The sequence below is a fragment of the Ambystoma mexicanum genome, chromosome 10 (genome assembly GCF_040938575.1).
Source record: "Ambystoma mexicanum isolate Mex_15411 chromosome 10, UKY_AmexF1_1, whole genome shotgun sequence".
NCBI classification, from domain to species: Eukaryota; Metazoa; Chordata; class Amphibia; order Caudata; family Ambystomatidae; genus Ambystoma; species Ambystoma mexicanum.
The window spans coordinates 263,017,509-263,161,687 of NC_090932.1; positions in this window are offsets into that span (position 1 = coordinate 263,017,509).

Consider the following 144,179-nt stretch of genomic DNA (forward strand, 5'->3'; position numbering starts at 1 on the left):
ACCCACGGATTTGGTGCACATCCCAGATTTTACTAGTGCAGCGCATTCTGTGAATCGATGTACGGCTGCGTGCGCAGCTTTGGCATGCGTGCGCTGCGATTTTCACGCTTGCGCTCCCCTTTTCGGTGCACATTTATTCCATGAATTACCCTGCTTATCTTCTGAGATCGACAAAAGGGGAGAAAATTCCTGTTCTGCAAGGTGTCTTTGATGGTCTAGATGAACGTTGTTAAAAGGATGTAATGGTTAAGTTGCACTAATAAAAACCTATGAAATTCACAGAAAAAACTTTGTTAAAGGGACGTTATGGTTACAAGTAAAACCGAAAAACATCAGAAATTCACCAGTTATGGTAAGCTAAGCAACCATATCTCACACCACACCGTGCACTGCCAAGACTTACATGCAGGACATCAAAGATGACATCACACCTTACGTTCTAACCTCTCCTGCAAAAAGAAATTCACAAATTAAAAAAACAACTAAACAAAGGTTCCTTTAGGAACCATCTTTCACAGTTAAAAAATAGAACTAAAAATAAATCTTATAGACTCATTGTACTTTACATTTCTCAGTAAAGTACACAGACTCAATATGATTTTCCAACATTTCCATTAGCATTTTGTTTTATGCTAATGGGAATAATGCAGCGTTCATCCCTCATTCCCAGGGCTCAAATGGGGGATAAGGGCACGACAGCCCAAGTTATCAGCCCAAGCAAAAGTGAGGGCGGATGACGAGGGCTCTGGACCGTTATCCCCTGTTCATCTCCTTGGTCGTCCCTCGTGGTCATGGCCAGTAGCCAGATAATGCTCTTTGCACTAGTTTGCTGGAAATCCGCCCATGTTCTATTTTTTCAAGTGTCAAAATGTTCTTACATTCAATTATCATATAAATCAGCCCCCACTTGACAGAATCCATTCCGACTTTGCACAAACATTCATGGTTGGGTCCACAATCTTTCTGAAAACGTTTATCCACATTCATCAAATGGCAACAAAGTTATAAGCCATCTAAAAATGTTGAGACCCCCTCTAATTTAGCCCCCTCTTGGCAAAATCCCATCAAACTTTGCAAAAACATTTAAATCTAGATCTAAAATCTTTCTACAAACGTTTGGGCAGATTTGTCTAATGGCACCACCTTTATAATCCTTCACAATATTTTGGGACTACCTCTAATTTTTTCCTCTCTTGGCAAAACAGCTCCACACTTTCTAAAACCATTCAGAATCAGGTCTAGAATGAAATTCCAAAATTTCATGCAGTTTCATTGAGTGGCGTCAAGATTGTAAGTCATCCAAAAACTGCTTCTCACCAACCCTGTAATGCAGAAATAGGCACAGATGTCCCTGAACATCTGAAGTGTTCGCAAACATCACATGAAAGTACCCGAACATCTGGACAGTGCGCGGACCTCGGGGGGGGGAACACCAATTTTATTTTGCTCCGTACAGCCATATCCCATCCTATCCTCATCACTCCCTCCTTCCCAGAAATTGTTTGATGAGTTTGACAAGTGCAATGTTTTGTTTTTTAATATGTTCTTATCGCGATGTTCACGGACAACAGCAGCTGTCCGCGAATCCAAAATGGTGGCCATTTCCAAAAATCTGATGCACTTCACCCTTTTCACCAGTCAATCAGTGGCCACGTCCAATGTCTGCGGATATCACATCACCATCTAGGCCAATCGGATGCCTGTCCGTGGACCGAACAGGCAAGTGAGTCAGCGGACCAAACCCAGATATCACACATTTTAGTTTTGAGATACTTTCAGGCCGTTTTTAAAAACACTACTGGACCTATTTACACCAAAGGTCCAAAAGCAAGCTTTCAGGACCAAGCTGCTGCTCCTGCCATAAGTTTGGTAAACATCCGACAAGTGGTTTGGGCTGCAGAAGTGAGCAAATATTTTTTCCCTTACGTTTATGGAAAAAAACGAAATATTGGGACCCACCCCTATAACTTTGCCCCCCTTGACAACACCTCACCAAACTTCACAATATAAATCTGATGGGGCCATACACATTTTTTGCAAAGTTTGGTAAGAATTTGTCCCGAGGGTAAAGTTATAAGCCGCCAAAAAGTGCTATTTCTATGGGTTGAGCAACTTAACAACTACAGGGCCGCTACCGCAGGCCCTTTAATATGCAAGAATATGCATATGTATCAATGTCCCGGAACATTTCTCAGGTTCGCAAACATTACAGTAATGATGTCCACAAACATCTGAGATTTCTTTTTTATTTCCTATTTTTCGTTTTGGAAAAATGTAAATCTTCCTTTTTCAATAATCTCGATAACTCTGTTCATCCACTTTGAATATCATCTGCGCCGAGATACAGTGTCTCTTTCCTGTTTTTCCCCCTTGTGGCGGAAATATGGGCTTTATAAATGAAAAAAATCAAATCAAATCAAAGATGTTAGTGATTTTATGAGATGGAAAAGACCCTGATATTTACCCATTTTCGATGCATATTTCACCCCATCCTCACTCCCTCCCCTTCCCAGAGGTTGTTTCATTTGTAAGACAAGTGTAATGTAATTTATTCAACTTTTTTTCTTACTGTGACATTCGCAGACTGTGGGTGCAATTCTCAAATTCAACATGGTCCTGTTACAGAGGTTTTGAAGTACTTCACGATTCTCAGTTGACCAATGAGCACCTTTATGCAATGTCTGCAAACATCATGTGGCTCCCTGATTGGTCCACTGGCTGCTGTGGACACCAAAGGAGGAAGTTGATCCACGGACCGAACTGAGATATTACTGTTGAGACTTGAGTGTCGTGTAGGCAGTAGAGGCCTCCGTCCCCAAATGCCGCACAGGGAGAACTTAACGCAACTCTCTGTGCAGCCGTTGAGGTCACAGGCGAAGATGTTCGAATGTCCAAGTCCGGGAACGCGAACCTCGGGGACCCCACACTGCTGCAAGAAAATGCGGATTAAGTACCAAGAAAGAAACAGTACCTACAGTATTAGAATAACAGGAAAGGTCTTACCAGTCAGGGTCAAGGAGGGGATGAGGAACCTAGCGGAGAGGTCCGGGACCCACGTGGACGGCAGTACCCCAAGAGGAGTAGGCTCAGTTGTTCGCCTGTCAGCAGGAGCTGTGGAGCTGTGAAACTGTGAGGCAAGGAGTTCAAAGAACCAGGGTGCAAAAGGGTGATCCAGGAGGCAGTCCAATAACAGTCCGTGGTCGAGAGCCGTGTATCACTGTGCAAAGAAATCCGAAGGGGTAAATCCAAGAGGAGTCCAGTAAAGCAGGCCAGGTCGATTCCCTGAGTGATCCAAAGATGATTCAAAGTCCGTAGCGCCAAACAGAATGCAGAGCACAGCTGAGAAGCAACGAATACCCAGGTTTCCGGGTTTATGTACTCGCGCTTCTGGTCACGTGATGCGTGGCATGGTCACGTGATCGGGCAAGAGCATCACGTGACCTCACAGTCCCGCGATGCGGAAGCTCAGGGTTAGCCCTTCGCGATCCTATGCGCCAAGGCAATTGCCAATGTAGGAACGGCCGTAGTCTGACAGCCGTCCTATTACGGACCAGGCGCGGGTGTGCCCGCAAGACGTGTGTGAGTCCACGTGAGTCCCGGGGAAGGGGGGAAGTGAGAGAAGGGCGGGACTGGGGATGAGGGAGTGCCCTGGGGACCGCATGATGAGGGATCGTGACAGAACCCCCCCCCAAAGGCCCACGACCCCGTGGGCAGGAAGGGTGATCCCGGTGGAAGCGAGCCACCAACCGGGGAGCGTGGACATCAATAGCAGGAACCCAAGAGCGCTCCTCCGGACCATAACCGACCCAATCAACCAGGTATTGCAAGCGCCCCCTGCAGACCCGGGAGCCCAGAATGGAGGAAACCTCATACTCGTCTGGGGAAGCCAAGGACACCGGGGCAGCAGAGGCGCGCAAGCGGGACGGGGCCGGACACGGTTTGAGAAGGGAGACATGAAACACAGGGTGTACCCTCCAAGAACCCGGGAGAACCAGTCGGTATGTGACAGGGTTGATAACCCGGGAAACCACATAGGGACCCACAAAACGGGGCAACAACTTCCTACAACCCACTAGCCTCAAGTGACGAGTGGAAAGCCACACCCGGGAACCCACCGAGAAAGACGGAGCCAACAGCCGTTTCTTATCTGCCTGGACCTTCATGGAAGACTGAGCCTCACGGAGATGTAAAGCAGTCTGGTCGTGGATAGAGGACAAATCCCTAAAACAGGCGCTGGCGGCCGGATTGGTGGAGGCCGCAAGGTCAGGGATCGGTAATGTGCGGGGATGTTGGCCATAGAGAACATAGAAGGGGGAGAACCCAGTGGATGCATGAACTGCATTGTTATAAGCGAATTCAGCGTGTCGGAGGGCACGCAACCAAGAGCACTGTTGTTGCAGGATCAGACAGCGGAGATATTGTTCCATTGTTTGATTAGTCCTTTCGGTCTGACCATCCGTCTCCGGGTGGTAGGCCGAAGAGAACCGGACATCGATACCCAACAACCTAGTTAGAGCGCGCCAGAAGCGAGAAGTGAATTGCGATCCCCGGTCTGATATAAGGACAGAGGGTAACCCAAAAAGACAAAAGACGGTATCAAAGAACAGGGTGGCCAGGATGGAAGCAGAGGGGATACCCTTGCAGGGGATGAAGCGTGCCATCTTTGAGAAGGAATCCACCACCACCCAAATAGTGTCGTAACCCTGTACCCGAGGGAGTTCCGTGACAAAGTCCATGGTTACCGTATGCCATGGTTTCGGGGGCACTGGTAAAGGGAGAAGCAGGCCTAACGGGCGACCCCTACGGGTTTTGCATTGTGTACAAATGGTGCATGTATTGACGTAACAATCCACGTCCCTCTTCATGCCCGGCCACCAACACCAACGCTTCAGGAGGGATAACGTACGGCGTTGGCCAGGATGACCATTCACAGGGGCATCGTGCGACCATTCCATTGCCATGTTGCGTGTGTCGGCAGTGGGCAAGAATAGGCGGTTCAGCACAAACGGGAGGCCATCCTGGAACACCGGATCCCACTCAGATAGCTGGTCGGGATGTAAGGACACCCACTTGCGTACTGCGTCCACTAAGGGCATCGAGGGAGTACATAGACAAACGACCTTAGTGTCGTCCAACATTGTGTTAGGGTATACGGGAAGAGAGACCCCCCCGGGAGAGCGGGACAGCGCATCGGCCTTGCCGTGCGCGGAACCAGCCCGATGCCGAATTTGGAAATCGAATGCTGCGAAGAAAAGGTGCCACCTCACCTGACGGCTGTTAAGGCACTTCAGGGAAGCCAAGTCCTGCAGGTTCTGGTGATCAGTAAACACCGTGACTCGATACTTGGCGCCCAAGAGATGGTGTCGCCACACGCGGAAAGCGTCCATAACCGCCAACAACTCCTTCTCGGTCACGGTGTAGTGTGACTCGGGGGTGGTAAACTTGCGGGAATGAAATGCAACAGGGTGCAGACGACCCGTGGCCTGACATGCTTGGGATAAGACAGCACCAAGAGCGAAGGAGGAGGCGTCAGCTTCCACGACAAAAGGGAGTTCAGAGTCGGGATGCTGAAGAACAGGGGCTGTGGTGAAAGCAGTCTTCAGTGAATCAAAGGCCTTCTGTTGTGTATCAGACCAAAGGAAGGGAACTCTAGGACTGGTTAATGCAGTGAGGGGAGACACGATAGAAGAAAACCCAGAGATGAATCTCCTGTAGAAATTCGCAAAACCCAAAAAGGACTGAAGGGCTTTCAGGTTCGCAGGAATAGGCCAGTCCAAAACCGCTTTAACCTTGGAGTGGTTCATGGACAACCCCCCGGGAGTGATACAGAACCCGAGGAAATCAACATTACCAACGTGGAACAGGCACTTTTCCGGTTTGGCATATAATGAGTGTTTCTGTAAGCGTGTTAATACCTCACGAACGTGTCGCACATGCTCTTCCAGGGATTGAGAAAATATTAAGATGTCATCGAGGTAAACCACGACGTAAACATCTAAGATATCGCTCAGGATATCATTCATAAACCTCTGGAAGGTCGCCGGGGCATTACACAGCCCAAAGGGCATGACTGTATATTCATATAGGCCGTACCGGGTACAGAAAGCGGTTTTCCATTCGTCCCCGGAACGGACGCGGACCAGGTTGTAGGCTCCGCGGAGGTCCAGTTTTGTAAAAATGGTAGCGTGTGTGAGTCGGTCCAGCAAGGGCGTGATGAGGGGAATAGGGTACCGATCTTTCCTCGTGATAGCATTCAGGCGTCTATAGTCAACACATGGGCGTAGATCGCCTTCCTTTTTCGGCACAAAAAAGATAGGGCTGGCTGCAGGCGAGGTGGATGGTCGTATGTGCCCTAAGCTCAAGGACTTCCTAATGTACTCCTTGAGAGTCAATTCCTCGGATGGCGAGAGGGAATAGATCCGCCCCGTGGGAACCACTGTATCAGGGAGTAGATCGATAGGGCAATCGTACGGGCGATGTGGAGGCAGTGTTTCAGAGAAGCCACGATCAAAGACAGCTGCGAAATCTTGATAGACCTGGGGAACGTCTAGTGCCACTAACCCAACTACGTGTTCTGATGGTGTATCTTGCGGGTCCTGTACTGTAAGATGAGCTATAGCCTGGGCGGGATTGTCGCTGTGTGCGTCTGTGGGAAGACAGAAATGCTGGCAGACAGCCGACTCAAAATGAACCAAACCCAATTTCCAATCAATGAGGGGATTATGTTCCTGAAGCCAAGGGATTCCCAGGATGAGCCCAAACTGTGGCGTGGTGATAAGGTCAAAACTAATGGTCTCCCTATGTCTGGATTGTATTGTTAATAGCAAAGGGGCTGTTTGTTGTTTGACTGGGCCCGAAATCAAGGACGAGCCATCTACAGCCTGTACCGGTTCAGGCCTGGTCTTGGTCAAAAGGGGCAGGTTTAACAAACGGGCCAAGGAAATGTCGATAAAGTTACCCGTGGCCCCAGAGTCAATTATCAGAGTAACAGGATGTGAAACGGACGCTGTGGGCTGTAGAGTGGCTTGTACATGAATGGGCCGGATACGCCCGAAAGAGGGTGTAGGGTTCGGGGTGTCTGTGGTATAGCTCGATCCCGTCCCCGGTACTATGATCGAGCTATCCGAAAACCCTGTGGCTTGTTTTTGGGACGACGTGGGCATTCCTTAACAAAATGACCTAGGGTGCCGCAGTAGTAGCAAGCGTTATCCGCCCTCCTGCGTTCCCTTTCCGAAGGAGATATCGGACTCCTGACCCCCCCGATCTGCATGGGTTCTTGGGAGGAGTCAGAAGAAGGAACTGTCATGGGAGAAGGGGAGGGGTGAGTGAAACCTGCTTCCGCTCTTCTTTCGGACCTACGTGCGTCCACCTGGAGTGACAAGTCAACCAGATCTTGGAATGCAGTGGGTAATGAGGGTACTACTGATAAGGCGTCCTTCATAGGGTTGTTGAGGCCCCTATAGAAGACGACTGCTTTCTTGCCCTCTGGCCAAGAGGTTTCAGCGGATAGCTGGTTAAAACGGGTTATGTATTCAATGAGAGAACCCCTACCCTGGCACAAATCCAGAAGTTCCAGATCTCGAGATTGGGCCTTGTGTCTAGTATCAAAAACCCTGGACATCTCGGTGACGAGGAGATCGAAATCATATAATGCCGGGTTATCGTTCTCCAATAAGGGGTTGGCCCATGCAGCGGCAATCCCAGCCAAATGGGAAAGGGTAAATGCCGCTTTCGTGGTGGAATCAGGAAAAGCCTGAGGCCGGCACAGGAAATGCAACTTGCATTGGTTTAGGAAGGTCCTAAATTTCTTGGGATCCCCGTGGTATCTCTCAGGGGCCGCCAATGGGAATGGAGTAGGTAGCATCATGGGAACGGGATTCTGGGGAACAATCGGAGGTGGAACAGGTCGAGAAACAGAGGGTGTGTCTCCGAATTCTACATCTGGGGGTAAAGGGTGTCTGGTGCTTTGTATGTGGTCGAGACGTTGATGGATAGCCGTGTTGGCTGCCGCCATATCGGCTCGTAGCACTGTAATGGCTTGGACTATAGCAGACATGGGGTCTTCAGCGTTCCCCTCCATTGCCTACACGACTATAGGCTTCTCAGTCTGTTGAGACTTGAGTGTCGTGTAGGCAGTAGAGGCCTCCGTCCCCAAATGCCGCACAGGGAGAACTTAACGCAACTCTCTGTGCAGCCGTTGAGGTCACAGGCGAAGATGTTCGAATGTCCAAGTCCGGGAACGCGAACCTCGGGGACCCCACACTGCTGCAAGAAAATGCGGATTAAGTACCAAGCAAGAAACAGTACCTACAGTATTAGAATAACAGGAAAGGTCTTACCAGTCAGGGTCAAGGAGGGGATGAGGAACCTAGCGGAGAGGTCCGGGACCCACGTGGACGGCAGTACCCCAAGAGGAGTAGGCTCAGTTGTTCGCCTGTCAGCAGGAGCTGTGGAGCTGTGAAACTGTGAGGCAAGGAGTTCAAAGAACCAGGGTGCAAAAGGGTGATCCAGGAGGCAGTCCAATAACAGTCCGTGGTCGAGAGCCGTGTATCACTGTGCAAAGAAATCCGAAGGGGTAAATCCAAGAGGAGTCCAGTAAAGCAGGCCAGGTCGATTCCGTGAGTGATCCAAAGATGATTCAAAGTCCGTAGCGCCAAACAGAATGCAGAGCACAGCTGAGAAGCAACGAATACCCAGGTTTCCGGGTTTATGTACTCGCGCTTCTGGTCACGTGATGCGTGGCATGGTCACGTGATCGGGCAAGAGCATCACGTGACCTCACAGTCCCGCGATGCGGAAGCTCAGGGTTAGCCCTTCGCGATCCTATGCGCCAAGGCAATTGCCAATGTAGGAACGGCCGTAGTCTGACAGCCGTCCTATTACGGACCAGGCGCGGGTGTGCCCGCAAGACGTGTGTGAGTCCACGTGAGTCCCGGGGAAGGGGGGAAGTGAGAGAAGGGCGGGACTGGGGATGAGGGAGTGCCCTGGGGACCGCATGATGAGGGATCGTGACAATTACACATTGTCAAGGGTTTTGACCCATGTTGAATCAATAGACTGGGTAGATGTGGGGATGAGCTGTCGCCGCCCATTATTCTATCCCAGAACAAACTAAATCAATAGACTGGGTAGATGTGGGGATGAGCTGTCGCCGCCCATTATTCTAACCCAGAACAAACTAAATCAATAGACTGGGTGGATGTGGGGATGAGCTATCGCCGCCCGCATTCACGCCAGAATCCAGGAGAACTGCGCAGTTGGCACAAGACCTCTCTAAAGATTCAACCTTCTTGTGGGGGGGGTTCCACATAACCACTCTAATGTCAGGATGCCTATCAGGACAATAGCAAAAATCTCCTGTCAAATTCAAGACAACTCAAAAATGGATGCAGTACCGACAAATTCCCCAAGGCGGCGCTAGCGGTCTAAACTCTGACAGGAGAACTGGCTGACAAAGGGACCTGAGTCAACAGGGACTTCAAAGCATGTTGGTTAATTGAACATCTTAGCCACCTGCTGTTCCCAGAGGCCAAGAGGCTGGGAAACCTTAACACCTCAGAGATTCTCACACCAGGAGGCAGGATATCACATGACCCTGTTGATTGATTGAGAAGAGACTTCCAGGCAGCCTGCTGGAGCCCACACAAAAGGCTCTTTCAGTTGAATGGGGTATGTTAATTTTGAGTGTTTCCTGTCAACAGCCCTCTGCCAGCAAGGAGAGACATGTGATCACTGACCCACCCAGACTTCTGGAGGCGGACCCAAACACTTTGGGGAGTTGAATTGCAACAAATATATATTTTACAGAAACAGTGATAACTTATTGTAACCAAATGACAGGAATGGACAACTTTGAGAGTCTTAGTATGGAAAATGCCCTCACAATTTGAGTCCAAACTCCGATTTGTACCATGTTCTGGGGCAAAACTCCGCTAATTATGATTATTGTAGACACTGTATTTAAGCTAGAGACATGGAAAGTTACTGGGATATGTGTGGAAGGGAAATGTACCTTTGTATAATTTCTGATGAAAAACCAATGTTGCAAAACCCACTAAAATCGAAAATAAGTTGCCATTTTTGAATGCAAGCTCCTAGAAACGCCAGAGTCGTGACAGGGACTATCTTTAGTAATATATGATGTCTGTATGTGATGTCAAACAACTGTGTACCTGGGAAATATGTATTTGGATCAGGAATAGATTTGTGTGCACATTGACCAGGGGAGTGTCATTTCCGCAGGTCATAAAAATGACATCACTCTGACACACTATCCCTTCCCAAATCAGGGACCAAAGAATCTATTGACCTATCAAATCAAGAGAGGGGCAGGCTTATTGATGCTAGCCTCTCCACCCACTTTTTAAAACACATAAAAAGAGACTGCTGGGACAGGTAGAGACATTCAATTCCATTTTCTGCAGGACGCTCTGCCGGGAGACTCCAGACTTCACATCCATCAATCTTCAGAGACCAGAAATTTACTTCAGAACTTAAAGCAAGGGCCTAAACCCACAAACTGAGAACTCTTCTCAGCAGGCCTCAGCATCCTTAAAATCATTTGCAAACTATTCCACAGCCGGGCGAGCTGTCTGAATTCTTTTGCCAAGAACTTTTGCCAGTACCCAGAAAGCAGTGTTACATCCAGAATCCACTTGATCCGGACCGGAAAGCAGAGCAGTATCCAGAACCAGAGGCTGCTGTATCCAGAGAGGCTAGACCAGCAGAGCAGAGCTGACCCAGACCGCTGTGAGCAGAACCAGAGATCTGGACCGCTGTGAGCAGAACCGGTGCCTGATTGACCCGCCGAGCAGACAGAACCGCCGCCAGACGTGTTGACCAGATCCGTGACGAGGCCTAGTTCAAATTTATATTGTGAGTACCTAGCAGAACTGGGCAGAATCTCTTAGTTAAAATAATCTAATTCAAGCTATTTTAACCTAGGTAGAACTGCCTCCTAGAAATCGTGTCATCTAATTTTTAAAGCTGCACAACTGTCACCTGTCGATTCTGCAGCTGCAAGCTGTCACCTGTCATTTTGAGTTTTACTTTAAATCCGAAAATCTACCTTTATTAAATCGTCCGTATCTCTGGAACCGTTTGGGCTAGGAACGAAGTTTAACTTTCATTTTAAAGCTGTGATTCTAGGCTTTCCTACTCCCTATACTTTTTCCGCAATCGCGATTTACGCACTCGCGAAATTTACCGCGATTTGCGATTTGGCTCAATTTCTCCACTTGTCAAAATAGCAGCTCCATTCTTTTCTTTGTTAAAATCTGTTTGCAACCTGATAATAACTCATAGAGCATTGCTAAAGTGAGCCTGAACTAATACCAACAAGCATCTCTCACTCACCCTGAATCTCTAGAGGGAATTAAAATCAGTTAGCACATTTTCCCATCCATTGCCATCACATTTAAAAGCATTTTGGGCCTGTGTTTCAAACTTCTACCTGTTTCCTCTAAGCTTGCTGGGGGGGAACTGAATTTCGTATTGTATTTGATTGCTTTCCTGAGAACTGTGTGCTCCTCTTTCCATCTCCTTGCATTTCTTACATTGCATAGGGGGGGGTAAATTGCCAGAGAAAAAGTGATTACATTGTTGTTGGTTGAAATCATATCAAGTTTATTTGCTGTACTGCATTTATTCCACCTTGCATTTCCTTGAAACCATAAAGCATTTTCAGCTACCTCATCCTCTATTCTACTCCTAAGTAATCAAGTGTAGCACTGTAACATTACCCATTGTGGATCCACATCATATGTCTCAGTGTACTATCAGATATTAATTTATTATAAAAGTGTGATATATATATATTGTTTAATTTTTGAAATAAACCTTTTAATTTGCAAAGCAAACCTACTTCTTGGCTCAGTGGGGTCAGGGGGAGGGTTTTCCTCAGCATCCCAGACTAGGCATTGACTTAGCTGTAGTGTTGATTGAATATCGCTTACAACATTTTTTGTACCTACTTTTTGTGCATTTTTGAAAAATTGACTGGATGGATTTACACGAAATTTGCACAAGCACGCTTTCATGACCAGATCGCTGCTCCTCATGCAAATTTGTTGCAAACTCATCCAGCAGTTTGGGCTGTAGAAATTAGCAATGTTTCTCTCCCATTCAAGTGATCAACCCCAACATAATCCACCACCCTCAGTGCATCATCTGTGACCCCATGAAGATCAACCAGGATGTGTGTGTGTCATCCGCATAGATCTGAAACCCAAAGGTCTCCACTGCCTTAGCAAATGGGTGCATATAGATATTAAACAGGCGAGGAGATAGTGAAGAATGCTGTAGAACCCCATAGGAAATCGAACCACTGGCAGAAATAAAATCACCCATTTTCACGCTCTTTCTTCTGTCCTTCAGAAATGGGTCAATCAAGGCTAGTCGAGGACCTTAGAGCTTCATTTTATTCTTCAGCTGATCAATCAAGATACCATGACCCACAGTATTGGAAGCCACTGAAAGATCTAATAGGATTAAAGTGGTCGGCTTGGCTGCATCACTGGGGTTAATACATTTTTCCTGGATAAACAGAATATTGGTTTCAATACTCCTGTCAGCAAAGAAACATTACAGGTTATCCACAAGAAGATGTTCTTTCTCGAGATACTCTGAAAGTGGAGCTATGACCTACTTTTCTAAACTGTTACTAACAAAAGGCAAATTAAAAATCAGTCTAAAATGTGCAGGGTTTGAAGTATATTGATTGGCCTTCTTCAAAATCAGGGTGATTAGACCTTTCTTCAATTGACTAGGGAAAGTGCCTTTTTGCAGAGAAGCGATAACAATAAAATTAAGGTTGTCTGCCAAAATCAAAATACGATCTTTTATTACTTTGGCAGGGTAAGAATCAAAGAATGATGAAGAGGCTTTTTATCTTTGACACAATTTTATATCGTCCTGCCTAGATACAGATTCAAAGGCAGAGAACCCAGTGACCAACTCGGATGGCACTAGGACAGAGGCATCATGCACCCTTACTTCTACAGCCGTTGACTCTCATAGCAGGCTTATTTTCTCTGCAATAAATGTAGCTATACTATCACATACATCTTGCGAATGGATAACCTTATCTGGGTCCCCACGGGAAGTTCCTAATAAATTGTAAACATTTCTGTGGAACTGGAATGAGCAGAGTAAATTCTGTTTGAAAAGAAGAATTTATTTGCTGCCGAAAATGTTGTTTTTATCATTTAAACAATTTTCCCTGTATATTGTGTTATCAGAAGCTGAAAAAGAGCTTCTGCATTGCTGCTCTAGTCATCAACCTTATCTTTTCAGTTCCATAAGGTCAGATTTAAACCAATCATTTTGAGAAAGTGTAATTGATTTTTTTCTAAAATGTTTTAACTGAAACAAATTCATCTCGAATAGCTGCAAATTCATCTAGAATAGCTGCAAATCTCAGCTAGAATAGACGTCATCTTGCAATAAAAAAAGCAAGAACATTATATGAGTGGTGAAATATTTAACTTTCCTACTCAATTTACAGAAAAACTTAAAACATGGTCAGACCACGCAATAGGTGAAATTATTGTATCTTTGAGTTTTACATTACAATCTAATACTAAGGCCCTCATTACGACCCTTGCGGAAAGGGGTTTACGCCGGCGTAAACCATGGCGCACCTTTCCGCCTGACTACGAGTTCCCGTAGCGCCATGGTGATTTTTACGCCTGCTTTTTGCAGGCGGAAAAATCCATGGCGCTACGGGACTTGTTGTTAATTACGCCACCGTAATTTACGGTGGCGTAATTAACGCCTTCCCCACTCCCATTATGCCCTATGGGGCAAATATGGGAATGGGGAAGGGTAAATGGGGATTGGGGACTTACCGCCCCGCCAAGGTCGGAATGGGGCGGTAAGTCCGCCAACCACCATGGCGGAGTTGGCAGCTTAGCGCCATGGACCATGGTGCAAATTGCACCATGGTTCTCCGCCAGGGTCGTAATGAGGGCCTAAATCTAAAAGATCTCTTGCACTATGAGTGGGACCTGATGTGCATTGCTTAAAACCCAAAGGATCTAGTGAACTAACAACGTCCTGTACTATAACTGAATCTCTATTATCCGGATGCAAGTTAGACTCACCAAGAATCATATTCCTTGGCACGAGACATAACCTGCGGCCATGACTGGTTGTACATTTTGAGGGTACACAACATTTATACATGCATCAAGAACCCCACATTCATTCACATTGCTAGATATTTCTTTTTTGATTCATTGAACATTTGTATGGCACCTATACAGCAGAATGTGTTTCCAGGCACTACGCTTGACAAAAACATTGCTTTCAACTAAGCCCCAGTCCAAAACAAGCAACCCTCAGTAGGCACTGGCCATAACCAGATGTCTTGGCCTGTGGTCAATTTGCACAGGCCATTACCTATGGACTTTCCTTAGGCCTCTAGAGCCAACCCTTTTCAGGCATTTGCCAGGTCCTTCAGCCATAACCAGTTGTCATTTTGTTCACTGCATGCCCTTCCGCAATGCCCCAGGCCCTCTGGTCACTTGCATTTGTCTTAGGCAATGGCTAGTTACTCTAAGTTACCTGGGCGAACCCAAACGTGGACCTCTTGCTCACTGTGCTCAGAGAGGCATAGCTCCAACTCACTGATGAGGCCCAACAGGCTGAAACACTTGTATGGGGCTGGTGTTGGTATTCTTGTTCAACGCAGGATTGCCTGGCATTTCAGTGCTCGACTCCCCTTGTGGGCTAGACAAACACTGATGTGCAAATGGATAATCCTCCTTTGTGAAAAGTACAGCGAGCTAAAAGCGTTGGATGTGGACTCTGAATGTGGGAAAAAAAAACATGAACAGGTTATCATGCCATGTCATTTCTAGAGAGGGGCGCCAGCTACCTTTTATGTATTCATGGCTATTCACCTATTACATGTCTTCAGTCATGTCCTGGGCCCCACAAACCCACCCATACCGGGCAATGGCCAATGTCGTGCAGCCATGACCAATGCTCACTTTGCAAAGGGCATGGCCTTTCAACCATGTACCAGGAGCACCAAGTCACTAGCAGATGGCCAATGGTCATGATCCGGGTCCCCATAACTTGACCATAATTCATTGAACAGCACCGAAGTTATAAACTAATGAAAATGTGTTCTTCCTAAGGGAAGCCCAACTTAATCAAAGCTACACAGTCACTATAACTGGCTTCAATATACATAGCAAATCAGGAGATGTTCAAAACCTTATGTGCCAGCACTGGATCCATTAGAACACATTTGAGAATGGTTTCTACTGGATTTACATCATGACATATGGATTTTTATTTGAAAATCAGATGACATATACAGTAGGCACACAATATTAAGGCACCCTTTTTAAACACCATCACAAACGAATTTTGAGCAATTCATGTTTTTTAATTAAAATTGGAGCCCCATGCCTCAACACACAAGGCTTATTAATTCCATGCACCTTACAAAGGACTTTGTGAAAGTTACCATTTACTCATGATATATGAACAGCAAACCATAATGCTAGATCAGAATCTCCTTAAATGCTTGTTCATGAATGAAAGACTTTAAAGATGTGCAGGCCATTTATTATTTTGTGTAAGCTTGGCTAATTAATGTGAAAAGGCAGTAGACACATTAAACATTAAATGTGCCATGAAATTGACAAAACAATGTTCTTTTCTAAACAAACAAATAGGTATCACATGTATTTGGTCCAGAATAGGAACATTGTATATCAGTATATCAGTATTGGACACTGGGTCCTGGATTGAGACTAAAAGGTGACAGGCTAAAATGAGCATCCTCACAGAAAGACTTCCCGAACAAGTGCCCCATGCACATCTCCATTAACATGGTGAAAGCTGTTTTCCTCTTAGGTTAAGAAAAAGCAAAGCAATAAAGGTAACTGTTCCATCGAGCCTACCTGAGCCAAAGAGGTGATGTGAATCTCTCAGGTCCTTGCAATTTCAAACCCCCTTCAGCCCAACACTAGACAAAGTGGGGACTGAGCCTGACACAGAGGTGAGGGGTGCTAGTCCCCAGCAAGAGTTGCTAGGGTTGTTGTGTTGTGCTTAGTAGAGGGGAGGGAAACCTTTCATCAAGCGTTAAAAGTGACAGGTGACCATGCCCCCTTTTCCAGTCTAAGCCCTGCCCCTTCCTGTTCTGGGGGTGGAAGTCCCACCTTTTCCTTCGTGCTGTCCCATAGTTCCTGTTTCCTATCTGTGTTAAGTTCCTCTTCCGGAAATGAAGTTCCTCTTCCGGAAATGACACATTGGTGATCTTGAAGTTCTGATCAGGGTGTGGAAGTTGCCTGGAGTTCCTGTTCAAGGTCCCCCAAAAGGCTGAAGTGGCTGAGCCCCCCAATTCGACGCATTCCCCAAGCATCACATCCTCCCTGAGTTCTCATGGCAGAAAGTGTCCCAGCTGCATACACCCCCGGACTTCCTGTTGAAGGTCCACCACCGGACTTCCTGTTCAAGGACCACCGCAGACTTCCTGTTCAAGGTCACTCAAAGTTAAAAGTCAGAGGTTGTCTAAGCTGCACATTGATTTGCCCAAACTAATATCACCCATCATGCAAGAGGAGCCGGAGACATTGATTGTTGGTCCTGAAACAGAGGAATAATATTATATTAAAATGGGCGGTACCAAAGGCCCCCTGGAGGAGGAAGTGATGGAGTCTCACAAAGGACCCCTGGAGGAGGTGGAGGATGTGACGGACTCTCAAATGCGTGAATACATGGATGTGTTGGAGGTGCTGTTTCCTGAAGTTTTGCAGCCCTCGCAGACACCTGTGAATTCCGATAGTGGTTATTCATCCATGGATGAACAGACACCACAAGAGATTTCTTAAAACGGCTGCTGTTAAGATGTAAGCACAAAATATAGCATATCTTTTATCTCCTCAAATATAAAGGTGTGTATGCAACCTGTCCTTTTTTAAGTAATGAGCTTTTCATTCTTTTTTGAATTTTAGAAAACAGTGGAAATCGGCGATAGTGAGAAGTCGGCGTCACCCCCCATACTGTCAATTTATACTGTCTGTGCTGTTCACAGCAGAATGAAATGTCAAATGCCCAAAGTAATTAAATGTGTAAGAATGGGTCATATTCGGGAGAATTTGGACAAATCTGAGACCTCGAATTTTGAAAACCAACCCCTAACTCTCGGACAGGCCTTTGAGGGTCGAGGGTTTGCCAAGTCAGTGGTAAAGACTTGTTTAAAACAGGATTTCTGCCAAATGTGTTATGGACATCGGCTTAAAGACCCCCAGCAGATGCTCATAACTGCCTTAAATCCTCTAATGCCTCTAAATCAATTAGTAGAATTTGTTTTATGCTATCGCCTCATAAAGCTTTAAAATTCTTGAGAGCTGTGTACAAAGTTTTAGGATTGCCTGCCCACCCTGAACTGGTGAGAGTTTTGACAGAAACATTCAGAGAAATCCAAACCCAATCCTTAAATACAGATACTGGCAGAGTTTGTGTTCAATGCACGTTAGAAGAATGATGTGTGTAGGTTATCATAGCACGGCTGATCAGTGTCGAAGGTGCGTGGTACCTCGCAGACTATTTCACTATGTTTAGTGTTTTATTTCAACAAATCAACAGTCAGGGGTTTTGTGACATGTGTATACTTTTTGTTTCTAGAACAAAATGAAGAAAGCATTATCCTTAAATGTACAACAGGAGCTAACCCCTGGTTATAAATGTATGGAAAAACTATTGTATGTGTTTCACATTATTTGTGTTGGTGTGTGTTTTTTTTTGGTTGTTTCTGCACACTCAGTGCTTCATCTCGCGGCCGCTTTGAGCCTCCCGATCCCTCCCATCTAGGCTGTGACTGGGTGTGAGGCCTGCTGTTTGGAAAGGGTCTCCCCCATGGTTTTCCTCCTCACGGCAGCCACATCATTGCTGCATCCCTTGGGGTAGGAGCTCTGTGAGCCTTTCATAGCTATTTGTTAAAACATTATTTGTGTTGGTATGTGTTTTTTTGTGTGTTTGTTTCAGCACGCTCAGTGCTTCACTTCGAGACCACTTTGAGCCTCCCGAGCTTTGTTGTTCTTGTGCCCGCCTACCAGCCTCCCATCTAGGCTGTGATTGGGCGTGAGGTCCAATGTTTGGAAAGGGTCTATCCCTTGGTTTCCCTCCTCACAGCAGCCACATCATTGCTGCATCCCTTGGGGTAGGAGCTCTGTGAGCCTTTTGTAGCTATTTGTTGACACATTATTTGTGTTGGTGTGTATTTTTTTGTTTTTTTTGTTTTTTTGTTTCAGCACGCTCAGTGCTTCACCTCGCGGCCACTTTGAACCTCCCGAGCTTCCTTGTTTTTGTGCCCGCCTACCAACCCTCCGATCTAGGCTGTGATTGGGTGTGAGGCCTGCTGTTTGGAAAGGGTCTATCCCTTGGTTTCCCTCCTCAAGGCAGCCACATCATTGCTGCATCCCTTGGGGTCGGAGTCTGTGAGCCTTTTGTGAGCCTTTCGTAGCCTTTCAGTGCTTCCCCTCACAGGCGCTTTGAGTCTCTTAAGATTCCTTCTTCTTGTGCCCGCCTACCAGTCCTCTCCTCCCCTGATAGGCTTTATTGCTACTCTTAACCATCCTTCGTAGGGCAGCCCTCTGCCTGGAAGCCACTGCGGCTAAGGGCCCCAAGGCAAAGGGCGGCTCCTGCAGAGGTGGCTCCAGCTAGTGTCTGCAAGTGTCAGCAGGGGAAGCCAGTGGTCAGCCGTCAACCAGCAGTGACTAAACAAGGTAGGAGTGGCCCGGGTTAGTAATTAGGCCCTGCATTCTACACTAATAACCCTGCCTCATAGCAGATTCACAGACTTAGGTGTGTTAAAAAAGAATTGCATTGTGAATGTATTTAAAAATGCTTTGTGAAAGTATTTACAATTGCAGTGAAACTTAGGCCCTTTTCCCCTTTACAGGAGTCTCAGACTTAGATGTGTTTTTCTAGGTGTGTTAGAAAAAGTGCATTGTGAAAGTATTTAAAATTGCATTGTGAAACCTAGGCCTTTTCCCCATTTACAGGAGTCTCAGACTTAGATGTGTTTTTCTAGATGTGTTAAAAAAAGTGCATTGTGAAAGTATTTAAAATTGCATTGTGAAACCTAGGCCTTTTCCCCTTTTACAGGAGTCTCAGACTTAGATGTGTTTTTATAGGTGTGTTAAAAAAATTGCATTGTGAAAGTATTTTAATTTGCATTGTGATACATGGCCCTTATACCCCTTTACTGGACTCTCAGACTTAGATGTGTTTTTCTAGGTGTATTAAAAAAAAGTGCATCGTGAAAGTATTTAAAATTTCATAAACCTAGGCCCTTTTCCCCTTTAAGGAGTCTCAGGCTTAGATGTGTTTGTCCAGGTGTGTTAAAAAAAATTGCATTGTGAAAGTATTTAAAATTGCATTGTGAAACATAGGCCTTTTACCCCTTTACAGGACTCTCAGACTGAGATGTGTTTTTCTAGGTGTGTTCAGAAAATGTAATTGTGAAAGTATTTAAAATTGCATTGTGGAACCTAGGCCTTTTACCCCTTTACTGGACTCTCAGACTTAGATGTGTTTTTCTAGGTGTGTTCAAAAAATGTCATTGTGAAAGTATTTAAAATTGCATAGTGAAACCTAGGCCTTTTCCCCGTTACAGGACTCTCAGACTTAGATGTGTTGTTCTAGATGTGTTAAAAAAAATTGCATTGGGAAAGTATTTAAAATCGCATTGTGAAACCCCGACTTAGATGTGTTTTTCTCCAGTATCTAAACGACACTGTGAACGTAGTGCCATTCTGTGGTTTGACTTCTTAGCAAAGCATTCATCTAGTAAACTTTCTACCATCGTCTGAGCGCCTGTCGTCTTGTTCAATTATCTACTATTGTCTCATATCCCCCGGTCTCGTCCGCTTGCGCCACTCCCTGCGTCCTTCCATAGTGTTCTCGTGGCCCCTAATCCCCCTTCCTCTTCTGTCCTCCCCCACCTACTCTATGGTGCTCTCTGTCTCTCCTATCTTCTCTATCGAATATCCATCTCTCCTCGCTAAATCAGGTAGGAATACATTTAAAAAGGATATCCTGGTCTGCAACCCAGGCCTCCCTATTGCTGACACCTATACCAGTGCCGCCTCTAGGCAAACCTTCACCGACATACTTGTTGACGTTCCCTCGCCAGACCTAGGGACTCTTCATATGGTCTCAGTACTTTCTCCTCTCTCTTCTTCTATCATTAATGGTGGTACCCGGTGGGAGGACCTCCTGGCCTCCTTCGACTCCTCGAAGGTCATCATTAATGTTTACTTGAATGGTACTCTCTTGGTCCAAGGCCCTCAGGCCAATCTTCTCCTCTTTGATAGACACTTCCGTGCCTTATCAATTTCCTTCCTTCTCCAGCTGTCCCCACTCTTCCCTCCATGGCTTCCTTGCCTCCCGCTGCTGTCTCCTCCTTGGCTACCTTGCCCTCTCCTCCTTCCTCTTCTGCCCCCCATCGGGAATCTTCTACACCTCTGCAGGACATACCTCTGATTGGTACACCTTCCCCGAAATCTTTCAAGGGTGGCAACCTTCTCCATATTGCCACTCTTAGTTCTCGCTCAGCTGTCAAACACTCCTCTGACATCTGCCGCCTCCTGGAGGAACTTGACCTCGGTGTCATCGGTCGCACTGTGCGATGGTTCACGGCCAGCTCTATTACAAGCTTTGACACTCTCCTCCCTGACGGCTACAAGATCCTCTCTGAGCCAGGTCCAACCGTTCCGGAGTGGGTGTAGCCCTAATCTTCCCTAGTGGATTCCTGCCTCTGTCATTCCTATGCAAGCATACTCCTCTTTGTAATGCCTTGTCTGCAGGATCTCTCTCCTAGACATTCCCTTACTGTGGCTACTATCTATTGGCTACCTGGTCAGATCTCCTTCTTCCTCTCTGGATGGGTGGACCTTTCCTCTTCGCTCCTGGTGTCGACCACTCAACTCCTCCTTCTTCGAGACTTTAACATCCACCTGGATGCTTCCTGTGCTTCCTCTAGACTCTTTCGAGACCCCTGCGACTCTCTCTCACCCTCTCACTCTCTATTCTCCCCTCTGGCCGGACTCACTCTGCAATGCACATTCTGGATGTTCTGATCTCTTCAGACGTTCCCCTTTCTATCCCTCACACCACTCCTCTTTCCTGGAGTGAACACTTTCTCCCTTCCTCCCAGCTTACCCTCTCTATCCCTCAGGCCAAGCCAACTCCAGCACTGCCACCCACCTTCTCGGTTATCCGACCCATGAAGCGTGTGTCAGTTGAGGCTATCGCTGCCAATTTCTCACCCCTCTTCCCACGTCGGCTGACTCACACCCTGACAAAGCCCTTTCTGCTATATCTGATACTCTTGATGTTCTTGCCCCTCTCATTAGGATCCACTTGAAGCCCAAAGCCAAGTGCAACTCCTGTTATGACTCAGACCTCATCAACCTTAAACACAAGTGCAGGGCGGCTGAGAGGAAATGTAATGCTTCTGGTACATCCTCTGACAAACTGGCCTGCTGCATGCTCCAGAGGCAATGCCAGCTCTCTGTCCGCACCCAGAAGAGAGCTCACATCCAAGCCTGCGTCTCTGCGGCATCTGACAACTTGGCCAAACTCTTTAGAATCTGCAAGGAACTGGCCAATCCTGCTGCAGTCTCTACCTCTCCTGTCCCTTCCCAGGCCCTCTGCATGGCTCTGGCTTCTCATTTCATCTCTAAAAGTCAGGACATCCTGCCCTCTCTCTCTTCCTCTCTCCCTCCTCCCTCTAATCCCTGCTCTTCCTCTGGCCCTTCTTCGGCCAACTCTCCTCCCTCCTTCTCTGCTTTTCCCCTGTTCTCCCCAGACAAGGTTTCTACACAAGTCTGATATATGAAATTCTTGTCAAAACAGGTTCATCCCTGTTCCTCCAAAACCATCAAGGACCACATTGACTCCATGGATCCTGCTCTGGCCAACTTCTTTAACCACTCCTTCACCACCGGATGGGAACATCCCGCCTGAAGCACTCCCTTGTGCATCCTCTTCTTAAGAAACCCTCTGCCGACCCAGCCTGCCCGGCTAACTATCACCCAATCTCCATCACTCCTTTCCTGGGCAAACTCCTGGAAAAGTTGGCCATCTCCCAGCTTAATCTTCACACTGAATCTGTTGGTTGTCTTCATGACCATCAGTCTGGCTTCAGAGCTGCCAGAAGCACAGAAACTGCTCTCCTGAACATCCAGAAGACCTGCTCTCCAACCTTGATTCCAACACCCCCTGTGTCCTCATCTTACTTGATCTCTCTTCTGTCTTTGACACGGTCAACCATGCCATCCTGCTCACCCGTCTCCGTGATAACCTGGGTATCAGTGGTCAGGCCCTGGCATGGCTGACTTCTTTCCTCTCTGATCGACCCTCCCAGGTCCAACTTGGGTCCTTCCTAGCCTCTATCTCTATCTCTACCTGTGGTGTTCCCCACAGGTCTAACCTCTCTCCCTGGCTTCCCCTAGAAGCTCACTGTCTCCAGAGCTCTGGTTCTCTCTAGGCTGGACTATTGCAACAGTCTCTTTCTAAATCTTCCTGCTTCTACTCTCCACCCTCTGCAACTCATCCAGAACAGGACTGCAACATTTGTCCTTGGCCTCAAGCCCAGGGATCATATCTCTCTAGGACTGAAATCTCTGCACTGGCTCCCAGAGGCTGCGAGGATTAAGTTTAAAACCCTCTGCATTGTCAACAAGGCCTTCTGGGATCTGGGGCCTCAATACCTTCAACTCTCTCTTCCTAAATATCTTCCTTCTTGAGCTATTTGCTCACCTCCCTCAGGGTCAGTCGCTTCTCCAAGTAACGAGTTGGTGGTAGATCTCTTTCTTTGGCTGCGCCCTCCCTCTGGAAAAGCCTCCCTGAAACTTGAGAAGAACCATCTCCAGTTTGGGTAGCACCTCAAAACCTTCCTGTTTGCTTCTGCTTTCTCTCCTCCTCTCCCCTGCTGAACTCCTGGCTGAAACTGAAACTGCAATGGTTACCTGGCCACCCTCTGATCTCCGGCCCAGGTCCCCCCTCGCTAGTTGCACACCTGCACTGCCTCCCCGGCAACCCCCACACTATGGGACTGTTTCTGTACAGGCCTGGACTGAGCCACCGGGACACCGGGACTTTCCCAGCTAGGCCTCGAGACCTAGGGCCTCTTTTCTTGGGGGAAGGATACCTAAAATGCAGCATATCACCCAGTCCAGCTTGAGTCTGGCTTGGTGGTTCGCTGGCTAGTGGCTGCTGCCAGCCTCGCACCTGCGCATTGTGGGGGGCACGGGCACAGTCACCAGGCACCGCCCTGCACATGCTGTTTCGCTGCGCATGTGCTGAAGTGCAGCCTGGGATGTCCATGCCGTCGTGATGACGTGCTGCTAGTACTTCAACTCTGGATGTGAAAGGCTGTCCAACAGTAGCTTGTTGAGCACATTCACGAGGATGCGATTAAGGTGAGCCGGCATGATAGGAGTCGTAGTCCACGCGAGAGACATCGTTTGCAGACCCCTAAACTAAGCCAGCCCTCTCCCACCAACCATCTACGCCCATAGCTGTGCCTGCCTCAATTTCAGGTCCCAAGCAGGTTATTGAAATAAAAAAAAGCTGCCTCAGCAGGGATGTGACATAAGAAAAGTCCCAGCAGGACTCAAGTTCAAATCTTCGGTAAAGTAGCAGCAAAAATCAAAAGTGCCTTTCACCTGCCCTAGAGGAATGCCGTACCATTTAGTTCCTGTCCACTTCGCGCTCTGTGCTTCAAAGGTGTATTCTCATATAACGATTAGTCCGGTCTTGAGATTTGCAAGGCCGTGGGCGGCAACATATCTTCTGGCCCCCCAATTTCACGTACTTATTGACAACACAGTAAAGACATGACACAGACTGACTTCCGACTTTAATACTCAAGTGGCTCATGGGAAGTCACGTTAAAAGAGGTTTCCAGGGGTAAGCCTGCAGGCAACAGCAATGTGTGATCCGCAGTATATGAGTGGCCTCTATCATTATGCTTACTATTACAGTGTGAAGCAAAAAAATGGGGAGGCTTTTTTTGAGTTCGAGACAGTGTGCCGGAATCACTTCTAGAGGCTTCTGATTGTGTCAGATGTTGCACAGTGAGATAGCACCGTTTGCCCGGAATCGCACACTTTAGTGAAGTGGGGAAGCCATGATCCGAGAAAACGTCTTCAACGCAGGCGGCCGACAACATATCTTCCCAGCTGGAGTTGGTAGGAATATGTGTTTAGCTTCCAACAATACTCTGTTTTATAGAGATTTCTTGAAAAGTGTACAGATCAAAATAAATCACTCATTCAAAGATATAAACCCTGGTGTTATTTCCCCACCTTGAATGAAAGACTACAAATACCAAAATGCCACTCAGCAAGAGGCTACAAAATTGTCTTTTGGTTTTGTAAAATGTTCTTCTGTTTCAAGACTTTAAGGCTTGAACCAAAAATGTGTAATACGGTTACCTGCTTCTTTTTCATTGTTTGACAAATGCATGACTCATATATGATATGAAGAACATGACATTCCACACACACACACACAAAGGCTTTTGTTAGATAATGACACAAGACAATAAGGGAAACAATTTACAACTTTTTGTTGTGATATATTTTAATTGTCTTTGGCACAGAGGTAGGTAGCTAACTGGTACTTTGTGTGGGGTTTGAGAATAAAAATGACACTATTTCTGTTCTTTTCACCAAAACTTTAAACCTTAAGGTCTTGTAGAAAACAATGGTTACTCACATGAACAATCACTTATGAATAGCTTCTCATTTGAATGGTTCTCTGTAACAAAGAGCGCATTGAGCAGTTAAGCATTTTGGAGACCCAAGTGAGGCTGCTGTGCAGAGTCTGCTGGGTCCTGGGGAGGGGGGTGAGGAACTGTCTACAGGGCCTCGTAGGGGATTGTCAGGTGCCTCGCCAGGGACAGTCACACAAAAGGGCCCCCCATTTAGAAGCGTAAAGCCCCTCTAGCAAGCACACCAATATACACCAGTGGCACCAGTGGCATCCAAAACATTTGTGCACTAGCCCTGCTCCCTAAACATTCACTTTAATTGTGAAGGCGAGTGTGCTATCATACATTTGATTGGATAATAGACATGTATGCAAATATCTCCTATGTAAAGCACTTTAGATTAAAGCGCTATATAAAAAACACATTATTATTATTTTAAGAAAAGAGCAAATTCTGTTAGTTTATATATATACCGCTACCCTTCAAGTGAGTGACTGCTTATTCCCGCATTGCACCATCTGCTGTTAAATGCATTCGCATGGCACAGCCTTGCCTGCGGGGACTGATGCATACACGGCAGGCAGGATGCATTTCACTTCATGGGCCCAGGTAAACATCCTAACTCGGCCCTTCATCCTTCTGCGGCCCATACAATGAGCAAGGGCGCCACTGAGGGGGTGTGCACGCCTGTGATGTGCGCGTGCCACACATACACCGTTTACGCTACTAGCTGGTCTTCAGCGAAAGCTCATCCTTCCCAAACAATCACATTAAGTATATTAAAACCATACTCACACAGACAGAAAATCACCCGCACGTGATTTACAGGCGAGACTTTATCACCTCGTAAATCGGGGTGCACACAAATGCCCCCGCCCCTGTGCGCGCTTCATTGTTACACAGCGGGGAGTGGGAGGGGTTCATCACCCAATAGGCCGGCCATGGGCTAGACCCCACCCGCCAGCACCATGGTCCCGGCCCCTGAATGACCATCACACGAGAGCTTGCGGGGAAATGGGTGGCAGACGCATAGTATATCACGCTGCTGTGTGAGGAGTCATGGCTCTTACCACGTGAAACACACTGGAATGTGGCAACAGTGAAACAGACCAAGAATATCCCTAAAACCGCAACCACATGCTCCCACCAGCAGATTTGGAGAGGCTCAAGCCCCTGTGTCTAAAGCCAGGGCTTTAAGTAGACCGGGGCCTGCCGGGGCCGGGCACGGCAGGCTCCGAAATCTCGTTTTCAGGAGGGGCCCTGCTGGGGCCCACTAATCTGCCCAGACAGCCTCAGCCACTACACGAAAAGGCTTTTTTTCTAAAGCCTGAATCTCTCGCTCGTGTGCGAAAGCTTCAGGCTTCAGAAAAAAAATGCAATGATGATGGCGCCGCACCTGGGAGGCCTCCCTTCAAGCAAGAGAGGCCCGTGGACCGGCGCCACCATTATGGAGAAAACGTGAGGCCGCTGGAAGCAGAGGCCTTGTTTCCTAAATCCTGAAGCTCCCACGCATTCGAGCAGAGTTTCAGTCTTCAGGAAACGGCCTCAGCTTCCAGCGGCCTCACCCTTTCAGCCTTAATGGTGACGCTGCCCCTGCTAGCTGGCGAGGGCCAGTGCCACCATTAAGGCTGAATAGGCGAGGCGCTGTCCCTTGCCAGGCTAGCCTTTAGAAAATAAAGGCAGAGATCAGCACCCTCTGCCCCAGGGGGAGAAGCAGGCCTGGACTGAGCCACCGGGACTTTCCCCGCTAGGCCTCGGGACCTAGGGCCTCTTTTCTTAGGGGAAGGATACCTAAAATGCAGCATATCACCCAGTCCAGCTTGAGTCCGGCTGGGTGGTTCGCTGGCTAGTGGCTGCTGCCAGCCTCGTGACCTCTATTGACGGCACGTTTCCAATGCAGCAGAGACTGGTGCAGGCTAGCAGCCTCACAGGAGCTCAGCACAGTGCTGTAAGTGTGGTGAGAAATCGAGGAGTGGGGGCGCTCTGACAGGGTGTGTAGTGTAATTACAGAGGTGAGGATTACCTAATTGTAGATGTCAATAGGAGAGGCAAAGGCAGACACATTGCTTGGATTAATTTTGCTGTGCCCACCTCTCACTTGGTTTCCTTGTGGCAGCAACCCCAGCAGACAGGCTTAACACAGTTGTACGCATCTTTTTCTCCACCCCTAGACACCCAAGATAGACATAACTGCTTTCACATTAGAGGGCTGCCTGCAGGGGTCATGGCCACAGATAAACAAAAGGAGAGGTGGGTGCAGCATAAGCAATGATAAAAATGCTCCCGCTTCTACAACCGAGATGAACATTTTTCACAAAGGGTAGGGGTAAAATAGGCCTAGTGGGTGAGCCATGGCAGAGCCCCAACTCAAGGCCACTTTTCGGAGACTGACGGGCTCCGTCCAGCCTAGCATCACTGTTATTTAATTGCAGTAGGATAAATGATGTTTGAGTTTCGGAGGGACGAGTCGACCCCGGAAGCTGAAGATTCATTAATGAATTTGGTGAGCTGTGCACACATTTGTGGATTAACCAGGATGTAATATGTAGACTTATGAACTTGTTATTTAAAATGATGAGCTCTGTCCTTACAACGAACCGTGCTTCAGTAAGGTAAGTTTTCAAACCTCCTAGGTCGATATTTACCAGCTAACATGATCCAGTGACAGCGCTCCTGGGTCCTGGCCAAGACAGGATCATGTTGGGGGGGAGTGGGGAATCACTCTCTGCAGAGGGGGCTGTGGCGAAACAGGGCCAAAGCCCCATCCTGACAACTAGCCGCCCTACATTATTCAATAGTGCCCTGACTGCGATTTAGCTCTGAATAAACGGAGTGGAGCAGGACCGGACCTGGAAATAACACAAATAAAATATGTCTCATGCACATTCTGCAGCATTACCTGCGTTGCAATTATGTGAAAATGTGCTTTTTGTAAAACTGCCCGGAGACTTTGGTGAAAGCCTCCAGCATGGTAGTGCATCAAGTGAAACAAGCATTGGCAGAGAGAGCAGTTTTGGCGTTTGTGTAAGCATGGGGTATGCATTCGCCCAACACTGCCATAATGGTAGCAACTGGCCATGGAAACAGCTGAAAAATGGTATGAGTACCTAGGCATATGATAGCAGTGCCTGGCAAATGCCCATTGAATATATATCTATGCACAAGCCAAAACTGGTGCCTTTGCCGTTGTTTGTTTTTAATAAGACTTAAGTGCAAGGATATACGCACTACATATAAAACAAGTGGCTCAAGGCAGCTTAGTTAAGACTTTCCTATTACACCAGTTACACGATTACAGCTCCAATCAAGACAATAACTCAGAACACTGCTCTGAAATAACACTAGAAAGTACTTACTGCACAATGCGTGATGTTACTGGTAGGTAAAGTGTGCTTGAAGAGATCCTGGGAGGATCTGTTTTGAGTGGGGAGGGGTAGTAATTGGTGAGAATGGCCGGGCGTATTAACATCGGCCTGACTGTACTCACATGCAATAGTTTTGAGTAGCCAAAGCTAAAAACTGCCCCACACTGGGCCAGTACAGAGTATTGTCGTGTGGGCTGCTATGGGTCTAGGATAGAGGTTATGATTCTATTTTTGCTTGGTGCCCTTCGTCCGAGGTTGACTGGCCTACAGGGAAGTCAAACTCCTGAATGGCCAGTGCCTCCGAAAGGCTGGTTCAGTTGTGGGGTTGAGGGAGGAAGAGGGTCAGCTATTTTATGTACAGGCATCAGGTGTGAACATCACATGTGAAAAGCCGAATCAGGCTCGTCTATGAAAATTGGAGGCCTTAGGCCAAAGAAAAATAAAAAATTGGGCATAGGTTCTTAGTCCAAAGGTCTGGGCCAGAATCATTCACATATTAGGCAATAATGTAGTATCTGTATTCCCCTCAACTCGGCTGCTCCACTCTGGAGCTCCCTCACAGTGACTATCTGGTTTACATCCCATCCAATGCCCGAGCCTTTTGAGAGGATATCTGCATTCTAATCTCTAGTGCTATCATGGTGCTGATAAAATACTGCAAACGTCTTGACGTCGTTCAGCCTCAGATACCATTACGGCCCTTAATTGTAATATTGGCGCCAGCTTCCACGGTAGCATTGGCAAATGTCAACAGATGATTTTGAATAAGCATGGATGCTGTAAGCCGAGCCCACTTCAGATACAATTGTGGTTGCTTCTCCTTTCTTTTTGCAAGCTGCTACTCACCTACTCAGGTAAGCAGACAAGTAATTTTTATGAAGTGTTCTAGTTTGGCTGTGTGGTGCTCCTGATTTTGAAAAAAAACATCATCTTGGGTTTTGAGTGTGCGTGAAAGGTCGAGAAGCCTTCTTACACCTCATAGAATTGGTAGGTGCCTGGCCTTAGTTCGGATGTTTAGATTAAGTAATTGGCATCATGTCATTCTATGCCAGCTCTGTGATTCGACTCTACTGTTGCCTGGGGTTGCGCAGTAGGCAAGGCACAAGGTGAGGCGTTGATGACAGGTAGGCGCAGTTGGGGTTAAATGATGAGGGCAGTCAAGCAGATTGATGAAATTGGCAATGCTGAGGAATGGGCGATGGGATGTGAAAGGTTAAAGCAGTGCTGGAGAAAGCATCACGGTAGTGCTAGACGAGGTTAAAGTGAAATAGGCTGTATGGGAGGAGAAGTGTTGGAAGGGTACTTTTTTGTGGACGAGAAATGCAGAGAAGACACTTTGATATAGGAGTAGTAGAAGAGCACTGGCAGTGAAGCTCTTGGTTTCCTTTCATTTCTCCATGTAAATTAAAATTGCTTGCACACTGTGCTATGAACTCAGTATTTGCCCTTTTGTGCTGACCTACTTTGACATTAGATAGGTCACTGTTCAATATGGCACCGGAAGTTGCAGGTTTAATCATTACGAGAAACAATATGAGCAAAACCATCGTGACCCATTCATTGTAGACAAATAGTAATAACAATTTAGGACATTTCAATTGCATTAAAAGGATACACAATTTCGCAATCCATTAAGTAGTGTTTGTAATTGTAAATCAATAAAAATTACAAATAATGTTCATGCTCTGGGAGCTCTGATCACTTCTCGGATGTTGTCCTTTTCCCAGTTGGAGGGTCCCGGATTAACACGGAAGAGATGCTGAAAGTCTGGAGTGCTGGTTGCACCAACAATGGACATATGTAAGGAACTTCGGACTCTGAATCAGGACCGTGATAGCGAGTCCCACTTGGAGAACCTGCACCAATCCTGTATAGCTCCCATAATAAGGAGAGACATGTGGGTCAAACTGGGTTCTTATTGGATGATGGGGCTGAATTGCTGCAGAGGCATTACTGGTCTGAGAACAGGAAGCAGTGGCCGGGGGGACGAGGGGGGAGCTTAGTGATGGCAACAGGAGAAGTGCACAGGGCCAGGTGTACTAACAAATGCTCTATGTGGTGTCCTGAGCACTGTTGTACCTGTTGGATGATGAGCAGCAAACAGACATTAGTTACAAACCAAAACCCCCTTTGCCCCTCCAGTATAGAACACATAAGAAAAGGCAGTAAACATGTGCTAATACAGATATAAAATGTGAATAGTAATGATGCATTCAAGATCCTGACATAAACTAAAGGTTCACTCCACACAGAAAACTGGGGAAGAGTGAACAATATCTGCCATATCGGCCAAACCTTATGGGGTCCTGGCTTGTTTAACCCCCCATTAGCTTGACCCCATCAGCGATGGATGCACCATATGAGCTAAGGTGCAGCAAACTATTCAACTATTCATAGGGGCTACCCTCATTGGAGAACATGAACTTCCTGGGGCTCCCTTAGGGGTTACGGATTGGTGCTTATGAGAATTTGTAACCTCCTCAACGCCCCACGTGCCAGAAGCAACTTTTCAGTAACTGAGTAATTCTGTTCAGAAGGCTGCACAGTGCAACAAACAAATGCAGCACTGGGCTCTTTTTTCTCGTGTCAGGACTTAACCTGCCGCAAAACAGTTCCAGCAGCATTCAGAAGGCCGAATTATGCCCAAGTGCCATCAAGGTGAGCACTGATGTCGGGAGCTCACTGTCTTGAAGGGGGGAGATCATTTAACCCTGTTGGACCCCGCAAGCCGGATGGCAACGCATTAGAAAAAAATACATTTTTGTAAAAAACATTCTGCGTGAAAATATTCAGGAAACCACCAAGTTTGGCATGAGTGAGTGCCAGATGAGTTGTTTGCCAGGTTTGGAGAACTTTCACAGACATGGTCAAATTTTAAAGAGGAAAACTTTTTTCCCCTATATAAAGTGGTATGTAACCTTAACTAGGCTGCCGCTACTGAGGCTGTGCAATATTTTAAATATCACATGGCATCCTGCAATAAACATATGAAATCCCGTGAAGCTCAGTAGTGCATTTTGCTGTAAACCCTTTCTGGCAGTCAAGTTTCCCATCCGTTCTCATATTTTAGTTTCAGCTCACCAAGGTAGTTATTATTTAATCGTTGCATTTAGCCTAAAATACGTTTTTCCTGTTTTTACTAAGCTCCTGCTTTGTTTTCACAGCTACATTTACATAATAAGTGCTGACTGTAATTTTTGTTTAAAAGTGCTGTAGCTTTGCTGAGCAGCAGGACCGAGTGTGTGAGAGGTGCCTTTCGGGTGATGCGTATTCTGAAACCCAGGTCTTGGTGCGTCTTGGGTAGGTAGGGATCTTTTCAAAGTGCCGGGGTGATCTCTCTCTACTCACGAAAAGCCACTTTTTAATGTTTTCCTTCGAGTGGTTATATCCACTTTCTCTGTGTAGGGTTTCCCACGTAAAATGGTTCACATCTGTCAATTGAGGGCTGGATTGCAGTTGACATTAGAGTTCTTAGCCGATTTACTGCATCTTCTTAAATCTATGTATGGGGTTGTTCTTTTACAGAGCAAGCTGTCAACACCCTCTTTCCGCACTGCTGCAGGGCCACTCTGAAAGCAGAAAGTCACTCCTGCACTGAGTGATGTTAGATGGATAATCATTTACATTATTCGTTCTGTGGGGCCTCCCCTTCAAAATTTGATTCCTCCTATCCTTATTTGCCCTCCCTGTGCTCCTATATGTACAGGTTGTCTTATAATATCACTGTCTCTTTAAAAAAAAGAAATACAGAAAGAGTGACTACTTCCTTCTTGGCTGTTCTGCTCCTTTCCCCACACACAACACAGCCATAAAGACACACACATCCCACCCCAGCTAGGTGAAACAATTCCCACAGACAACCTGGATCGGTTCTTGGGTAAGGCTAATGGGCTTCCTAGGGTACCACTGAGATGGGTCCCTGATTTGGCTGTATAAACTGCAGAGGGTGTCACTCTGCCAGATGAACGGGTTGCTAAAAATGTATCCTATATCAGGGTACTACAAATATTTGCCCCTCACTGCGCCCAACACTACCACAAGTGAGAGCATGTCCCTACACTCAACCCTGCACCATTGTCTCTCTATCATTGAAGATCTATTTTTGTGAGATCATTAACCTATTAAAAACATGACTTTTTAATCTGTATATGTTTAAAACATGCTTTAGATGCACTCATTTTGACTAATTTTATTCAACATTTTCTTGGAGGATACTCCCAATCCCCTCATGGAAGGGTTGGGTTCACACACAGTGCTCAATCATTCGGCGAAATATGGGGCCACTTTAAAAAAATGTCCAGGGCCACTTTTGGTTCCCAGTCCAGCCCTGTTTCTGTATCCCTACAGTCCCCTACCAGCACTTGACACCTGATGTCTGCACTTACCCTTGCACTTGCCACCAGCTGGCCGTACTTTACTTATTGTTTTATTTGATCTATTTATCCAATGTACTGCACTGTCCCCACCCCTTTGCCCCAGCACTTTTCCCCTTCCTCCTTCCCCTGCACTTGCATGATCTGAATAACACCTGGCCTAGCAGGATCGTTGTCTCTGTCTTACCTTTGTTCCCCCTCCCTCGACACGTCGCGCCTTGAAACACTTGTGTATAGGCGCGTTATAAATGCCATATTATTTCATATCATGGTATGATTAAACGAAGACTTACTGAACCAGACCCTTCATCTCTGAAATATATACGTGTAAGTTCACCAACATGTGTCAAAAATTGCAGAAGTGAAATGTGCATCTGGAATATATGTATCAACATACGAATGCCTGTACTCGACAAATACTCTGTTGTGAAGAAATGGTTGGCCCGTCAAGAAGCCTACTCGCTCTATAAGCCAGCTAGAAAACAATTTAAGCGTAGAGGGATGGTGGTAAACACTGTGGATGCCAAATGGCAGGGTGACTTGGTCAGTATGACAGAGTATGCTAAGCATAAAGACGCGGTCAAGTATATATTGACGATCATGGACATGCTGTCCAAATACGCCTATGTAGAGGTATTGCAAGATAAATCTGGGCGGGACTCCCCAAAGCTTTTAAGGGCATCTTCAGCAAGGGCTGTGTGTCTGTAAAACTACAGACAGATGCCGTTAAAAAATTTCTAAATAAGACTTTTCAAAACCTGTTAAAATAGCATGACTTCCAACATTTTATAATACACTCAGAAGTAAAAGTGGCTGTAGGTTTAGGACGATTTTCCTGAAAAAAAATGGTTGCAACGACCAAAAGTTCTAAAAATGCTACCACCAAAGGTTCGAACACCAAAGTTTGAACCTTTTGTGATAGCATTGTAAAAAACAAAACAGGGCTGCGGGGGTGTCCCCTGCATCGCCCCGCTCACTATACTTTATGGTATAGTGAGCGGGGGGCTTCAGGGGTCAACCCGGCAGCCTTCCATTCAAAAAAAAAAAAAAAAATTAAAAATGAAACGGGGGTTGCAAGGGTATCCTCACCATTGCCCCGCTCACTACACTTTATGGTATAGTGAGCAGGGGCTGCGGGGGACACCCCTGCAGCCTTCCATTGAAAAAAAAAACGGCTTGCTGTGGGGGTGTCCCCCGCAACGCCCCGCTTATAGTGAGTGGGGGCTGCTGACGACACACTTACAATCTTCCGTTAAAAAAAAAAAAAGAAAAGAATAGGACCCTGCAGCGCCGGATTCCCGATCACGGAAGTGAAAGGGAACTGGCGCTGCAGGAACCCAACGTGAAGATGAAGATAAGTGGGGTTTTTTTATGTTGGGGGTGTGGGTGGGGGTGTGCTGAGGGTGTGGGTGGGGGGGTGTTATGGGTGTGTTGTGTGTGTGGGTGTGAGAATGTATGTGTGTTCGCATGAGAAAGGTGCAAACCTTTGGTTGTTCGCACCTTTCTCATGCAAATGTTTTGCCGGCGGTACTTTCAGCCACGGACAAATCACTTGGATTCCGGCTGTAGTTGAATGCTTTAACCGTACATTAAAAACCAAACTATGGAAATATTTCACGGCCCATAATACACAGCACTACATAGACATCTTGCAGCCATTTATAGATGTGCAGAATAACAGCTACTATAGAACCATCAAAATCACCCCGAGCTCTGTAACGTCAGAAAATGGCTTGGCTGTGTGGAGGACTATTTATGGTAAAAGATTTACAGAGAAGGCCAAAAAATGTTTTTTAAAAAAGAGGGACCACATCCGTGTATCTAAGCTGAAAGGTATATTTACAAAAGGTTATCAACAGTCTTTTACCGACGCGTTGTTTGTGATACAGGCCGTTGCTGTTAAAGAGGGGGTACCTGTGTACCATCTGGTAGATTATGCTGGAGACCCTATCACAGGTGTTTTCTACAAAGATGAGCTGCACAATATTCCGGACGATCTGCAAAGAGTTTACAGAATTGAGAAAATTCTAAGAAGAAAATGTCAAAGAGGTCAGGAGCAGGTGTATGTGAAGTGGCGAGGCTGGTGTGAAAAAGACAATGGTTGGATAGCAGCTAGATCATTAAAGAGCCTAAGCAGTTAAAGTTCACTCAAAAAAGGTCAAAAGTCTTTTGAAAATTGAAGAGTACCCATTTTATATTATCCTACCTTGCAACACCTCATTAGATGTTTTTCCAAAGAATCAGATCTCCAAATACACCCTGAAACTGGCTAAACCCGACAACTTGAATGGGTTTTGGGAAGTGGCCCTAACAGAAATACAGTACCCCGGCACTTTGAACACCTGGTTGAAGCTATTAATACATCTCTGCAAGCCACTGCAGGTTATACCGATATTCGCTTGCACCATGACCAGAGCAGAGGAAAGTCTATTTTACAAACTCAGACCTCGACACAGAATTTATCTGCTCAGGAAAACTGCACATGGCCTTGGGAACCATAACACATTAAAGAAATATGAAGACTCTGGACAAAACTTGTTCAGATATTCAAGGTGGCCTGTACATGCTGTATTTGTATAGCGACATAATTGAACCACAGAGAGTGAGTGATAGTTACATCCCATTGCTAAAATGTGTAGAGAGAACAATGCTATAATCACCATACAATATATCAAAGAAGATTACATACCAATAAGCAAAACCCATTCAGAAACTGTGAATATCCAGATAAGGGATGACTATTGCAGTTTAGTATTATTTCTTTTTGGAAAGGTCTTTGTGAGATGCATCTGCATCCCTGTCGCTACTATGGCGATCCTACGCTCTATAAGGATTATTACAGAAATCAGGCCGGGTACGGCCACAACTTTTTTCAAGGTGCCCCGGTCATGTACGGCAGCGGTTTAGCCGGTATATTCAAAAGTCTTTTTAGGAGAGCTATCCCATTCCTCCGCAGGGGGTTTGAAATGGCCAATCCGCAAGTCAAAGTGGCAGCAACCAACATAGACAAGGATGTACTAGTGTGTCTGCAGCCGCATTGGACAGATTCAGTAGACGAGACCAGGAGCGTTCGGGGCTTATAAACAATGCCAAAAAGCCATCTAAGAGAAAACATAAAGCGTCACAACATTGTGGGCCCCCAAGGATGCATACGAAAAGGAGGAGGAGCGATTCTAGAGCCAGTCACAAAAGAAAAGGAGGTCCCAAAAGCAGAGGTCAAAAGAAGAAGCAGAAAAGACACTCCATTGGTGATATCTTTTAATAAACAAATGCCTGAACTTGTAACACCTATAAAAAGAAACGGTTGAGTTGTGAGGATTTAGGAAAGACGGATCACTATGGCCTTCCTACACTGCCCCTTTAAAGAATGTGCCAAGTCAGAGCTCGACCTGTACACAGTACAGACAAGCATTGAAAATAGCTTCAACATGGAGGTGTCCCCACTCGCTGCCTTAACAGCATTGAGGCCGATGGAATCCTATATATCTGTTTCATCCGACATGTATCTGGATCTCAACAACAGGTTGCTACACCTGGTCTGTAAAATAACCAAAACCGATGGTTCAAACATAGCCGCCGATGCCAAGGTGGCCACTATAATGCACCCCATAGCCACAATATTTAATCAAGTTGACATAACTTTTGGAGATCGTATCATGACACAGAGTGACAATATGGACGCCTATCGGGCCTATATCGAAAGCATTCTAAATTACAGCAACAACGCATTAGACACACATCTGTCCACAGGGCTCTTTTATAAGGATACTGCTGATAGGTTTTCTGACAAGGCGCTGAATGGTGACAACGCAGGCTTCATAAAGAGGGCCCAATTTGCTGCCCTTAGCCGTCATTTAGACTTGTTAGGTAGGATTCATGGTCAATGGAGATATTAAAGTGGAGATTAGAATGATCCACCCACTTGCGAATAGTGCTAACCTCATCGTTTTTTCAGTGAGTGATAATATTTAGCAAATTAAGCACCACTGTGATATTTTGGCTGATTACATGTGAATAGCCAACATGAACACTCTGCAGCTGGATCGTCTCCGCAGACGTGATGAACACGCTAAGCTCACTTTCTTGGGTCTTTATGCTTGAGACCAGACCGCACGAATACCCTGCCACACTTGTCCTTGATACCAAACCTCATGTTAAAGCAGGCTGCCACTGGATAGCGCTGCTTTTACCAGAGACCTTTGCTGTTTGACAGTCTTGCACAATTCTCGCAGCACAAAATATACATAGCACCTATATTTGAGTATCTTCGCATCGCTTCATACAATGCCATTTATAACACCATCCGCGTTCAAGACCCTGCATCGGTAACCTGTGGGCATCACAGTGCACGATTTGTCTGTGAGATGTCTAGGGGACAGGGTTTCACAGATTTTCTGACATAATATTCAAAGCACACGTTGGCAAATGATAAGTATGTAATTGCATTAGGCAAAAGGCGCTCACCGGGACCTTTAAACATTGTAAGTGCAAAATTCCCCAAAATCTGTCCATTTTGCTGTGCCCCGGGCAAAATGTTATGACTATAATGGGTGATTTAAACCTGTATCATTAATAAAGACTTTTCTCCATTTTGAATGTGAATGTTTGAATATATACACAATATTTAATAAAAATCAAACAGCTTTTGGATCCCCCCAAAATATATTCGTCTGTGAAGCCTTGTGCGGGTGAATTTTGGAGTGCTCGGCAATGATTCGGAAACGGGCATTCTGGTCAGCTGTTGAAACCATTTCATAAGACCTGCTAATTAACTTCGACAGCAGTAGCACAGCTGATGTCCTGTGAGGGTCTGAAATACCATATCACCACCTTGGGGACTTGCACCACACCCCATCCCCACAGGTAGCACTTCCTAAGTGTGTTTGACTAAAAGAACTCTGAAATGGAGGGAGGGAAATGAAAGGGACCCAGCTGATGTATGCTATGGGTTTGCTGTAGGTTGTAATTGTGTGTGGATTCAAAATGCTGTGGGGGGCTGGCTTGAAGTATTGGGGAGGCCCGGAAAATATACAGCAAGTCTAATAATGTTGAGGGTTTGGATATTGTGCGCATGTTCCAAAGTTGTGTTGTTGCAATGAAACAGTTAGAAATATGGGTCCTCATTCCGAGTATGGCGGTAAGGGATAGCGGCCACCGGTAACGAGACCGGTGGAGGTATTCCCTTACCGCCATACTCCGAGTTCCCTCTGCGCCCTCGCCTTTAACGCCTGCTTTGAGCAGGTGTTAAAGTCGAGGGCGCAAAGGGGCCTCCAAGCCAATAACGGTGACCGTGATGAACGGTCACCGTTATTTGCATCTTCCCCATTCCCATTGAGCCCTATGGGGGCTCATTTGGGAATGGGGAAGAGCCTTGGTGAATGGGGAATTACCGCCCTGCCAACCTTGGAATGGGGCGGTGATTCCGCCATCCACAAAGGCGCTGCCGTTCCGGGTACAGCGTCAACCAAGGCGTTAATAGCGCCATTGGTTAGCGCCGTACTCGGAATGAGGCCCATGGTCTTTTACAAGTGGAGGTGCGGGTGGGATTGCAGGGTGGGAGTCAGAGGCCTATATGTACATTTAAATTTGGGGCTTTCAAAGATGTGGGCGTGGATTCATACGTTTGCTATGAAATCTGTATGTGGTTGACGTATCTGCAGGATGTGCAGAAGCCTGTTGATTTTAATTTATTTTCTTTTTCTCCACCCAGTTGAAACTCCTGGCCATGCCCCCTCTAAACTGAGGTGACTTAAGCACACAAGCGTCTCAGCAGTAGTTCATAAGACTCCTACAGGAAAGCGTTTGTGTACCCTAGACCTAGCGAGGGTCTTCAAAGCACCGCAACAGAGCAACCAAAAAATAAATGGCTGCGTTCATACAGATTTTGTAGAGACCCTTATAAATGATGGTGTGTATATTTTTCTGAGGTTTTGTTAGACATTTGTGAAAAATAATCAAATTTTAAATAATGTTATAGATGTACAACCTTAAGATCAGTTGTGCCGCTCTCTAGATACATCACAGTTGAGCATGTTGCGCAACACGCTCACTGGGGCAAAGCTCTCACAACAGAAGCGCGTCAAGCAAACCCCTGATATGAGCACTTGTACACGGATCTGCAGTACCCCTACTGTCAAGGTTAAAAAATGTAAGTTTTCAAACTCGGTTTTATTTTTTTATTTTTTTAAATTTGACATTTCACCACATTTTTGCAGGTTGGCCCGTCTTTAGGGCGCAACTCTTTTAAAGAAAGTAATCCTTCACAGGGCTTGGTGTGGTGAGAGACTGAGGGTATGGAGTGATGGGGGTTGAGACACTTTTAAAACGCCAGTAGGGTGATTTTTCATTTTTCTTCTCCAGACACAGCATGGCAGAAACACTTACAACCGGTGACCAGCAGCACCACCCACCAAGAATTGCAGTGTGTGAAAGAGCCCCCCACAGCAGTCATTGAAAAATCTCGCAACAGCTCAGATGATAACCAGAGTAAGTTTCAAACCTTTTTTTTTAATTTACATTTCCCCATTTAGCAGGCATAGTTTTCCGTTTAACTCAAAAAAAAGTTTCGAAAGTCTCTTGTTTACTACTTAAGCACATACATGATTTTATACGTCTGATACAGAACGTGTTTACAAAAGGTTTACGAAAGGGGGGTGAAGTGCATGGACTTGTGTGCATCCTGACTTTTTTAATTCTGTCTTTACTCACAGGGTCATTGTTGACCGAACTTATGAAATTATGTGTAAGCCTGACATTTATTTTGATTCTCTTTTCCTCACAGGTTCACTGGTGACAAACATTAGAGCTACCAATGTATGTGGGGCTACCAATGTATGTGGGGCTACCAATGTATGTGGGGCTACACTGACGAGAAGACTGAAACACCGCCGGGGTGCCCCAGAGGGCTACCGTCATCCGTCAAGCTACAGCAACTCAGAAGCACAGCACCCTGACCGAACCACATGCAATATACATAGACAAAACATCAGATAGCGAGTCACCATATATAGAAATAATACAATTGGATACTCAAACATTAGACCCTGATCTAACACCCCCATCATTTCTAGGCTGTTTTACCCCTCTTCATGCATATTCCCCCACTTTCCCCATACCACATTTTTGACTGGTTTGATTGCAACAACAATATTTGGGGGGCTTCACAACAGACAACGATTATCATCAGTGACTCGCCCATTCAAAGCCCTGCCGCTGTAGACACGTCTCTGAGACCCCAACAATCGCGGACCCTGTGCCAGTGGTTGAAGCGGTCGAAGATACCAAACAAGCTCTGCTTGTGGTGCAAGCTAATATAGAACTTAAAGCTCTCAAAAACTCCTGTCAGAAAATCTTGAAGAAATAGTGGCGACGGATCAGAGACATACTTTTATAATAAGGCTTTAAATGTTTGTTCTGGTACTGATATACCTAGTGTAAATCGATCGTTACAAACCTTACTGGATAATGTATATCTCTACACAGACGTGAAAGCTTATGAACGTAGTTGTCAAGGCAACCAGAATACCCCCCAACCTCAGCTGAAGTTAAAAGCAAAGACCTCATAAACGTGTTGCTCAAATGCGTAAAGTATTTCTACATAGACATCAAAAAGATTGTACATCTAAAGCAATATGTATGAAAGTCGCAAAAAGGTGCACAGGGCTCTGCACTTATTCAGAAAGCGATGTGATGGTATCCCCCGCAACACGTTACACGTTATAGTGATTCTGTGCCAGGATCAATTTTCCTCCCCCGCACCCGGAAAGAATATCTACATTGTTACACATTTAGAAAGTTTACTTTATAATTGAAACACTTGGTGTGCACCTACTTATCCTCTTTATCCCCTGCAACACCCCCAAAATATTATAGAATAAAAAGTAAAAAACACCCCATTGTTCAGGGTAAACGATAGCAACATGTGTGTTTAAAGATCAGACAAACAGCAGAGCGACGCCGACGTTGACGCATTAGAAACATACGAAGGGCGCTTCTAAACAAAAAAATCTCTAGAGCTAGAAGCAGACTGGAATGAGCAGTAAAAAAGGGTCTAAAGAAAAATAATGGATTTCTACCCGCAAATCCTAATCATCCAATGGTGCACACACAGACGCCCAGTCCCCCAAATGGTGAGAGTTTTGTGTTTTTACAAAGAGTCACAACCTATGACCGGGTGGTCATACAATTTCACGCCATTGAGCACTATGAGGAATTCAGATTTGTTAATCTAGAACACTGTACATATTTAGGCCATGAACTGACGTATCCATGAAGCTATGCAGAACCTTATAGACAGATTTGGGGGGTGTTCAACACAATTATTCATTCAGTTATGCCTGGAAGGCGGCGGTTTTTGCACCCCGCTGTTTACGAGACACACACCTCAAGATGTTTTTGACGCCTTCGATTTTAAGGTACAATTTGAAAAAAAGTTGTCCAGAGTAAGGCCAAAATCACAATTTACGGTTCTTTAAAAGTGGTGGCCCTGATTGACTGCAGGAGAGAAGGTGGGGTCTACAGAAGACTCAAAAACACACTATTTTTTTTAAAGTAATAGCAAAAAAGCACATTTGGCTGCTGGATTTCAATCACAACAACAGCAAAATCTGTTTGGCGGCTAGTATTCTAGGGCTATTGGATGGATGCCAAACCACTGATGCCCATTTGCTCTCTCGAGCACAACACGTCCACATTGATCTTAAAATTTCCTCCATCCGCATTGGTGGGGTTTGGGGAGTTCAGCCTGCTTGAGGAATATTTTGACGTCTGTGTAAAGATTCTGTATCATGATGGTTCTTGGCAGTACTTCACCAGCGGGTCGAGGATCAGAAACAAAACCGTGTACATCCTGCACCATGAAAAACATTTTTATGGTATGCTAAATTTGAGATGTTTTCTGGGTGATAATATCTCTGTGAACACTATTACCACATCTATAATGCTAAAACCATACAGCGTTCTGTGCATTGTGAGATATGTCAGGATGATGGGTGTCTGGTTCTGGCACAGAGGACATTTAAATGTGGAATATGTAAAGGCTTCTGCAGATTTGCAGTCTACTAAGAAAAGCATATGCAACAGGACTCCAGGGGGCTTGTTGTATGTCATCCCAAGTTTGATTGCAAAGTCTGCGGCCGTCATGTCAGGACCAACCATGAGTGTCACGGGGCAACATGCCCACAATGTGGTGTTGTTATAATTCCTGATGCGGAGCATGCCTGTTGTATGACCTGTGACTCTGTACCCCCTAAAATCGAGGGTTTTTTTTGTATTTGATCTTGAAGCCATGCAGCATAGGGTTTTCCACGAACCAAACTATACATTTGCCTGCCATTAACTTCTGATGAGAGTTGGACTTTTGAGGGGTTGTTGTGCGTGTGTGACTTTTTGAGAACCCTCAAAGGGCATACATGTCTTGCTCACAATTCGAAAAGTTATTGTGGATATTTCATTTGAAACAGTTAATACATGAGAAAATTGAAGTGAAGTTGCTAATTCAGGGGCCAAAACTTATGCTCCTGATGGTACCCGCCTTAAAGATTAGTTTAATTTTTCGCTCAATTTTCTTCCTATGAAGCTGAGCAAGCTGCCAAAGGCTTTTGACTTTGCTGGTTCTAAAGGCTATTTTCCTAATTTTTTAACAGGTCTGAGAATCAGCACTATATAGGACCCATACCCGCTATTGATCAATTCATAGAAGGACTCCCAACAACCCTAAATAATAACCACCTATTCCCCCCACATCTTATAAATCTTGTAATTGTGGATGATTTGATGAGTGAGGCCGGGACCAGTAGTGAGATAGAGCGAGCCTTTACATAGTACTCACACCCCAGAATTCTCAGTATTTGCTACATTGGTATGGTATAGTATTGTTTATTTGTAAAGTGCCTATACACAAAGCAGGTGTTTCAAAGCGCTCAAGGAGGGAGGGAACAAGGGGAAAAAAACAAAAGTCAATCAGAGCCCTTGAATTTCTGAACAATACAAGTTTGCACGGGCAGAGTGGGTGCATGGAACAAGTGCATATAATACAATTAACTGTGTAGATAACAGCAAAAATAGGTCTGATGGCATGGTGCATTCAGATTGTGCAAGTGTGCAGACAGGTGCAGGAGAGGGGAGGGGGACAAATGCAGGGCGTGGGGGTTGGGGGAAGGGACCAAGTGTGCCCTGTCAGTCAGAAGCTGGGGTAAGTGCTGAGAGATGCCAACCTCATGGGTCATTGACCAAGTGCAGCAATGATGAGGCAAGTCCAAGGCCGGAGGCAAGTGTGAGAGGACTGGCAAAGGTGCAGGTGACCTGTGAGACTCTGAGGTACACGAGGCAGCCAGTCAGCAGGCTGCGTGGAAAAGGATGGAGAGAGGGATAGAGCAGAGAGAAAGGTTAGCAGGGTAGAGGCAGAGAGAAGGAAGAGGAGAAGCGGAATGTCTTAAGGAGTTTCTGGAACTTAAGTAGATGAGGCCCAAGATGGAGTACATCAGGTAGGTGATTCAAGAGGGAGGCCCCTGCAGAGGATAAAGATCTCCCTCTGAATCTCTGCTTGGAGAACCAGCTCACTTGCAGAAGGTTGGAGATAGATGAGCGGACGGGCTCGGGAAGGACAGTATTTAGGTAGGCAACGTTGCAGATAGGAAGGTCCCAGGCCCCGGAAAGCCTGTACAGAATGTATTCTACAAAGGAAAGAACACCTGCTCTATAACGTTGAATACCATCTATTCAGTCTTGTTTGAGAACCCCAGAGATAAGCAACAGCTGATGGTTATAGTGTGACATACGCCGCTAACGCAAAGTGTTTCCTCAGAAGCTTTTGAAGATGGGACCCACACGCATTACGTTTATCTATTGATTGACTTGAAAACAAACACCCCAGACAAGTTCTGCTTGCGGACAAGTATTTTCCCACCTGACCTAACGGCTGCATATGCACCCAAAAATAGCAGGTGGACCTATAGAAAGACCAGTAAACCTCAAACCAATCATTTGGAAACAAGGCGGGCTGCAGGAAAACAAGTCTGACCATGTCGGCTCGTATGCGTAGGAACCTAGCTCTGCTGAAAATCCTAGTCTCAGCCACACCGCAACAGCACAAGGCCATTCTAAGTTCAGCTTCTGATGATTTAGTGGGTGCAATTCAGAAGTTGCACTCAATTATTTCAGGGGCCATATCTCTTTAACACAACACCAGTTGCACATTTTGAAAAAGAAGCGCACCGTTATAAAAAAGTTGAGTAGTAAGAGAACATCATTGGGGTCTAAAAGAAAATTGGTAAAACAGTCAGGCGGCTTCATTGGTTCACTGTTGGGTATCACCATCCCACTAGACACTAGCCTCTTGGGGCGCTAATTGATGATATACACAGAAAATGTACCTGGTGCCACCAAACAGCTGGAAAAATTAGGGGCACACCCTCATGAAGAGCAGGATATTAGAAAAACCGAGACCCTTAGCCTGGATTCGAAAATGAAGGCGATTCTAAACCATCACGCTTTATCAGAATATGAGAAAACCAATTCGTATACAACGATTCTTCAAAATTATCTGACTTATTTGCACCATGGATCATTAGAATTTTTTTAACACTATATGCAATGTATTCTGAAGTGCTAAATGTCCAAAAGCCTAATGAAACAACACATAGGAATGTCCAAAAGCCTAATGAAACAACACCTCAGGAGGACCCTCTTATTCAAGAAGTTTTGAACACGGTCAGTCATAGGTACAGTAAAAGTGCAGAACTCTTGTTAGCTAAAATGGGGTAGATAAAACTACTGCATCTTGGAATGAGAAGGGGAGTTTGTCTACCATGGAGAAGCCTTTCAGGGTACAAGCATTCATGACCTAATTCAGAGTTTCACACGCCCCAATGCACGACAGAAATCACTACAGGGCTGGGAAATGTGTATGCAGGTGGCTGCTGAGTTAAACATCCCCATGTCCCTGGTGGGTAATGCTGAACACTGAGAACTCTTGGGAACGTTTTAAGACTCCAACTTTAAACCCCAGGTTACCCCAGGGAAGATGAAAGCCACGGTTTTAGGGTGCAGCTCAAAACAGTTAACTTCACCTTTCTTTCCATACATATCCCCGATTTTTGATCTTTCTGATGCTGATGTTGATGACCCTCTGGCGGGGGTACCCCAGAAAAGAAAAATGTACAAAATGGGGAGGTGCTTACCTTTTTAATATGCCTTAGAAGAGTTATCATCAACATTGCATAAGTGTTTTTTATGCATGTTGATATTTCTGATCTGTATTTTTTCCTTTCTGTGAAAAACAAATAAAGTAAATGGCTTTGAAATATATGCGTTTTTCTTGCCTTCTGTACAAATGTATTGTTGCATATTTATTGACCTGTGTGCTTTGTTTTTTGGCTTTCTGTATAACATAATTGTTGCAGATGTATTTCATGTGTGTGTTTATGCCCCATTGTTGTGTACATATGTAGTCAAAATTGTGCATTCTGTTTCCCCCACATGCACATGAAGTTGTAATAATATGTCTATTTTTACATGTTAAAAGAACACTGTGTTCATAATTTGTTTTACAAAGGTTGTCTTTTTGCTGTTGAGAAACGATGTGTGTGCTGGTTATCACAATTGTTCTTATCCATAAATATATACACAACCTGGGAGGCATAGCTAGTCATAGAACTCCACACATTTGGTGGGGGTGGAACCCCTGTCACTTCCTGTCTACTTCAATATATTCAGGGACAGAGATGGTGTAATACTTGGGAATGGGTAGGAATGAGGGTGGTAGTCACTTTCACCTTTGGGGGGACCTTGAACAGGAAGCCCAGGGGTGGACCTTGAACAGGAAATCCAGGGGTGGACCTTGAACAGGAAGTCCGGATGGTGGACCTTGAACAGGAAGTCTGGGGGTGGATGCGGCTTGGTCACTTTCTGCGGTGAGAACCCAGGGAGAACATGATGCTTGGGAATGCGTAGAATTGAGGGGTTTGCCACTTCCGCTTTTTGCGGGACCTTGAAAAGGAAGTCCGGACCACTTAAACAGCCGGATAAGAACTTCAAGATCAACAATGCGTCTTTTCCCTAAGAGGAACTTCATTTCCAGAGGAGAACACAGATAGGAAACAGAAAGTATGGGACAGCACGAAGGAAAAGGTGGGACTTCCACGCCCAGAACAGGAAGGGTGGGCCTTAGACCACAAAGGGAACGTGGCTACCTGTCACTTTTAACACCTGACAAAGGGTATCCCTCTCATCTTCTGTGCTTATTACACATATTCACTGATTGTAGACTGACATCTCTTTTGGTTGTTGTACGCTCACAAGGGTGAATCTATAACACAGTGAACACAATACAACTATCTTTCATATTGCATTGTTCCTAATGCTTTCTTCTTTACTCACTTCTCAACTGTTAACTTGTTGAACAAGAACATGCAGTTCACAGACTTTTTCCTCAGAGCTTGTACTTTCTCCAGAAGCACTAAGGGCAAGTATGTTTGTCCTGAATTCCCAGAGGAAATAATTTTAGGCTCGGCCCACTCCCACAGTTAAGTTTTTAAAAAATGAACAGTTTTTAAGCTTCTCTTCACAAAGGAGAATAGCCATACGGGTGGAAATCCCGGATTGTAAAACTCTGCATGAGGGTTTCATACCTGTGATTTCCAAGATAGCCTTCATGTTTTTCCAATCCACGTGATCTCAGGGATTCTTCGAAACGTAGCCCTAATACAGAGAGGTCTTCGGATGGCACTGCAATATCATTTGAAAGCAGCTAACGATGAGCTCCATGTGCTTGCAAATCTACTGCCTTTTTACAGTGCTGCTTTTTGCATTTTTTGCACCAACCCATGTTTTATTTAATTAACGCTGCATAATGTTGTTTCAGAAGGTGATATGTGTTGTCTTAGTTAGGGCTGGGTTAAACTGTGAAAGATTTTGATCTGTTTCACCAAAATCCACCATACCGCCAGCCCTGTGTATCGAAAACAGCAGCGCAAAATTTCTTGTGCCATCTCATGATACGGAATTACTGTGCAAAGGTTCTCGTGCCGCTGAGCGAACCTAGCACGAATTTCAAATAGTGACATGAAGTTTCTCGTATTGCTGTGAGAACCTAGTATGAAATTAACAAAAAGCTGTGAGTAGTTCTTTGTGCTGATGCACAAACCTAACATGAATCAAAAAGAGCGACAAAGGGTTTCTCGTGCCGCTGTGCATACCTACCATGAACCGAACAAAAAGCCGCTGAGCAAAACTAGCATGGTTTAAAAAATGGACATTGTTCTGTGTGCCGTAGAAGGTACCTAACCCAGTTTGAAAAAGAAAATATGTACAGTTTCTCGTGCCGCTGTGTGAACCTAGTCCAAATTGAAAAATAAAGCTGCTTCAAGCTCCTTGTTCCGATGCACAAACCTTCCCTGAATCAAAAAGAGTGATAAAAGGTTTCTCGTGCCGTTAGCTGCGCAAAGTTTCTCGTGCCACTGAGCAAATCTTACAAAAACATAGGGTTGCCCCGTAGTGTAAACATGGACTGGGGGCAACATGCAATATTACACACAAACTAGGGGAACCACGTTACTGACAACGCAATGTGTTGTCATTATTCATGCTTGTTAATTTCACATATCTTTCTGTGCCCAGAGGTCACAAGAAGAATCGTGTCTAAGAATATCAAAACTATTTTAATGCAAAAATGGCAATTAATACATTTTCATTGACAATACATACAACTTAAAACCAGTGTTCTAGGAGAAAGCATATATTTAAAATTGCCGAAATGCTTGGAAAAATCACATTAAAAAAGCAAAGAAAAAAACAAAATCCAAGAGGCCACTAAAAACTATTCAAACAATCATGTGAACTACTATAAAGAAGGCTAAGTACTACAGTACTACTCTAAAACAAATCCAGGGTATGTTTTATATTCTCTTGTAGTATTATTTTGGTTTTTTTTGCATTCTTTTGGCACGATTAATAAATCATCATGTCATTTGACTGCCTATGTGGGTGTGACAAGTCTAAACAAAATTAGACAGTACTCATATATATTATAGGTGAACGAGTACTGGACCACCTTTTGGCGTATCGATGTTTGCGGCATCCATGTTGAGCCTTCCTCAGGGCAGGTAAACCTATTGACACTATGGGGTGGGCAGAAAAATATACATAAGTGTATCAATACTCTGTATTCATAGAAGACACAATTAATCATTCAATTGTTTGCTGCTGACTGAATTTGAAAAAATCCACATGGTACTTACCCTGTACTACAGACAGGGATATGTAGAATGCGTGATATTTTCTTCGGACATGGCGGTTCTTATGCTGAATGGGCAACCTCCTCTCTTAAAAACATCCCACAGTATACACGTCCATTAGGGAGAGTGATCAAGAAAAAATGGCTAAATCAGTCCCATGTGAATGCACGCAAGTGGTTGTAGCATTATAAACAAAAGGTAATCTATATACATACTGGAGGCAGGAAAAACTACCTCACAAATACCTGAAAAGTGGTTTTCTTGGCCCCAGTGTTGCGCTTTTGGGGTCCAATGTTCGGATATGCAGTGATCCCTCGATGTCAGCCATGGGCCATTAACTTACAGATTCTAAATAGCGGAAGAGATGAGAAACCAGAACTAACTGTGCTAAGTAAAAAAGCACATCTAGCCCAGTTAAAAAAAAACAGGCAACATTTTGTGTGCTGCTGCGCGTACTTAGCATGGTTCGAAAAAAGCATGTGATGTTTCTCAAGCCGCTATGCGATCCTACCTTAAATCGAAAAAAAGCTGCATGTGGTTTCTCATGCCACTGCACAAAACTAGCAGGGATCTTGGAAAAGCAGGCAAAGTTTCTCATCTCACTGCACAAAACGACCCCGGATCGAAAAATAAACACCTGAAGTTTCTTGTGCTGCAGCACGAAACTAGTGTGGATAAAAAAAAGACCTGCATGAAGTTTATCATGGTATGAGCCTGGCGCGGATCGGTAAAAGAACCACACAAAGTTTCTTAGGTCGCTGCGTGAACCGATCACAAATCCAAAAAACTGCCCAAAGTTTCTTGAGCCGCTGCATGAAACTGGCACAGATGGAAAAAAAAGACTTGTGCAAAGTTTCTCATCACGCAACATGAAACGAACATGGAACGAAACACCACGCAAAACCGGGCAAACTTTCGGTGGTAGCAAAAAAGTTATGCTGATTTTGCAGATCGGGCAGACGCGGAATACAGTGCAGATTCCGCAATATTTACTTCACCAGTTAAATTTTCACTCACCCCTAGTCTTAGGCAATAGTTGGGTAGCATTAAGAGGGTGTTCTGTGATGCTATACTTTACATACAAAGGTCTGAGAGCCCCTCTCCCAATAAAAAACATGGCCAAATAACCTTCTCTCTGGGTAAGTTACCACTCGGGAGGGTCTAAACCACATTTGAGCTCAATGCATCTTTAACAGAGGAGAAATATACATCGGCATATCATTCTGGTCCCACCCACCTGGGCAGTGAAATGTTAGGCAATCCTCCTCTGAACAAGAGTACCAACAGCAACCGCATACACATGTTTCAGCCTTGTTGTGCCTCATCAATGAGGTGACGCTGTGCCTCTCTAAGTACAGCGAGCAAGGGGTACATGTCTGGATTGCCCTGGATACCTTGGGGTGAAACCCTGAGGCCCTAAACATACACTTAAAGGTCTGGGAGCCCCTCTGCTAAGAAAGAACATGGCCAAAAAACAGGTTCTCTCGTGGGTTACCACTCGGGAGGGTCTACAACCACGTTTAGCTGACTGCACCTTTCACAGAGGAGAAATATCCATTTGCATATGCAGTATGCTCCATATTAAAGAGGTTTTGGAATATGAGTGAAAATTACACAGATTTTAAACAAAGCAGCATGCCAAACACACAATGAAAGTGATGTTTTTAAAAACCGAGAATGGATCAGCCTGTTTTATGTTTGCATTGAACCAGAGCCACAGAGTAAAATCTGCCAATGACAGTGCCTCGTTGACCGAGAGTTTCATGACACGCCCACGGAAAGACAAGAGTTTGACAGTATTTCAGAATAAAAATCATCCGTGGGTGTCACTGTATAAACATATCTTTGGGTGCCAAAGGTGATGATTTGGTTGACTGGTTGTTGACGTTACCGAAGACCAGGTGTGGCTGGTGCAAAGGCACATATGCATTTCTTTCATTGTCCATGGTTGTTACATAAATGGCAAAAATAGGGTCCATTGTAGCTGTTGAACAGTTAATGCTCCTGCTGATTTCAAATACTGTAGGTTACTTATGCCTGCATAACACGTAACACCATGTTTTTGCCCATAGAAGGCAGTTCTGCCACTATCCAAAAGCAGTTTTTATTATGAATAGTTTTCTGTCAAATGTACCAACGTGTGCCAAAGGTAAGTTAGAGGCTCTACTTGGTATTTTTACCAGAGAAGGGTTTCCTAAGGAAGTGATATCTGACAGGCGATCTAATTTTATGTCCCACTACATGCAAGCCATGTGGAAAAACTGTGGTGTCACTTGTTTGTTTGTTTGTTTGTTTATTTATATAGCGCTCCACACCCAGGAGTAAAAGGGCACTTAAGGACAGGTTACAAAAGTACAATATATATAGAATTTGCAGTTATACATTTTGTAGAGGTAATATACAGTATATACAGTCAGAGGTAGTTAGAGCATACAATTAGACATTTGAGTGGTATGTACAGTATATACAGTAGTTGTGGTTTTAGTCCGACTTGGGATTGGTTTTATCCAGTAGCCAACCAATGAATAGTTTCCTGAACGATTGGAAGGATTCAGTTGATTTGATATTCAACGACAGGGTATTCCAAAGTTGAGGGGCGAGGACCGTGAAGCTTGAGTCTCCAGCTCTTTTGGAGGTGAATCTAGGCACAATGAGGCAAAGAGTGTTGGAGGATCTAGTGATTCTAGTGTTCGGCTTCAAAGTGAGTTTGTTGGTGAGATGGGGGGGTCTAGGCGGTTTAAGGCTTTGTAGGAAAGGCAAAGAATTTTTAGGTCATTTTTTGTTGAATTGAGAGCCATTTGTAAGAAATTCTGATGGGGGAGATGTGCTCTCTCCTAGGAATGTTTAGTGCTGCTCGCAGCGCCTTGTTTTGGAGAACCTGAAGTTTATTGATTATACCTTGGTTGGCACCTAGGTAAAGGCTGTTGCAATAGTCAAGCTTAGATTGTATGAGAGCCCTGGCCAGAGTGCAACAGCTGTTAGTGGATAAAAAAGGTCTGCTGGCTCTAATTAGTTTCCCAGTGTAGGCGGTAGTTAAGGCGCTCATGTTGACTTGTTTAGAGAGTTTGGTATTGGCGTCAAGATAGAAGCCTAGGGTTTTCACATGTTTAACGATGGGGACAGTGTTACCATCGATGATGGGTCAGGGCTGAGTTTCTGTAAGATATTGGGTGATCCGACTAGGAGGAGCTCCGTCTTCTCGTCATTCAGGCAGAGGCCGTGTGTGGCCATCCATGCCTGGATGATGGAGAAGATTTTGTTAATCCTAGTGATGTCGATATTGTAGTTGCCAGAGATGGTGAGGAGTATCTGGGTTTCATCCACGTAGTAGGTGTAGGTGACACCCAGATGGTCCAGTTTGTCAAAGAGAGGTTTTGTAAAAATGTTGCATAGGGTGGGGGAAACACAAGGTCCTTGTGGGACACCACAGGTAATGGGAATAGGGTCTGCTGCAGCCACAGGTGAAAAGACCCTCATGGTTCTGTTGGCTAAGAAGGATTGTAACCACATGACATCTGAAGAGGAGAAATGGGCAGCAGATGAGAGGTGGTTGCAGAGTATTTTATGGTTGACTAAGTCGAAGGCTGCTGAGAGGTCTAGAAGAAGCAGGATGGGCGCTTTACCTTTGTCTTTCATGTCATCAATCTGACTCTTGAGGTCAACAAGGGCAATTTCTGTTCCATGTTGGGGTCGAAAGCCAGATTGACGCAACCCTAACAATTGATTGGAATCTAAGTAGTCCTGAATTTGCAAGTAGGCCACTCTATCAAGAATTTTTAGCAGGAATGGACTGTAGTTATAGGCCTGTAATTAGTGGGAATGGCTGGGTCTAAGGATTGTTTTTTTTAGGAGAGGGAGAACCCATGACTGTTTCTAATTGATAGGTATAGAGTTGGTGGAGAAGGATAGGTTTATAAGTTTGGAGATGAAGGGGGATAGGTCTCTTTCTGCATCTTTGATGATCTGGGCAGGGCATCTGTCCCCTTTGCAATTAGAAGGTTTGAGGGATGCTATAATTTTTTGGACTTCCGGTATAGTGACCTTTTTGAATGGGAAGCCAGAGGTGATATGGGTAGGGGTGGATATGCTGGGGGTGGAGGAGTTACTATTGGAGAGTTGTAGTCATTTGGCCTCAATTTTGGTTTAAAGGCCAATGATTTTGTTGGCAAGTGCATTTTGGATGCTAGTGCACCAAGGTTTGTCTTTCCACAGGTGTCCGTCGGTGCGTTGGGATTTTCTAATTCCTTCAGAATGGTGAAGAGGTCTTTAGCAGAGGATCCTGCCTTGTCTATTCTCATATTGTAAGATTCCTTCTTAGGGCGGATTATCTCTTTTTTGTAAAGGGAGGAGATGGTCATGAGATTAGTTTTATTTTCAGCTGATGGGGTTGTTTTCCATATGGTTTACATCTTAGCTTTCTTTTTTCTAAGAGTTTTGAGTTCAGGAGTGTACCAAGAGTTCAGATGCGCTCTAGGTTTACCTTTACGTAACTTTAGTGGGGCCACGGTGTCAATGGCGTCAATGATGTCAATGGCGTTAGTCATGGTGTCATTGTAGGTGCTGATTAGGAGGTTGAGGTCAGCAGTGGCTGGAAGCGAGTTTAGGAAGGGGAGAACCAGTGGTGTGAGGGTATCCGCCGTAATGTTGCGCTTGTTTCTAGTTAGGCATCCTGGCGCGTGGGGGCACTATTTGGGATTAGGGTTATTAATGCTGATGTCAAATGGTATGAGGAAATGGTCCGTCCATACAAGAGGTTGGGGGGCTTTGCAGGTGATGTTGCAATTATGGGCTACAACTCAATCAATGGTTCTGCCTTTCTGATGGGTGGGTAGTATGTTGACTTGAGTTTAGTCATGCTCCGATAGGGCACTAGCGAGGGAAGAGGCAGGAGTGTCGTTTGGGTTGTTGTACCCTAAATTAAAGTCTCCTAGAATGATATTTTGTGAAAGAAGCTTGGAGTTCTCGGCTATTAGAGAAGTAATGTCTTCCTCGAAGGTGCCTGTGGGACCTGGGGGTCTGTATATTAGTTGCAAGGTAATTGTAGTCTTAGGGGTGGTTTGTATTTTGATGGTGAGATGCTCGCATGATTCTAATGGAAGGGAGGTGATAGATCTGAGGTCGAGTGAGGATTTGAAGATGAATGCTACACCTCCTCCGCGAGCATTACGTCGATCCGCTCTAAGGATAGAATAATTGTTGGGAACAGCAAGGGTTAGATAGGGTCCTGCTGCCTCATGTAACCATGTTTCTGTGGTAGCAAGGAAGTCGAGATCTGCTGAGAGGATGATGTCAGCGATTTCAGTGGGATGAGCAACAAGGGATCTGACATTAAGTAGGGCTCCTTTTAGAGATGCAGTGTTAGTAGTGTTGGTGCTATTCTTATTGATAACCTTAGTCATGGGTATTGCAGGCGACTTACTAGGTGTCGTGTTTAGTCTAGAGCCAAGTATGTTATTGCGGGTAGAAAGGTTGGGGTTGGTTGTGGGCCGGTGTCCTGGTAGTTTGGGCTGGTTATCAGTGTAGTCATTTTCAGTAGAGTTAGGAATGTTGGGTGGGGTGTTAACTGGTGTGGCGCTGACTTTAGAATTGTGGTGTCTGTGGACAGTGTGGGGGAAAGGTGGTAGGGTGGGCAGGAAAGGTGTGGGACAGGGGATGGGGTGGTGTCTTGGGCAGCCGAGTTTGGCTAGTCCATTGCTAAATGATATGTTGCTGTTTCTGCTGCATGGTGTATTGTTGTTCAGGACACAAAAAGGGAACATGATGAGAATGAGCCAAGAGCATAATTGTGAGTACGAGGTCATCTGGGCTGTTAAACTAAGGAAGGTTAGGGGCTGTGGGCTAGGTGCAAGCAGGTAGGCACAGTAGGCAATTGCAGGCTGATTCAACTTTGCTAGTACAATGCAAAAATAGGCAGATTCAATGTTGCTAACACAATGCAAAAATAGGCTGATTCAACTTTGCTAACACAATGCAAAAAATAGGCAGATTCAATGTTGCTAACACAATGCAAAAATAGGCACATTCAATTTTGCTAACACAATGCAAAAATAGGCTGATTCCACTTTGCTAACACAATGCAAAAATAGTGGTGGCAGGACCTAATTATACAGCAATTCACAGGATACAGTGACTAAAAACTATTTTCAAGTTGTGCAAAAAATGTAGGGCCTAGATACAATGAGAGGAGCAATGGCTAGTGGTGGCAGGGCATAATTATGCAGCAATTCACAGGATACAGTGGCTAAAAGCAATTTTCAAATCGTGCCAAAATGCAGTGAGCATGGAGCAATAACGTGTAAGTGGATTTGTGTAAACAGTTATGAAATGTGAAGGGGAGGGGTGCTAGGATGGTGTGTCACTTGGACTGGTGAGAGTAGTACCAGCTATCTGAATTCGCTACATATACTGCAGCCATCAAACATACAGTTGGAGGGCAATGGCAACAACAGGGAATGAAACAGATAATTTCAATGGGACTAGTATCGTAACCGCTCGGGTGGCTGTAAGGTAGTCTGATTCCTGAGAATCAGGTTAGAGTGGCTGAAGACATGAGAGCATCTTAGGAGATTTTCATGGACGTATAGTGTAGGTCCATAGGAGCCTGTGGCGATTATGCTGAATGAATGAACATGTACCTATAGTTTGTGAGCCTCACGATAGTGGCTGTGCTCCGCTACCATGCGCAGAACAGGTGCAAAACAGGTTATTACAAGTTCTCTACCGCCTACCATCCACAGACAAATGGATGGTTGAGAGGTTTATTCGTATTATGAAGAACATGATAGGTGCTTTAGAGGAACCCCTTAAAAGAAAGTGGGATCTTCTGTGGGATGTTTCAACCCATCATCCAGGCCCTCCAACATTACTGTGCAGAAACATCAGAATGGCCGCCGGAAAGCATGCTGCTCACTAAGAATCACCAGAAAGTGCACAGTAAAAATCAGAAAAATAGGCCAGCATCCACTTTTGCCTATGTCAGTGGGAGCACAGGAGACCACTGCCAAAACCCATCATTTGGCTGCCCACAGAGCAAAATCATGGCAAAAGAAACACATAGCTGTTTTAAAAATCCGTTTTCCCTGGCTGTCAAATTTGCAAAAATGATGGCTCACAAACCACCTAAAAGATCCAACCTCCTTGTTGGGTGTTCAACGTTATTCTACTGCAAGAATCCACACAATTACAATGTCAGCAAGAATCATATGTTATCAGAACAAAATCCACTTTTAAAGATACTTGATGGAAAGAAATCTGTCAAAAATGGGTGTAGTACCGTTACTCACCTCTGTCAGAAGCCAGCGATTTAATACTTGTCATGTGTAAAGTTATACATTGACTCAAACAATGCCAAAGAAAGACTTGCTATCAGAAGCCTAAGAGGTGGATACAATTCAAAACGATATTCTAAAAAGACTAGGAGTAAAGATATGTTTGCTTATTTTAAATTTATAAATGTAATGTTTTCACAAGGAACTATGTTACACTTGACCATAAGGTAACCTGATTCAGCTAAAACTTCCAAAAGTCTTTCTTTCCCTGAGAATTTCACACCTTGTCCATTCCCACCAAAAGGAGAGGATTTCGCATTGGCATGTTAATCAGAAGGGGAGGAGATTTCCTCTGCTGCCCTAAGCATGAAACAATGGGTTCCTTGAACTGAATAGGAATGCTAATTCGGGTGTGACTGGAAACAACTGCTCTGGCAGGAAGGCAAGCCATGTGACCCTCTGACTCAGCCCAGCTTTGGAGGCAGGCCAGACTGGAATGTGGATTGAAGATTGAAGTAAATGTATGTTTTAGAAATATGCTTATAGTAAAGTGTACTGAACTGACAAAAATATGAAACTTAGAGATAGTTCAAATGAAAAATTCGCTCACAGTTTAAGACTAAGCTGGAATCTCTACGATGTTCTGAGACTGAACCCCAGAAATTATTCATATTGTAGCCATTGTGTTTATGTTAGGAACATGAAAAATTCCAGAAATATGCCCAGATGGAATGTGTATGCATGTATAAAAATTGGTGCAGAACTAACATTGAGAAACCCACCAAAAGTGCAAAAAAGTTGTCATTTATGAACTAAAGCTTGCAGGAAGATGTGAGTTGCACAGCAATATACCTTAAGCAATCAATCATGTAAATATGTATTATGAACAAGTTGTGCATATTGTAAATATGTTTTTTATGAAAAATAAGATATACTTTACAGAGACAAAGGGGAGGTTTTCTCCCTAAGCCATAAACATGACACATGATGACACATGATGACACACTGTTCCTTCCTCAAATCAGGAGAGGGGAAATTCTCCGACCTATCAGATCCTTAGAGGGTTTGGCATAGACAATCAGCCTCCCCACCTCTTTGGAAGATGGATAAATAGGGACTGTTGAGGACCCAGAGACACACTTTCCACTCATCAAATGATTTCTTGGAGAAGCACCCTGCAGGAAGAAAAACACAGGTTTGGCAGAACAAGTCACAGGAAGATCCAGGCTCCAGACTTTAGAACAAGACCCAAAATCCAGACTTAAGAACTTTGAAGCAGGAAGGCCCAACCCAAAAAGCTGAACTCTTCTCAGCTGGCCTTCAAAATCTTAAGCAACTTGATTATAACCCCTAAACTTCCAAGGGGCACCACAAAATCCAACAGCCTGGCTGAGCTGTTTTGCTATTCTAGCTAAGAACCCCGTGCTAGAACCAAGATCCACATCCGTCCAGCAGAGATGTAACCCAGAACCCATCAGATCCAGTCCAAGAGGCCGTGCAGACCAGAGGGCCTTGCTGAGAGCAGAACCCAGTGCCTGAGACCTGTCTGGTGGCGAGAGAATCCCCGCCAAACCCATGACCAGATCTTTGACGGGCCCACTCCATTCCAAAGCCATAGGATTGAGTATTTAGTCTAGAACTGTCTATAGTCATCTCTTAGTTTAAAGTAATCCTATTCAATCAATGTCAACCTATCCAGAACTGCATTATAGAATCTTGTGTCCATCCTGAATTCTTCTCATTATATTGTCTGTGATAACTGTGGCGATAATCATCTATGCGCTGATATTTTGAAGAAAGTCAAGTGTCTTGGCGCACAACAACCAGAGTGTAAGGTGCCCTGTTCTGGTGGTTGTCCCGTTGGGTATCTTGTACTTTCATAGCCCCTTAGTATAAGTCCATAGTGGTTCTGAATCTTTAAAGCACAATCTGTAATTTTGAAATCTTGACTCTGTTTCTGAAAAATCTACCTTCACAAAAACCTCTGTAACTTTTGAAATTCCTTGTAGTTTTTCCGCAATCACATTTCCCGCACACAGAAAAGTTGACACGATTTTGCATTTGGCTAAATTTCACCACATGTAAAAATAGCTATAATCATGTCAAGTCTTATTTCTGCGTTGCATTCTTTCCTATCATTGCATTTCCTCGAACCCTACAAAGTATTCTCTGATATATTATTTGTACTATTCCTACTCCTAACTGATTAAAGACATTGTTAAGATTGTAATATTACCCATTGCTGATCATTGTTCATATTCATAAGTGTGACATTCAGATATTATTCATATTCATAAAAGTGTAATCTATATATTGTTCAATTCTTCAAATACACTTTTTAATTTGCAAAACAAACCTATTTCTTGGTTCAGTGAGACCGTGCAAATTCATTATATAAGGGTACATCATCCAGAATTAAAAGAACTTTGACATAAAAATATATAAATAAGGGTTTCCATTCGGCATCCCATATTAGGCAATGACTTAGTTGGAGTGCTGGATTGAAATCACTTACAGATTGGGGGCTCGTAGCGGGACTTCTGGATTAGATCTACCACTTGTGCAGGTGAATACAGTGTGCTAACTGACAGGATACATAAATCCTGTATGGCTACTACGCTGTGTTACACTGTAAAAGCACCCCTCAAAAGGGAAAGCTCTAAGGAAATGGTCTGTTTTGCAAACATAAAATAAAAAACTTCTGTAAATTAGGAAGGAAATTAATATTTCCAGAATGGCGACATTGGTAGACAATGAGGTGCAGAAGCCCATAGAAAACAAAAATAATGCTAAAAGCCCCAAACCAACCAGCACCGCTTCTGCTGCTAAGGTGGCAGAGGTAAAGGTTGCCCCCATTTTGGATTTGGAGATGGGGGGCCTAAAAACCTGCCTGTACAGCAGAATAATTCCAAGCCCAGAAGGCCCTCGGGCCAGTCACAGACAGAGAGACAAGGAGGTAGTCCCACCAATGGGGTCCTCACTCCCCTGACTATGTAAGTCCCTGCTACAAAGATAACAGACCCATCCTGGGTTATGTGTGGACTCCTCCTGCCCAAGGGGGGGGATTCAACCAAGCACCCAACCCAGGGAACTTCCCTCCTAACTTCCCCCAGGAGGGCAGAAATTCCCCAATCCTGGGCAGAACTTTTCCCCAGGTATCCGCAAAATGTTCAACCCCAGAATAATCCATCCTTCTTTCCCTACTTTCCTGAGCCCAGACAAACTAATCCGGGAGAGGGGAGGCCAAGGGTGGAGGGGTACCCAAATCTTCTCAACCCGGGGTATTACCAGAGAAGGGATAGCTACCCTTCCCGGGATCAGCCCAGGGGAGAAAACAGAACCCCGTATCAGCCTGAGCGGGTTTCACAGTTAGAGCGCCAGGTCCAAAACATGGTACAGGATCTGGGTTGCGTACTGAGGGCTCAGCAGAACCCTAATATGAGCATGCCGGCACAGAAGGCCTCCAACTCTGGACCTGGTGCTCCAGAACAATGATGGGGGCAGCACCCCGACAACCCACTGGTTCCCAAAGATGAGGCACAAGGGGAAGGGGGGTGTAAAGCCTAGGAGGAAGCTTCCTTCACCACTTGTAAAAAGCCTCTGGAAACCCAGGAACCAGAAATCACATCTCCTGCCCCTGAAAGTCTGCCACCCAAGGAGCAGAGGGGGGTAGGAGAAACAAAGGACCCAAACAGACCCATTTTGTGGAGGAGGTACAGATCTTCCAATTTGAAGGAGAGGGATCCTCAGAGGATCCTGGGAAAAGGATCTTCTCCTTCAAAGATGGGGGAACTCCTCCCAAAGAAAAATGGGTCCCAAAGGATTCAAATCCAGACTGGGTAGATGTGGAGACTGAGCTAGCGCCACCCATCATCCAAACCCAAAGCCATCAACATGAAAATCCCCTGGTTCAGACCCATCCTGGTGACTGCCTCCAAAAAGGGTGGGGGGCGACCAGAACCAGGGGAACCCAAAACCTCTCCCATCTCTAGTTGCCACCATTTTCTTTCAGATTCCCTAGACTCCCACAGAATTCTGCACAAATCTCTTCTCGCTCACTGTCGAAAACTAAAAAACTCAACCACCGGTTTTCCAAAAATGTACATTATCTGTGCCCCTTGCAGAGAAGGAGGGAACATACTATGACCCGGTACAAATACAGGGGCGGGGTACAATTTTGGCACTGATGGACACTGGATCCCAAGCTACCCTTATGTCCAAAAAGGCCTTTGATGAACTGAATTCAGGAAGGGGGAGAATTATCAAATTTCTCTCACCTCTCTTCCTGGACAACTTTAGAACTTTGACAGGAAGGAAATTCCCATCGAGGGGACTGCGGATTTAGACATTAAAATTGGGCGACACAAGGTGGAGCACGCGGTTATAGTTGTGACTCCAGAGGGCACCCCTTGTTTACTAGTGAATGACCTCCTGAGAAGGTTGTCTCCCCTAATAGACTGCGTAAACAAGGTCCTCTGGCCCCAGACTAGCCAACCAATAAAATTGAAACAGAGCGTCAAGCATGTTAGATTAAACGGCACATGCCACGTGGTTGAACAAAAATCTGACCAGGTAGAATTTCACTTCCAGAACAACCAAATTCCAGACGTGACAGTAATAGCAGTAGGACAACAGACTGGTGATGGGGGGTCCTCTCTAATTCTGAAAATCAACCTTCCTTCCAGTCTAAGGTGGCATTCCACACTGGAAGGAAACACTCTGAAATTATTTACCAATCCACAATCAGACCTTCCCACTCCTATAGTCCAGAAAGATGTGAAATCAGCTCAGAACATGGCTTATATTCAGCAAATTGGAGAGCAGTTGTTCATCCCTGTTCAGTTATATGAAGGGAAGGACTCTGTTCTCGCCCGAGTGTGTGTGAACAACGGTAAGAGCTTCATCAGTGAAGCCATGTTCCGGCAACTCCCAAAAGATCCAGCCATTCCCACATTTAGACTGATAGACAAATGGGAAATGGATCTGGAAACACCCAACTCCAAACATCTCCTGCCAAGCAGGTGTATGCTCAAAATCTCCATCGGCAACAAGAGCATAGTCCATAATTGTTGGGTCGTGCAAGACGTCACTGCCACCTTTTACTTAGGCAGTGATACTCTCAATTGCTTTGCCATTAGTTTGGACCTAATAAACTTCAAAGCTTGGTCCCGATTAGTGGATAATCCCATGGGCTTTGATGACCCAGAGAAAGCATTTAGGTCAGCTCAATTGCTGCCTTATACAGTTGAAATTCAGATTGAAGAGGAAGTCACCATACCAGAAAGGACCCGATAATTCACCCTGGAAGTGAAAGTTAAAAGAGGACAGAAATTGAAAAACCATGATGCCTATATTCATCTAAATGCTTCTCTCCAACAGCAAAGGTTGGGGGTAAACCCAACACCATTAGTCAACATAGAACATAACACCATTCCAATAGAGGTGGATAACAGCGACTTAAAGAGTATCACTCTAGCCGCAGGCACCATTATTGGAATGGCGGTTGATGACCAACATTTTTCCATTGATTTAGGAAATGAACTGTTAGGACCAATCCCCAAGGACTGTTTTGACAGTGACAGTGATAACAACACAATACCAGACAGGATCTTTACCCGGCATGGGGGGAACTTCCTAGTGTACACTTCCTGCCCTTATGGTAAGGAAGATGTGACTTGTGACTTCAGGAGGGATGAGGTGATTTTCCAGGTCCATGAGGGCTGCCTTCCCCACCTGAAGCCACCAGTCCAAATCAGCACTTTGACCAGGGACTTCCCCACCCAGTTGGAGGAGGCCGCTGAGATAGCGAAACCAGAAGTCTTTCCAGGCTTCAGGCAGATGGTTGAAGAGAGAGTCAACCTAGCTGATTCCTGTGAGACTCTGCAGCAGAAGCAAAAGTTGAAACAAGCTTTCTTGGATTTTCAAGATCTCTTTGTGACAAACTCATATGACTGTGGTCGCACCGACATCCACACAACAACAATTTCCACAGACCCTAGCATGACTCCAGTGTTTATGAAGCAATATCGCTCGCCTCTCACATCAATGGAGTCCGTTACTGAAATAATTAAGAACCTTGAGTCCCGTGGGATAATCCGTCCAGTCCACAGCACCTTCAATAATCTGGTGCTGGGGATATTGAAGCCAAACGGCCAGTGGAGACTCTGCGCCGACCTTTGGGAGCTCAACAAACGGGTCCATACTTCCTGATGGCCTCTTCCCTACATTGACCAAGGGCTGGCCCAGATCCAGGGGTCAGAGGTATTCACTGCAATAGACCTGATCAATGGATACTGGACTGTACCTGTCAGTAGGGAGGACCAATACAAGCTGTCCTTTACCTTTGACGGCCAGCAGTACACATGGATACATCAACTCCGGCAATGAGTTCAACATTTTTCTACATAAGGCCATGCCCGACCTGGGTGAAAGGGGTAACCTGGCTTATGTAGATGATGTCCTCATCAAAAGCTCAACTGTCGAGGAACACATAGCAGAGATCCGTTATGTTCTGACACAGTTGAGGGCTGCCGGAGCAAAACTTTCCATTCAAAAAGCACAGTAGTGTAGAACCCGTGTTAATTTCTTGGGGCATGAGATTACTCCTCAGCGTCTCTGTCCCTAGGAAAAGAAAGTGGAAGCACTCCAGAAACTGAAAGACCCCACAACTCTGCGGGAACTAGGGAGCCTCCTTGGACTAACTAATTACAGCGGAAAGTTCATTGAGGGCTACGCAGAGATCACCTGACCCCTGATTCAGCTTTTGGAGGGGGCGGTCAAATGGGAATGGGGTCCAGAACAAGCCGAGGCAGTAAGACAACTCAAAAGAAGCCTCTCACAAGCGCCTTGCCTAGCTTACCCTGTCAGAAACTTGGAGACAGGGTTCTCAAATACATGCTTGTCTGCAGTATTATACCAAAAGCATGACAAGGTCAATAAAGTAATCACCTATGCGAGTAAAATTGTATCCTCTGTGGAGGAAAAATTCAATGATTGTGAGAAGGCACTTCTGGCAACGGTGAGGGCATTGAAGAATTCCCACCCATTTATCCAGGGGGAACACATAGTGGAGACTCCACACCAGCCTCTGCAATATCTCCAAAGTGACAGAATCCGGGCCGGAAATGTGAGTAATTCCCGAATTACTTCCTGGATTCTGTCAATGCAAGGCTTTCCTGTGGAGGTCAGATATGGCCAAAACAAGAAGAGTCCCTTTGTGCAACGTCTGGCTGACTTGCATGATTGTGCCAGAGAAAACTGTCTCGAGGACAAGAGTCTAAAAATCAAGGACAACATGGAGGCATACCTTAATTCCCCACACAAAGTATTTGAAGAAGATAAGTGTGAGGGAATGCCCACTGGATGGATGCTCTTACCATGTTGACAACACAGGGGAAAATCAACTTGTGGCCGGCGTGGGGAATGCATGGGTGAATGAGACCCCAGAAACCTCTGCTGGGTACAAGATTGGTCTCCGAAGTAGTCAAGTGGCAGAGTTGATGGCTGTGCATCAAGCCGTCCTCACTGCTGTCCAACATCAACTAAACGAACTGGTCATAATCACTGATTCGGATTATGTACGGAACGGGTTTGTGGAGCACCTGATTAATTGGAAAACCAGAGGCATGTTATGTGCTAATAACAAACCCTTGAAACATGGGAAGTTAATCAAAAACATTGATGATCTGGTCACCTCGAATGGGATGACCATCTACTGGAAAAAGATCAGGGGTCATTCCAAAGTAGAGGGACCAGACAAAACTGGAAATGACTTAGCTGATCAGTTGGCCTAAATCGGGGCCATCCAAGGGGATCTATTTGAGATCGAGTCCCTGTTGGGGGAAATCCAGGTCACTGCTATCCCTAGGTCCCAGATAATGCTCACAATGACCTCTCAACTGCACAATGGAGTAAGGAGACCCCAGATGCTGATTTGATTACGGCTCAAAAGGGGGATCCAAAAGTTTTATCAACGCATTGCTGACCCTAAGAACTTTCCCCTGATGGATACCGATTACATTGGGAAAGAGGACCTCAGAGTGTTGATGAAATGTCCAAAAATGTTCCGAATCCAAGACGGTTTGTTGGTGAGGAAATCCCTAGCTGGCCATGATCAATGGGTGGTTCCTACCTCATTCCGAAGCCTGATGTTAAGTCACGCCCATGATACGGCCACAGCCGGTCATAGGGGGTTTCATACAACACTTGAAATCTTAAGAGAGGTTGCCTACTGGCCACACATGGGGCAGGACCTCGACCAATAGTTGAAGGGGTGTCTTGTGTGTGCACAAATTCAGCCAACATCCTCACACAACGTGCGCCTCTCCAAAAGAGGGGTATGACACGGCCATGATCAGATTTGCAAGTAGATTTCATTGGGCCCGCGATTCGCTCCTCTAGGGGGAACAAGTACATGTTGTCCATGACATGCTTGTTTACTAAATGGGTGGAATGTCTCCCGGCCCCAAACGGCAAGGCAGAAACAGCAGCTGCCCTGATGATCAACCACATCTTTTCACATTTTGGACTACCCCAAAGGATCGAGTCAGACAGAGGTAGCCATTTCACCAGTGAAGTAATGACAAAGATGTGGGAGATACTTGGGGTTAAAAGGAAGCTACATATTGCTTACCGACAAGCCTCTAGCGGTGTCGTCGAGAGATACAATAGAACAATTGTGAGCATATTAAAAAAGTTTGTGGCAGATTCTGGGCCAAGTTGGGATATTCGATTACCTCTTGTCCTAACGGCCATCAGATCTACCCCTTCATCTGCAACTAAAATGTCACCGTTTGAGCTGATGACTGGATGCAGGATGGTGCTTCGCCAGCATCTGCTCTACAGGACCCAAGAGTAGACATTGATCAATGCCTCCACAACTCATGAGTATGTTGAAAATCTGAGAAAACACCTTCAACATGCTTTTGCCTATGCTCAGCGAAATCTAGAAAGATCAGCCGACAGCATGAAGACCCACTATGACTTAAAGACTACCAGAAAAGAATACCATGTAGGAGACTGGATCTACTTATACAATTTCCAAAGGAAACAGGCCAAACAGCGAAAATTTCTGCCTACCTGGAGGGGCCATTTTGAAATTGTAGACAAGATCTCACCAGTCGCCTACAAGATCTGCATCCCCAAAGCAGTTGGGCAGAGGTGGAAGATAAGTGGTTCCATAATAATCAACTAAAGTGTTGCCATCCTAGGCACACTCTGCAGCAACTGGAGGTGTCTTCTGGAACCCCAGAGGGGGCCACTCCAGCTCCATAAAATTCCACTCTAAAATATTCCATACATAGTCTATAAAATATAATAGTAAAATTGTGTCCTGATTATCAAAATGTATGTATCCGCCCGGTACATTAATAGTGGTGGGGAAATGTCTACAAATATGTTTTTTGCTTTGTCATCCTAGAAGATAACCTATAGATGATTGGAGACCATAGAGACTAACCAAGGAGGACTACCAAGGGGACCGGGAGCAAAGATCTGAGGGGCCCGGAGTATCACTCAATACCCACATCAGGACTAACGAGGAGAACCGATTGATCCATCCCTGACGTAGGAAAAGATGCTGAACGTTGCCATTGATGGAATCAGAAGAGATGAGGCTGACATCCCACTTTTGCAAGTTTCCACTGATGGACGAACAACGCCAATCGCAAGAGGGGTGCGTGTGGGATGTTTCAACCCACTAGTCCAGGCCCTCCAACATTACTGTGCATTGCTTGCAGCAGAAACATCAGAATGTCTGCAGGAACGTATGCTGCTCGCTAAAAATCACCAGAAAGTGTGCAGTAAAAATCTGAAAAATAGGCCGCCATCCACTTTTGCCTATGTCAGTGGGAACACAGGAGACCACTGCCAAAACCCATCATTTGGCTGTCGACAGAGCAAAATCATGGCAAAAGAAACACAGAGCTGTTTTAAAAATCAGTTTTCCTTGGCTGTCAAATTAGCAAAAATGATGGCTCACAAACCACCTAAAAGATACAACCTCCTTGTTGGGTGATCCACATTATTCTACTGGAAGAATCCACACAGTTACAATGTCAGCAAAAATCATATATTATCAGAACAAAATCCAATTTTAAAGATACTTGATAGAAAGAAATCTGTCAAAAATGGGTGTAGTACCGTTACTCACCTCTGTCAGAAGCCAGCGATTTAAAACTTGTCATGTGTAAAGTTGTACATTGACTCAAACTATGCCAAAGAAAGACTTGCTATCAGAAGCCTAAGAAGTGGATACAATTCAAAACTATATTCTAAAAAGACTGGAAGGAAAGATATGTTTGCTTATTTTAAATTAATAAATGTAATGTGTTCACAAGGAACTATGTTACAATTGACCATAAAGTAACCTGATTAAGCTAAAACTTCCAAAAGGCTTTCTTTCCCTGAGAATCTCACACCTTGTCCATTCCCACCAAAAGGAGAGGATTTTCGCATTGGCATGTTAATCAGAAGGGGAGGGGATTTCCTCTGCTGCCCTAAGCAAGAAACAATGGGTTCCTTGAACTGAAAAGGATTGCTAATTCGGGTGTGACTGGCAACAACTGCTCTGGCAGGAAGGCAAGCCATGTGACCCTCTGACTAAGCCTAGCTTTGGAGCCGGGCCAGATTGGAAATATGGATTAAATATTGAAGTAAATGTATGTTTTAGAAAAATGCTTATAGTAAAGTGTACTTAACTGACAAAAATATGAAACTTAGAGATTGTTAAAATGAAAAATGTGCTCACAGTTTAAGACTAAGCTGGAATCTGTACGATGTTCTGAGACTGAACCCCGGATATTATTCATATTGTAGCCATTGTGTTTATGTTAGGAACATGAACAATTACAGAAATGTGCCCAGATGTGATGTGTATGCATGTACAAAAATTCGTGCAGAACTAACATTGAGAAACTCACCAAAAGTGCGAAAAAGTTGTCATTTATGAACTAAAGCTCGCAGGAAGATGAGAGTTGCACAGCAATATACCTTAAGCAATCTATCATGTAAATATGTATTATGAACAAGTTGTGCATATTGTACATATTTTTTTATAAAAAATAAGATACACACTGTTCCTTCCTCAAATCAGGACAGGGGAATTCTCTGACCTATCAGATCCTTAGAGGGTTGGGCATAGACAATCAGCCTACCCACCCCTTTGGAAGATGGATAAATAGGGACCCGGAGACACACGTTCCACTCATCAACTGATTTCTTGGCGAAGCACCCTGTAGGAAGATCCAAGCTCACTTTAGAACCAGAACCAGAATCCAGACTTAAGAACTTTGAAGCAGGAAGGCCCAACCCAAAAAGCTGAACTCTTCTCAGCTGGCCTTCAAAATCTTAAGCAACCTGATTCTAAACCCTAAATTTCCAAGGGGCACCACAAAATCCAAAAGTCTGGCTGAGCTGTCTTGCTATTCTAGCTAAGAACCCCGTGCTAGAACCAAGATCTAGATCCATCCAGCAGAGCTGTAACCCAGAACAAGTCAGATCCAGCCCAAGAGGCCGCACAGACCAGAGGGCCTTGCTGAGAGCAGAAACCAGTGCCTGAGACCTGTCCGGTGGTGAGCGAATCCCCGCCAAACCCTTGACCAGATCTTTGACGGGCTCACTCCATTCCAAAGCCAAAGGAGTGAGTATTTAGTCTAAAACTGTCTATAGTCATCTCTTAGTTTAAAGTAATCCTATTCAATCCATTTCAACCTATCGAGAACTGCATTATAGAATCTTGTGTCCATCCTAAATTGTTCTCGTTATATTATCTCTGATAACGGTAGCGATAATCATCTATGCGCTGATATTTTGTAGAAAGTCAAGTGTCTTGGCGCACAACAACCAGAGTGGAAGGCGCCCTGTTCTGGTGGTTGTCCCGTTGGGTATCTTGTACTTTCATAGCCCCTTAGTATAAGTCCATATTGGTTCTGAATCTTTAAAGCGCAATCTGTCATTTTTTAAATCTTGACTCTGTTTCTGAAAAATCTACCTTCACAAAAACCTCTGTAACTTTTGAACCACACGTCCTAGAAACAAAATTTAATTGTCGTTTTGAAGATAAGATCATCAGTTTTCAATACCAACCATTCAATAATCATTGCTAGTGGTGTCCTGAACATAGCCCAAGCCACTCTCACTAGTTCAGAATCACATTTAGCAAATTAAAATCATGTCTAGCATGTTTCCTATTAATTGTAAACCACATTTAAAAAGCAACTGACCTGTTTTAAAATCATACCTGTTCTCTCTAAGCTTGCTGGGGGGAAGAGGGATTGAACAGCATTGTTGATTGTATTTCTGATACCTGTGTGCCCTCATTCCATCTCTTCATATTGCATATTGGGGGAGTGAGTAGTAATAACAGGGGGAAAGAGTGATTACATTGTCTTTGGTTGAAATCATATTAAGTCTTATTTCTGCGTTGCATTCTTTCCTATCATTGCATTTCCTTGAACCATGCAACGTATTCTCTGATATATTATTTTTCCTATTCCTAACTGATTAAGGAGATTGTTGAGATTGTAATATTATCCATTGCTGATCATTGTTCATATTCATAAGTGTGATATTCAGATATTATTCATATTCATAAAAGTGTAATCTATATATTGTTCAATTCTTCAAATAAACCTTTTAATTTATAAAACAAACCTATTTCTTGGTTCAGTGAGACCGGGGGAATTCAAAGAGAGGGGCGTTATATAAGGGTACATCATCCAGAATTAAAAGAACTTTGACATACAAATATATAGATAAGGGTTTGCATTGGGCATCCCATACTAGACATTGACTTAGTTGGAGTGCTGGATTGAAATCACTTACACTTCTAATGCCATGCCCTCTCTTTTCTTATAGAGCAGTCCCTCAGGAGGGAGTCGGTTACAGTCCATTTGAACTTCTCTATGGCCATCCAGTCAGAGGTCCATTGGCCCTGATTAAGGAGGGGTTGGAGAGTGCTCCTTCCCCCAAGCCAGTCAGAGTGACTGACTATGTAATAGGTCTCCGGAGGAGAATATCGCACTTGATGGCAGAAGCTAGTGATAACTTAAAAGCAGCTCAGGCTCTGGTCAAACATTGGCATGACCAGAAGGCCAGCATGGTTGAGTTTACTCAAGACTAACTTGTATTAGTTATGGTGCCAACGAGGCAGATTGCCTTGCAGGACAAATGTATAAGACCCTTCAAGGTTGTGGGCAAACTTGGAGAGGTGAACTATTTGCTGGACTTAGGCAGAGCTAAGGAGGCTCCCGGAGTCTTTCACACCAACTGTTTGAAGGCATATGTCTTGGGACCAGAAGTGGGAGCTTTACTGCTAGCTTCAGCTCAAGAGGAGGAGGAGAGTGAACCTCTACCTGATATACTCAGAGGCCAACCTTTGGATGAGAAAATAGAAGGAGTCAATCTGTCTTCTCAACTGACATCTGAAAAACAGGAGGAGTGCAAAGTTCTGTTAAATCAGTTTACCTCCCTGTTTTCACTTTCACCAGGCCTGACCCCTTGGGGCCAGCATGATATTCTCACTGGTGACTGTCTACCTGTGAAAAACAGAGGTTACGGAATGTCAGAACATGTAAGATCCCACATCAAAGGAGAGGTCAACAAGATGCTTGATCTCGGGGTTATAAACCCCCCTACAAGTCCATGGCCTAGTCCAGTTGTTCTAGTACCAAAGGCAGGATCCAAGGAGTTGAGATTCTGTGTGGACTATAGAGCTCTAAATGCAGTCACTAAGACCGATGCACATCCTGTGCCAGGGACAGATGAACTGGTGGATAGACTTGGTTCAGCCAAGTAGCTCAGTACATTTGACATAACCTCAGGCGAAAACTGCATTCTCAACCCCAGCAGGCCTCTACCAGTTTAAGGTTATGCCTTTTGGACTATAGAATGCACCTGCTACATTCCAAAGGATGGTCACTCAAGTTCTGAATGGGATGGAGGACTTCTGCATGGCATACTTGGATGACATTGCAGTGTTCAGCCTTACATGGAAAGAACATATTGATCACTTAGGATATGTTTTGCAGGCTCTTGAGCAGGCCCATCTAACTATAAAAGCAAGCAAATGTCAAATTGGTCAGAGCAAAGTGGTCTGCATTGGTCATGAGGTAGGAGGAGGTGAAATAAGGCCATTGCCTAGCAAAGTACACGCTGTACAAAACTGGGCCACTCCTACTACTCAAACCCAAGTGAGAGATTTCCTAGGTCTCACTAGGTACTACAGGAATTTCATAGAGAACTATGGGACCATAGCTTCTCCCTTGAATGTGATCTCCTATCCGAAATTCCCTAAAAGGTTAGATGGAATGAGGAGTGCACTCAAGCCTTTGAAAACCTGAAGAAATCGCTTTGTCAAGCTCCAGCCCTAGGAGCTCCTGATTATCACCAAACCTTCATTGTGCCGACAGATGCATCCAATACAGATATAGGTGCAGTCCTTAGTCAACTGGATGAGAAAGGTAGGGAGCACTTCATTTGGTTCATCAGTAGGAAACTGAAGGAACCAGAAACAAGGTGGGCTACCATAGAGCGTGAGTGTTTTACCATTGTGTAGTCTCTGAAGTAGTTTAGACTATACTTGTATGGATCTACTTTTGTGATGATTCAGACAGACCACCAACCCTTAAAATGGTTAATGCAAATGAAAGGGGAGAACACAACACTTCTGAGATGGTCATTGTCCCTGCAAGGGTTTGATTTCACCATTGAGCACAGAGCAGGATGTCACCATCAAAATGCTGATGGTGTCTCTAGGATGTTTTTAACTGTCCCTCAGCAGCTTTGCTGTATTTCTAGGATTATTTTTTTTCACCTGGTAAGAGTGTGAGCCTTTTTTCCCACTCTTAAATGTGTTTTTCTGTGTGTGTTTAACATTTCCTTGTGTTCATAGACTGTGGAGCCTCACCTACTCCACAGTCAACATCTTTTTACTGTGTGTTACACAGCACATTCAGTGCAGTGACACAGGGTTGTCTTTTAGACTTCCAAACTCAGACTCCATTTTCTGGGACTGACTACTGTCTCCCAGAACATGTAAAGTTGCCATTAACCGTATTAGTCTCTTTAAATCCACAGATCTAGTACAAACTATCTTACATAGAGTACTGGAAAGAGTTAATACTTATCCCTTTTTTCTCTGTTTCTCTTGGAGCATTGTTTTGCTCCATTTTCATCAAGACTTGGCTGGTGGCAGTGGTAACTTCCCTATTTTTTCCTACTGTGGTTATCTTAAATAACATTGGCAGTGTTTTAGGCTATCTTGGTAGCCTCGAACCTAAACCCGCTGGACCATATTTGTTTTAATTTGGTTCCGGCTGGGTTTATTCACCATTTCTTTTTGAAAATGTCTTTCTCATGTTTTACTCTGCACGCCAAACCAGGTTTGGTTCCTTTGTTCGCCGTCATTTCGTTGGCTTCTGTACAGAAGCGCTCCTTAGGCACCTGAAAGTCTGGGTAGGCAGGATGTGAGGGAGGGGTTTTAGAACCCCTGCATGGGTTCACTTGGTAACCCAAGTCACACTCCTGTTTGATTGGCTAGGTGACTGTCCCGCCAGGACAGCCACCCTGTTATGTGATTGACAGCCAGGCTGTGTGAATGGGGGGAAAACTGCATAAAAAACAGGTCCCTGGGGCTGGAAAGGCAGAGTCGCTACTGGAATGAAAGAACCGAAGAGGAGCTGACAGAAGAGGACCCTTACAACGACTGAACCACCCGGTGAAACCCTGCTGCAGGTCTGAATCTTCAGACTCCAATGACAGAGAAGATCTACCAGGAATCTTCTTCCCCTGCGCTGGCTGGTGGGACCAACCAGTTTGCCCACAGTGCAAGCCAGGACTCCCTTCTCTGGTCAAATTTGCTGTACAGAACTACATTTAACTGGATAGCCAGGAAGGTGGGACCCTGCTTGGGTTTTAAGGAGCACACCTTTTTTATTTGTTGCTTTGCTCTGCTGCTGGTTTCTTCCCAGGGCAGTGCAGGACCCTCCAGTATTCCGACTTCATGTCAGTCCGACAGTCGCTTCAGGAACCGTGAGCCTGCATGACCTGCCAGGAACATCTGCCTCAGCTACAGCTTCTTCTCCATTTAAAGGTACTCTGCAAATCTGGTTGTTAGTTTCGTCCAGCTGCAGTGAAGGTGTGTGAAACGTTTTGCCAATCCGAGGGTTTGTCCTTCTCTACTCTTTAAATTAACTTTTCTGCCGACCAAATTCGTCCAGAACTATTGGCAAAGACTTAACCGTGAACTACCCTGAACTGTGTGATCTTGAGCAAAAGACTTTTGTCCTATTGACTTTAGCCCTAAGCCTTTTTGATTTGATTCCATCATTGTATTCCCTCTTTCTATATTGCCCTGCTTACTTACCTTTTGGTGCTGCTCAATTTTTACCTAACTTCGTCTTTCCCTCCCTTTCTAAATTATTGGTGTGCCATTTTGCTCACACTTCATTTTGCGCTTAACTTGTCCTGAATCTATTGGGAGTGGTGTGGTGTATTAAGAGTGTGATTTTGCAACTGCTTTACTTTAGTGCAATGTCTAACAACTGATGTGTAAATAAATGTATATTCTTTTACTCAGAAACATTGAGTCAGTGTTTGTTTGAATCATAGTAATTGCTGTCCTTTGTGTAACTATTGATACTGCTCACTTGCTCTTGAGATAAGTCTGGCTGCTCAGCCATCGCTACCACTTTACTGTGTAGTACGGGTTGGTACCAAAGGGGAATTTGTACTTTCACTTGTACTCTTAATTGTGTGTGGTGTTTCAAAAGGGTACTGCATATAATTCTGCCTAACATCCATAGACTCCTGTCTGGCAAAATTCCTCTGTGGGAAAAGGAGACACAGACTATCCCTATGTAAACTTAAGAAACAGTGTGTTTCTGGAGGAGTATGTTTTCCTGATTTTAAAATATATCACCTGGCTTTTATTCTAAAACAAGTACATATGTGCTTTTCTCCTGAATGATCTAATGATGTTCCTCACTGGTTATGTCTGGAGAGAGCCATGGTCTACCCCTAGATATCGCTGACTGTTACCTTATCAAATATGAAATGCAGATTTATTAAATGTACCGCTACTATCTTATCTGCTCATTACCTTACCCTCAGGTCCTCCCAGTATATCTCACCATACATGTGGTTGAACCCGTTAATTAACATTTTAAAAGGTCAATTTTTTGGAGGCCATGGCTCTCCTTTGGCATTAAACATATAGATCAATTATTTGTACAAGGCATTCCCATTTCTTTTAATCAACTTGCAACTCAATTTCTTGCATAAATCTCCTTTTAGCACCAATTTGTATCAATCATTGATTCATTTATGGAAAATGAACACTCTTTGATCTGTAAAAAATAATGCTCCTAATACTGACAGGTTACAATCATTGCAAAATTCTAAAATCTCTGCTTCATTGTTTTATACATTTCATATTGAAGACCCCTCCACAGTAAACGTGTGGGACGACTACCTCGCGTGGCAGCAAGACTCCGCTCTCCTGAACAATCAGCTACAATGGCCTTAATTATGGAATCATATATCCAAAGTTACCACTTCAGCAAGTCTACTACGAACCCTGTATTTCTTCAATCATAGAGCCGTCATTACTCCCTCACTACTATTTACATGTGGCCATATGCACAATGTTAACTGTTGGAGCTGCCTACAACCCTAAGGCTCATTTAAGCACATGGTTCTGGAATGTAAATGTGTCCCTTCTTTTTGGCTTGGGGTACAAAATGTTCTGAAATTTATTTTCAAATTACAAAATGAATTTGAGCCCCATGCTCTTTGTTCAGGAAGTGTTTGTCTTAAAGATGATATAAACATGAAAGACTGCTGCTTGTTTGATCTGTGTCTGTTAATCACCATCAAAACCATAACATCTAACTGGAAGAACTTGGACAAACTGCACCACAAAATGTGGTGGTACTCTACATGTAATATTCATAGATTAGAGAGGTGTAACACCTCTAGCCTGTCTCTATCAATCAAACATGAACTGAAATGGAAATTGTTCATATAATTCTTAGCTTGTTAAACTCCTGTATAATTGCTTTCTTGCTACACCAACATTTGCACAATGTCCCAATACTACTCCTCCATGTTCCCACCCTCCCTTGTGTTCACGTGCTGTTATTGTTCCATTCTTAGTGTCTGTCTTGTCTTCCCCACCTATTCAAAAATGGAAGTTCTTATATTCATGGTCCCTGATGTCGTACTAGGCCTCTGGTTGGTCGACATTGACCCTCAAATACACTTCTGTTATTTACTATGTCTATTATTATATTATAATCCTCTTAAGCCTTGTATGTTTTCAAATTAATAAAATCCTTAAACACAAACCATGCATGAAAATAATCTTTATCTCACTCTACTCGCCGATCAGAAAGCATTCTGAAGTAGTCATTTTGCAGCTTGCACTCTGTGACAAATCAACTTCTGGACTACCAGTAGTCTAGGGGTGCATATTGGTTTCTAAACCATCAATCAGCCCACACCTCTAATACACCAGAAGGGATACAAACAGATTTTACTAACAAGCAAATTATAAACCTTCTTGTCCAATTTTGGTAAAGGGGACGGAACAGCAGGCTGATCTCCGAAAGGTCGTGTATCGCTGGTTAGTTGCAACAAAGCAAAAATACAGTTATTACCCAATGATAAAAGGAGTGACCAGTCAAGGGTGTATTAAAGCTATCTACTTTATTAAGCACAACAGACAAAGAAGAAAAAGGGATGCACTCTGGATATTGACAGGTGGGTAGTTGGCATGGTTAATAACCACACAACAGTTTGTTAAAGTTTCTTGTCTTTAGCACAAAGGGAGCAATGGATATTAACATGTCTCTATGGGCCTTCTAGGAAGGACAAGGGGGAAGGAAACACAATGTACTTTGTGCTGTAGATAATCTTGGTGCTTGACTGTGTCGAGTCAGCTTTAGGGCACTTTTTAGGCTTCTGTGACAGAGTTTGAGATAGGAGTTGCTGCGGGTATCAGGCGGCACAACGGTTTGGCAAGTGAAGCTGGATGGGTGGCAGAAGGCTGGCTTACAAAGCAGCTCAGGGTCAAGAACTGTTGTCTCAGTACTAATCAGTGGTTCTAAAGCACTGGTTGAGACATCTCGGATGTCTTTAAGCAACGGTGGCTTGACAACGGTCAGCATTGCTGTTCGTTGCAGATCGAGGAACCCGACTGGCTCAAAAAAGTCCCTTAAGGCGGATGGCAGTGGGTGCTTGTCGAGGCACTTCTCCCACCTTCTTCAATGGCTTGTGTCATCTTTTAAGCTGAACGGCCCACACCTGAAGAGTGTGTGGCAGGCAGTTGCCTTGTCCTTAGTTGCAGGTTCAGAGAGCTTCTGCAACTCCCTGTCGAGGGAGCTTGCTGCAGAGCCTAGCAAGGCATGCTATGTGCTTGCTGGGTACCGGTTCTGGGGCAGCTGGAGGCTCCTCTGAGTTCTTTATCTCCCTCTGTTCCCTGGGAGAAGTTAAGGGGAGGGAATTTGCTTCCCTCTTTGTATGCCCATGCCTTCTTTCAATGGCGGAAGCTGTAAGGCAGATTGTACCTTCAGCCTGGGTACCACGATGAGTTATTCTTTCCTACTTCCTGTGAAGTCTTCAGATGATGTGGCAAAAGAGGGGCTGAGCCCTCTTTTGAAGCCAAGTGGGCCACAGTGATTAGTGTAGGCTACGCTTACCTTACTGATCCGATCCTGGGGTCCCTACCAACAATCTCCTGTATGCGTGTGGTCATAATGAGAGTGCTTTGCAACAGGAAAGGTAAAGAGGTGAAAACAGGAACAAGGTGTGCCCCAGAACTAAAATGGCGGAATCCTTTCAGCAGAAAGAGCTCTGGTCTCACTTCCTTGTGACACTGATTCCCACCAACCAGTAAAACGTGGTTACATCACCAGGCTATTTTTTTGGAATCTTTGGTGGAAAAAACTCATCGTAAAATATGGGGTGGGTGGGTATGGGAATATAAGGGGTTGGGTTGTGTGTGGAATAGGCACTAGATAATAGGAAAAGGGAAGCTTGGGGGAACTCCCCAAATCAAAAAAATGAAAGAGTGATGAGTTTTTTCATCAGGAAATATTCAGCTAAAAACTACACAAAAAAACCTGACAATCTAAGAACATAGAGCCCCGCCCATCTTCCTGTCTCTTGTTTTCAAAGAGTCTCTCTGGGGAATGGTTCTCCCTGTGTGGTCCCTGTTAAAGCGGCAGGTCTCCTTTGAAGCTGCAGTGAAATCAGACTCTCTGGCACCTGGAAACAACATTCACACACCCTATGAATGAGGTCCAATTAGCGGTATAAACAACAGTCCCAGACATGACAGCTCATTGTCATTGATACTGAGGTTGGAGCTGGCTTCAAGTTGACACAGTTACATATGAAAGGTTGTTGGGTTTCCTGTGTTAACCTCTGCAGCCATGCCCCACAAGGGCCTGTTTGAAGTACCCTCTATTGGTATTGATAAGGGAGGCCCTGGTCCAGTCATAATTCAATAAACGTTCTCTCAAAAGACGGATTGTGCCAACAGCAAAGGTTTTATTCTCAGTCAATTGGGAACAGTTAACACAAGCCATTGTTGTTCAGTTGGCTAGGCAAGGACTCAAAGCCTGCCCATTGTAAACACACGTTTATAGAAAATACAGGATTGCACAATATTTTAAAGCCAATCTGGACCTTACATGTTAAAAAAGTAATTTTACTAATGGTCAAAACACCACTTGTGTCCCATTGGACATAAATAGTTCTTGAATCACATGACTTCCTATGCAAATTCATGATGACTAGAGGCTTTCCATTTTTCTGAAATCACGCCTGTGTTTCAACCTTTAAAAACTGAAACCAACAAGTTTCTAGAGATTGTTCCAGACTTCTTAGCACACTCTGTGAAAGACATAGATAAGCTATTTGGTTTTCCATTGCTTACCTCACACAGCTTATCTTTTCTAACTGTAAGCCAATTTAATTTGAGTCAGACCACTGAAAATCACATATTCTAATATAAAGTGCTGCTAACTGATCGGCACCTGTTTTCAGCTGCTCTCAGTCAACCTTGGCTTTTCACACTGCACTGTATTTCTGTGACTGCTTTTTGACAGTCATGAGATCCTGAGGCCTACAGTCATTTATAATACAATGGCTTTTACTGGCCTATATGTACACCAGAAATCTATTTTCTGTGTTAATGTTTGTGCATAATGTAAGTATATTGTTTATGTCCTATGCTGCCCCTAAATAAGTGTGTCCAGTGTTACATATTTCCAATGTACTTTGCCTTGAATAAGGGCAGCTTAACTACCTAAATATACAATTCTCCTGATTTTATTTACTTGTCTGCCACAAGAGAGGGGTGAGGGTAGACTGCTCCTCTACATTACCCCCTCTGATCGATATATTCAACCACATACTTATTGTTTACCGTCCCCCACATGCAATATGCCTATGCATCTCTTTCTCAGTCACCACATTAACTCAATGCTCAACATGGGAGGTATCATAAAAGACACAGGGCCTCATTGCGATCCTGGCTGCCGCTGGTGATGTTTTTTTACCGCAGCCCAGAAAAGGGCAATAACCGGGTCATGCCGACCTGGCAGACCCAGTAATTGCCTTTTTCTGGGTTCCGGTAAAAATGAATCTCCATTCCCATTGAGCCACATAGGGCTCAATGGGAATGGGGAGGATGCTAACAATGGGCCAGTTAATGATGGGCCCATTGTTAGCATCCTGGTCTGCTAGCAGGTCCCACTAAGGACGCCTGGTCTAGCCAGGCGTCCTGAGAAGGACCCGCTGCAGACCTCGTAATGAGGCAGCCCAGAATGAATTGTGCCGGTCCCTTACCGCACCGTTCATTCCGCGGCCGCCAGGGTCCTAATGAGGCCCACAGTATCTCCAATAATATTGTATTCTCCTAATTTAATGCATATATACCCTTTTTCATCAAAGGTGTGGCATATTTTTCCCACTTTTGTTATTTGTGTATGTTTATATATCCCCAAAGAATAACATTGTTTACTTTCACCTTGTTCCCATCCCTGTTACCCAATTAAACATTCATTTACATGCTTAGCGAGTGACATCTGCCACCTCGAGAATCGGGAGATATCGTTGCTATAGTATGGTCATGTTTATTTATAAAGTGCCTGTACACAGGCAAGTGTTTCAAAGCACTCAAGGACGGTGGGAACAAGCACAAAAAACAAACAGTCGCTCAGAGTCCTTGAAATTCTGAGACGATAATAGTTTGCACGGGCAGAGTAAGTGAATATAATACATTTAACAATTGAGATACAGCAAATAGGCCTGACGGTAATTCTGCCATTTTTCCCAAGTGCACATTAACGGGTGAAGTCAAGGGAGAACAGACAGACGATCTTCAGGCAAAGGTGCATTCGTAACGTGCAAGTGTCCAGAGGTCAGAGGAGGGGGAGGTCCAAGTGCACCCAGTAAGTGCAGAGAGAGCCTCTCTCTTGGGTTGATTCTCAAGTGCATTGAGGGAGGGTGGGGTGCAGGGCCCTGAGGCAAGAGCAGAGAGGACTGGCGGGTGTGCCAGGGACCTGTGTGACTCTGAGGTACACCAGGCGGCCAGTACTATATGGAGGAAGAGGAGGAAGAGATGAAAAGGGCAAAGAGCTAGATAAGCAAGGTAGCGGGAAAGAGAAGGAGGAGGAGAAAAAGAAGGTCTTGAGGAGTTTCTGGAACTTAAGAAGATCAGGCTCAAGATGGAGGGTGAACAAGAGAAACGGTCCACCACTAATCGGTGGACAAACACAGGGCACACTTATGTCTGACAAACGTCAGTCCATATGTAGTCAAAGCCACACAGATCCAAAGACAGGAAGCTCTTAAATCACATCAAAAGAAAAAACCAGAAAGTCTAGTATTTGTGACCACTTACTCGAATGAAAGTATGAAAATTAAGAATATTGTGAAAAAGCATTGGAAAATTTTATCATTGGATCCAACATTGGCTGAACTCTTTCCATCTCCGCCTCTGTTTGCATACAGAAAAAGTAGGTCAATAAAAGACAACTTGACTAAAGAGGATTTTGCTGCTAAAAGAACAACCAAGAAAACCTTCAAGGGGACCGTGCCCTGCAATAATTGCAATAATTGCAACAACCTGATAAAAGGTGATTATTTGAATCATCCGTATAGGGGAAACAAGATCCAGTTACGTCATACAACCACATGTGATTCAAAGAACATTATTTATGGCGTAAAATGTCCCTGCAGAATGTTTTACGTAGGGATGACAACGAGAAAAGCAAAAACTTGTTGGTCTGAACATAAGTCCAATATCAGACTCAAAAACGAACGCTCACCAGTAGCACAACATTTTTTAAAAGAATCTCATACTATTGCCCAAATCAAATTCATCATTTTGGAGCAGGTAATTTTACCATGGAGAGGGGGCAATCTGGCTAAAACTCTGTTACAGCGTGAATTATACTGGATTGACAAATTAGAATCAATGTACCCAAAAGGAATGAACGTTGATTGGGACATGAGCTGCCACCTGTAAATGATTCAACTCCATACATTTGAAACTGAAGAACACTGATGGTGAACTTAATTATATCAGTTGGGAATATTAGGTTAAAGCAATTAACAATCTCGAATTCAGTGTGCTTTTTATCAACATCTATACAATGGAACGTCTACAATTCATTGAGTTTCGTCATATGGCAGGACATTCCAAAATGGCGCTCTGCATCGACAAGGTTGTGAGTTGGGTTTCAATTACCCAACAACCCTCTTGGTTGCGCAGCTAATTACGTCACTCTATCGACAGCGAAAACGCCCACGCGTCGCCCCGGGATAGGAAAGGATCACGTGAAGCAGTGCGGGAACAAGGAAGAACAAACCCGGTGCCTCTTGGTTTGAGCAGGTAGCTGAACTTCTACTGCTTTATCGCATTTGCGACATGAAGACGACTTCTATTTCCAGCCGTCTGTGAATATCAAGCAATACAAGTAAGTTGACCGTTTATCCAACGGGTGCAACGACACAGCAAAGTAGCCGCAATGCAAGCCTAGAGTAGTTGAGATAATATCGTAATCAATTTTTACTGTCACCTTCCAGAGAGCGTGTTTGTGGATAGAATCGGAAGGTAAACACGATCAATACCACCATTGACATGTAGCCAAACTTTACAAGTGACGTTCTGTGCACTGAAATCTTTGCACTCAACCAAATATTACATAGGAATACGGTGAGCCGAATGTTTTGGTTTTGAAATAACAGATGACATAACCGTGGAGTGGGACCCAGCGCTTCTTTAGAGCAACTTGGTCCCACTCGCGGTTTTTTGTACATATAAGACTCATGACGAGTTTTTGTAAATATGCAATTCTCAATTAGGTATCAGTCCGATTTATAAACTAACATCTAGAAGACCTTATCAACTCTATGATGCCACCTAATTTGGTCCAGTTATCATTGGTACCCTTTGAACACAGGTCAGTTATGTACCTTTTGACTTTCTACTATGTTTATTGTTAAAATCCAATATATATTTTAAAACTGAATACAAGCCCGATATTTTCTTATTTGTATTTTAGACTACAAGAAAAGTAAAGCTTCAAAATTGTACCTGAAGAAGGGCTAGTCCCGAAACGCGTCGTACATATGGTTTGTGAGATTATGAACCTCATGTTCTAGACTGAGATAATGTGAATGTCATAAATTCTCATGTTTGCTCATAATGTTCATAAATTGCTAAATTCCTTCATGTATAATGTATTTACTTTACACAAAGTGTACGTTAAATGTTAACCTCTGTAGGCTATACCTGTATAATTCAGTTGAGATAGTTGTCTCAAATTAAATTAACTAAAATATAATTAAAAATAAAAAATATTATTTTTACTTAACAACAAATCTAATATGGATTGACGTTTGTCAGACATAAGTGTGCCCTGTGTTTGTCCACCGATTAGTGGTGGACCGTTTCTCTTGTTCTACTTTGTTATGGTCTTTTAGCCGAGACCTACTCAGGAGCACCTAAATTCCAATAGGACAAAGGGTAATTCTAGTTAAATCCCTGACAAACGTATTAGTACAAACAACAAGAGTGCACCTCTACACTTCATTTCTATCAAGATGGAGGGAGGCAGGGAGGCTGTTCCAGAGGGGGGCACCTGCTGAAGATAAGGATCTCCCTCCAAATCTCTTCTTGGAGAACCGGTTCACTCATAGAGGTTTGGAGGTAAATGAGCAGAGGGCTTGTGAGGGACAATATTTAGGTAGGCAACGTTGCAGGTAGGTAGGTAAGTAGGCCCCAGAAAGCCTTGTGGAGAATGAAGGGTGCCTTGAACTTTATCCCTGCGGCAACGAGGAGCCAGCGAAGGGATTTCAGCACCTGAGAGATACGGTCCCTGTGCTTGAGGCCAAAGATAAGTCTTGCGGTTCTGTTCTGGATGAGTTGCAGGGTGTGCAGGGAAGAAGCAGGGAGGTTGAGGAAGAGGCTGTTGCAATAGTCCAGCCTGGAAAGAATCAGGGCTCTGGGGACAGTGAGCCACTGGGGGAAGGTGAGAAAGGGTAGAGTGCCTCTGAGGAGGTATGCTGATAGATTTTTTGGAGATGTCAGAAATGTGAGAGGAGAAGGAGAAAGTGGAGTCGAAAATGACCCCAAGGTTTTTGGCATCGCATGTGGGTGTAGGCACAAGACCAAGTGGCAAGAGTGAAAGTGGGAAAGTGGGGGCAGGGGTCCCAATGCAAATTATCTCAGTCTTACCGGCATTGAGGCAGAGGTAATTTGCAGCACACCATGACTGAATAGCGAACAGACAGTCAGATATGAGTGAGGAGGCAGCTGAGGGTAGCCTGAAAGATAGTTGAGTGTCATCCACGTAACAGGTGAAATTGGTGAACCGGGGGATCGATTTTATCCCTGGGGAACGCCGCAGGCTGAGAGAGCGATAGTCAAGAGAAAGGCTCTGAGTTCTACCTGGGATGGGCAGTCAGAGAGAAAGGAGGTTAACCATGCCAGAGCCAGACCTATGATTCCCAGGGTGTCATGGAGACGTGCAATCAGGATGTTGTGATTTACCGTGTCCAAGGCAGAGGAGAGATCAAGGAGAATCAGGGCAGAGAGAGTGTTAGCATCAGGATTTGAAAGCAGGTCTTCACTGGTGTTCAGAAGAGAAGTTTACGTGCCTATGGATGCTCTAAAGCCAGCCTAATGGTCATGGAACCAACCAATAGATTCAGTGTGGAGGGTCAGCTGAGAGATAGCCAACTTCTCCAGGAGTTTGACCAGCAAAGGAGTGATAGAGATTGGGTGGTAGTTATTTTGGAATAGAGGGGTCGGCACAGGGTTCCTTGAGCAGAGGGTGCACAAGGGAGTGCTTAAGAGCAGTTGGGAAATTTCCAGTGGAAAAGGAGAAATTACAGAGATCAGCCAGCACTTGGGTGAGGGACTCAATATTGTCCTTAATGGTTTTGGAGGGGGAGTGGTACACCTATTTGGATGATGTCTTCATGTACCGGACTTACCTTGTGACCTCATCAGGTGGGACAGGTGAGAGAGAGGAGAGGGAAAGTGGGGGCGGGGGGGCAAGGGAGGATCCGGTGTCGGTGTGTGCTGTGATGTGGAGGAAAGAGAGGAAAGGATGTCTTGGGTTTTGTGGTAAAGTGTGCAGCCACAGCTGAACAAAGGTCCTGGGTGGGTGTGAGAGAAGAAGAGGCTGCTGCAGGATTGGCCAGTTCCTTGCAGACTTTGAAAAGTTTGACCATGTTGTTTGATGCTGCGCAGATGCAGGCTTGAATAAAGACTCTTCTTGGAGCAGATGCATGGTCGATATTGCCTTTGAAAGAGGAGGCAGGCCTGTTTGCCAGATGGTCCACCCAACAAATTCCATTTCCTCTCAGCTGCCCTACATTTGCATTTATGTGCAGCCAGATCGAAGTCATACCAAGAGTTACACTTTTTGGAAGGCTTCAGTCAGACCCTCATGACAGGGGAAGAGTATTAAGAGTGTTGGAGATAGATTGAGGTTAGCGAGGGCTGTGTCAGGGTGGGAGTTAGTCACAGGAATGGGAGGACCTGAGTAGGTGGAGGCAAAGGTAGCCACTGTCACTTTTTCATGGGTCTGGTGACTTTTAGGCCGAGTGGCTGTGCTGGGTGTGCCACATCAAGAGGAGAGGAGAGCTTCCGGTGTGTTGAGAGAAGAGAGTGGTCAGTCCAAGAAAGAGAGGTTGTGAGAGGGATAGAGAGAGGAATACCAGTAGAGATAAGAGCATCCAAAGTGTGGCCCATGGTGTGCGTGGGGCCAGAGGGTAGGATAGAGAGGCTGAGAGCATTACATAGATTGCAGAAAGGTCCTGAGGAGTCCGGAGAGTCCAGATGGATGTTGAGATCACTCATCAGGAGGAGTTGAGAGGAGGGGAAATGTAGAGAGGAGGCCAGTTCAGACCATTCCGAGAGAAAGAGAGTGGACTGTCCTGGTGGCCGATAGAAGGTGGCTAAAAAGAGAGAATATTTAGGAGAAAGTGAGAGCCTGCAGACTAGGCATTCGAAGGAGGAGTAATCTGAGTAGGAATGATGGCCACAGGTATCCATTCTGGGAAGATCAGCGCCACTCCACCCCCTTTCTTCTTTGGCCTAGGCGCCGAGAGGATTTTATAGGATATGGGGAGGAGTGTGTCGAAGCTTGTGACAGAGCTATCCTTGAACCATGCCTCTGTAATGGTGAGCACATCAAGGTCCATGTGTTCAAGGAGGTTGCAAATGTCAGACGAGTGTTTAACAGGGGAGCTATTGTTGAACATGGCTGTCAGGATTACTCTCCTCACCGATAGCGTCACTCAATTCAGACACACAGCTCCCCCTCATCCTCACCTGATTCACTGGAGTGAGGCCAAGTGTCCTTGTCCCTTCTTCTTCTTCTTGAGCCTTGATTTCTTTGGAAGACGTATGGTCTCCCTCTGAGACACACAACCTTGTCGCAACTGCCCGCATTGCAGCAATGTTATTACTGGCAATTCCATTACACATCCCCACTCTGGTCAACCAATCATGCTAAAACACTCCTCTACATGCGATTCTAAAAATGTCATTTATTCATTGAAATGTCCGTGTGGTTTTTACTATGTTGGTATGACCACAAGGAAAGCAAAGATTTGTTGGACAGAACATAAATCCAACATAAGGACGAGAAACTCCAAATCACCAGTGGCCATGCACTTTCTTGAAGCTCGGCACACAATAGCACAATTGAAATGTGTTATTCTTGAAAAAGTGACATTGGGAACAGGGGTAGTGACCTAAATAGGAAACTACTGCAACGTGAGGTGCTCTGGATAGACCTCCTAGACTGTATCTACCCCAGAGGAATGAATAGCGAATCCGATCTCATGTGTTTTGTGTACATTTCCTTTCAATTGAATATGTGGATGAGTGTTATTTCCAATGTACTCCTTAACTCCCTATGATCATTGTTGCACTGATACATAGTGTGTTGTATATACTATATACTATGTTCCACGTATGATTTAGTTATCAGAGGTGGCTTACCGTTGCTTACATGGCACATGACGTGTAATTGGTAACACCAATACCTTACGGTACGACTAATATTGAGTGAAATTACAGTCACCCTCAATTATGTATAGTGGCAGCGCTTTCATGATGACAACACATATAGGGAGTCGGTATCACCCAGTAGATTAAGTCAACATCAGCAAGGCGATGAATTCCACTTTACAAGTGGGCCCATGACTTAAACACTTAAGCTCTGGACGCTTGTCTCTGCTCCTGATCACAACCGCCGCATGGTGTTTGCACTCCTTACCTCTACAGGAAGTGGGCACTCAACCAAAAAAATCTCTTTTTTGGATGTTTGCCTTTTGTCCTGTAGCCCCCTATTTGCACTCGACATTGTCCAGAATATTCCTACACAATGGTAGGCAAAGTTTGACTATTTTCTGTAGCAGGACACTCCTGTATTCACGTAGCATGGGATGTTACCTTGGTAACTTGCCCACCCCAAGGTGCCCACCGTGGTACAACACGCCCATGGCAACCCTCTTAAACACTTTGGCACTCACTCAGTCCACAGCATCCAGAGAACCCGCACGAGCATAGCAGGACACTCTGCAGGTAAATTCACCTACCCACTAGCGTGGGACCTTTGTTGTGAGCCACCCAGATTATTTACTAAGGAGCCGTTAGCCACATTAGGTTAGAGTTTTGCTTCGTTTTACTGACCAAACTTTACTCGGATCATACATTGTTAGCAACAGACAGAGATTGATGTCAGTAGGATCCACTGACACGCTGAATGCAACTTTTTTTCAGCAGGTTTTCCACGGACAGACCTTGATCGCTTTACCGCAACAGCAGCAGCACCTGGCTGCTGCCTGTGATGTTATCGGGATCCCATAGCCAGCCCTGTATTCAGGCACCAAGTCTGACTCTATGCACCAGCAGGGGCCATCCGCCCTCTGAGGTAATGGACACCACTTTAAGCTCTTACACACATGGTTACAATTTATATGAGCCAACTTGTCATGAATCGGTTGCACACTAAAATACGTTTTTTAATTTACATTACTTATAGGTTAAAACCTTAAGATACACTACTGGCACAGGAATTGAACACTAGCCAACTATGAATAATAGGAATCTAGCCCTGACGACGGACCCAGTGTCCGAAACTCGTCGGCATCCCCATCACACCTCAAGGAGCCTGTTAGATTGAACCAATACTATGATATGTTTATGGGTTGAAGCATCTGTGTGAAGTTATCAACACAATGTTTAAACTAAACTATGTACCATAGGAATTTGTTTTGATTTTGTAACAATAATGTTATGCACAGAAATCAATTGAAACCGTACTTGTGAATTAGAATTCCTACTTTGTCAACAGAAAGTACTTGTCATTGGTTTAATTGAGATTGATTTTCTTCCATTATGTTTAATTTCTATATTCACTAAAATGTGCACCTTTGCACTATAGTGGCGTCCATTTTTGTTGTGAGACATTTTTGATACCCACTGTGGTACACGGAAAAAAGAAGTTTTAAAACGATTGACTGAACTATTCATTGATTTTTCTTTCTTAAAACATTTTTGAAATTAGAGCAGTGATGAACTCTCAGAAAACAACTCTCTATCTTACACATTAGGTTAGGAGGTCATATTCCCCCTAATCGTTTTGTTTAAATCTACCTGGGGTCGTATTCATCCCCATAGGAGTGCATCATTGGGTCTCCTTAGCTTCTTACAGGGTATGTTTGTCCTGCTCCCTCTGAGGGAAGCCACTATACCTGCCTGAGTAGAGAGAGTGGGCTGATGGCCTCTTCCCAGAGGAAGCCAACAAAAGCAAAAAGCCCGGACCGGCTAAATAAACTTCTTGAGAGCGATGGTGTGGTGAAGAGCGGATAGACAGTTCCTGATTCCTTTGAAGAAGGTACAAAGTCCAACTGTGAAGTTAAGTAGCAATCATCGGTACCCAGGAAGTCCAAACTCTGATAGATCCATTTGGAAACAAATCCAACCGGCAGGGGAGCAGGACAAGCCGAAGCAGAAGGTCGGATACTGAAATCACAGAGAGAAGGAAGAAGCCCCAGAGAGAAGGGAGACAGGAGCACAAACGCTGGACAGACAAGGTAAGTATGCAGGAGAGCTGACCGGGATTCGGAGCGTGTAGCAGAAAGTCAGGAGCAGAGAGGAAGTCCAAGGAAGGGGAGACTAAAGAAGTGCAGTACGAGGATGGCAAGTGGTGGGAGAACCAGAGTAACAGAAGCAGAGCCAGCAGGGCTCACGATTAATGAGACAGAGAAAAAGCAGCATATAACCCGAAAGGGAATCCAGAGGGTTGCAACGCGCCAGCCGCTGGGTGCCGACTGGCTAAAACAGCCCGGCGGTGGCCATATTTGGAAAAAGACTAGAGCACGACTCAGTAACGGCAAACGACTTGGTGGCACCATTCAATGGAATCAAACTTTCGATTGGCTCCACAAGCGCCACTCTCGCAGCCACGTGACAGATGCAATATGGAGCAGCATGCCATTTTTTAGGGTCTTCTTCAGAGGGGCGCAGGAGATGGGGGTCCCCCCTAGGGTTGGCGGCAGGGCCAGAGGGATAGTGGAGGATGGCGTAGGAGCAAAGGCTGACAAGGGAGCCAGGACAGTGCGGCAAGGCAAGGGTGCCAGTGCAGAGGAGGAAGGCACAGTGGGAAAGGGAGCCGCTGCACAGGAGGAGGAAGGGGCAGTGGGCAAGGTAGCCACTGCAGAGGAGGAGGAATGAACAGTGGGCAAGGGGGCCAGTGCAGAGGAGGAGGAAGGCACAGATGAGAGGGGAGCATGGCCAGAATGAGGGGATAGGTTAGAGAGGGTGGGAGGAGCCTGTCAAAGAGAAGAAGGTTGGGTTAAGGACCCTGAACCATGAAGGTTCCATTGAAATAGACATTGAGGATGACTCTGGAAATGACGAAGAGGTTTAGGAGAACCTCCCAGCGAGTGCCACCATTAATGGGATCCAATGGGGAGACGTGGTATTCCCCCCTTTTTTGTTCATCTACCCCAATCCTATTTTGTAGGATTCTCTGAGGTCCATGCCCCTCCCTCCTTTTTACACAAACACTGAGCTGAAGAAGAGGGTGACTGAGAGTAACAAGACTAGCTCTCATAGATCGTACTGGACATGTCCCGTTAATCGGGACATGCAAATTCAGGCACTTCACTTCAAGTGCATTGCATACACCTGATACCAATTAGCTCTACTCACACGGATAAAAGGCAACAACTAAAGACCCACTCTGAGCAAGGCAGAACACAAGTACGAGCAGGACTTCCGTTGGGTACGCAAACCTACTGGAGCAGAGCGATGGACCAAGGGACGAAAGCAGTGGTTTGAAAACCCCAAGAGTTCCCTAATGGAGGTTGTTGCCTCCGACAGGCTGCGGAAGACATGCAAAGAAGGCCAAGTCTTGCAAGTGAAGACTGCATTAGGTTTTAAGGATACCAGTGACCCTCCCGGCTGAATGGCAGAGTTGGGGGGGGCGAGGTCAAGCCTGTGGTACTAACCTTGATTCGAATTGGAAATCATAAAGCCAAGAAAGAAACATACACAGCCGGTGAGTTGGTAAGTGACCTGAGAGACCGGTGTGTGTTAAAGAGAGATGAAGTGACAACATTATTTCGCAAGTGAAGGCTACATAAGTATGGATGAGACATGAAGAAAGGCAGACCTGTGAATGAACTTTGAAGTAAAAAGACAGCTATAGAATCAGCGATACCGAGTAACGGAGTGGTCCGGCGAAAGGAAGTACCCCAATTGAAAGTCACTGTGAAAGGTGCACTGTTGGTAACGATAAAGTGAATGAAGTGCAGAAGCAAAGTAAGCCAAATTATCTCCTAGAGAAGAGGAGAGTGGAAGTTGAATTTTGACCTATAAGTCAAAGTGGTCCTGCAGAGGTCTGTAAAGAAAGCCACACACATTGGAAAGTGTTCAACACCCGAAAGGGGTCTGAGTCAAGCTGAGGGAGACCCAAAGTGTAATAAGCTTGTGGAAGGGAGCCCCTTTGCAATGTTTGTTGAACTGTGTGCTGAAGAGGTCTGCGCCCAACAGAGGGGGATCTATGCACACTTTGTGTTTGAAGAGGTCTGAGCCCGACAGAGGGGGGCCTATACAAACCTTGTGTTGAAACAGTATTTTGGAGCCCTGAACAAAATACTTTAACATGGAAGGCCAGGCGGGCCTCGCTCCAGATTTTGGAAGTGTTTATTGTACTGAGAAGCCGAGCCAGAGTGTGTCGTCCTGCCTACGAAGACTGTCTTACTCTGTGGGGTCTAACGTGGGGAGGAGAGCTGATTTCGCTACCTTTATTAATTTGAACACTGATTTTTCCTTTGCATACATTTCTTCTTTTTGCACTTTTTGTACAAGAGATAGGGCAGTCATTAGGTTTTGTAAGCATAGGCCATTTTGATTTGACAGACTCTACTAGGACTGTTTTGTTTATCATTTGATGGTTGAGAGTACTCCCTTCTTAGTTATAGGAAAGAGTAAGAGTTTTCCAACCCCAGAAACTTCAGTGAAGGTTTTTACAAATTGTGCCTATTGGTTCTGTTTCATGCTTGTGATACCATGCCTCCCCTACAATGCACAGATCTTGAAATAGTCTTAAATCTTGCGCTGTACATAGCAAACACTAAATGCGCATTTTCTAATATCTTTCGTTTTTTGCTTTAAAAAACACCTTATGAAATGTGTGCATGCTCAGGCCTAAATGAGATACAATTCATACATAACAAGTGTTCTGCTTTTCTTTCAATTTAGGGCATGCCATATTCAAGCTAGCTGCCTTGATTTACTCAAAGTAATGTGGCACTGTTATCTCTTCAAACGCCGCTCATGAAACAAGTTTCATTTAGGGCAATCTGTTTCTACTGTGTACATAGGCTTAAACATGGCTTTTTAAATTCAACACAAAATGAAGCACTGCATCCCTCAAAGCCTGAACACAAACTCTCAATCAACAAAATCACTGCTGTCTCTTCTGCAACCAGAACAGGCCACAGCTTAGCATGGGGGGCAAAAATAGGGCTGTTTCTATCGCAATTGTGACAAAATGCATTGTTTGTTTAAAAGTCACATAAGGATCTTTTGGCATAAATAGATGTATAAAAAAATTGTTTTCTTTTAAACTTAAGAAATAACAAATAACACATCACATTCATAGCTCATATAACATACATTAGTTTCTATAGACATATAATCTCCAACCATTCTCTCCTCCCCCCTACCCAATCTGGATTCTATCCTCTTCACTCCACGGAACCTGCTCTCACCTCTGTTCTCAACTCTCTCCTACTTGCCCGCTACTCTAAGCATTCCCCTATTCTTGTCCTACTGGACCTCTCTGCGGCCTTTGACACTGTTGACCACCCTCTACTCCTTAGCTCTCTCTCTCTTCATTTGGCCTTAAAGATGCAGTTCTCAATTGGTTCTCCTCCTATCTTTCTAACCGGACCTTCTCAGTCTCCTGGGGTGGCTGCACTTCCCCTATCTTTCCTCTCAACCACAGTGTTCCCAAAGGTTATGTCCTTGGCCCCTTTCTCTTTTCACTCTATACTTCCTTCCTTGTTCCCATAATCTCCTCCTTTGGTGTCTCACACCATTTCTATTCTGATGATACCCAGCTCTTCCTCTCTTTCTCCTCCTTCTCTCCTGACATCCACCATAAGCTTTCTTCTTGCCTCTCTGCTATTAAATCTTGGATGTCCTCTCATTTCCTTACTCTTAATACAGATAAAGCTGAACTCCTTTTCTTCCCTGCCAACACTCTTCCTCCTCTCTCCCCTCCTCCTTTCATTCTCTTTCCCCCAACCCTACCTCCCCTTCTCTCCCAATGCCCGCAACCTTGGTCTCCACATTGACCCCCACATCTCTCATTCTCATCACATTTCTCATCAAGGTAACATGGGATGTTATCAATCTCATTGCTCTGCCAGATCTTGCTGCTTCCACCTCTACAACATCCGTAAAATGTATCCTTTCCTAACCTTCCACGCTACCAAACTCCTCATCTCTTCCCTCCTCTTCTCCAGACTCTTCTACTGCTCTACTCTTCTCTTTGGACTCCCTTCCTCTCCCCTCTCCCCCCTCAAATCTATCTACCACTCTGCCATCTGCTCCCTCTGCCTTCTCTCACCTCACGACTCCATCTCTTCTTCTCTTAACTCACTAGGTTTGCTCACATTTCACTCCCAGCTCAAATTTAACTTCCTCTGTCGAGTCTTCAAAGCCCTCTATTGTCTTGCCCCTCCTTACCTATCCTCCCTTCTCACTTTATATACTCCTTCTCGTTCTCTCCGTTCTGCAGATCACTTCCTCTACTCTCCTCCTCCACCCTGTGCCCCTTCCCATTTCCGCTCCTTCCAACTTCTAGCTCCTTTCCATTGGAACCGCCTTCCACCCCCCATCCGCTCTACGACTTACTAACCCTCATTTCACACTTCTCTAAAATCCTATCTCTTCCACTCTCCTACCGAGCACCCTTTGCCTCCTTTCTCAATACTGAAGCCGCCTCCACCCACTCCTCCTACCCCCCTCTCACTTTGGTCCCTCTCCATTTGTGCTTAACTCATCGATAATGTAAATTGTTCTTTGTACTGTTTTCTGGTTTAGATTCATTGTCATGTATTGCTTGTTGTATTTACGTGTTCCTCTTGTAAAGCGCTTTGGATTAAAGCGCCGTATAAATTAAAATAAATACAACTACAAATAATTAAACATATAGCATAATATTCTAAATTGCTCTATCCTCCATTTATATGTTGTAAAAATGAAGTGTAGCTTCATTTGCAATATTCATTTTAACACCAAATACTTAAACCCCAACAAAAATGTGCACTTTCAATGTTTGTTTGTTTGTTTTTTTTTGTTTATTTGTAGCGCGTGCTAGACCCAAAGGTATCAGGGCGCAAGAACAAGAATACTTTAAGCTTACATACATAGTTACAAGGATACATAGGGCCTCATTACACAGTATGCGGTAACCATGGCGCTAATAGCGCCATGTAACCTTGTCGCTAATAGGGCCATGGTTGCTGCCAGTATTTTACCGTGTCCGCCTTGGTGGATGGCGGAATTACCGCCCTACTTCAAGGTGAGCGGGGCGGTAATTCCCCATTCACCAAGGCACTTCCCCATTCCCATTTTTGCCCCGATAGGGCTCAATGGGAATGGGGAAGGAGCTAATTATGGTACCGCAAACTGCGGTACCGTAATTAGCACCAAGGTCCCTTTGGGGGCCCGTTCCTTAATGGCTGGTAAAACCAGCTGTTAAGTTCGGGTCCCGCAAAGGGACCTCGTAGTAAGGCGCTAAGGGTTTACCGGTGCCCTTACCAGTACCGGTAAATCCTTACCGCATTCCGTGTAATGAGGCCCATAGTCACTGTATAAGAATACTTTAGGCTTGCATACATCGTTACAAGGTTACATAGTCACAGAGCTACAGGGCTACAGGTAAGTACAACAATACAGCATGTGATACATGATCAGTTGGATACACCACTGAGCTGAAGCGCAGGGTTCAATCAAGGTTACAAAGTCAGGTACTAGGAGTAGCCGGTAATACTGTAGCTACAGATCGTTTTCCTTAGCCACTTGATGATGTTTAATCGAAAGTGTGGGTTAGATTGATCAGACCTTAAGGCAGGCGGGAGGGAATTCCACAGTTGGGCTGCTTTAACCGGGAAGCTGTTCCCTCCGATTGTAGTCATTTTGAAAGGGAGAACTGATACACAGTTTGTGTAGGCTGCTCTGGTGGGTCTGGACGTGACTCTTCTTTTGAACCTCTCTGTCAGGTAGCTAGGGGCTGAATTGTTGAGGCATTTAAATGTTAGGGAAGCAGTTTTAAGTTTGATTTTGTCAATAGTAGAAAGCCAATTAGATTGTCTTCTAATCGTTGATATATGTTCTCTATTGGGCATTCCTAGGGCTGCTCTAAGGGCATTATTTTGCAGTATTTGGATTTTCTTAGTAATGTATTTATTAGCTCCCAAGTAGAGAGTGTTGCAGTAATGCAGTTTGGATAGCACAAGTGCTCTTGCCAAAGTGGTTCAACTGATTGTGGATAGGCATGATTTCGCTGATCTAATGAGCTTGCAAGTATAAGCTGTGGATGATGCCATAGCGCTCACTTGTTTTGCTAATATAAGGCTAGAATTGAGGTACAAACCTAATGTTTTTACCTCCTTAGCAACTTTGATTGTATGTCCATCTATAACAAATACTATGTAGTCCTGGATAGGTTTCTTAATGTTGGGTATCGTCCCCAGGATGATGAGTTCCGGTTTGTCATCAGTCAGGCATAGAGCATGAAGTGCCATCCATGCCTGGATGATGAGGTATATCCTGTTCACCAAGGCCAAATCCTGTTTGTAATCCCCCAAAAGTGGGATGAGAATCTGGGTGTCATCTGCATAGTTAGTGTAGGTGACACCTAGATGGTCCAGATTATCCATCAGGGGTTTGGTAACAATGCTATACATGGTAAGGGAGATGCGTGATCCCTGGGGTACACCACACGTGATGGGAGCGGGGTCAGCAGTTGCTGTGGTGGAGGAGACCCTCATAGGTCTCTCATTTAGAAATGATTTGATCCATGCTGTGGCTTGGGGAAAAAAATGTGCTGCTGATTCTAAGTGGTTGCAGAGTACTTTGTGTTCCACCAGGTCAAATGCTGCTGAAAGATCCAGGAGGAGAAGTAAGGCAGTTTTTCCCTGATCTCTAAGCTCGTTGACCTGGGCCTTAAGATCAATAAGTGCAGTTTCAGTGCCGTGCTGTGGTCTGAAAGCTGATTGCCGGGTGCCTAGGAGTTGGTACAGCCCTAGATATTTCTGTATCTGTAAGTAGGCCGCTCTATCTGATATTTTTAGTAGGAATGGCACCGTGGTGATTGGCCTATAGTTTGTGGGTATAGTTGGGTCCAATGATTGCTTTTTAAGAAGAGGGAGGACCCAAGATTCCGTAAGATTGCTCGGTATGGTACCTGAGGTGAATGAGGCATTGATAAGTTTAGAGATGAATGGAGATAAATCTCTTGCAGCGTCTTTTATTATTTGTGCAGGGCAATTATCGCCTCGACAAATTTGATGGCTTGAGCGATAGTATTATTTTTTCAATCTCCAGTATAGATATTTTACTGAAGTTGAATCACTGTTCTGGTTTGGTAGTGGTATATGATTTATGACTTGGGCGGTAGTAGATGGTATGTTTATTTTTTTCTTGTCGATTTTAACTTGGAGGGTGGCAATTTTGTCATTAAGTGCCTTCTGAATGTCAATGCACCATGTTTTATTTTTCACACAGTTGTCCGGTGCCGGGATGGGGTTCTCCAATTCCTTTAATATTGTGAAGAGCTCCTTGGTACCTGATTTGGCTTGCATTATTCCGTTGTCAAATCTTTCTTTTTTGGCTCACCGTATTTCAGTTTTGTATTTTGTAGAGGTATTGATAAAGATTGCTTTATTCTCCTCTGAAGCTGATAGTCGCCAAGGGGATTCACACTTGCATTTTTCATTTCTCAAAGATTTTAGGTATAGGGTAAACCACGTATTTAGGTGTGCTCTAGGTTTGCTGCTTCTCATCTTTAACGGGGCAATAGTATCCAAGGCGTTGGCCATGACTGTGTTAAATTAATTAACTAGGGTGGATGGATCTAGTGTGTCTGGCAATGTGTTTAAGGAAGGGAGAATTTGAGGTATTAATCTGTCCATAGTTATGTTCTTTGTATTCCGTGTTAGCGTCGGGGTGTTCCTAGGATATTTTGAGGCAGGAGGATTTTAGCATCTATTGAGAAGGCTATGAGAGTGTAGTCTGTCCATGCCTGTGGACTGATGGAGGTGATGATGGTATTGCAATTATAGTCAGCCACTCAGTTGAGTGTACGGCCTTCCGCATGGGTAGTCTGTGTCATTTTTTGGCTAAAGCCGAACTTTGAGAGGACAGTGGCTATGTTCGTAGCTTGTGCATCTTTGTAATCGTTGAAACCCAAGTTTAGGTCTCTTAGTAGGATGGCTTGTGATGTGTTTTTTAAGTTATCCGAGAGGATCGTAGATATGTCCTCTTCGAAGGAGCTGATAGGTCCTGGTGGCCTATAGATAAAGTGTATCATAATAGTTTGTTAATTGGATGTGAGAATCTTGACAGTTAATGACTCACAAGATTTGGTGTGCAAGGTTGTTGCTATTCTCATTGACAGGTTCGTTTTAGCTATGAAAGCTATGCCTCCTCCGCGGGAGTTAGTTCTGTCTTCTCTAAAGATAGTGTGATTGGTGGGCACAGTGAGCATTAAGGTAGAGCCGGCTGCTTGGTGTTGCCAGGTTTTGGTGATGGCTAAAAAGTCATAATTGTCTATTTGTATAAGGTTGGCAATTTCTGTAGAGTGGGCTATTAATGACCTGGCATTAATAAGGGCTCCTTTATTGGAGGGACTTGGTGTTAGTTGATCCAGTGAGGCAGGGCTATTGTGTTTAGCTAGGTAAGTTGGTAATTTATGTCCCTTGCCTATTTTGTGGTGATGGTTAGTGGCGGCGCTTGGTGGGGGGTGGTTCTGTTTGGTAGAGGTAGTCGCATGTTGATTTCTATAAAGGGCATGTTCAGTGTGTTACCTGGCAGGCAGTCCGACTATTTTCAGTAGTCTCGAGCGTAGTTTGGAGTTCCAAAGTGTCAGGTCACAAGGGATGTTAGCTGTTAGGAAGCTAGATGTATAGTTAAGTATTGGTGGCCTTCCTGGGACCCATTCTGTGTCTCAGGTGGTTGTGGACAATCTAATATTACTGTCCAACATTTTGTTGGGAGTGTGTTTGTTGGGGTGGACTCACTGGGGATGCTATAGGCCAGGGGGCAATTAGGTAGAGGATAATGATAAGCATTATAATTTGATGCAGTATGGGTATCTACGGAAACGAGCAGCTAGTTCGCCAGGCAATACATAGTGTGAAATCACAGGTAAGGCAGTAATGCTACTAGGCTAGTCCGCTAGGCAATGCATGGTGTAGAATCACAGGTAAGGCAGTAATGCTACTAGGCTAGTCCGCTAGGCAATGCATGGTGTAGAATCACAGGTAAGGCAGTAATGCTACTAGGCTAGTCCGCTAGACAATACATTCATTATACAGACAGTCTCCATAGGTACAGGATGTTACGTTTGTTAGATACTTATTTGAAGCAACAATTGACTCTTGGCTGATACCGGAGACATGTTTAACATTTAATTGGGCTAATCTATGTGAACCAGTACATATTTGCCTTCAAGGCTAGCGTGGGTAGTAAGGGCATAAACCAACTGGACAATAGGGTACTGCCTATGAAACAACGGCATGTGAACATTTATGATATGGAATTGTAGCAGATCATATTCTCAACAGGGGCATATTCAGTGGTACTCACGCATTTATGGTACTTGTCCGCGCTCCAATGGGACGTATGTCTCTGGGTTTGAGAGCAATATGAAAACCAGGTGGCACAAAAGGTGTAGTAGACGCTCCTAGGAGCTAACAGGGGCAAACAGGGACTTTTTGGGCCTTCATTGGGCGCCGGCTTTCCGACTGCTGGGGGAAGTGGAGTCCTGTTGAGGGGATGCGTTGCTTAGCAACGTAAAGGCAACTAAACCTCGCTTTGGTGCCGAGTAGCACCCGGCATTTTGTTTCAGTACAAAGATTACGCAGGCATCAGATCTCAGGTGTAGTAATCTATGGATGGATCCTGATGCATGTAGATGCACAGGATGGTGTAGATATAGTGCAGAAAAGTTCGTGAGAGGGGATCAGCTGATTCTGCAGTTCGGTACGGCTGCGGGAAGGATGATGGTGGCTGCAGCCTCGTGGTGCAGCAGGGTGTTGGCGGGGGCTCCTGCCCTCTCTGCCTCGTAGCACAATGTGCCAAGTCAGGGGCAAACAGGGCCTTTTTTGGCCTTCATTGGCCGCCAGCTTTCCGCCTGCCGGCGGAAGTGGAGCCCTGTTAAGGGGACGCGTTGCTTAGCAACGTAAAGGCAACCAAGCCTCGATTTGGAACCGAGTAGCACCCGGCATTTTGTTTCAGTTCAAAGATTATGCGGGCATCAGATCTCAAGTGCAGTAACCTCCGGATGGATCCTAATGCATGTAGATGCACAGGATCGTGTAGATATAGTGCAGAAAAGCGCACAGTGGCCCAGAGGCATCATGGCACTGTTACAGAAGATTTACTTTTACAGTACAGAAAAGACAGGCTGAGAGGAGAAAAAGCATTACAAGGTTCAATACATTGGTAACAGAAGTCAGGGCATGTGCAGACTTTAATATACCAGTGCAGAAAGGAAAGAATCAGAAAGCAGGTCAACTCTGTCAATGATCCCTGCCTCTGGAATCTCCACCCAGTCAATATCAGACTCACCCCCTCACTTCTACATTCCAGGAAGGAACTCATGACCCTCCTCTTCAAGGAGTGTCTCTCCCATTAACAACTAGGTCCACAATCCTTCCAGTCCCAACCTAACCTGGGACTGGGCAATCTGCTTCCCCCTCTTTCCTCCCATGGTTGCTTGCAGTTCCCTTGATGTCAAATTACTTCCCCTGCCCCTCCCTAGTTGTTAGCTCCCAAAGCTCTTTTATTGGTCCCTTGTTATCTGCTTCCCTTGCCTTCCTTTTCCCCCTTTGACTTGTAAAGTGCTCAGTTGCTTCCTGGAGCTGGGTAAATGCTTAATAAAGACCAGAATAATAGTAAAGGTAATAATAATAATAATAATAATAATAATAATAATAATAATAACACCCCATGTGTCTCCTGTTATGAGCATCTGGGCATGTGAGACGTTACCTTGCATAGTATAACTAAACATGCCACATGAGGCGGCAGCTGATAAACGGTGTTATTACTAGGGCATCTGAGACTGCACTTGGCACATAAAGGCATCAACTAAGCCTTAGAGATGTCCCTTGCATACAATGACTTTCCATGGCTCAGCAAGCCTTCTCTGGCAGAGGATAGCAGTGCTTATCAGCAACACACGAGCTGGTCATTTGGAACCTCTTAGATACTTGAAGACAGAGTCTCTCTGATCCTCATTCTTATCCCTGCACCCTCCACCACTGACCATCGTGTGGAACGTGCAAAAGATAATGGTATGTGGCAGATTAATGTACTGGTAAAGTGGGGGTGCTTTGTGTATTCAAAGTCTGGAGTGTGGGCAAGACTGAGATCAGAGTAGCTGCCATTTAAGGGGTGGTGGTAAAATGGATGAATCAGAAGTAGTAGCGGGTCTAGTAAAAGATTATAGATGTTGCCTAAAGAAAGCACCTAGAGAAAGCAGCAGTCTTCGCTATTGGCTGTGCCTCTCCATTGCAGGCCACATTTGGTTTAGACACGGGGCAGATGCTTTTTGATACTGAGATTACTGTGAAATTCTCTCTGCTACATTGTATCTGTTCTTTCATTTTGAATTGATTTGGTTAGTGACCACATGCTAAGGCTGACCACTTCTCTTACTAACCCCTTGACAGATGCCCCAACTCTTACATTTCATGAATTCAACCTCTTTGTATAACTGTGAACAGATCTGTGCAGTTTATATCTAAGTCGAATCCCTTCCTGACAAACTCTAAACATACTTACACCTCACTCGAAAAATTCTACCCACCACTTTTCTCCCTATTTTCCCAGTCCTAGAGGCTTGGCTTCAGCCTCAAGAGGCGCCTTGCTTCCTTACTAGGCAATATACTTTTACCATTTCTCCCTGACTAGAGGCTATTCTCTTTTCCTCACCTAACCACAGGCTCCTGTTTCTGTGTTCTGCATTATACACCTCAACCTCCCTTACAGTGAATCTCATCCGCCAAACCACCTCCTTTTGAGATGCTCCTTATTAATTGGTGTTCCTCGCATTTTCAATCCTTTCTTTACTCTCTCCTTGTGGACACCGAACGTTGGTCCTTCAACACACACCCTCACATGTCTTTTCTGGATGCTTGACCGCTGCACTGCCACAGAGCACCTGATCCTGTGACCTGCAGGCCCAACCCAGTCTCCATTTTCAACCTGAGACAGAGCTCAACATCTCTGCTGTCCCGGACCCCCCTCCTCGGATTCTTTACACTGGACCGAGGGCTTTACTTCTATCACGAAGCTTCCAATACTGCTTGACCACCTTACACATTCCACCAATCCTACAAGTACCTTGAATGGCATTTTACCTGCAACCTGCCCTCTTTTCCCAGTTTTTGGCCCTTTACATGCAATCTCCACCGCCTTCTGCCTGTTCCTTAACTGGAGAATGCATCTCCTGACAACAATTCCCTCCACCTGTACCATGGCACATAGCACAACCTCTAGCATCTACCTTTCGATGTGGGCACAGAGACCTGAATCCTGGACATCTGAATGTCAATCTGGTTGTTTTTGCTGAAGACCCCTCTCTCCACTGAGTGTTTTTGCAATACTTCCAAAGGTCTCAGGGTCCAACCCATACGTTTCACCCGCCCAGGCTGTTGCTAGTAGTAGTAACTCTTGGGAACACATCACACACTCTTTCCAGCCGCTATATTAGGCACCATGTATTTCTACTGGGTGGTAAATGTAAATCTCAAGTGGGGTAACATTACATAAAGTAACCACACTGCCTGAATAGGAAGGAAAAAGTGTGGAGCAGCTTGATTCTCCATCGCCCCCCCCCACACACACACACACACACACATACACACACCTGAGTGGTCCTTTTAATCCAGCAGTCTATTGGACTGACCGGTAGAATTTTGCATGCTCAGAAGTGGAAAGGTGATTTGTGTCCCCTTCCCCAGTAAGAGGAAAATGTTTCCCTGCACCCCACTCACATGTGTGTTGTCTTGGCAATTCTCACAGATGACCTTAACAAAACGTTTCCAATTATAGATGAATGCTGTGCCTTATGGAGACTAGAATGTATGTGTAAACTAGGCATGATGTGCTAAGTGAGTATAGTGTAAATCTGCCATGATGAGCCACCTGGGCATAATGGAGCATGTTAATGAATCACTAAGTGAGCATACAATAATTTGAGATCTGAGTTAAATGTAAGGTACTAAAGATGTAATTGGTGGTTTTGCTAGGAGCCAGGAATGATGTGATGAATAGGGATAATGTAAACTGATAATAATGAGCTAGCTAGGTTTAAATACACATACATAACTTACCAAAGAGAGTAATATTTAGTCATCAACATATTTGCACCTAATTACTATTAGGGAACACTTGTGCACCTCTTAAGTTCCTCATATAACCTCTCACGAGCCACATCCAGTGCTCTGCTTCATCAGGTCTAGATAATGCCATCACAATAGGTTCCGCTCTAAAACGAAAAGTACGTTCCTTAGACGTTGCCATGCCACATATTGTGGAAATCGAAATAATATTGTACCTCCTATCGCATTGTTTGAATGTATGTTGGCCTATGCCAAGTTGTCTAAAAAACATCGTGTACATAGATTCCGCGGCAAGGTCTTGACCTTAATGTATTGTGCAAATCGCCATCTTGGATTAAGCCGCCATTTTAGGTACTCTTGCAGTGTGGAAGTCACCCCGAACAACAAAATGGAGGCCGAATGACATTTCGAGTGGGATTCCGGCCGTTGTGACCTCCGCACACATGAATAAGTAATATGCCCGCAGGTCACTTGTTAGGGTCGCGAACTGAGACCTTGTCCTCTCCCTGACCTATGTGTAAATGAACAACTGTATCAGCGGAACTGATCAAATTGTATGCATTATGGGATTGACCTGGCTACGAACCCTAGGCCTGATCCAAAGAATGGTTAACCCGCGAGGGGGTTGGCCAAAGCTGGATAAAAAGTATAAAAACCCGAGTATCCCAATGTACGTTCTCTCACACTAACACAGCGAACTACCGTTGATGGTTCGTCCTGGTACTCTGAGGGCCGTATAGCTATCCGTATGTCAATTGACTTTTGGTAATTTTGTAACTTTGAATAAAGCGCTTTGTATGTCCTTTGTAACCTGTGTTGGTGTGTTTCCTTTGGGCTTCCCGGCCTCATATCAATTTTTCTGTTTCCACAGTTGGCGCCCGAATAGGGACCCTCAAGATTGATGCCAGATCATTGAAGGTTGACGCAGACTATCGAACCGGGATCGGACGGTGTGATTCTGCGGGCCCGACCGATCGAGACGCGATACCTCGGCAGCGCTGCACCATCCGATCTTTGGACGATAGTCGTGTGGTCTGACACGGCATCTTGACGAGGGTCCAATTAGGTTTGGTCAGGTGCAGTCGTGACCCGGCTCTTAATTTAATTTAACCCTGACACTTTGAATTTGGCGTATTGTATCTGCAGACACAATTATTGGACCAGGTAACACCAATTTTTTGAGAAATGCCTGGGAAATTGTCTAGCTGTTTTAGGGCTGTTTTAGGGCTTTGTTCCGCAGTGATCGACAATCTTTGGAATTTAGCCATCCGGCACCACAGGAGGGGTCGCCGGCGTGTACTATGTACTGTAAGTATGGCATTGGTAGTATCGTATTTAATGACATTTGGCACAGACAGACCAGACATGCCTCCGAATTTCAGTGGCCAATCAATGGTAGTTTTGAGATCCCCTGTATTGAATATTTAGAATCGATCTTGTTAAAGAAAAAGGCTAGACCAGCAGCCTTTGATGTGTTACAAAATTGGAAGAAAGAAGCATTGCAGCAGCTTAAAAGTAGGGATAAACATGCACGTTGTCATAAAACAAACGCTGAAAAAGCATTATTATATGATAAAGAAAAGCGGTCAGAATTAGTTAAAAATATGGATAGAGCCTTTTCACTCGGGGTCCAGAAAATTTACCCCTCTAAAGATTTCCATGTTTCTGAGGAATTTATTGAGAAGTTATTAAATGAACGCAGGCCCGATGCCTCAGCGCCACCTCTGTATGCTCCTGTCTTGGGCACTCTGCCCATTCCTGCTGTTGTTCCTGTTGCTATTCCTTTTCCCCCTGTACAGCCTATTGTTCCTAGTCCTTTGGTTGTTGTTCCTCCGCCTATCGCACCGCCCCTTCCCCCTGCACCTGTACCTTTGTTAAATTTACCTATACCTCCGCTCCCGAGTGGCCCCGTATTGATCGGAGTCGATCCAGGTGCAGGGTCAAAGATTGTGACTCGTAGTACTGTTTCTTTCTGCAGATAGGAAACAGGAATTGTTTGCATGGGCTAAGCATTGCATGGAGAAAGGTGATCAAGCTAATGTTTTTTCTACATTATCTAATTTGAGTTGTTTTCCCGAGAAAAATGTTTTTATCGAAGGTTTGGGGACTCATTTATGTGTGATGTGGGGTAGATTACAAAATTCGGATCTTCCACAAGGGGTGAGAGATCTGAATGCTTTGGCACTTTCGAGGGACACAGAGCAGAAAGTATATGGACATGTTGAAAGATTGTTTGAGTTTAGGAAAGACTTTGAAAAATCACGAGATGAGGATGATGAAGATGCTAGAATATATGTACAGAAACGGTTCCTTCCATGCCATACAGCAGCACCTGAGGAAGTACGAATTTGTACCAAAGATGCGGTTCGATGGATCTTGGATTCATCGATACCGCCAGACGAAGTGTATGACACGTATAGTCAGTATACAGTAGAGATGCAAAGAAAAGTAATTCAGGTGATGGTACAGCACCTGCAAGAGGAATGTGTAAGGAAGAAGGTTAGTTGCCCCATAGAATTATTGGGGATTTGTAAAAGGGATTTTTCGCCCGACACTTCTACAGCCGCCTTAGCGCTCGACCTGGCTCTATTGCTTAATAAGCGGCCGGAGGTACCTATATCTCAGTTGCCTATGAGAGAAGTTCCTCCGACCTTTGTCCCAAAAGTAGAGATCCCCGCCAACGCGGCGACTGGTGCCCCCGCGGTGGATATCCCTGCACATTATGTATCACAATTCGTTCACGTCCCGTTTTCACGACAGGAAGTGAACACAATTAGACAATCAGTTCCCGATATTAGGAAAAACCCGACGGGGTTTTACAAAGAAATAGAGTCCGTTTTACAGTCCTCCGTGTTCACCTTGAGTGACATTGACTTGTTATTTCCTGTACTCCTACCCGTAGATGTATGGAAGCAGGTTCGGACAGTAGATGATGTGCCGGGGTTGGGAGATACGTGGGCAAATATGATTAGAATTGATGGAGAAAGACCAGCTGGTGAGAAACCGCCACAGGTAATACTTACTTTACCTGATAGGATTGTCGCTAAACTAAAAACTATAATTCCAGAAAAAAGGATTATTTGGGACAAGCTTACGGCCTGTGTCCAAGGGAAAACCGAAGGCGCCACCGAATTTTTCAATAGATTCGAGCAGGTATTTTCTGACTTCAGTGGACAGGATTTAGGTACAGAGTCGGGGAAGAGGTTGTTCGTGGACCAATTTGTACGTGGATTGTTACCTGACATCCAGTCACAAATGATGTCCTCTGAGAGCGCTTGGCAGGCAAAATCTCAATCTGAGGTTTTGCACATGGCTCAGTATTATGAGAACCGTGTTAATAATGAGAAGGAAAAAATTGAAAAGAGAAAGGGAGATCTGAAAACTAAAGTATTATTACGGCAAATTATTAGAAACCCCAGAGGAGGTACGACACAGACTAGAGGTCAGTACGTTCCAAAAGGAAATGCTCCTCTGAGTACTGTGAATATTAATCAATGTGCTTATTGCCGCCAGGAAGGTCATTGGCGAGCACAGTGCCCTGTCCTTCGCCAGAGGTCAAGCAGTGCGTTTGGGGGTATGGGTAGATGACCTAGGGGCCGCCCTGGAGCAGGGGGCCCTGACAGAGGTCAGCTTTTGCAAGATTCCCAGCAACCTTTTTCATGGGAAAATCAGACCTCGAGTATGGACTCGAGAAACATATTTGATCACCCTTCTGCTGCCTACCTTTCTGGAGAACTTCCTTCTGATGAGGCTCTATTTTATTAGGATTGCCCGAAGCAGGGTTTGGAACCTTTGCCTATTCCCGTTAATCAAAACGGCCCCTATGTTGAATTATTAGTGGGGAATAGGAAACACCAGTTTTTGATTGACACTGGAGAACAGAAGTGCTCCATTGATCATTCCAGGGTTCCAAACATCCCACTGTCAGGGCAAACAAATGTTTCCGTAGGGTTTTCTGGTATACCAACCGTCTGTCCGGTTTCTGCGCCGGTATCCGTTTCTTTGGGACCCTTCACGGACCATTGCCCTTTTCTTCTCACTTCAAACTGTGGAGAGAATTTGCTGTGGTTGAATTTGTTAAAGAAATTGAACGCAGTAATTCATTGTTCTTCGGATGGAATATGGCTAACGGTTTCACCACAGCAACTTCCTAATTCTCAGTTCTTGATTGGACCTTTACCTCCCGGGTTTAGCATTGTTCCGGAATGTTTGTGGGCGGTGGACGACAATGATGTTGGAGTGTTACAGATTGAGCCTGTTAAAATAGTCCTGAAATATGGGGTGAAACTGCCACGCATTCCGCAGTATAAAATATCAGCTGAAGGCGAACGTGCTTTGAAATGCATTGGCCCTCATTACGACCCTGGCGGAAAGGGGTTTACGCCGGCATAAAGCATGGCGTACCTTTCCGCCTGATTACGAGTTCCCGTAGCGCCATGGTGCTTTTTTCGCCTGCTTTTTCCGTGCGGAAAAATCCATGGCGCTACGGGACTTGTTGTTAATTACGCCACCGTAATTTACGGTGGCGTAATTAACGCCTTCCCCACTCCCATTATACCCTATGGGGCAAAAATGGGAATGGGGAAGGGTAAATGGGGATTGGGGACTTACCGCCCCGCCAAGGTCGGAATGGGGCGGTAAATCCGCCAACCACCATGGCGGAGTTGGCAGCTTAGCGCCATGGACCATGGTGCAAATTGCACCATGGTCCTCCGCCAGGGTCGTAATGAGGGCCATTGTCTCCGATTTTGTACATCGTGGGGTGATCGAAGAGATTACAGGTAGTTTGTGTAACAGTCCGATCTCACCCGTATATAAGAAAGGCGACAATGCAATTCCATACCGGTTTATAATCGATCTTCATGCTATTAACCAAGTGGTCGCCCCACAATTTCCAATTGTGCCTGATGTGACAACGATATTGACAATGATCCCTGCTACGGCTAGGCACTTCAGCGTTGTGGATCTGAAAAACGCCTTCTTTAGTATCCCTATACATAAAGAAAGCAGATATCTGTTCGCGTTCACCTTGGGGGGACGCTCATTTACATTTACAAGGGCACCTCAAGGGTATACTGAAAGTCCTAGTATTTATAGTAGAGCTTTAAAGGAGCAGCTTGACACCCTTGAATTGCCACCTACTTGCACGCTGCTTCAATATGTTGACGATTTACTTTTGGCTGCAGATTCTGAGAAAGCCTGTAAAGAAGGCACTATACTGTTGCTTGTTCATCTAGCTAAAAATGGTCACAAAGCTTCGCTTAAAAAATTTCAATATTGTTGTCAGGAGGTTGCCTATCTAGGCTACCTCCTGTCAAATGAGGGGAGAAGATTGACACCTGAAAGAATAAAACACATTTCTGGCATGTCTGTTCCAAATACACAGAAGGAAGTCAGAGCCCTGATAGGGATGGCATCCTACTGTAGGTTGTGGATCCCGAATTTCGCACTAGTGGTAAAACCGATGTTGGCTTTGACGAAGAAGGGCATTTCTCTGCCACTGCCATGGGAATCGGAACATCAGCGATCATTTGAGCTTCTCAAAACCGCGCTATGTTCGGCGCCGGTTCTGGGTACTCCAAATTATGACAAGGCCTTTGTGTTGTTTGTGCATGAATGTGATGGATGTGCTTTGGCTGTGTTAACACAGGAACACGGAGGGAAGAATAGGCCGTGCGGCTACTACTCCTCCGCCCTTGATCCTGTCGCATGCGCTTTGCCAAGATGTTTGCGCGCTGTTGCTGCTGCTGCCGCGTCTGTAAAACAGAGTGAGGGAATGGTCCTAGGCCATGATTTGATTTTGATGGTACCTCACTCTGTTGATATCTTATTGAACAAAACCCAAACGCAACACCTCACCTCTGCAGGGTTAACAAGGTATGAACTAATTTTGTTTGCCCCTCATATTCAAATTAAGAGGTGTTGTGTTCTCAATCCGGCTGAACTCTTACCTTTCCCGCAAAACACTGTTTGCGGTGACGAAGAATCACATGACTGCCTGTATACCACCGAGCAAGAAACGAAGGGCAGGATAGATCTCATAGATACTCCTTTGGATAATGCAGAAGGGGAGCTGTTTTGTGATGGCTCCTGCTTCAAACTTTCGAATGGTATATCTACAGCTGCTTATGCAGTTACTACATTGAGCAAAATTGTTGAAACTAAGAGAATTTCGCATAACTCCGCGCAGGCCGCAGAGATTATAGCATTGACCCGAGCTTGTGAACTTTCCCAAGGGCAAAAAGTAAATATATATACCGATAGCCAGTACTCATTTGGGGTGGCTCACAACTTCAGAAAACTTTGGTCGGAAAGAGGGTTCCTGACCTCACATGGGACCAAGATTCAGCATGGCCCTTTGATAGTGCAATTACTTTCGGCGCTCTCACTCCCTAAACGGTTAGCGATTATGAAATGTGCAGCACATCGCAAGGTCATAGATGATGTGGGCAAAGGGAACGCTTTTGCAGATTTGATAGCCAGACAAACGCCCACAGACCTTAGCACGGACATGTATACCTCGAGGGAAATGAGAGATGTTTGCATAACGGAGGAAGGTATTGGTCCTGTGCGAGATATTCAGACTGATGCCACGATGGTAGAATCTAGAAAGTGGGCTGAAGGAATGGGGAAATTGGATGACGAAGGGTGTTGGGTGGATACATCCGAAGGGAAATGGTTGCTTCCTGATTCTTATGTATTGGCGATGGTTACGATGGCACACGGTCCTACGCATGTGTGTGCCCAGCAGATCACGAAAATGTTAGAACAGGTTTGGGTAAATGATAAAATTCTGGAAACTGCAAAAAGGCACGTCCAGAACTGCATGATCTGCCTACAGCACAATGTGGGAAAGGGGACAGTGACTCCAAGGGGAAGTTTCGGGCCCCCCTCTGTCCCTTTTGAGGTTATACATTTTGATTTTATTGAAATGGAGCAATGTAATAATCTGAAATATGTTCTTGTAATTATTTGTGCCTTTAGTAAATGGGGCGAAGCTTTCCCCGTCAAAGATGCTACCGCCATGACCACTGCAAAGATTATGGTAAAAGAATTCTTTCCTCGATTTGGGCTCCCGAGGATAATCTGGTCGGACAATGGTCCTCACTTTATCGCAGCAGTAATTTTGCAAATTTATACAGCCCTAGGTATTGAGAAACGATTTCATTCAGCTAGACATCCTCAAAGTGCTGGGTTGGTAGAAAGACACAACAGTATTTTAAAGAATAAACTTGCAAAAACATGTGCTGATACCAAACTAAAATGGCCAGATGCTTTGCCTATTGTGTTATTAGTTATGCGTGCCACACCTCAGACTAGAACTGGGATTTCTCCTTTTGAGGTAGTGATGGGGAGGCCTGCTAACATTTGGGGTCTCCCGAAACCTAAAGCCCTGAGGGAGGTGGAGAATGTATTGCTTGTAGACTACTGTAACCAGTTAACTAAAAATCTGTATTTCATTTACCACCAGGTGCGTGCTGCTTTACCTGTACAGTTCACGGGCCCAGGACACGATATACAGCCTGGAATTTGGGTCCTTGTGAAGGCCTACGAGAGGTCTTCCTGTCTCGCGCCTCGCTGGCGGGGACCCCACCAGGTTTTGTTGGTCACCAGGACAGCAGTGCGGATGGCTGGAAAGAAGAACTGGATTCATGCGACGCACGTCAAGAAACTTCCTCACCCGACGCCACACGCTACAGAAGAAGCAGAACCCCTCGCTGATGCTACAGTCTCTGATCTTGGAGTAGCAAACAGCGCTGTGAGTGCGTCGGAGAATTTCTCTGAGCCCGTGGAGCTTGGGGAACAGTCCATTTCGTCTCCACACTCTCTTGATAAATCACTCCCGGAAAACACTGTTTCAAGCTCTGCGACTTCCGTCGCCACCGACACGTCGCTTCCCTCAGGAAGTGACGATACTTTGCTTCTGGACCAGACAAATTTGGGTACCATCAGGTACAACCTTCGACCACGGAAATAGAACTACGGCACGAGTGTCGTTCATCTGGAAAAGGAAGTGATCGGAAAATTGTTTTGTTTTGTTGAACAAAAAGGGATTCTGCTGGCTAGGGTTGGGAAGGACTAAGAAATCACGCGACCGTAGTGTCGCCAGCAACGAACATTGGGGCCGTCGATCAAGGAACTACGATGCCTGCAACCTTCACCGCTGCTCCCCGCACTGGACCTTTAGATAAGGGGTGACCAAATCGAACAATGAACAATGTGCCTGGGCCCCAAAAACGTACTGTTGTGTTTTGATTTTGATTATTGTTATTTTTGCAACTGCTGCTGTAGGACTCTGGTATTTCGAAGAAATCTATCCTTTGAAACCTGTATTACCAACCAAGATCGTACCAATTGTTTTGACTCCCTCTGTACACCTTCACACTCTGTCCCCTAGAGACTCCCAACATAGACAGAATTATCATAATAACACTCTGATGATAGTAATGAATGCTACTCATGCCATTTTTAATAAGAGTAATTGTTGGATTTGTACTCACTTACCGCAACATGGGAACAAGGGACTGGGATGGTATATACATCCTTTACCTTTAACGACTTCTTGCTATGCCTCTCTTAGAGCACTATTCTTTGGCCGATGGAATGATAGCATCTCAGGGAACTTTGATGGAACTAATTTAAATGATTTTGAGAAACGTGAATTGACTCCCCTGGGATGCTCGCTTTTCGCAAATAGAAGTAAACCTAACGTCGCTTTTATTAGGCCGTCTGACAAACTATCTCTTCCTTTTCAAACTCTGATTTCCTTTAAAATGGCTCCTATAGGCAATAAGGACGCTGTACCTCCTTCTTATTCTGTAAATCATAGTCCCGACTCGGTTCCCTTCTGTGTACAGAGAAATGGCACTAGGCCAATGGGAGATTTTGAAACTTGTAAAAATATTGTTAACTTGAATGGGGAAAACAGGCCTCTCTATGTAGGAGGGCCCGTTTATTTTGTTTGTGGTAGTTTAGCATTTCCCTGGTTGCCCAAGGATTGGCAGGGGACCTGTTATTTAGGAATATTGTTACCCGGGGTATTTGTAGCTAGTACATTGGAGGTTTCTAAGGCTCGCCCATGGCGAGACAACAATGGAGATACCCCTGGGCAAGTATTGGGGGACATAGCTAAATCGGTTGTGCCCTTTTGGGGACAAACAGCAAACTCAGAGAACATTAGGGGATTAGCAAGGGTACTGGAGAGAACGATCAACCGGACCACAAACATACTCTACAATTTGACCTTAGAGCAAAAGGCGATAAGATTGGTAGCACTTCAAAATCGAATGGAATTAGATGTCATCTTGGCAGAACGAGGTGGAGTATGCAAATTAGTGGGGTCCGCTTCTTGTGTTTTCGTACCAGACTCCTCACCAACAATTTTTAAAGCAATTCAGAACTTGCATACTCTCAGTTCTGAAGTCCATATCCCTGTAGGAGACTGGAACCTTAGTACTTGGTTTTGGGATTCTTTGCGATCTTGGGGTTGGAAGGTGCTTTCCGTTATTATGGTTATTTTAGGGATTCTGTTATTTCTTTGTTGTTGTTTCCAATGCCTCCCAAGTATGTGTGGAATGTTAGGGGGGTGTTGTGCTCAAGCAGTGAGCGCAATAGGGCATAAAATATATACCCCAGGCACAGCATCTAACAAATTCATGTTACAAGAGGTTCTTATGAACGACCTTATGGCTATAGACATTACAGACAATGATGCGGAACCTATGGATGATAATACATGGAGTCATTTTCAAAAGTATTAGGGATGATGTTTAGCACTTGGCATAGGCCAAAAGGAGGGTCTGTGGAAATCGAAATAATATTGTACCTCCTATCGCATTGTTTGAAGGTATGTTGGCCTACGCCAAGTTGTCTAAAAAACATTGTGTACATAGATTCCGCGGCAAGGTCTTGACCTTCATGTATTGTGCAAATCGCCATCTTGGATTAAGCTGCCATTTTAGGTACTCTTGCAGTGTGGAAGTCACCCCGAACAACAAAATGGAGGCCGAATGACATTTCGAGTGGGATTCCGGCCGTTGTGACCTCCCCACACATGAATAAGTAATATGCCCGCAGGCCACTTGTTGGGGTCGCGAACTGAGACCTTGTCCTCTCCCTGACCTATGTGTAAATGAACAACTGTATCAGCGGAACTGATCAAATTGTATGCATTATGGGATTGACCTGGCTACGAACCCTAGGTCTTGTCCAAAGAATGGTTAACCCGCGAGGGGGTTGGCCAAGGCTGGATAAAAAGTATAAAAACCCGGGTATCTCAATGTACGGTCTCTCACACTAACACGGCGAACTACCGTTGATGGTTCGTCCTGTTACTCTGAGGGCCGTATAGCTATCCGTATGTCAATTGACTTTTGGTAATTTTGTAACTTTGAATAAAGCGCTTTGTATGTCCTTTGAACCTGTGTTGGTGTTTTTCCTTTGGGCTTCCCGGCCTCATATCAATTTTTCTGTTTCCACAATATCTGTCATCTGGAACGGCGTCTGGGGGCTCACGGGATCCCTCCCTGGCACCTGTATCCACGCTGGCGGTGTCTCCACGCTGGGGCCTGGCGGGATCCCATTCCTCTGGGTGCCGCCATTGTACCATCACTGCCCATGCACAGATGCGCGTGTTTGGCGTTTCGCGCATGTGCAGTGCTGAGAGCAACACGGTTGCTTGCACTTGCTGTCCAAGTCTTGCTTTCACTGCACAGCTCTACTTTAGGACCAAAGGTGCTTTCCTCAGTGCGTCTCAACGCGGTTACCGGCTAGACCGTTTTTCGCGCCTCCACGCTCTTTGCTTCTTGGTTTTTGCCTTGTCTGCTTGGTCCTGCCGTGCCCTGCCCTCATTGGTTCCTTGTCCTTCAGCCCTGCCTTGTCCCTGCCTCATCTTTCCCTGCAAGGTTCCTTATTTCCTTGGCCAGACACCTTCCTGTCTACTTGCCTCCCTGCCTACTCCTTCCTTGCTGGCCATTCTCCTTTACTGTGGGTCCTAGTTCTCCCTATCTGCCTGGCCTTCATTACTTGCTCTGGGATATTCCCCTACTGCCTTATCTGCCCTTGGCCTGAAGTACTGGCTGCCAATCTACTTGGACAACTACCATGCCTGTTTTCTTCATCCGCCTGGTCACCTGTGGTGCCCTTGCAGGCTGAATCCATTGTTTACTCCAGTTCCACCTTGTGACATTCAGCCTGCTAGAAACACTTGTGTACAAGCGTGTCATAAATGCCACATATCATATACCATCGGATTCACGGTGGTCTTCCCTGTCAGTGTTTGCACTGTCCCAACGTCACACAAATCAGGAAGCGTCGTCCCGTGGTGTTGGGAGTTGACCCAGCACGGACCCCTGTTTGTAGATCAGAGAAGGGAGTTGGGTTGGTTCCCTGCTCTACATCGCCATCTCGACTCAACCATTGACAGTCTGACTTCAAGATCTAAACAAGAGCTCCAGCGAACAGACATGCAGCGCCAGTGCGACGCTCCGAATAACAGATAACTAACCACAATTAAGAAACATTCAACCCCTACTTCCAAGCTTATGTCCCACCCCATATTTCCCAAAAGTTTTTACTCTGAATCTGAGTGCTCTAATTTCTAATCCCTCTTATCTGTCATTTCCTCCCCTAGCCCTTCTTTGTATCTTCCACAGTCTAAGGTCCAATGACCCCCTGATAGGGTCACAGCACACCACCTTTTCAGACAAGACCAGGGGCTATAAAACCGCTACTTAGTTTTTCCATGTTTCCATCTCTGGGCAGATGTCTCACTCATTACAATAGTTCTGCTATCATTTTGCAAATGTAAGATCCTTTTTCTTGAAAGTGCTGAGCTAATGGATATTTCTGGTAAGCATTGCGAAGACTTGATTTGTGTTAATTTCATGCCATTGGGACATTTAACACAATAAATCACATTACCATTGCAAACTCTTTTTTAAAGATATTCTGCCCTGAAAGGATGATGGATGGTGCTGCTTTTACCTACGTTAACGGAATTGGAGCAAACCAAGCATGGACACGGCCCTTTTCTGTGCTTGTAAAACAACTGTTTTTTTTTCTTTCTTTCTGCTTTGCTAAGCATATATTTTGCATTGGTGCTGCCTATCTGCATATCTGTAGGTGTTTTCAAAAATAGCCTACTTAATTGTAGGTTGCAGGCAAACATGTATTTATGCGTGTTGATAATTAGTTTAGAATGAGCACTGGTGAATCAAACTGAAAGAGTTTTTCTGGGCTCATGTATATAATGCTTCTAATTCTTTTTCTGTCCAGATTAATCAGTGTCTTCTGTTAGGATATCGTTGTTGTAGCGCTGTATTTTAAATAATTGTCATCAGTGTACCCTAGAGTTTTAATTCGATTCATGCTGCGGTTAGTGCTTTAAGTGAGCCGGGGCCAGCCAAAAGTGGGGCTGAGCCGGGGAACTGATGGGGCCCCCGTTCGCACCAGACCACAGCGGAACACATTATCCTGCCACGGCCTGAGCCGCCATCATCAACTCAGGCAGGCTGTGACTGACAGAAGTGCCAGTCAGCCAGCCGCAGCATAGCTCAAACTGCTAATTCCTCAGGAAGCTGCAGTTGGAACGACGCTGTGGCTGGCTGACACTTCTTTCCATCACCGTAACCTCCTCTCGGGACCCTTTGCGAGTTTTACAAATCTCGCTGAGGGTCACAAGAGGACGTTGCAGTGCCAGGCCAGCCTAAAAGTGTGCACCATGTTGGTATGACTTACCTGCTGCCGTGGACTGTGAGCCCCTGCCTGCTGCGACGAACCACGACAAAGTGACTCCTGGTGCAGATTCAGCTGGTCGAGGCAAACTTCTCACTTAAGTGTTCGCCTTGACCAGCTGCAACTGCAACAGACACATCTGTTGCTCTTGCCCCTTCCTTTAATCTCACGCCTGTGGCTTTTTCTCTTTCCTTTTCTAGACGCTTTACTTCCCCGTGTTCTCTCGCGCTTTCCTCTCCCTATCTTGCATATTTTGCTTTCTTTCACTTCCTTGCCTGTGCTCCTTAAAATTTCTGTGTCTGTGGATGGCATTAACCCTTCGTCAGTTCCTTGCCTCAGCACTTGAGCCCAGTGTTGTTTAAAGTGCACAAACCTCATTCATTTCAGCAGACGCACACAGGTTAAAGCGCGTGTGGCTGCGTGGTGAGCCATGAAGGTGAACATGGGTAAACGGAGGAGCACGTTAACTCTGCCCTCTGACCTCCACACTGCAAGCCAGGCTAAGCATCAGAGGCGGACAACGCTAATGCCAACACGCACAGCACAGCAGATATTCCCTGATAATGTGTCCTTTCACTACTAGTGGAACATCCTTTGGGAATATTGCAGATGTTGATGCATCTGTGGACAGGGTATTTTCTGGGGAGCATCCCAGCATCAGATCAGATATTGTCTGGATAAATGTGGAAGTGTGCTCAGACGAACCGTCTGCTGTTTCCGTTGTCTGCAGCACGCAGAGACGTTGCTGGGGGTGGGGGTGGGGGTGCTGAGGGGGCTATAGCTCCGGGTCTTTTGGTTGTAGCCCAGATAGAAACTCAGGGACTGCAACTAAAAGGCTATAGCTAGCCCCGAATCCCACCAGTCCTGACATTAGCGTAGCCCCAGATCTTTTTTTACAGACCTAGCAACACCCCTTACACTGATGATTCAACTAAGCTACCTGTGTGCATTGGGGCCTGACCACTGAACATTAGGTGCAGTGGCGGTTGACTTGTGGATTCTAGTAGGTAGTGAATGAAGACTGTTCCATGTCTCAAGATGTCTCACGATCTGGTTCATGTTTTAGGGTGGCCATGCCAGTGAGTTTTTGATTACAGTTGCTGTTCGAGTATGTATGGGCTATGACACCACCCTCCTTTTGTCATTGGCTGATGATCACTATTGAAGCATCTGGTGATGTTATGGAGGAGTGTGGCAACTCTTCAGTGTTTTAGTTTGGCGCATCTCCCTGCCAGGGAACTCCAGATCTCTTGCCTTGAATACTCCTTTGACTCTAAAACATCTGTGGGCTTTTTTCATGGAGACATTTAATCCCTTTTAGATACTTTTCACTGTGAGGACAGAGTGTCTTTTGGAAAGGGACATCACTTTCTTCTAAAATGTATGGAAAGAGCAAAACTGGGGGTTTAATAACCTGGAAAGTACTCATCATCAGAGACAGTTAATTTTAATCGGAGTGGAGTGATATCTGACAGCATCAAGCAAATGTTTCTGTTGTTTGGCCTTTGTATATACATTACAAAATCTATGATGTCCTACCCTCATAGTCATACAGATACCTTTAAACATATTCCTAACTTTCTACACAATTCTTTCACATTCCAGGTTTGTTGGAGCATCACACACTGAAACGTACACAAATATTTCCTTGCACAATTTTAACTACTAGTTCATATCTTTCACTTTTTGTCCTTTACCTTTTGTTCCATATTCTCTTCTTACATTCCTTCCCCCTTTTCCTTCCCACACGCACACAGCAGTATAGAACTGAAAGCTCAATACTCCTCTTTTCCGACAACCTTAGGTGTTTATGGTATATGACTGTGGGGATTTGGCACATTTTTAAATCTTTGTAACATAACAGAACAGAACAAAACATAAGCTGAGAGTGAGAATGTGAGGTTCATCATACTGTGTTTGGGCTTCTAACGGACTTTGTTTTCTATTTCTTTGATCACTTTCCTCTTACTGCATTTATCATGTTGGGTGAGGCAACCCTTTTTATTATTCCAGTCTTACACAGGCATGCCATGCACTGTACGAGGTGTCTAATCTGGCCAAGGATAATGTGTGGAGATCACTGTGACCATTCCATTTGTTCCCGCAAGCACGGGTAGAAGCCTGTAAACTCAAATATTTCCTCGTGCTTGGCATTCAAGTTCGAGGCCTTTCATCAGGCAGAATGCTGTTAGTTTTGTCCACCTGCTCTCTACCCACGTCTATAAAGATGTTGCAAACTAGTTCCAGTGGCAATTTTTAATATGGGACAAATCATTGACAAAATGTTGACTCAACAAAAAGGGTAACGTCCTTTTTTTCTGTCCATGATCATTGGATGCCAGAAGTAGCAGAGTGATAACTTCAAAAACCAATCAGAAAAGTACGTTGGAATCATTGTTGGGATGCATGTACAATGTTCTAACAGGGTGCAGATCAGGAGACAAATACAAGACATCACCAGATGTGCCTACGAACATGACTGGATAACTCAAAAGGAAGAAGCATTTCTCAACAAATCTGAAGGGAGAATCCCAGCATTTAATGCGCTCATGGAATGCATAAAGACACAGTAAATCCACCTGGGAAACCCATAGTCTCTGGTTGTGGCTCCATACTTGAGCCCCTCTGCAAGTTCATTGAATTCTTTCTCAAACCACTGAGTCAACTTAAACCTACTTACCTGGGAGACACCATGTCTACAATCACAGCCTTTGAAAATACATCATTCAAGAAGACCAGATATATCCTGGTGTCAATTGACATACAAGCTCTCTACACCAGTATCCCACAAGAAGCAGACCCGGAGTGCATGATGGCACATCTTACCTACCACATGACCCAAAGGAGAGTTCCGGTCAATTTAATCATCGAACTAATGGAATTGGCTCTCACTCAAAACTATTTTACATTTGATGAAACCTTTTTTCTCCAAATTTGTGGCACAGCAATGGGTGCGGCCTTTTCCCCAAGCTTGGCCGTCATCTACATGGCAGAATATGAGAAAACAGATGATCTCAATGTGAGCAACCCATTCCACAACAATATTACTAAATGGCTGAGGTACATAGCCAACATCATTTTCCTCTGGAAGGGGAATACCACAACACTCAATGATTTCCACAATTGGATCAACACCCAAACCCCCGAAATAAAATGTACCATTAACAGCAGCCCTGATGCAATCATCATTTTTGACCTCACCATCAAGGCACAAGATGAAAAACGTATCTGTACCTTATACAAGAAGGACACAGACCGAAAAACATTGTTACACTACAGGAGCAGTCATCCTAAGAACCTAAGGGACAATTTACCCTTTAGACAATTTCTCAGACTAAGAAGGAACTGCACCGAGAGCCAACATTATAGACCACACACAGAACAACTGGAGACCAGATTGAGGCTGCCCAATGAAACTCTTGAATAACACCAACACGAGCGCACTGTGCACCCCAAGGGAAACACTACTACTACCTAACACCAAGGCTACAGAAAAAAACACCATTACCTGTGTTACTACCTTCAGCCCGAACACCACAATGATCAAACATAATTAAACAGTTCTGGCCGTTGGTCCAACTTAGTTTACCTGATGAACCTAGCCCCAGGATTGCCTTGAAATGCTTGAAGAATCTAAAAGACTATCTCACTCATGTAAGGCTGACCAAAAAGGCGACCAGAACGGGCCTGTGGAACCTTAGAGACATCACAGGATATTACCCCTGCGGATCATGCACTGCATGCAGATTTACAAGCAAAACAAAGACATTAGGTGGCAGGCAAAGATTGGATTTTAAGACACTTTATGAACTGTAAGACCATGAAGGCCATCTCTGACATAGAATGCCCTTGTGGCCGTAGATATGTGGGTCAGACAACAAGGCCAGTAACCAAAAGAATTGGGTAGCACCGCTCCAGAAATTGCTGCAAAACCAATAATGCTCCCCTGGTTTCCCACTTTATTGAGTTTCAACACAGCCCAGATGACATCAGATGGTGGGTGATCGACAGAGTGTTCAACAACACCAAGGTCAGCAATGCACTAAACCATAAGGAGTCATGGTGGAATTTTAAACTTCATTACGTTACCTTAGGACTTAACTAGGCTAGACCAGCTTGCCCCTACAGTTGAACTGCATCTACTCACTACCCTTTCTCTGCAATCCAGCCCTGCAGGACTGTATGAGGCAACACCGGCAAGTTTCCCTAAACTGTACAATGCCCCCCCATTCCTTCACTCTGTGTGGGCCACAACAGCATGAGACACCCAACTAGACCGAGGCGCTTCTCCCCTATCCCATTTGGGTTGCCACCCTAAACACATTAGAGCTTTGCTCCACTTGTCTCCCTTCCCCTTCCCCTTTTCACTCTCCCTCCAGAGCCCACACAAGCCTAATGAAGGAGCAGGGCTCTCACCAACTTGGGAGCCGCGAGAGCCTTGTCTACAGCAACTTCTTTAGCAGCACCACCTCACGATTCACTTCATTTTCTTGCCCATTTACCAAATACTTCAAGCATAGCTTGGTTTCCATGGCACCCTTCCTAACAGGGGCTTCCATACGAGGAACTCAGTGTGCATGCACACCACCACCGATTATTAGACACTACACTGCCACAAATGCGCAGTACCGCTAGACTACAGCTCAACTCAGTGCGGGATGCAAGATGCCCACTCACAGCGGCCATCAACCCTCATGTTACCTTAGCTTCAACACGGAGGTAAGCCGCTGCACATCACGTGGCCCCCACATTGTTCCCCCTGTACTATCTTTACTCTGCTCCCCTCCCCAACTCACTGAGTGGGAGCCGAGTGCCCTGCTCATTACAGCCTCGCCCTCATCCATGTTCCCTTTCATTCTTATCCCTGTTTCCCCAGTGCCACACAGACAGAAGGAATTAGGTTACCTTTAAGGCAAAATTCCTCACAGAATGCATTGGCGTTCTTATCATATCCACTGGAACATTGGGACAATAAGGTACTGTACACCAGGGTTCATTCCATCAACCCATTTACTTTGAATGTGAGATACTCTGTGCCAAACTGTACTCATATTCTCTTTGTATGAGCAACACGATGATGGTGCATCAGGCTGTAATTTGTAAATTTTACACCATCGTTCGGTTTCTCCCAACAGAGTCATCTACTACTCATGGACTACGGCCCAAAATCCAAAAGGGCATGCAAGCCCCACCATTGCAACAATGATGTCCCACTACCAGTACATAGCGGTCCACCAGTAGCCCCAACACCTGCACAGAAACTGCTTCACATGCAACTTTGCTCCACCCCTCCCCTCAACGGGTGTTACACAAGCTCTGTGGTACTTTCTTTTGGAAGAGAGGGCTTCCCCAGCTTTCATTGAAGCCATACCCATCCTCCTAGAGTCTAACCTCTAGGCATCCCATTTTTACCTTCCCTTTTTTTTAATACTTGCACCACTATTTACATGTGGGTTCTTCCTTTAGAGAGACACAATCCAAGGCCCAGAAGAAGGTGCCTTTACCTGCAGCCGAAACGTCTGTGGAGTTGGACGCAGCTTTTTCCTTGCTGCAGATTGGTCACTTTTGACGGTAGTTCGACCTATATTAGGTCACAGATGAGAAAACATACATGAACTCACTATAGTTGTTGCACTAATTCTCTGTTCTGCTCTGTTCATATGTGTTTGACAAATTACGACAATCTGTTTTTTAGAGCACGTTCCACACCTGAAATAATTGTACATCATTACTGTTTATGGAATTAAAGGACGGTTTCTGCACTTTGCACTATCGATCTTTGTCACACTTATATATTTTTTGTGTTTTTTGTATACATATGTTATGTTCCACACATGTGAAATTGCTAAGAAAGAAATACTTAGCTCTTTAATGTCTGTTTTTTTGCAACCAGTAAAAACATGAAGAAAAATAATGATACAGCCAATTAAAGAGGGCTATCCTGATATATACACGGTGTAGCCTCATGTATTTGCACAATGACTTGGTGAACCTAGAATAGACCCTGGATGGGTCCATAGGGCAGATTAACCCTAGCCAGTACATTTTATTAGACAAATCAATATGAACATTAAACATAGTATCTCCAAACCAATAAGTAGCAGGACCCCTTTCTGTTTCTTATATTTCGAACCCTGAGTCCTTCCACATAGGGCCCTCCCTCCAGTTACTTTTGTCTTGTGAAAAGAGCTTGGTCTTAAGGTCTTTGCAGAAAAACCAAAGGGAATGATCTGACCTAAGCGCTAAAGGCAGGGTGCTCCATTGTTTGGCTGCAATCACAGGGAAGCTACAGCCACCAGCTTTTTGGCGCTTGTATCTGGGGATGGCTAGGCGGCATGTGTAGGCCGATCGGGTAGGTCTATTGGATTGGGTCTTGGAGATTTGTCTGGCTAGATAGATTGGGGCCCTGTATAGACATTTGCGGGTCAGAGATAAGTGTAGGGATTTGGTATTACCCTGCATCCTAATGGAACCTTTGGTCAGTGTATTGATTGACAATGGAGTGTTAAGGGTTAGAATGTTTATGTGTGACTGGGGTTCTATGTGAGTCAGTTGGGAGATGTAAGCCTACCTGGGAGGATGCAGGTGTATGTTGCCCTGAACCCAGATGTACCTGACATTATATGACCATCATAATGTACTGGAACTAAATAAAGAAGTTACTGAACTTCACCTGAGGTCATGGTCATCTGTGGGGAACAAGGAGTTCTACATTGGCGACGAGGATGCTGGCTGTGCTGGGGGGACAGCATTGAAGATGGCACATACACCTCCCCCAACCCAAGAAGAAGACCTCCCAGGTAGGGCGAGCGCTTAAAACTGTAGGCGCAGAAGGGCCCAGCGCATGGAGCTCAGGGGCAGAAAGTAATTGGCTGCGCCAGCTGGCCTGTCACTAGAAGGACAGGTCAGGGAAAGAGGAAAGCAAGAGACTGAGGAGGGGCTGAGGGCCCAGAGACTGATTGCTTAAGGGGTCTGGGACCACTAGCTGCAGCATGGAGGGCTTGGTGCCCATGGCAGTAGCAATTTGAAGAGGCCTGGGGTCTAGTTACGCCTGGAAATTATGAGGAAGCCATGCTGGGCAGCTGAGGGATATAGCCTAGGCAGTAGCAACAGGAGAGGCTTGGAGCCTAAGCTGCGCCTGGAAATTAAGCAATGAGGAGGCATGCTGTGCAACTGAGGACTATAAGCCCAAGGCAGTAGCAACAGGAGAGGCTTGGAGCCTAAGCTGCGCCGGGAAAAGAAACAATGAGGAGTGATGTTGTACAGCTTGAGGCCTGGAGTTGGGGCAGCAGCAATAGAAGAGGTTGGGAACCTAAGCTGCGCCTATATGTTAAATAGAAGATTGGTGGCGAATGTGAAAAGCGCCTGGAGCAGAGGAGGGTGGTGGGGGGCCATTCCAGCATTTGAGGGGGCTTGGAGCCCATACCTGCACCTAAGAGACTTGTAGCCCGTGGCTGCACCTTAGGGGCTTAGAGCCCATGTGCAGAGATGAAAGAATATTGCCCAAGACAACATGTGTAGTGCCTGGAGGGGCAAGGGCCCATTTGCAGCAGCGCTAAGGAGGTGCCTGTAGGAGCTATCACTTATATGAGGTGATGAGGATCTTTGAGGGCATGTTGTCAGTAGTTCCTGAGGGGCTTGGAGCCTACTTAAGAACTGAGAGATGCGGTAGGAGGCAAAGGGAGTACAATTTTTATAGCAGGCGGCTGGCAGCAATGAAAAGCAGCATTATGAACATACCAGGAAAGGAAAGCTTCGGGAGGTGATATTTACAACAGGAAGTGTGGCAGATGGATTGGTAAATCCATTTCTGTTGCGGGCGGCTGCATTTCCGCCCGTTGGAATTTTTTTTTCAAAAAGCTTAAATTGTGAATGATCTTAATTGCCGGAATGAATAACAGAGGTATTTTTAAGTTAAGAGATGATGCTTTCACAAGCATAAGTAAAGGAAGCAATTTGGTCTTGCCTTCATTGAATTGGTTAAGTAGTTATAATTAGTTATTGATTCAGAATCTGTTGTCATGTGAGGCCTGAATGCATTTGGACAGCGTGAGTGCATGAAAGCGTGAACCTGTATGTTGTCAGGTGTAGTTTCTTGTGGAATAGGTTGTCCTGTAATAGGGGTACTTCATGGAAGTTGTTGAAGCTTAAGAGCAGAGAACAAAGTTTATAGTTTTTTAGATTGGATTTAGGTCTCAAGGGTGTTTGTAATTAGTCAACCAAGGGATTAAGTGATCCAAATGTGAGGTTTTATTAAGTAGGTTAAAGTTGCATATTAGTAGGAAAAGATTGAGATATGCGTAGTAAAAGGGCCTCATTACACGGAAGGCGGTGAGCCATGGCGCTACTAGCGCCATGGCTCATGCCGGTAAAATACCGGCACCGCCTTGGCGGAAAGGGGATTTACCGCCCCATTCCAAGGTTGGTGGGGCGGTAAATCCCCCTTCTACCATTGCCCTTCCCCATTCCCATTTCTGCCCCATAGGGCTCTATGGGAATGGGGAAGGCGCTAATTACGGCACCGCAATTTTGCGGTGCCGTAATTAGCTCCGAGGTCCCTTAGCGGGTTGGTTTTTAACGCCTGCAAAAAGCAGGCGTTAAAACACCAACCCGCTAAGGGACATCGTAGTAAGGCGGTAATGGTTAACGGCCACCGTTACCATTAACGGTGGCCGTTAACCATTACCGCCTTCCGTTTAATGAGGCCCATAGTGTTTTCTGAAATGCTATTTGGTATTTATGTTGTAGGAACATTGGTATGAGAGGTATCTTGCAAGTGGTAGTTAGCATGTTTGATAGGTGTGCACGGATGGTGTGTAAAAGTCGTGGCCTCTGTTACCTCTGTCAACAAATACTTGGTAATGTTATGATGCAAAGGAAAAAAAAATGGTGGTACGGTCATGTTTAACTAACACGCTTTTCCTTCCACAGATGGACATTTAATGAAATATAGGTTGCATTGACAACATTGCTAGAGTTTGGTATGTGGAATCTGAAGTATAGTTATGTGCACTAATGTTTTATTTCCACAGGTGGGACTTTTGTAATGCAGATGTATTAAGACCTTATTTAATGCTAAAGTTTAGAGTGCTAAGTGTCAAACAAAGTTTTTTGTTTGGTTGTTTGGTTTAGAAACCATTCAGAGTTTCATGATCATACAGCAAATACTATAGTAGAGTCATTGATGTTGGTATGATGCTGGTGTGAATGAAGTGTGGTTTTCCCTAATAGGAGCTGTATTGTATTTAGGAATACTTTCAACATGGGCAATTTAGGGGTAATGGTGTCACAAGAAGTGAAGTAGTTACCCGGGTATCTGGGATACTCAGTCTAGTTGGACGTGGTGTGTATTTAGGTACATACCGGTTTGCATTGTTGGGTGTGAGGGAGATGTGTGTGTGTTCTTTTGTGGGACGATGAAGTCAAGTTTAGGAAGAGAGGTATGGGTGCCTCTATTTGTAAAAGTTTTAGTAAGGATGTTTGAGCAGTTGGGTGCCTTTTCCTCACTTGGTAGAAAGAGGAAGGGGCATTGATTGTAATTGTGTCCCACGGCTGTGTGGACTATTTTGGAATATGCAATGAGACTAGCAGAATGTTCTCAGTTAGGAGTGATGAGGCAAGTGCATTGAACGTGGGGTTGTTTGTGTGCGTGTTGTTATTAGCCATTATGGTTAAGTTATCTACTTGTGTTTTTATGTCCCTAAGGAAGGGAGATATGTAGGGATTTGGTATTATCCTGCATCCTAATGGAACCTTTGGTCAGTGTATTGATTGACAATGGAGTGTTAAGGGTTAGAATGTTTATGTGTGACTGGGGTTCTATGTGAGTCAGTTGGGAGATGTAAGCCTACCTGGGAGGATGCAGGTGTATGTTGCCCTGAACCCAGATGTACCTGACATTATATGACCATCATAATGTACTGGAACTAAATAAAGAAGTTACTGAACTTCACCTGAGGTCATGGTCATCTGTGGGGAACAAGGAGTTCTACATTGGCGACGAGGATGCTGGCTGTGCTGGGGGGACAGCATTGAAGATGGCACATACACCTCCCCCAACCCAAGAAGAAGACCTCCCAGGTAGGGCGAGCGCTTAAAACTGTAGGCGCAGAAGGGCCCAGCGCATGGAGCTCAGGGGCAGAAAGTAATTGGCTGCGCCAGCTGGCCTGTCACTAGAAGGACAGGTCAGGGAAAGAGGAAAGCAAGAGACTGAGGAGGGGCTGAGGGCCCAGAGACTGATTGCTTAAGGGGTCTGGGACCACTAGCTGCAGCATGGAGGGCTTGGTGCCCATGGCAGTAGCAATTTGAAGAGGCCTGGGGTCTAGTTACGCCTGGAAATTATGAGGAAGCCATGCTGGGCAGCTGAGGGATATAGCCTAGGCAGTAGCAACAGGAGAGGCTTGGAGCCTAAGCTGCGCCTGGAAATTAAGCAATGAGGAGGCATGCTGTGCAACTGAGGACTATAAGCCCAAGGCAGTAGCAACAGGAGAGGCTTGGAGCCTAAGCTGCGCCGGGAAAAGAAACAATGAGGAGTGATGTTGTACAGCTTGAGGCCTGGAGTTGGGGCAGCAGCAATAGAAGAGGTTGGGAACCTAAGCTGCGCCTATATGTTAAATAGAAGATTGGTGGCGAATGTGAAAAGCGCCTGGAGCAGAGGAGGGTGGTGGGGGGCCATTCCAGCATTTGAGGGGGCTTGGAGCCCATACCTGCACCTAAGAGACTTGTAGCCCATGGCTGCACCTTAGGGGCTTAGAGCCCATGTGCAGAGATGAAAGAATATTGCCCAAGACAACATGTGTAGTGCCTGGAGGGGCAAGGGCCCATTTGCAGCAGCGCTAAGGAGGTGCCTGTAGGAGCTATCACTTATATGAGGTGATGAGGATCTTTGAGGGCATGTTGTCAGTAGTTCCTGAGGGGCTTGGAGCCTACTTAAGAACTGAGAGATGCGGTAGGAGGCAAAGGGAGTACAATTTTTATAGCAGGCGGCTGGCAGCAATGAAAAGCAGCATTATGAACATACCAGGAAAGGAAAGCTTCGGGAGGTGATATTTACAACAGGAAGTGTGGCAGATGGATTGGTAAATCCATTTCTGTTGCGGGCGGCTGCATTTCCGCCCGTTGGAATTTTTTTTTCAAAAAGCTTAAATTGTGAATGATCTTAATTGCCGGAATGAATAACAGAGGTATTTTTAAGTTAAGAGATGATGCTTTCACAAGCATAAGTAAAGGAAGCAATTTGGTCTTGCCTTCATTGAATTGGTTAAGTAGTTATAATTAGTTATTGATTCAGAATCTGTTGTCATGTGAGGCCTGAATGCATTTGGACAGCGTGAGTGCATGAAAGCGTGAACCTGTATGTTGTCAGGTGTAGTTTCTTGTGGAATAGGTTGTCCTGTAATAGGGGTACTTCATGGAAGTTGTTGAAGCTTAAGAGCAGAGAACAAAGTTTATAGTTTTTTAGATTGGATTTAGGTCTCAAGGGTGTTTGTAATTAGTCAACCAAGGGATTAAGTGATCCAAATGTGAGGTTTTATTAAGTAGGTTAAAGTTGCATATTAGTAGGAAAAGATTGAGATATGCGTAGTAAAAGGGCCTCATTACACGGAAGGCGGTGAGCCATGGCGCTACTAGCGCCATGGCTCATGCCGGTAAAATACCGGCACCGCCTTGGCGGAAAGGGGATTTACCGCCCCATTCCAAGGTTGGTGGGGCGGTAAATCCCCCTTCTACCATTGCCCTTCCCCATTCCCATTTCTGCCCCATAGGGCTCTATGGGAATGGGGAAGGCGCTAATTACGGCACCGCAATTTTGCGGTGCCGTAATTAGCTCCGAGGTCCCTTAGCGGGTTGGTTTTTAACGCCTGCAAAAAGCAGGCGTTAAAACACCAACCCGCTAAGGGACATCGTAGTAAGGCGGTAATGGTTAACGGCCACCGTTACCATTAACGGTGGCCGTTAACCATTACCGCCTTCCGTTTAATGAGGCCCATAGTGTTTTCTGAAATGCTATTTGGTATTTATGTTGTAGGAACATTGGTATGAGAGGTATCTTGCAAGTGGTAGTTAGCATGTTTGATAGGTGTGCACGGATGGTGTGTAAAAGTCGTGGCCTCTGTTACCTCTGTCAACAAATACTTGGTAATGTTATGATGCAAAGGAAAAAAAAATGGTGGTACGGTCATGTTTAACTAACACGCTTTTCCTTCCACAGATGAACATTTAATGAAATATAGGTTGCATTGACAACATTGCTAGAGTTTGGTATGTGGAATCTGAAGTATAGTTATGTGCACTAATGTTTTATTTCCACAGGTGGGACTTTTGTAATGCAGATGTATTAAGACCTTATTTAATGCTAAAGTTTAGAGTGCTAAGTGTCAAACAAAGTTTTTTGTTTGGTTGTTTGGTTTAGAAACCATTCAGAGTTTCATGATCATACAGCAAATACTATAGTAGAGTCATTGATGTTGGTATGATGCTGGTGTGAATGAAGTGTGGTTTTCCCTAATAGGAGCTGTATTGTATTTAGGAATACTTTCAACATGGGCAATTTAGGGGTAATGGTGTCACAAGAAGTGAAGTAGTTACCCGGGTATCTGGGATACTCAGTCTAGTTGGACGTGGTGTGTATTTAGGTACATACCGGTTTGCATTGTTGGGTGTGAGGGAGATGTGTGTGTGTTCTTTTGTGGGACGATGAAGTCAAGTTTAGGAAGAGAGGTATGGGTGCCTCTATTTGTAAAAGTTTTAGTAAGGATGTTTGAGCAGTTGGGTGCCTTTTCCTCACTTGGTAGAAAGAGGAAGGGGCATTGATTGTAATTGTGTCCCACGGCTGTGTGGACTATTTTGGAATATGCAATGAGACTAGCAGAATGTTCTCAGTTAGGAGTGATGAGGCAAGTGCATTGAACGTGGGGTTGTTTGTGTGCGTGTTGTTATTAGCCATTATGGTTAAGTTATCTACTTGTGTTTTTATGTCCCTAAGGAAGGGAGATATGTAGGGATTTGGTATTATCCTGCATCCTAATGGAACCTTTGGTCAGTGTATTGATTGACAATGGAGTGTTAAGGGTTAGAATGTTTATGTGTGACTGGGGTTCTATGTGAGTCAGTTGGGAGATGTAAGCCTACCTGGGAGGATGCAGGTGTATGTTGCCCTGAACCCAGATGTACCTGACATTATATGACCATCATAATGTACTGGAACTAAATAAAGAAGTTACTGAACTTCACCTGAGGTCATGGTCATCTGTGGGGAACAAGGAGTTCTACATTGGCGACGAGGATGCTGGCTGTGCTGGGGGGACAGCATTGAAGATGGCACATACACCTCCCCCAACCCAAGAAGAAGACCTCCCAGGTAGGGCGAGCGCTTAAAACTGTAGGCGCAGAAGGGCCCAGCGCATGGAGCTCAGGGGCAGAAAGTAATTGGCTGCGCCAGCTGGCCTGTCACTAGAAGGACAGGTCAGGGAAAGAGGAAAGCAAGAGACTGAGGAGGGGCTGAGGGCCCAGAGACTGATTGCTTAAGGGGTCTGGGACCACTAGCTGCAGCATGGAGGGCTTGGTGCCCATGGCAGTAGCAATTTGAAGAGGCCTGGGGTCTAGTTACGCCTGGAAATTATGAGGAAGCCATGCTGGGCAGCTGAGGGATATAGCCTAGGCAGTAGCAACAGGAGAGGCTTGGAGCCTAAGCTGCGCCTGGAAATTAAGCAATGAGGAGGCATGCTGTGCAACTGAGGACTATAAGCCCAAGGCAGTAGCAACAGGAGAGGCTTGGAGCCTAAGCTGCGCCGGGAAAAGAAACAATGAGGAGTGATGTTGTACAGCTTGAGGCCTGGAGTTGGGGCAGCAGCAATAGAAGAGGTTGGGAACCTAAGCTGCGCCTATATGTTAAATAGAAGATTGGTGGCGAATGTGAAAAGCGCCTGGAGCAGAGGAGGGTGGTGGGGGGCCATTCCAGCATTTGAGGGGGCTTGGAGCCCATACCTGCACCTAAGAGACTTGTAGCCCGTGGCTGCACCTTAGGGGCTTAGAGCCCATGTGCAGAGATGAAAGAATATTGCCCAAGACAACATGTGTAGTGCCTGGAGGGGCAAGGGCCCATTTGCAGCAGCGCTAAGGAGGTGCCTGTAGGAGCTATCACTTATATGAGGTGATGAGGATCTTTGAGGGCATGTTGTCAGTAGTTCCTGAGGGGCTTGGAGCCTACTTAAGAACTGAGAGATGCGGTAGGAGGCAAAGGGAGTACAATTTTTATAGCAGGCGGCTGGCAGCAATGAAAAGCAGCATTATGAACATACCAGGAAAGGAAAGCTTCGGGAGGTGATATTTACAACAGGAAGTGTGGCAGATGGATTGGTAAATCCATTTCTGTTGCGGGCGGCTGCATTTCCGCCCGTTGGAATTTTTTTTTCAAAAAGCTTAAATTGTGAATGATCTTAATTGCCGGAATGAATAACAGAGGTATTTTTAAGTTAAGAGATGATGCTTTCACAAGCATAAGTAAAGGAAGCAATTTGGTCTTGCCTTCATTGAATTGGTTAAGTAGTTATAATTAGTTATTGATTCAGAATCTGTTGTCATGTGAGGCCTGAATGCATTTGGACAGCGTGAGTGCATGAAAGCGTGAACCTGTATGTTGTCAGGTGTAGTTTCTTGTGGAATAGGTTGTCCTGTAATAGGGGTACTTCATGGAAGTTGTTGAAGCTTAAGAGCAGAGAACAAAGTTTATAGTTTTTTAGATTGGATTTAGGTCTCAAGGGTGTTTGTAATTAGTCAACCAAGGGATTAAGTGATCCAAATGTGAGGTTTTATTAAGTAGGTTAAAGTTGCATATTAGTAGGAAAAGATTGAGATATGCGTAGTAAAAGGGCCTCATTACACGGAAGGCGGTGAGCCATGGCGCTACTAGCGCCATGGCTCATGCCGGTAAAATACCGGCACCGCCTTGGCGGAAAGGGGATTTACCGCCCCATTCCAAGGTTGGTGGGGCGGTAAATCCCCCTTCTACCATTGCCCTTCCCCATTCCCATTTCTGCCCCATAGGGCTCTATGGGAATGGGGAAGGCGCTAATTACGGCACCGCAATTTTGCGGTGCCGTAATTAGCTCCGAGGTCCCTTAGCGGGTTGGTTTTTAACGCCTGCAAAAAGCAGGCGTTAAAACACCAACCCGCTAAGGGACATCGTAGTAAGGCGGTAATGGTTAACGGCCACCGTTACCATTAACGGTGGCCGTTAACCATTACCGCCTTCCGTTTAATGAGGCCCATAGTGTTTTCTGAAATGCTATTTGGTATTTATGTTGTAGGAACATTGGTATGAGAGGTATCTTGCAAGTGGTAGTTAGCATGTTTGATAGGTGTGCACGGATGGTGTGTAAAAGTCGTGGCCTCTGTTACCTCTGTCAACAAATACTTGGTAATGTTATGATGCAAAGGAAAAAAAAATGGTGGTACGGTCATGTTTAACTAACACGCTTTTCCTTCCACAGATGGACATTTAATGAAATATAGGTTGCATTGACAACATTGCTAGAGTTTGGTATGTGGAATCTGAAGTATAGTTATGTGCACTAATGTTTTATTTCCACAGGTGGGACTTTTGTAATGCAGATGTATTAAGACCTTATTTAATGCTAAAGTTTAGAGTGCTAAGTGTCAAACAAAGTTTTTTGTTTGGTTGTTTGGTTTAGAAACCATTCAGAGTTTCATGATCATACAGCAAATACTATAGTAGAGTCATTGATGTTGGTATGATGCTGGTGTGAATGAAGTGTGGTTTTCCCTAATAGGAGCTGTATTGTATTTAGGAATACTTTCAACATGGGCAATTTAGGGGTAATGGTGTCACAAGAAGTGAAGTAGTTACCCGGGTATCTGGGATACTCAGTCTAGTTGGACGTGGTGTGTATTTAGGTACATACCGGTTTGCATTGTTGGGTGTGAGGGAGATGTGTGTGTGTTCTTTTGTGGGACGATGAAGTCAAGTTTAGGAAGAGAGGTATGGGTGCCTCTATTTGTAAAAGTTTTAGTAAGGATGTTTGAGCAGTTGGGTGCCTTTTCCTCACTTGGTAGAAAGAGGAAGGGGCATTGATTGTAATTGTGTCCCACGGCTGTGTGGACTATTTTGGAATATGCAATGAGACTAGCAGAATGTTCTCAGTTAGGAGTGATGAGGCAAGTGCATTGAACGTGGGGTTGTTTGTGTGCGTGTTGTTATTAGCCATTATGGTTAAGTTATCTACTTGTGTTTTTATGTCCCTAAGGAAGGGAGATATGTAGGGATTTGGTATTATCCTGCATCCTAATGGAACCTTTGGTCAGTGTATTGATTGACAATGGAGTGTTAAGGGTTAGAATGTTTATGTGTGACTGGGGTTCTATGTGAGTCAGTTGGGAGATGTAAGCCTACCTGGGAGGATGCAGGTGTATGTTGCCCTGAACCCAGATGTACCTGACATTATATGACCATCATAATGTACTGGAACTAAATAAAGAAGTTACTGAACTTCACCTGAGGTCATGGTCATCTGTGGGGAACAAGGAGTTCTACATTGGCGACGAGGATGCTGGCTGTGCTGGGGGGACAGCATTGAAGATGGCACATACACCTCCCCCAACCCAAGAAGAAGACCTCCCAGGTAGGGCGAGCGCTTAAAACTGTAGGCGCAGAAGGGCCCAGCGCATGGAGCTCAGGGGCAGAAAGTAATTGGCTGCGCCAGCTGGCCTGTCACTAGAAGGACAGGTCAGGGAAAGAGGAAAGCAAGAGACTGAGGAGGGGCTGAGGGCCCAGAGACTGATTGCTTAAGGGGTCTGGGACCACTAGCTGCAGCATGGAGGGCTTGGTGCCCATGGCAGTAGCAATTTGAAGAGGCCTGGGGTCTAGTTACGCCTGGAAATTATGAGGAAGCCATGCTGGGCAGCTGAGGGATATAGCCTAGGCAGTAGCAACAGGAGAGGCTTGGAGCCTAAGCTGCGCCTGGAAATTAAGCAATGAGGAGGCATGCTGTGCAACTGAGGACTATAAGCCCAAGGCAGTAGCAACAGGAGAGGCTTGGAGCCTAAGCTGCGCCGGGAAAAGAAACAATGAGGAGTGATGTTGTACAGCTTGAGGCCTGGAGTTGGGGCAGCAGCAATAGAAGAGGTTGGGAACCTAAGCTGCGCCTATATGTTAAATAGAAGATTGGTGGCGAATGTGAAAAGCGCCTGGAGCAGAGGAGGGTGGTGGGGGGCCATTCCAGCATTTGAGGGGGCTTGGAGCCCATACCTGCACCTAAGAGACTTGTAGCCCGTGGCTGCACCTTAGGGGCTTAGAGCCCATGTGCAGAGATGAAAGAATATTGCCCAAGACAACATGTGTAGTGCCTGGAGGGGCAAGGGCCCATTTGCAGCAGCGCTAAGGAGGTGCCTGTAGGAGCTATCACTTATATGAGGTGATGAGGATCTTTGAGGGCATGTTGTCAGTAGTTCCTGAGGGGCTTGGAGCCTACTTAAGAACTGAGAGATGCGGTAGGAGGCAAAGGGAGTACAATTTTTATAGCAGGCGGCTGGCAGCAATGAAAAGCAGCATTATGAACATACCAGGAAAGGAAAGCTTCGGGAGGTGATATTTACAACAGGAAGTGTGGCAGATGGATTGGTAAATCCATTTCTGTTGCGGGCGGCTGCATTTCCGCCCGTTGGAATTTTTTTTTCAAAAAGCTTAAATTGTGAATGATCTTAATTGCCGGAATGAATAACAGAGGTATTTTTAAGTTAAGAGATGATGCTTTCACAAGCATAAGTAAAGGAAGCAATTTGGTCTTGCCTTCATTGAATTGGTTAAGTAGTTATAATTAGTTATTGATTCAGAATCTGTTGTCATGTGAGGCCTGAATGCATTTGGACAGCGTGAGTGCATGAAAGCGTGAACCTGTATGTTGTCAGGTGTAGTTTCTTGTGGAATAGGTTGTCCTGTAATAGGGGTACTTCATGGAAGTTGTTGAAGCTTAAGAGCAGAGAACAAAGTTTATAGTTTTTTAGATTGGATTTAGGTCTCAAGGGTGTTTGTAATTAGTCAACCAAGGGATTAAGTGATCCAAATGTGAGGTTTTATTAAGTAGGTTAAAGTTGCATATTAGTAGGAAAAGATTGAGATATGCGTAGTAAAAGGGCCTCATTACACGGAAGGCGGTGAGCCATGGCGCTACTAGCGCCATGGCTCATGCCGGTAAAATACCGGCACCGCCTTGGCGGAAAGGGGATTTACCGCCCCATTCCAAGGTTGGTGGGGCGGTAAATCCCCCTTCTACCATTGCCCTTCCCCATTCCCATTTCTGCCCCATAGGGCTCTATGGGAATGGGGAAGGCGCTAATTACGGCACCGCAATTTTGCGGTGCCGTAATTAGCTCCGAGGTCCCTTAGCGGGTTGGTTTTTAACGCCTGCAAAAAGCAGGCGTTAAAACACCAACCCGCTAAGGGACATCGTAGTAAGGCGGTAATGGTTAACGGCCACCGTTACCATTAACGGTGGCCGTTAACCATTACCGCCTTCCGTTTAATGAGGCCCATAGTGTTTTCTGAAATGCTATTTGGTATTTATGTTGTAGGAACATTGGTATGAGAGGTATCTTGCAAGTGGTAGTTAGCATGTTTGATAGGTGTGCACGGATGGTGTGTAAAAGTCGTGGCCTCTGTTACCTCTGTCAACAAATACTTGGTAATGTTATGATGCAAAGGAAAAAAAAATGGTGGTACGGTCATGTTTAACTAACACGCTTTTCCTTCCACAGATGAACATTTAATGAAATATAGGTTGCATTGACAACATTGCTAGAGTTTGGTATGTGGAATCTGAAGTATAGTTATGTGCACTAATGTTTTATTTCCACAGGTGGGACTTTTGTAATGCAGATGTATTAAGACCTTATTTAATGCTAAAGTTTAGAGTGCTAAGTGTCAAACAAAGTTTTTTGTTTGGTTGTTTGGTTTAGAAACCATTCAGAGTTTCATGATCATACAGCAAATACTATAGTAGAGTCATTGATGTTGGTATGATGCTGGTGTGAATGAAGTGTGGTTTTCCCTAATAGGAGCTGTATTGTATTTAGGAATACTTTCAACATGGGCAATTTAGGGGTAATGGTGTCACAAGAAGTGAAGTAGTTACCCGGGTATCTGGGATACTCAGTCTAGTTGGACGTGGTGTGTATTTAGGTACATACCGGTTTGCATTGTTGGGTGTGAGGGAGATGTGTGTGTGTTCTTTTGTGGGACGATGAAGTCAAGTTTAGGAAGAGAGGTATGGGTGCCTCTATTTGTAAAAGTTTTAGTAAGGATGTTTGAGCAGTTGGGTGCCTTTTCCTCACTTGGTAGAAAGAGGAAGGGGCATTGATTGTAATTGTGTCCCACGGCTGTGTGGACTATTTTGGAATATGCAATGAGACTAGCAGAATGTTCTCAGTTAGGAGTGATGAGGCAAGTGCATTGAACGTGGGGTTGTTTGTGTGCGTGTTGTTATTAGCCATTATGGTTAAGTTATCTACTTGTGTTTTTATGTCCCTAAGGAAGGGAGATATGTAGGGATTTGGTATTATCCTGCATCCTAATGGAACCTTTGGTCAGTGTATTGATTGACAATGGAGTGTTAAGGGTTAGAATGTTTATGTGTGACTGGGGTTCTATGTGAGTCAGTTGGGAGATGTAAGCCTACCTGGGAGGATGCAGGTGTATGTTGCCCTGAACCCAGATGTACCTGACATTATATGACCATCATAATGTACTGGAACTAAATAAAGAAGTTACTGAACTTCACCTGAGGTCATGGTCATCTGTGGGGAACAAGGAGTTCTACATTGGCGACGAGGATGCTGGCTGTGCTGGGGGGACAGCATTGAAGATGGCACATACACCTCCCCCAACCCAAGAAGAAGACCTCCCAGGTAGGGCGAGCGCTTAAAACTGTAGGCGCAGAAGGGCCCAGCGCATGGAGCTCAGGGGCAGAAAGTAATTGGCTGCGCCAGCTGGCCTGTCACTAGAAGGACAGGTCAGGGAAAGAGGAAAGCAAGAGACTGAGGAGGGGCTGAGGGCCCAGAGACTGATTGCTTAAGGGGTCTGGGACCACTAGCTGCAGCATGGAGGGCTTGGTGCCCATGGCAGTAGCAATTTGAAGAGGCCTGGGGTCTAGTTACGCCTGGAAATTATGAGGAAGCCATGCTGGGCAGCTGAGGGATATAGCCTAGGCAGTAGCAACAGGAGAGGCTTGGAGCCTAAGCTGCGCCTGGAAATTAAGCAATGAGGAGGCATGCTGTGCAACTGAGGACTATAAGCCCAAGGCAGTAGCAACAGGAGAGGCTTGGAGCCTAAGCTGCGCCGGGAAAAGAAACAATGAGGAGTGATGTTGTACAGCTTGAGGCCTGGAGTTGGGGCAGCAGCAATAGAAGAGGTTGGGAACCTAAGCTGCGCCTATATGTTAAATAGAAGATTGGTGGCGAATGTGAAAAGCGCCTGGAGCAGAGGAGGGTGGTGGGGGGCCATTCCAGCATTTGAGGGGGCTTGGAGCCCATACCTGCACCTAAGAGACTTGTAGCCCGTGGCTGCACCTTAGGGGCTTAGAGCCCATGTGCAGAGATGAAAGAATATTGCCCAAGACAACATGTGTAGTGCCTGGAGGGGCAAGGGCCCATTTGCAGCAGCGCTAAGGAGGTGCCTGTAGGAGCTATCACTTATATGAGGTGATGAGGATCTTTGAGGGCATGTTGTCAGTAGTTCCTGAGGGGCTTGGAGCCTACTTAAGAACTGAGAGATGCGGTAGGAGGCAAAGGGAGTACAATTTTTATAGCAGGCGGCTGGCAGCAATGAAAAGCAGCATTATGAACATACCAGGAAAGGAAAGCTTCGGGAGGTGATATTTACAACAGGAAGTGTGGCAGATGGATTGGTAAATCCATTTCTGTTGCGGGCGGCTGCATTTCCGCCCGTTGGAATTTTTTTTTCAAAAAGCTTAAATTGTGAATGATCTTAATTGCCGGAATGAATAACAGAGGTATTTTTAAGTTAAGAGATGATGCTTTCACAAGCATAAGTAAAGGAAGCAATTTGGTCTTGCCTTCATTGAATTGGTTAAGTAGTTATAATTAGTTATTGATTCAGAATCTGTTGTCATGTGAGGCCTGAATGCATTTGGACAGCGTGAGTGCATGAAAGCGTGAACCTGTATGTTGTCAGGTGTAGTTTCTTGTGGAATAGGTTGTCCTGTAATAGGGGTACTTCATGGAAGTTGTTGAAGCTTAAGAGCAGAGAACAAAGTTTATAGTTTTTTAGATTGGATTTAGGTCTCAAGGGTGTTTGTAATTAGTCAACCAAGGGATTAAGTGATGCAAATGTGAGGTTTTATTAAGTAGGTTAAAGTTGCATATTAGTAGGAAAAGATTGAGATATGCGTAGTAAAAGGGCCTCATTACACGGAAGGCGGTGAGCCATGGCGCTACTAGCGCCATGGCTCATGCCGGTAAAATACCGGCACCGCCTTGGCGGAAAGGGGATTTACCGCCCCATTCCAAGGTTGGTGGGGCGGTAAATCCCCCTTCTACCATTGCCCTTCCCCATTCCCATTTCTGCCCCATAGGGCTCTATGGGAATGGGGAAGGCGCTAATTACGGCACCGCAATTTTGCGGTGCCGTAATTAGCTCCGAGGTCCCTTAGCGGGTTGGTTTTTAACGCCTGCAAAAAGCAGGCGTTAAAACACCAACCCGCTAAGGGACATCGTAGTAAGGCGGTAATGGTTAACGGCCACCGTTACCATTAACGGTGGCCGTTAACCATTACCGCCTTCCGTTTAATGAGGCCCATAGTGTTTTCTGAAATGCTATTTGGTATTTATGTTGTAGGAACATTGGTATGAGAGGTATCTTGCAAGTGGTAGTTAGCATGTTTGATAGGTGTGCACGGATGGTGTGTAAAAGTCGTGGCCTCTGTTACCTCTGTCAACAAATACTTGGTAATGTTATGATGCAAAGGAAAAAAAAATGGTGGTACGGTCATGTTTAACTAACACGCTTTTCCTTCCACAGATGGACATTTAATGAAATATAGGTTGCATTGACAACATTGCTAGAGTTTGGTATGTGGAATCTGAAGTATAGTTATGTGCACTAATGTTTTATTTCCACAGGTGGGACTTTTGTAATGCAGATGTATTAAGACCTTATTTAATGCTAAAGTTTAGAGTGCTAAGTGTCAAACAAAGTTTTTTGTTTGGTTGTTTGGTTTAGAAACCATTCAGAGTTTCATGATCATACAGCAAATACTATAGTAGAGTCATTGATGTTGGTATGATGCTGGTGTGAATGAAGTGTGGTTTTCCCTAATAGGAGCTGTATTGTATTTAGGAATACTTTCAACATGGGCAATTTAGGGGTAATGGTGTCACAAGAAGTGAAGTAGTTACCCGGGTATCTGGGATACTCAGTCTAGTTGGACGTGGTGTGTATTTAGGTACATACCGGTTTGCATTGTTGGGTGTGAGGGAGATGTGTGTGTGTTCTTTTGTGGGACGATGAAGTCAAGTTTAGGAAGAGAGGTATGGGTGCCTCTATTTGTAAAAGTTTTAGTAAGGATGTTTGAGCAGTTGGGTGCCTTTTCCTCACTTGGTAGAAAGAGGAAGGGGCATTGATTGTAATTGTGTCCCACGGCTGTGTGGACTATTTTGGAATATGCAATGAGACTAGCAGAATGTTCTCAGTTAGGAGTGATGAGGCAAGTGCATTGAACGTGGGGTTGTTTGTGTGCGTGTTGTTATTAGCCATTATGGTTAAGTTATCTACTTGTGTTTTTATGTCCCTAAGGAAGGGAGATATGTAGGGATTTGGTATTATCCTGCATCCTAATGGAACCTTTGGTCAGTGTATTGATTGACAATGGAGTGTTAAGGGTTAGAATGTTTATGTGTGACTGGGGTTCTATGTGAGTCAGTTGGGAGATGTAAGCCTACCTGGGAGGATGCAGGTGTATGTTGCCCTGAACCCAGATGTACCTGACATTATATGACCATCATAATGTACTGGAACTAAATAAAGAAGTTACTGAACTTCACCTGAGGTCATGGTCATCTGTGGGGAACAAGGAGTTCTACAATAAGGTTTTGAATGTGATGCGTTCCCGGACGAGGAGCCAGTGGATATTGCCTCTGGCTGATGAAATGTGATCTTTTTTAGGGATATTGAGTGCAGCTCTTGCACCATTGTTCTGGATTATTTGTAATTTTTTAATGTTGCATGAGTTAGATCGTGCCAAGATGGAGTTACAGTGGTCAATCATAGACGGTATAAGGGCTCTGGTGAGGGTGATACAGTTGTCAGAGGTCAGGAATGGTCTACTGGTGTTGATCAATTTGGTGGTGTAAGATGTGGCTGAGGCTATAGCATTTACCTGCCTAAAGCAAGTAGTCTAGATATACTCCTGAGGTTTTAACCTCTATGGATACAGTGATAACGTTTCCATCAATGGTGAAGGATTTAAAAGAGTCAGGGAGGTTATTCAGCCGAGATTGGGAGGCAGTGAGGAGTAGTTCCGTTTACTCATCATTTAGGCAGAACTTGTGTTGCGCCATCCAGGCTTAGATGGTTAAGTACATTTCATCAAGTGTGTTGGAGTCAGAGTCGTAGTTGCCCGTGATGGGTACGAGTATTTGGGTGTCATCCGCATAGTTAGTCTATGTGACACACAGTTTGTCTAAGAGGTCGAACAGTGGCTTGGTGAAAATGTTGTAAGGTGTTGGCAATACACAAGAGCCTTGAGGTACTCCACAGGTGACTGCGGCTGGGGGAGCTGCCACTGTGGTTGAGAATACTCTCATTGAGCGGTTGGACAGGAAGGATTCTATCCATTCTATGGCAATTGTCGATAAGTGAGCAGCTCGGGTGAGGTGCTGACACAGTGTGTTGTGATTTACCAAGTCAAAGGCTGCTGAAAGGTCGAGTAGGAGTAGGATGGCTAGATTACCCTTGTCTGTGATCTCATCCATTTGGATTTTGAGGTCTAGGCGGGCAGTTTCCATTCCATGACCAGGGCCAGACTGGCAGAGGCCATGGAGGTTGTGTGTTTACAGGTATTTTTGAATTTGTAGGTAGGCCACTCCATTAGGTTTTTTCAGGAGGAAGGTTATCATTGTGATAGGGCAGTAATTAGTGGGGACATTCGGGTCCAGTGTGGGTTTTTAAAGAAGTGAGAGTACCCAGGCTTCTTTAAGATATTTGGGAACATCTCTAGAAGAGAAGGAGTTGTTAATCAGGGTTTTGATGAAGAGGGACAATTCTTGGGCACAGTCTTTTATGAGGGAGCCAGGGCAAATGTCTCCTTGACATCTCGAGGGTTTCAGGCCTTTGATGATTTTGGTGGTTTCAGTGGTGATTACAGGGGTGAATTCAAATCTGGGCGTGGGGCTATCGGGTGTGGGTCGCTGGTCAGGAGTCATGTTGGCTGGGGTGAGTTTGGTTTTCTTTGCAGTGATTTTGTTTTGAAGTAGGGAGATTTTGTCAAGCAGGGCATTTTGGATATTTATGCACCAGGGTAGATCTTTGATACAGTGGTCAGGCAGAGGAGCTGGTGTTTTGAGTTTGCATAATATGGTGAAGAATTATTTCGTGCCTGAGTTTGCTTTTGCGATTCTCTCGTTGTAGGAGTTACCTTTGTATTGAAGTATGGCTATTTTATACTCTTTGGCCAAGGCACTGAAATTAAGTTTGGTCGCATGAGAGGGTTTTTTTTCAGACAGGGTTTTTTTTTTCAGACACTCTCTGCATTTATTTTTGAAGAGTGTAAGGTTTTGAGATTGGGGGTGAACCAGGAATTTAAGTGGGCTATGGGTTTGGGTTTACAAATACCCAAGAGAGCTACTTCGTTAAAAGCTGCTTGTAGCGTTTGGTTGCAAAGTGAGACCATCACAGTGGGCTCAATGTTGGTCTGTGGGAGGGTTGTTAGTGGTCCAAGCAACGGGAGTATGTTGATAGGCATGATGTTTTGAAAGTTTCTTGAAAGGGCATCTGAGGCTGATTGGGGCGAGGTAATTGGTTGAGCAATGTCGTTGATCGAGAATATGATGACATTGTGGTCTGACCAAGGGCATGGATTGTTAGCTAGTATATTGGTGTAGCAATTCTGGTCTGCTAGCCAATCTAGAATGCATCCTTTGTCATGAGTGGGGCTGGATAGTCAGTCAGAGAAACCTTGAGCTTCAACAGTATTTGCAAGGGACAGTGCTTGGGTGTTTGAGGGGTTGTTGAGACCTAAGTTATAGTCACCCAAGATTATTATTTTGGATGAGTGCTTGGTGTTGGTTAAAGGGAGTTGTGCAATGTCTTCCTCAAAGCAGGGGGGCGGGCAGTCTGTAGATGAGGTGGATCGTGAAGGTAGTTCTGGCTGATATGGATATTTTGAGTGAGGTCAATTCAGCAGATGTGATAGACTGGTTAGGAATTTCTCTGATGGGAAGGATATTTTTGGCAATGACGGCTACTCCACCTCTGTTGGCTATCAATCATTCTTTCCGTAGGATGGTGTATCCCTCTGGGATAGCTCAGGAAAGGGTGGGGCGGAAGGCTGGGTCCAGCCATGTTTCAGAGATTGCTAAGAAGTATAGGTTGTTGGTGGTGATGAGATTGGTAATGTCAAGGGCACGGGCCAGGAGGGATCTGGCATTAATAAGGCCTCCCTTGAGTTGTGTTGTGGTACCTGTTTCTGGGTCGTCGGTGGTGGTGACCATTTCAGATGTGGGTTCTGGAGGGGTGTCCCTTTTCCTTGAATATCCTGCAGTAGTGAGAGAGTTGCGCCTTGTTGCCATTAACAGTTTAGTATACAAGTCTGTATGCTCAGAGGGACTCAAGTGAGGGTCTAGACTTGGAGGTGAGATGGATCTCTTCAAGGAGTGTTGAGTTGTTGTAGTGGAAGGGGTCTTAGTTCCAGTTGGAGATAACGTGGCAGTAGTGCAGGGAGGAAGAGGAAGAGCCTTCCACAGTAATGGAGCGAAAAAGAGGAAGAGAGTGGAAATGAAAGGGAGAACAAGAGCACAAGAGGTGGCAAGAAGGTGAGCTGAGGATGATCATAGGCAGCAAGGGGGAGAGTAGGGAGTGAGATGGGCCGATAGGTTGGGTGGGTCAAGTCTGTGCATAATATTGAAGATGATGAGAATGAATTATACTTTGCCCTCTGTCTCATAGATAAAAGCCTAACTGACGACGAGCTGGGGAGTTGGAGTTGAAGTGGAGAAGGTTGAAGGATATACACACAGCAAAGTTGAGGACTTAATCGAGAGGTGAAAAAGCAAAATTGGGTAGGCCATAGAGTAGACTTGCACAGTAGTCAGATTGAGAGAGTACTAAATAGGAGATTAAGTGCTTAGCAGTGTTGAAAGGAAGAAGTTAACTTATTATTCTGATATTGAGGAGATTAGGTCTGGCCACAGTGGCCGATTTAGTGAGATGTTTTGAGATGGGTCGAACACTACATCCTGGTTGTGAGCAGAAGCACAGTAGGAAAGGTAGTCAAGAGAGAAGAATTGAAGAGGGGGCGAGGAAGAGCTAGCCTGTTCATATGGGTAGTAGAGAACTTCAGTCTTAGTGGAAATGAGCATGAGCGAGTAAGATGCCATCCAGTATTTCATGGCAAAGAGAGTTAGTACATTTTTAGCATAGCTCATCAGATAAGGATGAAAAGAAGGACAAGATCTGAGAGTCATCAGTGAAGAGTTGACAAGAGAAGCCATAGGAGGAGATCAAGGTGCCAAGAGCAAAGGTTTTGAGAGTGAAGAGAAGTGGACCCAGTACTCACCCCTGGGGTGCACTGACAGTAAGGGGGTTGAGTGGGAAAGTAAGACTGTTCCAAGGCACCTGGAACTATCTGGGGCAACATATGAAGCAAACCAAGTGAGGGCCTTGTTCGTGATGCTAGGAGAAACAGTGTTGAGAGAAGGTCAGAATCATTGACGGTATCAAAGGCAGCAGAGAGGTTGAGACGAATAAGAATAAATGAACGGTTATCATGTCGAGCGGAAGAGATGTCATTGCCGATATTGAGGGGAGTTGACTTAGTAGAGTACAAAGATCAGAAGCCAGATTGAAGGGGATCCTGGAGGTTGTCTGTGTCGGAACTCAGTGATTCAGTTGCAAAACTACACTCTCTCGGATTTTGGATTAGTGACGTATAAGAGAGACAGGAAGAAAGTTGGCAGGAAAGTTTGGATCTAGGCCTGGTCTCTTTAGGATAGGGATGACAGTATCTGAATTGTAGGATTATGGAAAGGTGGCATTGAGTTGAAGATGGAAATAAGATATGGAGCAACACTAGGAGCTATCAGTTTTGCTATGTGTGGGGATGGAGGGTCGATGGGGGCACATGAAGCGTTAGTCCTGAAAAGAAAGTAATAAATCTCACAAGGGTTAGTGGGGGCAAAGGAAGACATTTTCACCAATGAGGAAGGTAGCAGTGTTGGAAGAAAGTGAGCAGGTGGGGGATAGAAGGTAATTTGCAAGGGTTTTTTGAAAGTTCATCATTTTTGACGGAAGGTAGAGAGCTCAATTGTTAGCAGAAATAATAGAGGAGATGGAGGAGAGTTTAGGAGGTGAGAGAATTGTGTTGATAGATTTTTAGACGTGCCTAGTTTGAGAGGATTGAGACGAAATGAGAGAGAGATAGAAGTCACGTTTGGCAGAGTTGAGAACAGAGGAGTCATTTTGAAGAGCAGCCAATTAGAGTTGGACATCCGAGGAGACTCTAGATCTTTGCCAAGTGCAAAGGACTTTCTTCATTATTGTTTTCAGAGTGCAGATGGTTAGTGCAATTCAGGCCATCGAGTGGAGTATTTTTAGAGTGAATGTGGTAGGAAGAAAGTGAGAGGAGAAGGGAGTGTTAAGATCAGTGTTAAAGTTAGTGAAGGCTTTATCAGTTGATGGAACAGTTCATTTTGTATTGGAGGAGAGGAGAGAGCTTGGTGTAGGTCACAGAGGTAGACAAGGAATTTGGAAGAGGAAAACCTGTGCTTGGTAATGGAAGCGGTAGATGGAGAGAGTGAGGTGCGGATAGAAGTGAAGATTGAGGCAAAAACGATGCAATTATCAGAAGAAGAAGGAGCAGTGGAGATATTAGAGGCAGAAAATAAAGAGGATATGAGAATAATGCCAAGAGAGTCACCATCTGATTGAGAGGGCAGAGAGTGGACAGAAGAGAGTGAGTGGTTAAGGAGAAGAAAGCTAAAGTCAGTAGAAAAAGAAAGTGGAGAGAAAGGGGAGGTTAACGGCACCAGTAAACATGAGGTGATGATGGGGAGGAGGGGAATCACTTAGTTGGGAGATATGGTCAATAAATTGACCAATGGGGCCAGGTGGCGTAATAGAGAGATATAATATGATTGCCATAGGGAGCAGTGATTGTGAGGTAGTGCATTGCAAATAGGGGGAACTAGTGGGAGATCAGGGAGTAAGAGAGATAGGAAGTTTGGAAGATGCAAAATAGTCCTACACCCCGACACCTACCAGATGGCCAGAGAGAGTGGGTGAAGAGAGTGGGTGAAGTTTTAGGCAGTGTTGTGAAGGGTAGCAAGGGTTGCAGAGTGTGGGGGAGGAATCCAGGTTTCTGTAAGGGTAATGAGGTCGAGGGGGAGAATGTGAAAGAAGGAAATTGGAGGGAAAGGGAGTCTTGTTACAGATAGATTGTGCATTCCAAAGAGCAATATAAAGAGAGTGAGGAGTAGACGCATACTGATGTTGAGTCTGCAAAGTGGAGAGGCACTGTGGTAGATGTGAGGTGAGGAAGTGTGATGAAGGTTAGGTTTGGAGGTTTTGTGAATAGAGAGAAAAGGTGAGAGAGAAGAGGGGTGGCATTGAGGCAAAGAGGTGATAGGGATTGGAAGAGAGTTGAAATGGTTTTGAGCAGAGGAAAATGAAGACAGAAGTAGAAGATAAAGGAAGAGATAGTAAGAGGAGTGCATGGTGAGGGTGGGGCTGAGCAGAGAGGTAATTGGTACACTTGAGCCACCACAAGGCATATATAACGTGAGGCACTTTCTACTGTCATCACCAGTTCAGCAAACATGAAAATAAATCCTAAAGTCATTTCAAAAGACATGATTATTGGCTACACGTTGGAGGGACTGGCATATGGGAAGAAGATCTCCAGAGTAGCTGGTCAGCAAATAATAACTTAGGCTTTCTCAGTATAAATATTCCAGCACATTGCTATTCCTGCACAGAATCCATCTCGATAGATCCTTGTTTACATTCCGGCCCCAAGGGATGTCAATTCACTGAAATGTCAGTGATGGCGGAAAGGAATTCATGCACCCGAGGAACTCACAAGAAGTGATATCACATGACATTTGACTGTGACATCACAGGAAATGGTGTAATGTGAGCTTTTCCCCCTGATTACATCATAAGAAGTGACATCACAAAACCTACAAACACTACATGTACAGTTCATAAAATAAGAAATAGTACGAAAGTAGAAAAAATAGTTTTCAACCATATATTAACTATGGGGCTGCACCAATTTGTAATGTGTGGAGTCATGATAGGCTGAGCACACCAAGCAGAACCATTTTAGTGCAGGAGACCTGCTTTCTTATGGCAGAACCTCCTCAGAAGGCCAGTTACTGCTATCTTACATCGGTTACATCCTCATAGGTTAGATAAAGCCACACTATGCTACATGCTGCCTCAAATGAAAGGCACTACTATAATATCCTACGTGCAACTTCTTATACCCTAGTAGTGCCATGTTATACTAGTGCAGACTCAGAAACCATGTGTACTTAACGTATGCAAGCTAGAGCCTCACACTTCACATGCCCAAGTGCTGTGTTTATTGTGAAGTGCGGCCTCATGCTCCCAAGGACTATCATCTAATGCCCGGTAAATCCGGGAGTACTAGATGAACGATTCTGCTTGATTGTTTTTTTATAGTGCAAAAAAATGGAATCACTTTTGGTGATTGTGAAGTTATGGAAAACTAGGCCCTGTGAGGTGAAGTGGAGAATCCGGAATTGGCTTGTTTCACTGTCTCCAATGGATCCACTAGACCCCATATCATGCCCTTCCATCTTTAATTTCACACCAGCATACTACGATTTCTGCATTGTGTTCTTTCATGAGCAGAATCCGTTGTTTGTATTTAATAAACTAGATATGTTAAACCTCAACCACATTCGAAATCTATTTGAAAAGATAAAATGAATCAATGTTCAAATCTGTTGTGTAAAACAAGTATTAGTTATTGGCCCTCATTACGACCCAGGCGGTAAGGGGTTTACGCCGGCGTAAACTTCGCCGACTCTTACCGCCTGAGTACGAGTTCCCGTAGCGCCATGGTGATTTTACCGCCTGCTTTTTGCAGGCGGTAAAATCCATGGCGCTAAGGGACCTTGTTGTTAATTACGCCACCGTAATTTACGGTGGCGTAATTAACGCCTTCCCCACTCCCATTATGCCCTATGGGGCAAAAATGGGAATGGGGAAGGGTAAATGGGGATTGGGGACTTACCGCCCCGCCAAGGTCGGAATGGGGCGGTAAGTCCGCCAACCACCATGGCGGAGTTGGCAACTTAGCGCCATGGACCATGGTGCTAATAGCACCATGGTTCTCCGCCAAGGTCGTAATGAGGGCCATTGTGATGACTTTCGTGATAAATTAAATAACAATTGTAAGCATTTAGTTCATTACAAACACATGAATAAAAATAAAATAAACTGTGCTTTCCCCGTAATTCAAAAAAGGTAATTACCTAAATGTACAAAAGTACTTAAAAAGAAGTGTTTTGTACAGTTTACAATGACCTGTCACACTTAAGTAAGAAAACATTACACTTAAGCAAACTGCAAATAGAGATGCCCCACACCCATGCACACAGAAAGTGGACCGCAGCTCCATAAACAATAGTAATTCTGAAAATGCTATTGGGAAAAATGTGTACTTTTCTAAAGGAAATGGCCAAGGTTAATACTACATTTAAGGGGCGATTCATGGAAAAAGTGCAAAGAGCCTGCAAAGTACTTTGCACATAAAACAACTTTGTGCCTAGTTGCTCGTGGAAGTTTCTTCAAGCATTCAGTGTATTCATGGATTTCAAAGCGGAAAGTAAGCTGATGGGCATTGAAAACAGAGTTGCGCCTGGAACACCCACAACACCCTCCAATGCAAACAAAAACCATTGCCAAATATCAACTTTTGCACCTACCCTTGCCCCCCATCCAGAACCCTGGCAAAATTGTGCGTAATCTCCCGTAAGTCAAGGCTGCACCCCAGTGACACTGTGCACAGCCCCCATAAGTCAAGGCTGAGCCCCAACGACATTCCGCTCTATACCCCGTAAGTCAAGGCTGCACCCAACTGAGCATGGTTCCCCCGTAAGTGAAGGCTGCACCGCGGCAGAACTGTGCGCAGTCAACCCATTAGTCAAGGCTGCACCCTGATGAAACTGTGCACAATCCCCCGTAAGCCACAGCTTCACCCTGGCAAAACCGCACGTGGTCCCCCCCCGGTATATAAAGGCTGGCAAAACTGTGAGCGATCCCCCGTAAATCAAGGCTGTGCCCCGGCAACACTGCGCAGACTCCCCCATAAGTCAAGGTTTCACCACGGCAAAATTATGCTTGATCCCCCGTGAGTTAAGGCTGCACCCCAGTGACATTGCAAGTGACCCCCATAAGTCAAGGTTGCACCCCAGTGAAACTTGGGACCATCACTCCTACTCTCAAGGCACCCAAACTGCTGGCCTACACTGTGATGCTGAAAATGCATCGGAGGGACAGGGCCTCCGTATCCTTGTCCTTTACTGCTTTTTATCGTGTGTTCTGTCATGTTTTCTGCGCAGGAGTCCATGCGGGACTCCTGGCGGTGCAGCTCTCTCTTTTGGTTTGGTGTACAGACCCATGGGAATCCCTTATGGCACCCATGGGTGGGGGTACAGCCCTGTGCCGCTAGTGTATGTTTTTGGGCACCTGTGTGTGGCCCACAGAGCAGGGTACGGGCTGGTGGCAGTTCTGTGCTGAATTGAAAATTGCCCTGAGCGTCCTTCATTTTGGGATGCCCAGGCCCTGTCATTGGAATTGGTAGATTCCTGGTGGAAACAAGATGGCCCCCGTGGCCTCTTGCCTTCCATCACCTGTTACCTTGATCTTCCCGAAGTCCCGGGAATCCCTGGCGCTGTCCCTTCCCCCTGACTGGCTGTTGGGTGGAAGTTCCATATATGGTAGTGTGGGGAAGTGCCGACCACACTGGCTGGAGCCTTCCCAGTGACCGTATGTTTTGGGTTCACCTGTGGGTGGGACCGGTGTGAATGGAGTGTGTGACAAATATACACTTCTTGTTGTGGATGTCTGGTATCTGGTGTTTGACACAAAGACAGAGACAGCCCTGCCCGAAACTGGTATGAATGCAGTGGGTAGTGTTGAATGGCGTGGTACTTGTCCGAATCCACATTCTGTGTTGTGAGTGTCTGGATGGAAAAAAATGGCCTGAATGCACTGTGCGCTTGATTGGCTGACTGACTGCCTGAATGCCCTTCTGAGTGATTGGTTGCCGGAGTATGACCCAGCAGAATGAATGGGGCCTCTCACTGCTAGAAATCGTTCAGAATCTGAAGAGAAACTGGAGCTGAAACTGAAGCTTGAGCTTGACGCCCTGCTAGAAGAGAATAATTACTGTTGCTCTACTTCACCGATTTGAAAGCGGTTGTGTCTCCAAGAACTGATCCAAGAGAGGACATCATAAGGAGACCTTTCCCAGAGCTATGAGGCACCATCGTGC